Source organism: Python bivittatus, unplaced genomic scaffold, assembly GCF_059951505.1.
Source record: "Python bivittatus isolate LINGU-HERP-01145 unplaced genomic scaffold, Pbiv_v1 ctg000210_np1212, whole genome shotgun sequence".
Taxonomy (NCBI): Eukaryota; Metazoa; Chordata; class Lepidosauria; order Squamata; family Pythonidae; genus Python; species Python bivittatus.
In genome coordinates, this window is record NW_028277053.1 from 8,173,470 (window position 1) to 8,309,187 (window position 135,718).

The 135,718-nt window shown below is 40.5% G+C and overlaps 4 protein-coding genes across 4 annotated transcripts; 2 read left to right on the top strand and 2 right to left on the bottom strand.

Annotated features, from left to right (window-relative positions):
- Window positions 1-1,928: 1,928 nt before the first annotated feature.
- Window positions 1,929-6,517, bottom strand: SPRN (shadow of prion protein). Its single transcript, XM_088139578.1, has 2 exons — window positions 6,262-6,517; window positions 1,929-3,957 (listed from the first exon to the last, which is right to left on the bottom strand). Exons 1-2 carry the CDS (start codon window positions 6,464-6,466, stop codon window positions 3,551-3,553), a joined length of 612 nt encoding a protein of 203 aa, XP_087995704.1. The 5' UTR covers window positions 6,467-6,517; the 3' UTR covers window positions 1,929-3,550.
- Window positions 6,518-17,696: 11,179 nt separating this feature from the next.
- On the top strand, window positions 17,697-50,272 carry CHUK (component of inhibitor of nuclear factor kappa B kinase complex). Its single transcript, XM_088139422.1, has 21 exons — window positions 17,697-18,409; window positions 18,704-18,798; window positions 19,253-19,367; window positions 27,249-27,318; window positions 27,867-27,955; window positions 29,463-29,552; window positions 29,655-29,779; window positions 32,040-32,147; window positions 34,523-34,658; window positions 35,033-35,227; window positions 37,471-37,573; window positions 38,600-38,723; window positions 40,333-40,484; window positions 40,991-41,052; window positions 42,365-42,474; window positions 43,415-43,464; window positions 44,023-44,119; window positions 45,440-45,587; window positions 46,625-46,758; window positions 48,579-48,678; window positions 49,901-50,272. Exons 1-21 carry the CDS (start codon window positions 17,864-17,866, stop codon window positions 49,925-49,927), a joined length of 2,676 nt encoding a protein of 891 aa, XP_087995548.1. The 5' UTR covers window positions 17,697-17,863; the 3' UTR covers window positions 49,928-50,272.
- A 2,795-nt stretch (window positions 50,273-53,067) lies between these two features.
- On the bottom strand, window positions 53,068-82,004 carry LOC112540648 (uncharacterized). The gene is made up of 12 exons (XM_088139503.1): window positions 81,928-82,004; window positions 78,650-78,726; window positions 74,468-74,527; window positions 72,640-72,735; window positions 72,288-72,422; window positions 70,708-70,754; window positions 68,610-68,723; window positions 67,111-67,259; window positions 65,755-65,819; window positions 65,394-65,521; window positions 55,999-56,227; window positions 53,068-55,040 (listed from the first exon to the last, which is right to left on the bottom strand). Exons 1-11 carry the CDS (start codon window positions 82,002-82,004, stop codon window positions 56,192-56,194), a joined length of 984 nt encoding a protein of 327 aa, XP_087995629.1. The 3' UTR covers window positions 53,068-55,040; window positions 55,999-56,191.
- A 6,393-nt stretch (window positions 82,005-88,397) lies between these two features.
- COG3 (component of oligomeric golgi complex 3) lies at window positions 88,398-135,326 on the top strand. Its single transcript, XM_007428316.4, has 23 exons — window positions 88,398-88,583; window positions 89,409-89,555; window positions 90,263-90,324; window positions 96,611-96,776; window positions 99,744-99,818; window positions 101,477-101,569; window positions 104,190-104,315; window positions 106,023-106,103; window positions 108,884-108,927; window positions 112,290-112,416; window positions 113,060-113,151; window positions 116,142-116,281; window positions 118,647-118,807; window positions 121,839-121,944; window positions 123,609-123,733; window positions 124,545-124,634; window positions 125,660-125,780; window positions 129,191-129,279; window positions 129,381-129,515; window positions 130,884-130,959; window positions 131,515-131,642; window positions 132,002-132,100; window positions 133,685-135,326. Exons 1-23 carry the CDS (start codon window positions 88,452-88,454, stop codon window positions 133,712-133,714), a joined length of 2,445 nt encoding a protein of 814 aa, XP_007428378.2. The 5' UTR covers window positions 88,398-88,451; the 3' UTR covers window positions 133,715-135,326.
- The last annotated feature ends 392 nt before the right edge of the window (window positions 135,327-135,718 follow it).

Sequence of the window (135,718 nt, forward strand, 5' to 3'; positions counted from 1 at the left end):
TTTATTTCAAATTATATGGCCACCCATTCATCATGATGACTGTGGTCAGCTAAATGTTAAAAACCAACATAAAACCATAGCGATAAGTACATGATCAGCAGCCAAGGTAAAACCACAAACGCCCATCAACATAGCCATCTTACATTTGTAGGATCCACAGCTGACTTGAAAATTCAGCTCAAGACTGCTGTTCAGTGGTTCCTCATCAAACTGTAGCAAGGTGCAACTTGGATGCAAAGTTCAGTCCTGGGACTGAAGTTTTCAACATGTTAATACATAACTTGAACAAAAAGATAGAAACAAAGCTTATCAAATTTGCAGATGATGCAAACTGGGTGGTGTAGCTAATAGTCGAGAAGCCATAAATAATTTTTTAAAATATTGGGAAAAAAATTTCTAGAGAGAAATGTAAAGATCAAATACACTGAGGTAAAACAAGGGATATCTGGCTTGACAATACTGATTGTGAAAAGATCTTGGCATTATTACTGATCATAAGTAGAATACAGGTCAGCAGGGTAGAAACGCAGTGCATCATGATCTTGGGGACTCCCACTCTTTTCTGCCCTGGTCAGATCCCACCATAACTACTTGGTCCAGTTATGACATTTTAAGAAAGATTCTGAGAGCGGAACAAGGCAATGGAGGGCTTGATGCAAAATTCTGCGAAGTGGGAAAATAAAACCCTGAGAAGCAATTAGGGGAACTGGAAATGTTCAGCTTTATCAAGTACTGTACAGTTCCTAAATGGGTGCCACATAGAAAGTGGGTGTCTTTCCTTATTTATTTATTTATTCCATTTATATAGCTACCCATCTCACATGTGACTCTAGGCAGTTCACAATTAAAAGTTCAACAAAAACAGCAAAATATTAGTAAAACAGACCACATAAAACAGTGTTGTCCAAACTTGGCCACTTTAAGATGAGTGGACTTCAACTCCCAGAATTCCCCAGCCAGCCATGAAGTCCACTCATCTTAAAGTGGCCAAGTTTGGACAACACTGACATAAAACCATGTTAAAAACCATATTTAAAGCCCTAACATATTCAGCAGCTGAGTTACCAAATGCATTCACAACATCCAACATAACCATTGAACCGGATCCCCAGCATCCAGAGTAGTGGCCCCGTGTTACGGGTAGTTAGATTCTGATCCAGCAGTGGAACAAATCATTGAGGTCTTAATTCTATGATACAGATATTTATGCATAAAGCCTGCCAAAAAATCTCTGCGTTTGGTTGCTTGCAGCTGGATTTCAGTTGTATAATTTCCAAGAGCTGTTTTCTTGATATGCTTGATAAATTATAAATTGATTTACACTATTTAATGTAGCTTATTTCATGCTGAGACTTCAGTGCACTATAGGTTACTGAAAGCATAAATTTTTTTGGGGGGGATGGATGGATCAATAATGTAATGGGTCAAATTTGCAGGAAGGTATTTTTGGTGTTGCTAAACAGATCATTCAGAGCAGTTCATTGTAGTGGCTAAAGCAGCAGGCTAGAGACTGGGAGACCATGAGTTCTAGTCCTGCCTTAGGCACAAAGCCAGCTGGGTGACCTTGGGCCAATCCCCGTGTCTCAGCCCTAAGAAGGAGGCAATGGCAAACCACTTCTGAAATCCTACCAAGAAAACTGCAGAAATGACTCCAGGCAGTCACCAGGAGTCAAAAACTGACTCAAAGGTATGTGTGTGCATGCATTTGCACGCACGCACACACAGATCATTCAGTGCAAAAGAAGTATAGATTTACTGTAATGTCCCTTTCTTCACCAACTCATTGTTGGAAGCAAAAGTTATGCATTTTTTCTAAAGAACCTTACAGCCCAAAATATCATACATACACCAGAATATTGTAATGAATTTTATTAAATGAACTGATCACCAGCAGGTAAATGAACATCATAAACCATTCCTAGTTCTGTTTGCACCTAGACATCATAGTGAAATGTATGAAAATATTATTTTTCTTAAATACTCTGGACTTGGGGAGCCTCTACATTTGATAAATAAATAAGATAAATATCCTATTAAGTCTATTTAGACCAGCATTCTGTGTGACACCATATCCCTCCAGATGCACTGGGGAAGTTCATAAGCATGGTGGACCTTCTTGCCTTTTCTGTAACAGCTGGCATTTAAGATACATCTCTCGTATGTAATTCAGAGTTCATAGCCATCAAGATTAATAGTTCTACAAATTTGTCTAATCCATTTTAAAACCACCTTTAAGAGCCATCCTGAGGGCAGCAAATTTCATATTAACAGTGCATTGTGTGGAAAACTGTTTATTGGTCCTGAATCTCCCTATTGAATTTCTGAAAAGTCTGGCATGTTTTCAAAAACATAGTGGTTAGGTTCATGGGACACAGCTGGCCCAATTAGCTCTCTCCCCAAAACGAAATTTTACTGGACTTTGATGGCAGAAATGTCCCAGCTAACAGGAGAATAGCCATTTTCATCATCCTCCCAGCTGTTGCAAAGGCATTTGAGAGGGTTTCCCACATGAAATAAAATCATATTCATAACAATAACAATGGTGGCTTGATCCAGCTCAGACAACCCCTTCTGCCAGGACCACCTTTTATCAGGCAACTTCTGTTTTTAGCAACTGATTTGGTGGTTAAACCCTCACTTTATCCTGCCTATTCACAGAACATGGCTGCCTCTGAGTAATTCAGCTATTTGCTCAATATGCTAACTGCCCCCTTGAGTTAAGAATATAATGCAAGACTATTGTGTATTACAGATTGGGTATATCTCATTTTTGGTCAAAAGAAGAACCACATCTTTCATAGCAGAGTCTCAGTTAAAGGAGAACTGGGGGGAGGGGAGACCAGGGATAAATTATAATTGATTTTTCAACAGAAGTCTTGAACACGATGCAGCTGATACTTAATTTGTCTTAGTTGCTCAAGTTAGCAGACAAGGGGTTGTCCTCTCGTTTTATCCTCACGACTACCCTGCAGTCTACAAGTTGGCCCAAAGAAGAATGAGTAGCCAAAAATTGCCCACCATTGAGTCCAACATCAGTCGGGCTCTCCTATGTCCAACTCATTCTCTACGTTACCACTCGGACTTCTTGGGGTCACCTTGTGTGGATCCAGCATGGAATGACTGAAGTAAGCTCCTTTTTTCACAAGGCACAGGAGAGAGAAATTGTTCCCTAGAGATCCACTGTATAAAAGTAGCAATAAATTGTTGACAGAAGGTCTTTATATTTTAATCATTACAAAAGGGCTGCATAAAGAATTTGGCAGACAAATACGGTCCAAGTAGGGTAGGAAGGTATAACGCATCTCAGAATGTCCATTGGCAGACATCTTTAACCATTTCATTCCCCTTCGGATTGACTTTAGAATGGCAATCTCAATAAATAACTAAAAACTGGAAAAATCTGAAGACCAGCTGGGGGTAGGAGTGGGTCGTAATGCATTTTGGCACCTTTGGGGAGCTCTTCTTAGCACACAGCAGGAACATCCAGCTCCCCAGATCACTTGTGGGGATGCTCAGGGAAAGAGGCACCTCAGAGCAGATACTCTGAACGTCACAGAGCGCACGGCACGAGGGCCACGCACCACAGGCAAGCTGAGACACAAAGAAGGTGCCAGGGCTGGGGGCTGTAAGTGCTCCTGGCAGTGTTGTTGCCGGCCTGCATCTCCGCGTATTCTGGACTGCCTGGCCTGGCCATACTCATACCAGCCGCTGCCGCTGCCGCTCCTCCTGCCGCAGCAGCTGCCGCCACACGCAGGGCTGTCCCGGAGGAGCTGTAATGGGGTGAAGACTTGGACCGCCGGGAGGTGCCCCGAGCACTGCCCCGGGCCGCCCCACGAGCTCCACCCCGCCCCCCTTTGCAGACAACGCCGTCCACGAAAATGGCCACCAGGAAAATGAGAGTCCAACAAACGGCTGGGCTGCACTTCACCATCATTTTCCCCAGGAAGTGGGCCTGATCTGCAAACCAAGTACAAAGAGTGATATTATCAGCACTGGAGGAAAGTACAGCCATGGTTGCCTGGGTTCCTGTGCTTTTAGATTTAACCCTAAAAAGCCCAGACTTTCTCTGGCTTGGTGTAGACCTGGCACAAAACGTGAAGGCTGCCGTTGCCTGGAGACTAGCAGCTCTCCACTTGCTTCAAGAAGTGATCTAGAGCCATCCATTTTCTGATCAGACAAGGCTATGCCATAAGTGCCTAGATCCTTGGTGTGACACCTGTGATGCCATCTCTGTGAACATTTCTTTTATGTCCCCCCCCAATTATATTTTATTGATACAGATAGAGACAGACAGACAGACAGAGAGAGAGAGAGATACCACTAATACTACAAAGCAACAGAGCAGCTTCAAGCATAATTCCCAAGAAAGCTTCTGGGCCCCACTGGAAGGTATTGTTAGAAAACAAAAAAATCTGGGGGAGGCTGTTGCCCAATGCTTTGTACAGAAGGGAGCCCACAGAAAAAGTCAGGTAGAAGCTGGGAGAGAATAGAACATTCTGGGGGTTTAAGGGGGAAAGTTGAGCAGCATCTTCCGTTTCCCTTGTAGGAAATCAGTAAAATGCCTCTGCGTAAATGAACTGCCACCATGGTAACTGTTCTGTTTAGATGCACAATGCATGGTCTTCAAATGCCAACTGGGCTCAACAGCTTGGGTGCTCCTGGGATGGGGAAGGCAAGGCACTGAAGTTGCTAACCAAGTCACAACTTGCATTGTTTGGCACTAACGGGCATTGCAGGAAATGACAGCGACACTTTGATTACAGTGAAGCAGTGAACCTAAGTTCAGGGAAGAGCACCATCTGGTGAACAGGTGTTTCAGTGGGATACACAGGTAGTCCCCAGTTTAAGAATGAGTTCCATTCCCAAGGTCTGTCCTTAAGTCTAATTTGCATGTAAGCCGGAACAGTATTATTGTATAATACTGTATAAGTAATACGTGTAATGAACTCGGACCATTGCATATTTAATTTGAATTTTACTACAACAGGCTCCATTCTTAACCATGGGTCATCCATAAACCAGGCATTCCTAACCCGGGGACTACCTGTATTAAGAATCTCTGTCATGTAACTAAACTGGGAACCCCATAATTGGCCCATTTTCCTGATAGTGGAGAGAAGGCCAGGTTCTTCTTCGCAGACTTTGGTAGGATCAAATCATGGCCAACACATAAAACTCTAGAACTTATTTCATGTCAAATCTTCCGCCAGGGTAGAGCCTTTCCTTGATCACAATACAATCTGGCTAGTGCTTGCAATTCCTACACAGAATGAGCCCTGTGGTTTGTAGGTTTTATTGCTTCCCTTTTTCTTTCTTATAGTAGTATAGAAATTATTCTATGTCTTATGATTATATATATATATACACACACACACACACACACACACACACACACATGTTAGCTTGTTAAAACATTAAGGCTCACAGCTGGCATCTCTCTTTTTCTGTCCCACATGCTGTCCCATAAGTCAGCAACATTTTCTCTTATGAGATTTCCCTTGGGCTGTCTTAACTCTTCCTGATCAAAGGGCTCTATGTAGCATGTTCTGCGTTATCAAGCTGTGTAAATACAAAGAGCATTTCTTTTAAGACCAGCAGCTAGCTATCTTTCCAGAATCCCACTTCTCATTTAGTACCCAAGCATCCCTGTGGAATGTGGTTTACTTTTTTTTTTGAGACATCAGCTGGTTTACCTATCTGCTAAGCTCTAACATGGTTTGATTTTTTTATGCAAACCTAAATGCTGGGGTTTGTTTACGGCTTAGCCTGAAGTGTGAACCCAGCTATATGTAGCATATTGGAAAGCCATGGTTAAACCAATGGATTTAGCAGGCACAAACCCTAGCGTCGAGGCTGGGTTTTTAAAATAATCCTCCCGAAGGCAAATTTCACTGCAGATTTCAACTTCTAATTTATTCGGGTTCTTGCCCCCCTCCCCCCAGGAGCACACCGGCTGCGCGTGTCCTTGAGGGTTTCGCGCTCATCGCTTTCCCTGGAGAACCAACGGCTCAAAATCAATCTCCGACTGGCTCCCCCCGAAAGGGAGCTCTCCTCCCCGAAAGCTGCCGAGGGTGACTGCGGCCGCGACTCTGCAGCCCCCTCCCCGCCGCGCCCGGGGACAGGGGCATTTCCTTCAATCGCCCCGACCCCAGCCCGTCCCCCCGCCTCGCATTAGCGCGGGAGAAGCGCTCCCGCCCGCCCCCGCCATCCTTCCCTCCCTCCCTCCGCTCAGCAAGGTGAGGAGCTGCTCAGGACGGGTACCGCGCTCTCCCCGGACCGCTTCGTGCCTTCCCGGCGCTGCAGTCCCAGCGCCACGCCGCGCCGCGCCGTGCCCGCTCCGGTCTTCGGGCAGCCGCGGGAGAGAAGCGTCGCCCCGCAGCCGAAGCCGCCGTCCGGCAGGTTCCAGCGCTCGGCCCCGGCAGCTCCGCCAAGGCAGGGGAGCCGGGCTGGGCTCGCTCTTCGTCATCGCGCGCCCTCCCCCGCGCGGTCGCCCCCGCCCCGCCGGCACAGATGGCGTCTTCCGCGCCCCCTCCCCGCCGCGTGCCGGCAGGGCCTGCGCCTTCCTCGCCCGCCGACCTCCTCCCGCCTGCGCCGTCTTGCTTCGCCTTGCCTCCTCGCCCGCCCGGTTGGTGGGGGGCAAAGGCGCCCTCCCTGCAGCCGCCCTGCCCTCTACCCTGGTCGGGCCGCGCACCCCGCTGACCATCCCTGGCAGGGACTGGGGGCTCGTCCTGGCCGGACGGATTTTTGGCGCCCCTGGCATCAGCGAGGGTAGGGCTGCCTTCCTGGCATCTGAACGCTCGTGGCAGGGACCTCTCAAGCCAAGAGACTAGGAAACGCCCGAGAAATGAAGGTGGTCCCCCAGGATCCATTGGAAAGGCTGTGCTTGGGAAGGAAATCATGAAAGCTACCAATAAGGGGTGCAAAGGATCCTGAAAGAAATGGGATGGCATAGGAAAAGGGCAGACCCTTTATTATTTCAATTTTTAATTTATTTGTCAGTGGTTTTAAAATAGTTATTTACCTGGGGTATTTCTGGGTTGACAATTCCAGAAGGCTGTGAGCAGCCAACCATAAAAAACAGCATAAAAAGAAGCCCTCCAAAATAAATAAATGAATAAACCCACCCAACAACATCATAAGGGACAAAGGAAAGCAAGTCATGTGTCACCAAGGCACCCCAACTTTCACAGCAAGCCTTCATCCTGGGCTAGATGGGAGGAAGCAGACAGGATCTCCGTGGGGAGGGAGTTCCAGAGGAGGGGACACGGGCTGAAAACGCCCGCTTCCCCGGCCCTGCGGAGTCCATTCTCCAATAGATGGGACCTGGAGGGAGTTGGCCCCCTTCCACCCAATCCAGGGCAGTCCGTGGGGGGTAGGAAAAAGAGGTCAAGATGGTGGCACAATTGTGCAGTTGAAGGCAGAACTTTGTACCATTGTGGCCAAGATCTTGACTTCTTGACCTTCAATCGCCTGCCGACAACCCGGACCTGATTGTATGAAGACGGGAGTAGGCGGTCCTTCAGAGGGAGCCACACAGGACCTTAAAGGCGGTTACCAGCACCTCGAATTACATTCAGCAGCTACCTGCAACTACTGCAGCACTGGGGTCACCCAAGGATCACGGGACAAATACTATGGTTTGTACCAACTGCAGCTTTTGAATGCTCAAGGGCAGCCCCACAAAGAGCACATTATAGTAATCCACACAGCAACTGGAGTAGGGCACCCCAGTCTAGGAATTGCCACAACTGGCACAGCAGATGCAGCTGGGAAAAAATAATTAATTTGATGAGTTTCCATAAATAAATTAAGCATATTCAATGACTTTTTAAGCTTTGGGAGGATGGCAGCAACAAGGGTGGCTCTCCAGGGTAGCGTGAAAATGTTTCTGAGTGTAAGGAGTTCAGCCAGCTGGCTGGGGTGGAAGGAGAGATCTCAGCTACTTCCACCTTTGCTTTTTTGGTGATGGCAAAGTCTAGGCTGTTGCATTTTGCTACAGTAGGGCCTAAAGTGCTGGCTGAGTCAAAAGGTGGATATAAATCCATTAAAGAATCATATCCTTGAATAGGACAGCTGCTGTCACGGAGTATTTATACCAGCTACAGTGTCTGGCTAGAAGAATAATAGCATTGTAAAACGGGCACAGTTTTACTGCTGATGGCAAATCATAAATAATAAGCTGTAGAGCAGTGTTTCTCAGCCTCAGCAACTTTAAAATGGATGGACTTCAACTCCCAGAATTCCCCAGCCAGCATGCTGGCTGGGGAATTCTGGGAGTTGAAGTCCACCCATCTTAAAGTTGCTGAGGTTGAGAAACACTGCTGTAGAAGTTAAACACTGCTGTAGAAGTCATCTTCCTGCGTTACTAGTTAAATAGTTGAACCATGGCCCTGGATAGCCAAGGGTGGTCTAAATGACGTCTCAGCAGGAGAAATTATACAGAATAATGATCTGCTTCGGGGGATCACATTAAAAGTAAACAAGGCAAATCTAAAACTTTAGCAGTGTTAAAACAGAAGGGAACAGCAGCTGTGGTGTATGGTAAGCTGGTCAAGTTCACGCAAAACAAGAGAAACAACGTGGGAGAAGAAGGACCAGTGTCTCAAAAACTTAGGGTTTGGAAGTGTTTTGGTAAAGTTGACAAAAACGTGGCTTTTCCCCTGAGTGTTAGATGTTAGGGGAGACCCATATATATGGGTATCCTTTGTGTATTACATGGTGCTTTGTTATTTATTTTTCTTTGCCCTGGTTTACTTTAATGGGGTAGGGTATTTTTTTTTATAGTTTTTGTATGTATTGTTTGCTACCCAGAATGATGTACTTAAGATGGATGGTGATATAAATGTTCTAAATAAATAAATAAATGCAATTTAATAAATGGGGACGTTTGGGAATGCACAGGATTCTTGTACGATATCTTACACATTGGTAGAGTTCATTACTTGGACATATGATAAGTGCCCGGAGGGAAAGCCAAACATCAACCAAGCTTTGAAAGAAAAGATCCACATTTTTTTTTTTGTTTTCCCTTTTCTCTTCCCACCACCCCTTTCCCCCATGGAGGCCTGTGCCTCACCCTGGGACCTGCTCATTACACTTTTGAGCTGTTGCCTCAATCCCAGTTTATTTATTTATGACAAATTAAATTATGCAAGAGGTCCATCAAAACAAATGATTACATTTAAGGATGGCGGCATTTCTATCTGGATATTTGGCAACAAGATCCAGTTCCTGGAGTGGTAAATAGAATATGGGAACATATGAGTTCATTTCAGCCTCAACCGTGGTTTAATTAGCAGCTGGCTTTTCTTCAAGAATGATGAAGCAAGGCAGCAAAAGCTTGGCCTTGGGGGCGGGGGGGGGATAGATTTTAGCCTCCTGCCCAGTGTTGCCACCACCAAGGGTTTCTCCTCCAGTCCCAGTCTGAGAGGGAAAGAGACACGGGGGGGTTCCACAGCCTGTCCTTCCCTTCTGACAAAGTAAAAGCAGCGGAGTCCTTGGGGCTCTCTGAGCTTGGTTGTTCTCCTGCAGACGTTTCGTTACCCGGCTAGGTAACATCTTCAGTGCTAGAAGGGAGTGGGGTTTGCTCTCTGTTTATATACAGTAACTGGCCCTGTCAATGTTGGTGGGGGAGTTGTTTTTTCCTTGGTAGTTGCCAGATTAGGCTGTTGTTTACTGCTTGTTTGCCTGAGTTGGTAATTCCTTGATTAGGTTATTGTTTACTGCTTGATTGTTTGTCTGGTGTTGATCCTGGTGTTAATCCCTGCTTATCTAGGCATTGATTGCTGATGAGGAGGTGTGCTGGTCTTTTGTTTCCTTTTTATTGTCTCTTTTGAAGTGTGTAGATGTTGTTTATATCTACAGCATATGCCTGTCATGGCTGACTTGTCTGAATACCAAGCTTCCAGGAATTGCCTCACGTTTTTGGATTTAGCTTGGTCTAAGATGCTGACAGTTTCCCAGTTGAAATTATGGTTAAGTGTTGTGAGATTAAGGAGTTTTAATTGTGTCTTCTGACTGCTAGTTGGTGTTCATGGATCCGCTCTGCTATAAAATAAAAACGGGATGAAACAACTTCTATAATGCAATTCCTGGCCTTGTTGCAAGTAGAAATAAAATGTAAAAATCACTTTTCAGCTTTAAACCTTCAAATGCAAGCATGCATTGCTGGAAAAGAAAGGACCCAAAGCTGGCTAATTTATGGGGAAACAATTTGGTTACAAAGACGAAAAGGGAAATTTGAAGCTCCTAATAAATTGACTACACTGGAGAATCCAAAAGGCCACCGGATGGCGCTAGTCCACTAGGATTAAAAAAAGAATCCACTGTGGAGAGTGACTGGCCTAAAGTCACCTAGAACTTTAGTATAGAATAGGATTGAAGATAAATTCACAACTCATGCATAATCTGGGTTATGTATATAAAGGTTAAAAAAAAACCCACTCAGTTACTGATTTTATTCAGAAGAGCAAAAACCAAGACTTACACAGCAGAGACAAATAAACATCAAGGCTCCAATGCACATCCCTTGCCTATTCTTTCAGAAATAACCTGAATCCCAGAATAAAGTCCTCTGCTTCTGTGGCCCTGGATCTCCCCAGGACCTTGGGGCAACTCCTTCCACTTATTAGAGCTGTTTGGGAAGACGGTGCATAGCACAGCTGCTTATTGATTTGGCATGGACATCACCAGATGGTCAATACCGAAACCAGATTGATTATATACTTTGCAGCCAAAGATGGAGAAGCTCTATACAGACAGCAAAAACAAGACCAGGAGCTGACTGTGGCTCAGATCATGAGCTTCTTACTGCAAAATTTAGGCTTAAATTGAAGAATGTAGGGAAAACCACTAGACCACTCAGGTATGACTTAGATCATATTCCTTGTGAGTACACAGTGAAGGTGATGAATAGATTTAGAGGATTAGATTTGGTAGACAGAGTGCCTGAAGAACTATGGACGGAGGTCCGTAACATTGTACAGGAGGCAGCAACTAAAACCATCCCAATGAAAAAGAAATGCAAGAAAGCAAAATGGCTGTCTGATGAGGCTTTACAAATAGCTGTGGAAAGAAGGAATGCGAAAAGCAAGGGTGAAAGGGAAAGATATAAGCAACTGAATGCAGATTTCCAGAGAATAGCCAGGAGAGATAAGAAGGCCTTCTTAAATGAACAATGCAAAGAAATTGAGAAAAACAATAGAATGGGGAAGACTAGAGATCTCTACAAGAAAATTGGAGATATGAAAGGAACGTTTAGTGCAAAGATGGGCATGATAATGGACAAAAAAGGCAGGGACCTAACAGAAGCAGAAGAGATTAAGAAGAGGTGGCAAGAATACACAGAAGAACTATACAAGAAAGATCTTAATGTCCCTGATGTCCACGCTGATGTGATCACTGACCTTGAGCCAGACATCCTAGAGAGTGAAGTCAAGTGGGCCTTAGGAAGCATTGCTAACAACAAAGCTAGTGGAGATGACAGTATTCCAGCTGAGTTATTTAAAATACTAAAAGATGATGGTGTTAAAGTGCTGCACTCAATATGCCAGCAAGTTTGGAAAACGCAACAGTGGCCACGGGATTGGAAAAGGTCAGTTTACGTTCCAATTCCAAAGAAGGGCAACGCCAAAGAATGCTCAAACTATCGCACAATTGCACTCATTTCACATGCTAGCAAGGTTATGCTCAAAATCCTACAAGCTAGGCTTCAGCAATACATGAACCGAGAACTACCGGATGTACAAGCTGGGTTTCGAAGAGGCAGAGGAACTAGAGATCAAATCGCCAACATTCGCTGGATCATGGAGAAAGCACGAGAGTTCCAGAAAAATATCTACTTCTGCTTCATTGACTATGCAAAAGCCTTTGATTGTGTGGATCACAACAAACTGTGGCAAATTCTTAAAGAGATGGGAATACCAGACCACCTTACCTGTCTCCTGAGAAATCTGTATGCGGGCCAAGAAGCAACAGTCAGAACCGGTCATGGAACAGCCGATTGGTTCAAAATAGGGAAAGGTGTACGACAAGGCTGTATACTGTCACCCTGCTTATTTAACCTATATGCAGAGTACATCATGAGAAATGCCAGGCTGGAAGAATCACAAGCCGGAATTAAGATTGCAGGGAGAATCATCAACAACCTCAGATATGCGGACGATACCACCCTAATGGCAGAAAGTGAAGAAGAACTAAAGAGCCTCTTGATGAGGGTGAAAGAGGAGAGTGCAAAAGCTGGCTTGAAACTCAACATTAAAAAAACTAAGATCATGGCATCTGGACCCATCAATTCCTGGCAAATAGAAGGGGTAGAAATGGAAGCAGTAACAGACTTCATTTATTTGGGCTCCAAGATCACCGCAGACGGAGACTGCAGCCATGAAATTAAAAGACGCTTGCTCCTTGGGAGGAAAGCTATGGCAAGCCTAGATAGCATATTAAAAAGCAGAGACGTCACCTTGCCGACAAAGATCCGCATAGTCAAAGCTATGGTTTTTCCAGTAGTAATGTATGGCTGTGAGAGCTGGACCATAAAAAAGGCTGAGCGCCGAAGAATTGATGCCTTTGAACTGTGGTGCTGGAGAAGACTCTTGAGAGTCCCCTGGACTGCTAGGAGGTCAAACCAGTCAATCTTAAAGGAAATCAACCCTGATTGCTCATTGGAAGGATCGATAATGAAGCTCAAGCTCAGATATTTTGGCCACCTAATGCGAAGAGAGATCTCTTTGGAGAAGACCCTGATGCTGGGAAAGATTGAAGGCAAAAGGAGAAGAGGACGGCAGAGGATGAGATGGTTAGATAGCATCACTGAAGCAATGAGCATGAAACTGAGCAAACTCAGGGAGGCAGTGAAGGACAGGAAGGCCTGGCGCAATATGGTTCATGGGGTCACGAAGAGTCGGACACGACTTAACGACTAAACAACAACAACAATATAGCTGCTCATAAAACTTCCACCTGCTTGTGTGCTAAAGCCCCCACCAGAAAGAAAATGCGCACTGGGTGTGCCAGAGCCTCTCTAGCACGAGAGACTGGAGCAGAGCATCCTTCCAACGGGAACTTTAGCACACAGACGTGCAGAATCCCAGCACCAGCGTTGCGTCTCTCTCTGGCGATTACATCAAGATTCAAAAGAAGGGGAATGATGCTTCCCCTGGGTGGGGCCAGGGTGTGTACCCTTGCCAGAAAAAGGCAAATCTTCCCAGCAAGATTTGTATTTTGCTGATCTTGAGCTGTAATGACCTCTAGTGCTCTGCTGGATTGTGGTAAGGTGGGATCTGCCTTTAGATCTGGATAAGGGCAACTGTGACCCTTTTTTTTTTATAATGAAGAGGAGGATTTATGGAACTATTTATTGTGGTGCCTTCAAGTCATTGTTAACTCCTGGCAACTGCCTGGACTAGTGCCTGCGGTTTTCTTGGCAAGGATTTTTCAGAAGTGGCTTGCCATTGCCTCCTTACTAGGACTGCGAGAGAGTGACTGGCCTAGAGCCACCCAGTTGGCTTTGTGCCTAAGTCAGAGCTAGAACTCACGGTCTCCTGGTTTCTAGCCTGGTGCCTGAACCACTACCCCAAACTGGCTCTCTTTATAGAACTACTGAGCAGTTAACCTGACTTCACTACCTGTTGTTGTTGTTGTTTAGTCGTTAAGTCGTGTCCGACTCTTCGTGACCTCATGAACCATATTGCGCCAGGCCTTCCTGTCCTTCACTGCCTCCCTGAGTTTGCTCAGTTTCATGCTCATTGCTTCAGTGATGCTATCTAACCATCTCATCCTCTGCCGTCCTCTTCTCCTTTTGCCTTCAATCTTTCCCAGCATCAGGGTCTTCTCCAAAGAAATCTCTCTTCGCATTAGGTGGCCAAAATATCTGAGCTTGAGCTTCATTATCGATCCTTCCAATGAGCAATCAGGGTTGATTTCCTTTAAGATTGACTGGTTTGACCTCCTAGCAGTCCAGGGGACTCTTAAGAGTCTTCTCCAGCACCACAGTTCAAAGGCATCAATTCTTCGGTGCTCGGCCTTTTTTATGGTCCAGCTCTCACAGCCATACATTACTACTGGAAAAACCATAGCTTTGACTATGCGGATCTTTGTCGGCAAGGTGACATCTCTGCTTTTTAATATGCTATCTAGGCTTGCCATAGCTTTCCTCCCAAGGAGCAAGCGTCTTTTAATTTCATGGCTGCAGTCTCCGTCTGCGGTGATCTTGGAGCCCAAATAAATGAAGTCTGTTACTGCTTCCATTTCTACCCCTTCTATTTGCCAGGAATTGATGGGTCCAGATGCCATGATCTTAGTTTTTTTAATGTTGAGTTTCAAGCCAGCTTTTGCACTCTCCTCTTTCACCCTCATCAAGAGGCTCTTTAGTTCTTCTTCACTTTCTGCCATTAGGGTGGTATCGTCCGCATATCTGAGGTTGTTGATGATTCTCCCTGCAATCTTAATTCCGGCTTGTGATTCTTCCAGCCTGGCATTTCTCATGATGTACTCTGCATATAGGTTAAATAAGCAGGGTGACAGTATACAGCCTTGTCGTACACCTTTCCCTATTTTGAACCAATCGGCTGTTCCATGACCGGTTCTAACTGTTGCTTCTTGGCCCGCATACAGATTTCTCAGGAGACAGGTAAGGTGGTCTGGTACTCCCATCTCTTTAAGAACTTGCCACAGTTTGTTGTGATCCACACAATCAAAGGCTTTTGCATAGTCAATGAAGCAGAAGTAGATATTTTTCTGGAACTCTCGTGCTTTCTCCATGATCCAGCGAATGTTGGCGATTTGATCTCTAGTTCCTCTGCCTCTTCGAAACCCAGCTTGTATATCCGGTAGTTCTCGGTTCATGTATTGCTGAAGCCTAGCTTGTAGGATTTTGAGCATAACCTTGCTAGCATGTGAAATGAGTGCAATTGTGCGATAGTTTGAGCATTCTTTGGCGTTGCCCTTCTTTGGAATTGGAACGTAAACTGACCTTTTCCAATCCCGTGGCCACTGTTGCGTTTTCCAAACTTGCTGGCATATTGAGTGCAGCACTTTAACACCATCATCTTTTAGTATTTTAAATAACACAGCTGGAATCCTGTCATCTCCACTAGCTTTGTTGTTAGCAATGCTTCCTAAGGCCCACTTGACTTCACTCTCTAGGATGTCTGGCTCAAGGTCAGTGATCACACCAGCGTGGACATCAGGGACATTAAGATCTTTCTTGTATAGTTCTTCTGTGTATTCTTGCCACCTCTTCTTAATCTCTTCTGCTTCTGTTAGGTCCCTGCCTTTTTTGTCCTTTATCATGCCCATCTTTGCACTAAACGTTCCTTTCATATCTCCAATTTTCTTGAAGAGATCTCTAGTCTTCCCCATTCTATTGTTTTCCTCAATTTCTTTGCATTGTTCATTTAAGAAGGCCTTCTTATCTCTCCTGGCTATTCTCTGGAAATCTGCATTCAGTTGCTTATATCTTTCCCTTTCACCCTTGCTTTTCGCATTCCTTCTTTCCACAGCTATTTGTAAAGCCTCATCAGACAGCCATTTTGCTTTCTTGCATTTCTTTTTCTTTGGGATGGTTTTAGTTGCTGCCTCCTGTACAATGTTACGGACCTCCGTCCATAGTTCTTCAGGCACTCTGTCTACCAAATCTAATCCTCTAAATCTATTCATCACCTTCACTGTGTACTCACAAGGAATATGATCTAAGTCATACCTGAGTGGTCTAGTGGTTTTCCCTACATTCTTCAATTTAAGCCTAAATTTTGCAGTAAGAAGCTCATGATCTGAGCCACAGTCAGCTCCTGGTCTTGTTTTTGCTGTCTGTATAGAGCTTCTCCATCTTTGACTGCAAACTATGTAATCAATCTGGTTTCGGTATTGACCATCTGGTGATGTCCATGTGTAGAGTCGTCTCTTGTGTTGTTGGAAAAGAGTGTTTGCTATGACTAGCTTGTTCTCTTGACAGAACTCTATTAGCCTTTGCCCTGCTTCATTTTGTACTCCAAGGCCAAATTTGCCTGTTATTCCGATTACTCCTTGACTTCCTACTTTAGCATTCCAATCCCCTATGATGAAAATGACATCTTTTTTTGGTGCTAGTTCTAGAAGGTGTTGTAGGTCTTCATAGAAGCGGTCAACTTCAGCTTCTTCAGCATCAGTGGTTGGGGCGTAGACTTGGATGACTGTGATATTGAATGGTTTGCCTTGGATACGCACTGAGATCATTCTGTCGTTTTTGAGGTTGTACCCCATTACTGCCTTTCCCACTCTCTTATTCACTATGAGTGCAACTCCATTTCTTCTAAGGGTTTCTTGCCCACAGTAGTAGATATAATGGTCACCCGAATTAAATTCACCCATTCCCGTCCATTTCAGTTCGCTGATTCCCAAGATGTCGACGTTCAATCTTGTCATCTCATGTTTGACCACATCCAGCTTGCCTTGGTTCATAGATCTTACATTCCAGGTACCTATACAATATTGTTCTTTACAGCATCGGACCTTCTTTTCGCTTCCAGATACATCCACAGCTGAACGTCCTTTCGGCTTTGGCCCAGCCGCTTCACTCTTTCTGGAGCTACTTGGAATTGCCCTCCGCTCTTCCCCAGTAGCATATTGGACACCTTCCGACCTGAGGGGCTCATCTTCCGGCGTCTTATCTTTTAGCCTTTTGACATTGTCCATGGGGTTTTCTTGGCAAGGATACTGGAGTGGGTTGCCATTTCCTTCTCCAGTGGACCACATTTTGTCAGAACTCTCTGTCATGACCTGTCCGTCTTGGGTGGCCCTGCACGGTATAGCTCATGGCTTCACTGAGTTACGCAAGCCCCTTCGCCACGACAAGGCAGTGATCCATGAAGGGGCTACCTTGGGAAGATTGTAAAAGGGATAAAGAAATAGTTCCATAAACGCTTTGAAAAAAAATTATCAGAAGTCGGAATGGATTTGTCAAGAGCAAATCTTGCCAGACAACTTTTCCATATTTTTGAGTGGGTGCTAATTTAATAGATTAGGGGAATGCTAAGACATGATGTATCTTGACTTTAAAAAAGAATTTGACATAGCATCTTATGACATGCTGGTTGCATGATAATTAAATGGATACATAACTGGCTCAAAAATCAGAGTATTCATCAATAGTTCCTCATCAAACTGGAGAAAAGTATCGAGCAGAGTGCCACAGGAATCAATTCCATACTCTTCAATATTTCCATTAATGACTTTGGTAATTTAGCAAAATGGGCTAAAAGTCACAGAATTAATTTTAACCGAGACAAGGGCAACGTTCTTAGGAAAAAACATCAGATGCAAAGGTATAGGATGGAAACAGTACTTAGGAAAAAGATGTTGATTGCAAAATAAATATGAATCAGCAGAAGTGCTTGTCAAAAAGCAACTTAAAGTTTAAGTTGCATCAAGACAAATATAATTTCCAAATCATGGAAAGGAGTCATTCTGCCTTATTCCGGTTTGGTCAGGCCTCCACCTTGAATGCTGTTCTCTAGTTCGGGTCATCGCGTTTTAAGAAGGAATTAGACTTTAACGGGTTTGGAGGACGGCAGCGAGGGCAGCGGGGAAGTAAAGCTACCGTCTGCCGAGAGATGGGCGGATCTCAGCCGGTCTAGCCCTGGGAAGAGCCCGCTGAGGAGGACGGCGATCGCGCCCCTCCAGCGACGCGCAGAACAAGACTGATCCTCTCGTTTCCGGCGCGCAGGACGAGTTAGGAGAGGCTTAACTTGCAGGCGGGAGCCTGTTAGGGAGAACAGAGAGGCCGGCTGCTGAGCGGCGCCTCCCGGCTTCCTGGCTCCCTGAAGAAGGAGGGGCGCGTTGGGGGGGTTATTAAGCACCCTCGTCTGCGCTCGGCAGCACCCGGGGCATGAAGGGAAGAAGGCCCGGGACCAGCGAGGAGGAGAGCGCCCGGTTAAGGTCCTCTCCACGGAGCGGGGGAGGCGCCCTCCGACTCTGCCGCGGGCCCCCCGGCCCCGCGGGCGCCTCCTGGGACTGCACGGACGCGACCCCCGCCCGGGCGCCCCGCAGCCGCCGCGCCGAGGCTCTTCCCCCTCGCCGCCCGCGCTCGGGCCGGGGCGCCCCGGCTGCGCCAGGAGAGGAGTTTCCCCGGGAGAAGGAACCGGCGGGGCAGCGTCAGCCGGGCGTCCGCCCGCGGAACGCGCAGCCCGAGGCGGGGAAGCGGGACCGGCCACGTCTCTCTCCACCCACCGGGTCCCGGAAGAGGAGGAGCGGCGGCGAAGGCGCCGAGCCCGGGACCACGGCCTGCGCTTGGGCAGGGATGGAGAGGCTGCCGGCGGGCGCCGCCGTGGCGCTCCGCGGCGGCTCGCCCGGAGCCACGACGTGCGGCCCGTGGGAGATGCGGGAGCGGCTGGGCACCGGCGGCTTCGGCAACGTCTCCCTCTACCAGCACCGGGTGGGTCCGGCGCGCGGGCGGCGCGGAGCGGGTGGGCTCCGGGCAGCGGGCGCGGGGCTCTCCGCCGGCGGAAGTCTGGGCGTCCCGCGGGCGCCGGAAGGGCCGCGGGGCCCGAAGGGTCTGGCCGCGGGGCGCCCGGGTCGGGCTGCGCAGCGCAGCGCCCTGGCCGGCGTCCGCGGCTTCCCCGGGCGCACAGCAGAGGCCCGAGCCCCGGCGGCCGCGGGGCGCGCCGCCCCGGGAGGGCCGCCTTAACGCGCTGCTCTCCTGCGCTTCCTCCTTCCTGCTGCTCCGTAGGAGCTGGGCACGAAGATCGCCGTCAAGGCTTGCCGCCTGGAGCTGAGCCTGAAGCACAAGGACCGCTGGTGCCAGGAGCTCCAGATCATGAAGAAGTGAGCCTCGCCCCCCTCGCGGCTGCGTCCGCTCTGCTTCGTTTCTGGGGGGGGGAGGCGCGGGGAGCGAGGGCGGGGGCCGCAGCCGGGCGACCCCGCCGGTACTGATGCGAGCGGAGGAGGAGCGCGGTCCTCTGTTCTTCACCGCCAGTCGCTCGCAGACCTCTGCTGGCGGATCCTTTGGGGGCCATTTGCACCTGATCCCGCCTGTATTAGGGCGCCTCTGGTGCAGTCAGAGGCGGGACAAAATGTGACAGCAAAGCAGGGCGTGCAGCGCACCCCTACCTGTCCGCAACTGAGGACCTCCGGATGGAGGGCCGCGTAGGTAACCACCCCTCTGATGTTTTCCACCTTCCCGGGTAATACCAAAAGACGTCACTCGGCCTTACTGAATATCTAGCAGAGAACTGTTATCAGGAGCATCCAGCGCGTTTCCTTCCTCTCATTTCTCCAGGCTGAATCACCCTAATGTAGTAAAAGCGCAGGACGTGCCGGAAGAGATGAATTTTCTCGTTAACGATGTGCCACTTTTGGCCATGGAGTATTGCTCGAGAGGAGATCTCAGGAAGGTAGGTCCTCTTTCCTCAAGAACACGGCTGGGCTGATGGATCTGCCTTTTGGTCCTTGCCTCCAGCTGTGTTGCTACACAGGCAGTGGAGGAGAACGTGAAGGATACCCTATCCTTTTCCAGAGGCAGAGGGTCGCATTCCATCCTAGGAAGTTTGGATGAAATCCCTGCCAACTTGTACGTGATAGGAGAGACCCCAAGTATTCCAGAGTCTCTAAAATGTAGAAGCAGATGACACTGTATTGTGCTTCTTCTCTTTAATGTCATTCTAGGGCAGTGTTTCTCAATCTTGGCAGCTTTAAGCGGTGTGGACTTCAACTCCCAGAATTCCCCAGCCAGCATGGCTGGGTGGGGAATTCTGGGAGTTGAAGTCCACACCACTTAAAGCTGCCAAGGTTGAGAAACACTGTTCTAGGGCTTAAGGCAATCTCTCCTTGGATATCTATTACCAATAGAGAATATTAATATGCTTATTTCTTCTATTTGTATTAAAGAACCCTCCTAAAATTTTGTCTCCCGCTGAAAAACAAACTGAACAGGAAGCTTTTTGGGCAGATTATATGCCATCAAATCAGTACTGGGTTTTAGCAACCACGTAGATAAAGCTTCTTCAAGGTGATCTGTCCCCAACCTGGCCCTTCAAATCTTCCAATGATGCCCCCCGTCGCTGTTGTAATCAAGTCCATCCCCCTTGCGGCTGGTCATCCTCCTCTTCTCTTTCCTCCCACCTTTCGCAGCGTTATTGATGTCTCAAGATTGCTAGGTTTTCCCATAATGTGTCCAAAATGTGGTAATCCGAGCCTGAGCATTTGTGCCGTGAGCAAAAACTCTGGATTGATTTGTTCTGTGATCCATTTGTTTGTTTTCTTGACTATCCTTGGTATAGTCAGGAACGTTCGCCAACCCCAAAATTTAAAAGTGGCAATCCTGTCCAACGTTCGCTTCCATAAAGTGTCACAGGGAAAATTATTGCTTGTGCTGTTTTGATCTTTGTTGGTATAGGCCAGTGTTGTCCAAACTTGGCCACTTTAAGATGAGTGGACTTCAACTCCCAGAAGCTGGCTGGGGAATTCTGGGAGTTGAAGTCCACTCATCTTAAAGTGGCCAAGTTTGGACAACACTGGTATAGACCCATCATGCTTTTCCAAGGCTTTCGTGGCTGCTTTGCCAAGTGGTAGTAGCTGCTTGCTAGTTCTTTTGCTATTGATAGCTGATCCTAAAAGACAAAGTGATCCATTGCTTCATTATGTTCACTGTCAAAAACAAGAAACTTTAGAATTTCTTTCTGAGCTTCTAAAATGGCAATTTGTTTTGAGTTTCTCTTTTCTGCTTGTAAACCCAAGTCTGTCAGTGAGTCTCAAACTTCTGTGAAAGAACTAAAACAAGCGAAAAGGAAAGTTCATTAAGAAAGAGCCAAGATGACTGTGGATTCCAAGTGTGCTTTTATGAGTAAGCACGTGTTTACTCTCTGCAATTCTAACTGCAGTTAATCTAGAGGACACAGGAATTGTATTGTGGTGCACGTTCGTGGAGGGGTCTTGGGGCCTCTGGTATGAGGCTGGACAAAATTAACAGCTCTAAGCTCTGCAATTTGAGAGCATTAAAACAAACAAAAAAAAGAATAGCTATCTCGGTTGTATCTAAGACAATAAGTAAACAGAGAGGTGGGAGTTGGGGTCATTATAAATCTTTCTTTTTAGCTTCTTTTGTTTATCCTTTGTTGTGAGAAAAGTCCTCACTTAACTGCAGAAGTTTTTCCTGAACAGAAAAGTAATGGTAACCTTCTGCAGAATGAATAAATACTGACATGTCTATGTAATATTAATTTTGTGATTAATAAAATATCATTCATTTAAAACGTTATGAAGTAATAGGTTTTTTCATTATGTTTTATTTCTGTCAACATACATAAAAATATGCTGAAAGACACTAAAAATGTAGTTCTTATCATGGGGGGGGGCTTCCATATATTTTTTTGTAGGTTAAAAGCTGCTTCTTATATTAGGAAAATGTAGAGAATCATGGCTCTAACTTCTCTAGATATATTGAATTTTATTTCTCATCTAGGGGGTTCAGTATCATCTACAAATTTGATAAACGTCTCCAACTCTTCATCCAAATTATTAATATTAATTGTATAATTAATATCAACCTATGGGGTTAATTTCCTGGTCTGGTCTACTTAGTGGGGCTGACAGTATATGACATTTTATTAAACATCTTCTTCCAAAATCTAAAACTTTATCACATTCCCACGAGAGGTGAAATAATGTTTCCTTCAGCCTATAGCCTTGCCAGAAACTCATTCACACTATTTAGAAGATATATGTGAGATTCTTATCAGGGTTTGATGTCGCTGATTTAAAAGTTTAAGACGTATTTCCTGTATAGATGCTGGTAAGAATCCTTCATGCTGTCGCAGAGACTACCAATCTCTCAATCTAAATCCCCAGCTTCTTTTAGCCTTGTGGTGGATTCATCATAATGTATTTCAAAGAAAATTTGAGAAATTTTTTAATATATAGTATACCCTTCGGTTCTGTAAAAAAAAAATTCAAAAAGAAATAGATGTTTATTTGCAATCTTGGGTGTAAGACATTGACTTTTTATAAAACCCTTTTATTCGATAAAGATCCTTCTTTTTCCATGGTTTCAGTTGTATGGCTCTGTCTTTGATAAAATGTGGATATATTATCAATGGAGCTAGACATGGAATGCCTGAAGTAAGTTCTGACTCCATATTCACCAGCATGTTCCAGTATCCTCAGTATCAGTGCCTATAACAAAACCCCATGCTGGAGATAAATATTCCTTTTCAACTTCCACCATCAGATCTACCTTGAATTATAAAGTGTACTTGGCCTACTTCCATTCTTGATCTTAGAAGATAGTTGATCATGAGTTATTCTCACTGCCCTCCATATCACCTGATCCGCGTAGAAGAGATTCTGATGCTATCATTCAAAGATAGCAGGTAGTATACATAAAAACCCTTGTCCTTGAAGCCAGATGTGTAACAAAGGGACGACCCCAATTTCTACTTAGTTCATAGTAGCTGAGAACTGGTGTCCTGAAGTGGTTAGATGTTGGAGTGGGTTCAAGAAGTTCTTGATTCAAATTCCCACACAACTACAAAGTTTAGTGGGTGAGTCATTTCATATTCTCCTCCAAGAAGGAGATAGACTTGCGTTAGCAAAAAGTGTAATTAGCATATTGTTCTGGGAGAAGACAGACTCAGTCCTCTGCTGGCAGCTCCCTTCTCCCGCTCCCCCGTGTCCATCTTGTCTAACTCCTGCGCTAAACTTCCCTCACTTTCTTGCTCTGGCACCAAGTTCCCTGGTGCTTGTCCTCTTTCTAAAAAATATTGACAAGAGATTTTCAGCAGCATAAATGAAAGGTAATTTTGACTCAGTAAGTTCTTGGTAATATGCCTAATATTGATTTGCCAACTGATCAGGGTTTGTTTGTTTTTTTACTATATCACTGATAATGCCTATATAACATTATTTATTGGTCAGTTCTCTTGCCTGAGCAAAATGAAAAAATAGTATATTCCCTAGTATTCTCAGAGAAGGGGAGGTTTTTCAAGACACCGTAGATCAGTGATTCTCAACCTTTTTGAAGCGGAAAATTTTTCAACACCACCCTTTGTGAAAATCCTGTAATTTAGGGTATGGGGAGGGGGGAGTTACTGTATAAAAGGCAAAAATTTTAAGTAATTTTTTTCAGTAGACTTACACACCAAATTTGTTCGATTTAACTTGATACTTTTGCCCTGGAAGGTAATTGCATTCCTTTTATTGAAATTAAAATGACTAATGCAAAAAAAAATGCTTAAATGCTCTTTTATGTAAATACGTTTATTTCAAAATGCTGTAAATACGTTTATTTATTTTTTTGATGCTCGTTTTTTAAATTTTTAAATTTTTAAATTTTTTATTTTATTTATTTTATTTTTTTTGCAAATGCTTTTTTAATGTTTAAAAATTCTTTATTCTTAATTAGATAATTAAAAAAACAGCAAAAAATATGCTAAAAGAGTAATATCAATGAAACATGCTTAATTATGTCAGTGGGATGGTTGTGCTTGATGGTTCAGAGCCATTTTCTGAACGTTCAGTTCAGTATTGTTAGAGAAATGAAGGTGCAAGTCCCCTCTTTCCACGATTTGGAGTCGACTTCTCTTTTTTGTAATTAGATCAGTCACAGCACTGAATCCTCGCTCCACAAGGTAGGAGGAAGGGAAGGCAATTAAAAATTTTTTGATGATAGTCCACAGTCCTGGGTAGAGGCGATTGATGTTACTTTGAAGCCAAAATTCTGTGAGACGATCACCATTCTGGAAGCTGGCTTTCAAAGTTTCATTCGTTGAAAGTTCGGCCAATTGCTCCTGAATCTGAACCTCTGCTGTCTCAATATTCATAAAAGGGTTCATGACCCATTGAGGGACTTCCAGGGACAAAATATCCTCAAAACGCTCAGAAAAGTCCTTGTGCAAAGACTCAAGGTGTTGACAGTAAACTTGTGTTTCATCGAAGGGGATTTCACTGCTCTTATGCAGATCCGACAAGATTGGAAACTGGCTGAACTCGTTGAGACCAAAATTCTGCTTCCACAAAGTGAGTTTTTTTTAGGAAGGCAGAAATAACAGATTTTGTTGTGATCAAATTGAGCTCTTCGCCTTGAAGCTGCAAATTAATTCCATTGAATTTTGCGAATAAATTGGCCATGTAAGCAACATCAATCTTAAATTGTAGCAATCTGTCTCTCAGAGCTACATCTTTCTCTTCGAGGAACTCAAGTACAGAGTCGAAAAGATTCCAGAACCTATTGAGGCAGGCGCCTTTGGAAAGCCAGCGAACCTCGGTGTGTAGAAGCAAGCAATTGAATTCTTCATCGTTGTCCTTACACAGCTGCCCGAATAATCGATCGTTGAGAGCATTACTGCAAATTTTGTTCACAGCAGAGATGACATATTGTAATGACTGATGCAAACGGTCGCTGAGGTTTTTTGCAACTAAATACTGTCTATGAATCACGCAGTGAACAGCTAAAATACCTGGTACCTCTTTCTTCAAAAGGGCGATGAACCCACGATGACAACCCACCATTGCAGGAGCTCCATCGGTGGCAACAGATGTAATGTTCGCAAGAGGAATATTTTTCTCTTTAAAATAATCTTTGACAGTATTAAGAATAGATTCACCTTTAGTATCTGCAATCAAGCTTCTTGCAAAAAACATCTCTTGAATAATTTTTCCTTCCTTCACAAACCGGACATACGCTAACAGTAAAGCCTCATTAGTACTTGGCAAGGTTGATTCATCAACCTGAAGAGAAAATTCGGTGGGTATCAAAAGTTTGCATAAGGAAGCTTCAACATCTTCAGCCATCTCATCAATTCATCGTCGCACTGTATCATTGCTTAATGGACATTTTTTATAACATTGGATGCGGCTGGATGGTGTAAAACCGTTTCTAAAACTTCCTTGACAGCCGGCAGTATCAACTCTTCGCCGATGGTATGAGCTTTCCCCGAATTAGCAATTAATTTTGATATATTATAAGAGGCTATCAAACCATCATCGCATTTTTTTGATGAGGTTGCTAGTAACCCTGAGACAGACAGTGCTTTCAGAAACTTGTCCCTCATGTTCGTGAAAAACGGCAAATCTTTATTTTGTTTGTCAGGATGAATTTTTTGCAGATGCTCCTGCAAACGAGACGGTTTCATTGCCTCATTAGATAACACTTTGTTACAAAGTAAACACATGGATAGTTGCGAGTTCGACGGCGAAGGAACAAATCCGAACTTCAAGTACGTGGAACTGTATTGACGACACTTCTTTTTATTAACCGACATCGTTGGCGGCTGCAAAATATGATGAGGGAAAGATAACTATTTCTCAAAATTAATAATTCACGACCATGATAAAGAACTAATAAGCGCACTTACCTAGCCGACTGGCCAAATAAACAATGAAAGTAAATCGAAACTGAGGGGAAAAAACAGAAATGAAGCGAACGAAAAGCAACTCAAGAAACATGGGTCAAATCAAACATTCATATTGAAAGGACGCTCAATGCACGCACTGTGATTAATCGCGCGGGAAGACAGCTGACACACGTGCTGTGCTGGTTGGGATTGGAGAAGAATCGTAGTGTCGAGTTCTTCAAGGTCAGCCTACCTAGAATACAAATTCGTCTCACCATTCTTAGAAGTGCGTGACGGCAGCCGTCGCGTAAGTTCGTTTTATTGCTGGTACAAATGGTGTAAACCGGAAAATCGATTTAATAAATTTTTTGGGGAGTTTTAAAATTAAGTTCGAATGCCAAAACATGCTCATCACCTCTCTACCGCCCAAAACATGCCCACCGCCCCCCTACCGCCCAAAACAAGTTTACTGCCCCTCAGCATCCTCCCACCGCCCCCTGGGGGGCGGTACCACCCCCGTTGAGAACCAATGCCGTAGATAAATGCCGTAGATCTTGCCAAAGTTGCTAAATAGAGAAAGAAGTTTCTGTGTTATCTAAAGTTATCCTTCCCTTTCATTTTTTATCTCAGCTAGGGGACTGTTAAAATGGCTGACAACCCAGTTCACGTTCACTGCACAGTTTTTTATAGAAGAATGCAGAAATTTAAGGGTTAGTTGCTCTCATATAATATTGTCAGCCCTCAGAGGTAGGTCAGGTCAAGAAAAAGAATCAGCAGAGATTCCTGGAATGCTCCTTTATTATTGTAGGGTATAATAACAGAATCTTGAAAGCCTGTCAAGAGTTCCTCTCTACCACTTCTTATACCAAACAAAATCAAGGCAGGGATATTTTGAATTTATTTCTCACACTGTCCTCTTTACAGAAATGAGTAATCTTTTCTTCTCCCTTAATCCTCCCTTCCGAAGGCCAGATTTTCTAAAGTCTTTCACAAATATAGAATATTCATCAATTGTTAAATAAAGTCATGGACAGCTTTTGCATCACTTTCCAGAGGCAAGATCTGAAAATCCTGCATAGTACCAATTATGGACCAACCTTGTCAGCACTCCTACTTTTTTTTTTAGAACATTCTATTGCATTTTAACTTCTAATATATTTAAGAAGTCCTTGAAAAACTAGATAATATAACTGATTTTACATCTTTAAGGCCAAATAAGCTCAAACACTGCATCCAATATAATCTAATTAATGAAAAAGCTATGTTGGTATTATCGTTCAGTTTTTGACAAAGCTACTGCTGACATTTCAAAAAGGTTTTCTGCAAAGGGTTAATAGCCTTCTTAACCCTAACGGTATTTCAATCATTTCTAAAAGATCTCGTTAAATTAACTGCATTAATGAAAAAGAAAGGAAAACAGAATTTAGGAAAACAAATTGCACAACCTTGGCATTATCTCCTCTTCTGGGTTACCTAGAAACAAAATTCTGGTGACTAATGACATATTTTTGAGTCAGATCTGTTGTCATAGTCTTACATGGAGTTCCCTTCAGGTTACCTTGTCTCTTGGGGTTTAATATTTTGTTGCAGATTGTAATGACATATTTTATGCGTTTCTCGGCCTGTTGGATTGCTGTCAATATTGACTGCTTGCCTTTTGGTTTCCTTCTCCCCCACCCAGCTGTTGGGACCCAGAGGTTGGGCCTTGGAGCCAAACGCCAGTGGCACCAGGAGGCACCCCTCTTTTAAGCTTCAGCTTGTAACAGCTGGTTCATTATTTCACTCCACTGAAAGGCAACACTCATTTTGTTGGCACAAATATCTGTTGTTTTCTCCGATACAGAGCTTGCTAGTGACATGTTTGATCCTTCATATCATGTATATTGGTTATTAAATAGCCAAATAATCTTATTAACCTTTATATTATTACTACTGTTATTATTGTAGCTGCTGAACACACCTGAAAATTGCTGCGGTCTTAAGGAAAGCCAAATACTTTCTCTGCTTAGTGACATCGGTAGGTCAACTGTTCTTTTCCATGATGTTGTGACTTAAAATTTCTTTCCTCCCCAGTCTTTTTATTGTGCCTCAAAGCTCATTGAAAAAACCAACCAGGCTTGAATGCATACTAATAATTATTTGTTTGTTTGTTTGTTTATTTAGACTAGCATGTCTCGACCTTGGCAACTTTCAGATGTGTGGACTTCAACTCCCAGAATTCCCCAGTCAGCTTGCTGGCTGGGGAATTCTGGGAATTGAAGTCCATACATCTGAAAGCTGCCAAGCTTGAGAAACACTGGAGTAGAAAGTTGGGCTGCACTGCCATTTTATTTATTTACTTACCATGGCTTCTCAATGAAAAAAGGTTTTCATTTGCTTTACTGTCAAATGAGAAAACTCTTTTAAAGTTATATAGATAATGGAAAGGAAATGGTTAATTATACTAAAATGGGAAAAAAAGATAATTTCAGTGCTATGTCATTACAATTCAGGAGTTTGTAGAGACAAGGTCTAAGTATCTCTAAACTTTTTTTTTAAGTGTGTGCATTGTTTCATAATTTCTAGGGTCTGGTATCCAGTATTTACATGAAAACAGAATAATTCACAGAGATCTTAAACCAGAAAATATTGTTCTTCAGGATGAAGCTGGGAAGGTAGGTGGAACACTCTGAGTGTTGCAACAGTGGGTTTAGAAGGCTGCTGTCAGTTTTTCTATCAGCTGGTCCAAGAAACGTGCCACAGTAGTGGACCCCTTGAGTTGCAACTCTGCCCTGACCTACTGACCCCCTCCCCATGTGCTGTACAAACCGGTCTTTTCAAGGAGGTACATGAATGGATTTGAGGAAGTGGTTCTGTTGCAGCACCGTTCCTCTTGAGGAATCGGACCCTGCCTTTTGGCTTGGGCCTCCCTCGTCTTCTCCACCAGCAGGTCTTCTCATCTTACTCTTTTGGACCCCAGATTTGGAGCCAAGATTTATACATAGTGAGCAATATACTTTATTTTTCCTTGAGGTTCTTCTTTAGGGTGTCTGTGGATCACGCATACAGTATGGCAGTGTTTCTCAATCTTAGCAACTTTAAGATATGTGGACTTCAACTCGCAGAATTCCCCAGACAGCATGGCTGTCCACATATCTTAAAGTTGAAGTCCACATATCTTAAAGTTGCTAAGGTTGAGAAACACTGCAGTATGGATGATATACGTACCCAGAACCCAGGAGGGGCCACTCTCCTTCTGCCTGCGCTCCTTTCGGTCTATGACGGAAAGAAAGATTTGACTTGGCTGTAATGCTTGGCGTGGGGACTGAGATTTTTATAGGTGCTGAGAAACCAGATATAACCAGGGAGGGAGGGGTGGGGAGAGCTCACAAAAACAAGCATTGATTTATAACAAAAGGAGCAATGCCACTGGGCAAGTAACCTGATTAGAAGAATTCATTTCTTCCAGAAAAGCAAACAAACATTATGTGGAGGGGGTAGGAGAAATGTCATCTGAATTTTAAAGAGGGATCAGTTGAAAAGCAAGTTAAGGAGAGGGGCAATCTCTCTTCCTTCTCACTTACCAACTTTTTGTGGGGGGGGGGTGCCTTCAAGTCAGTATTAACTCCTGGTGACTATACTGTACAGACAAGTCCGTGCAGCTTTTTTGGCAAGATTTTGGAAGTGGTTTGCCCTTGCCTCCTTCTTCCCAGGGCTGAGAGAGAGGGACTGGCCCAAGGTCACCTGGCTGGCTTCATGTTTAAGGCAGGACCAGAACTCACTAGCCTGGTGCCTTTATTGCTACATCAGACAGGCTCTCTCCAGCTTTTATACTGCTTTAAAAATAAAGCATTCTAATGATTAGTGAAATGGAGGGAGGTGGGAGAGAAGTCAGGAAGCCACAGCTCATCACCAAGAAATGTCAAAAAGATAGTAGCCACAAGTGGTTTCTTGCAGTCCTGGTTCTCCAGCATCAGAGCTATGTCTAAAAAGATGTTTCGGCTGTCTGCTCCTTCCTTCCCATCTGGTCTGAGCCAACCAAAGTAGGGGCCTTCCCCGTCTCTCCTGTTGCAGAGGCTCAGCTGGGAAAAAATGGAGGAAAAAATAGTTTTCAGTTTCAAAAACAGTGAAAACATGAAGAAGCTTATGTGAAGAATAACTTAGGTGTGATTTTATTGCCAGATCATTTACAAGATAATAGACCTCGGATATGCCAAGGATCTGGACCAGGGAAGCATCTGCACCTCTTTTGTTGGGACCTTACAGTATTTGGTAAGATTTTAATACACATTGCTGCGTCTTCTGTTCTTAGCTGTGGAGGAAGGCCTCTCTCTATCTCTGACTTTTATTGCAATTTCTGCTGTTTTGTTTAAGGCCCCTGAACTCTTTGATAATAAGCCCTATACAACGACTGTGGACTTTTGGAGCTTTGGGACTGTGATCTTTGAGTGCATTACCGGATTTAGGCCCTTTTTGCATAATCAACAGCCTTTTACCTGGTAAGTTTCTCTGACTAAATGGACAATCAGGACATGGTTTATGTTTTGCATTTGCAAACAAGCTGGTTTTGTTTCTGTACGTCCACAGGCAGCTGCACCCTTTTTAAAAGGCACAGGAACTTTGTGGGGAGGTAGGACAGTCAGCAGGAGGACTCAGCAGGGAAAGAGATTCAGTTTCCCCGTGAAATATTCTTTCTAAGGGAGCTGTAGATCCAGGAAAAGCTATATTAGGGGAATCTCGGGTGCTGGTGTTCAGGAGGTGGTGAGCTCTGCTTACCGAAAGAGGGAGCTCCTTTTAATTCATCACACTGTTCCAATCTAAACGGGGCCACCATGCCAGGGACATACACTTGGAAGGATGAAAATGGCAAGATGGTGACTGCAACTGCACAATGGATGCCCCACCCTTTTTTATGTCCATCACGTGTGCAATTTTTTTTCTTTTTGTGGGGGGGTGCCTTCAAGTCACTCTTGACTCCAGGTGACTGCTTGGATTAGTCCCTGCAATTTTCTTGGCAAGATTTTTGGAAGTGGTTTGCCTTTGCTTCTTCTTCCTAGGGCTGAGAGAGAGGGACTGGCCCAAGGTCACCCAGCTGGCTTTGTGCCTCAGGAGGGACTAGAGCTCAGGGTCTCTGGATTTCTAGCCTGTGCCTTAACCACTACGCCAAACTGGCTCTCCATGTGTGTGATGCACATCAAAAAGAGAATGGGACTTTGATCACATGATCTTGAACGCTGTCTTGGCCCCTGCACCATACATTTACAGTTAAGAACGTAAACTGGAGCAATTTATGTATTTTTATGTTTAACCATTAGACTATTGTTTTTGCACCATACAGATACTATAAATGCTCCAGCTATGCTTTCTTAACTGGAGCACTAACAGGATTTTCCAAGAATTAAAGCAATAATATTTATTGCTTGGAAAATCCAGTGGGTAGTCACGACTTCTGTGTGGAGTATTGTTTTATGCATGTGCCGGTCACATCTTAATGGTGCTAGGATCAGCTCCAGGCAGCTAGATGCACAACTCTTGGTCAAAAATTGGTGGAGCAAATCCCCATTGTAGGTGATTTATGAACATGTATATCCATGAATGGAGATTAATTTGCTGGACATTTGCAAAGTACTGCAGACATTTCAGGGTGTCACTATTCAAGACAATGAGGATAAGACAGGAAATAAAGAAGAAAACCTGTGAGTATGATCAACCATCTAGAAAGCAAATACCAGAGGAAGGGGTGCTGTGTTGCCTAAGGAAGACATCTGGAAATGAAATAAGTGGAACAATACTTTATGATTTGTTTGTTTGCTTAATCCATTTTATATGCCTTCCAAGACTATATTCTTCCAAGGCAGATTACAGAGGAACACAAAATGCTGGTTTGACTGTAGAGAATAAAGCAAGAAGCTGGAAAAGAACAAGTATATTCTAGTGAAAAACCAGTTCTCCAATTGTACTAGCAATCTTGGACGAGAGTATAAAAATTTAGCTTTGAAAGTATACATTGATCAAAGAATCTTAAAAATCAGGATCACATGCTGTGCCAGTTAATGACCTTGCTGCCACCCCAGGAAATAGGATTGCTCTTTCCTCTTTGGTAAAGCCAACAGCCAACTCTTTTCCATCTCTTTGCCCCAATATACTTCTCGGTCTTACTTTTGCCTCATTCTCTTATCGCCATTATCATAAAATTACAGAGTTGGAAGCATCTGACTCCATGGCCCAAGATGATTTTGCATTTTATTTCTGACCTCTGAAATATTACCTCTCTGACTTAATTGTGTATCGTTTGCAAACTTGATAAGACTCCCTCCAGCTCCTCATCCATGTCGTGAATGAAATGAAAAAGAATACTGGGTCTGGGATTGAACCTCATCTAAGTCCACTGGATACCTCATTCCAGATTGTTAAGAAACTTTCATGAGCTATTTTTTATTAGGACTAGATGCACCTGCTAGATATATCATCCAGCCCATATTTATACTGTATACTGCTCTGAAATGCCTCTGTACACTCATATTTTAATGCAGTTGGCAGCAGGGGAAGGCTGAGCATAGCTCTTTGGGGGGAGAATGAATCATACGCATTTTGATAGGTCCCAAGGGGTCTTCAGGAGCTGTAGATCACCCATCCTGCTATGGATGTCGCAGGTTCTGAGATACCGACTGTTTTTCCATATCGTATAGACTGGACATAGCTGATTAATTTATTATTTTCTAGTCCTTAATCTCCATCCTCTTTACTCTTTTCCTGTAGGCATGACAAAATCAAGAGGAAAGACCCAAAATGCATTTTTGCATGGGAAGAGATGACTGGGGAAGTTAGATTCAGCGCTTATTTGCCAAATCCAAACAGCTTGTGCAGGTAACATTCATTCTACTCTTTTCTCCTTAATTGGTAGAATTCTTCACTGCACTAAATCTTCATTCATTCATTCATTCATTCATTCATTCATTCATTCATTCATTCATTTATGGGAACAAAAGAAAACACTCTCCCTCACCAAAGGCCTGGGCAAAGAGCCAGGTCTTCAAGGCCCTTCAAAACACCAGCAGGTTGGGGGCCATTTGGATCTGGGGGAGAACCTCATTCCAGAGAGTAGAGCTACAGAGAAAGTGGCTTCCAGGGTCCTGATAGATGGCATTGTTTAATCAAAGGAACCTGGAGCACACCAATCCTGATGGATCAAATTGGCGAGGCAGATATTATGAGAGACTGGTGGTCCTTCAAGTAACCAGGCCCTATGCCATGTAGTGTGGCATGATGGTAGTACAGGTAGTCCTCACATAACAACCACAATAGGGACCAGAAGATTGGTTGTTAATCGGGGCGGTTGTTAAGCAAGTCACCACATGACCAGACCCAATTTTACGACCATTTTTACAACAGTCATAAAGTGAATTGCCATGGCCTTTAAGTGAATCCAGCTTCCCCAATGGATGTTTTTTGCTGGAAACTGGCAAAAAAGGTCACAGGTCGCAATCACGTGACCGCAGCAACTGGTTGTAAATATGAGCCAGTTGCCAAGTGCCCAAATTGCAATCACATGATTGCCGGGATGGTGTGATGGTTTGCAACAGTCATAAGTGCAAATACAAGTCATAAAGCACTTTTACTGAGGTCGTTGTAACTTTGAACCATTGTTAAACAGTCGTTAAGCAAGGACTACCTATATGTCTTAACATGGTAAACAAAGCAAGCAAGATAGAATATCAACTTTAAAGTAAGAGAAGTGAATTCTAACGGCCAAAAACTTATTTAGTTTTGCTTCTTTCCATTTTGTGGTAAGGTTCTACTAATGGGATAGAACAATTTTTTAACCAGAGGTCTGCATTTTTTCACATGTGGGCGGGACTGAAGTGTAAAAAAGGTGGAGCCAAAACTGCATTCATACAAAACCTGGCCACAATCATTAATGCCCCAGCATGACATATCCCACCAGAATCCCCAATTTTCCCAGACCCTTCTCACCTTCCCTGCTGCCACCACCTGTGTCCCAATGTAGGATGCCCCACTGACCTGCTCACCCCTGATCTTCTTGATGTATCTCTGCCTCCACTCAGCCACTGAAGTCTGTGGCTTTTCTCCACTCCTTTTATTTCTTCTTGGAGCAAAATATATCCTTTTTGTGCTGTGCATGGACCCAAATACCCACATATGTCCAAAACTAACTGTTTTGTGCCCAGAACATTTTGGAGGTCCTTAATCCCAACACATCCGCGACATCTGAGAACACAGAGAATTTTTGGGCATCTGTCAGGGTTCAGTCCAAAGCTTCTATATCAAGGAAGAGGCAGAGATAACCCTGGAAATGTAAAAGCATCTCCAAAGCAAATGTAATAATAAATAAAAATAAAGTAAAAAAACATGCTTCATAAAATTAGTTTATTTTTAAGTATCCTCTAAGGCAGTGTTGTCCAAACTTGGCCACTTTAAGATGAGTGGACTTCAACTCCCAGAATTCCCCATGCTGGCTGGGGAATTCTGGGAGTTGAAGTCCACTCATCTTAAAGTGGCCAAGTTTGGACAACACTGCTCTAAGGAAAAGTGCTTGGGGAGCCTTCATTACCTCACACAGCACATTAAGAAGTCCATGAAACCACCATTCATAATCATGCTGTTCTATAAGATAATAATAAATCTTTCCTTGGATAAGAGAGGAGACACTAGGATCTCATGAGGGATGAACCAAAAAAGATGGTATTTTGATTCCAGCTATTCTTATCCTCATTTTGCAAGCATCAGCCTTTCTTTTTCCTTCTCTTGTGGCCACAGGACAGACTTGGTAGCCATGCTTGCATCTTACAATCACAAAATAAACTATCTAAACCCCAGAAGCTACATGTGTTCAAGGAGAAGAATGCCCGACTGAAGGATCCAGGTGCCTGGAACCAAGTTTAGTGCTTCTATCCCAAAGCAGGTGGGGGAGGGGAACTAACCAACTTGGATGAAAGGTCCTGTTCTTTTATCATCTCCAAGAGAGTTCATGGCTAGATCAATAGATTATGTTTAAATGTATCCTGACTTAGCATAAGAAATAAATGGATCATTGCTGATTTTTGTTACTGTTTCTTAAATGTATATAAATGCCTATCCATTTTTCTGAACATGACATTTATGCTGCTTGCATTCAGTAATATCTTTATAAACTCTGTTTAATAAAATATATTTCACTGATTCTACTTTTAATGCTGGTGGCCATCTATTGGGCTTATGTTTTTATTTTATTTTTGGCTTAGTACAATTGTAGAAATAATGGAGCATTGGCTTCAGTTGATGCTAACTTGGGATCCACAGCAAAGAGGAGGTGGTATAGATCCAGACACGGGCAGTTACAGATGTTTTCAAGTAATGGAACAATTGTTGGGTCTGAAGGTAAGTGGCTAGATGATATACTTTGATCAAAAAGACTAATTAGGAACACAATCATTTTATAAGCTTTCATTTGTTTCTTTGAAATCTCAACAGACTCAATAACATCAGGACAAATTGCTCAAAGGAAGGAAAGGAAGGAAATTAATTAAACCATTTTCCCAGTATACTTTTATTTTTGAAATAACAGTAACATGGTTGGAAATTGGGGCAAGTGGGAGAGAGAAATCCCAGTTGCTACAAAGAAACACTGCTTTTTTTTCAATTTTATTTTGAACATCTTAAACCTATCTCCTAAATTCATAACTCATCTTCAAAAATAACTCTTTCAAAGTATTGAGTACTTTGACGTTTTGTTGTGGCTTTTTTTTTTCCAGATTGTTCACATCTTAAATATGACTTCTGCCAAAATCCTCTCTTATTCATTGCACCCAGAGGAAAGTCTTCATTCCTTGCAATCCCGAATTGAAGCTGACACTGGAATAAGCACAGGAAGCCAAGAGCTTCTCCTTGAGATGGGAAGCTGCTTAGATCCTCGGAAACCAGCCTCTCAGTGTGTCATTGATGGCGTAGTAAGATAGATTTATTTGTTTGTTTGTTTTTCAAATTTAATCACCGCCCATCTCACTCAAAGTTTTTCTTTTAAATTCTAATAAATGAGGTCTCTTATATGCACATCTTTGATTTGATCATTCATAGCAGTCAGGCAGATTATATGAATTTATGCCACATTGGAAACATTTTGCTGTCACCTATTTTATTTTCTGAAAGGCTTTTGATAAATGGCATTGGTAAGCTGCATCCTTTTCTTCATTTAAATTTCACATTGGCAAGACTATAAAAGACTGCAAAGTTTGATGCTTTAGAAGCACCAGCGTAATATGAAGAAGGATTAAGCATTACTGCAATTTAAACCTCTTGTGTGTTACACTATTATACTTGTGAAGTTGACAACTTTAGCCTGGAATGGAGGGGCTGTGTTCTTTCCTTTAAACTTAAGTAATGAATACTAATTTAGACTCGTGAGTTTGGAAATCCCCCAAATAAATAAAAGATAAACATATTAACAGTGGTCATCTCTCTCTGCCACTCTATTATCAGGAATTGGGGTTTAGTTTTGAATTCAAGGGGCAGAGTAATGCCTCCACAGTAGCTTCTGCCTCTAGCTGCAGTGAAGACAGGAGAAAGTACATGGCCCACTCGATTGACAAGCTGGATCCAGGTAGCTTCTCACAACTCTGCAGAGTTAGTCCATACACCAGCAGAGAGTCCAGGTTAGGAAAGTCTGATGACAGGGATACCATTTTGCTCTTCTTTCCCACACTGTCATCCCTTAGTAGCTGTTCCTCAACTACTGCAAAGGAAAAAGGGGAACAGTTCTGCCCATCTGCGCTGGGGCTAAATGCTGATGGGCATCTTTCGTTGGTCATTCCACATCACTGCTTCATCCTGTCCTTATGAGCATATTGTTTTTAAGTAACTAAAAACAGCACCTAGAAAACGTAAGCTATTCTATGTATGTAATATGATGTATCTTCATCATATTATTCAGGCACAGAACTTCGATTGTAAATCTTCACTTAGGATCCCAATTACATGTTCAGGATTCACAATTTGTTATGAAATAATAAGCAGTAAGAGCTTCTATTTGTCTTGCAAGGAAACCAGAAAACCCAGTATTGGAGGAGGAACAGCAGGCAGAAGTCCAGAGAGTTAACATTTGGGGAAAATGACAGGGAAAATTGAGGCTGGCCCCTGCTTCAGACCAGAGCTATGAAGGATAAGAAAAATCTCAGAGATTGTCCCTAAATAGGAGGGAAAGATCACAGAGAAGAAAGAGAAGGTACAGAGAATAGAAAGATCTTTGTCACCTTCTGCTCCCATCTCCAGCTATTTCCCCAAGAACAGTCAACCAGACACATTTGGAGATGGGAGCAGAAGGTGGCAAAGGTCTTTCTATTCTCTGTACCTTCCTTAGTGGATAGGAAAAGGTCTTCATCTTTCCCTTCTCTTTCTTCTCTGCGATCTTCCCCATGTACTTCTTTGTGCCCTTGCAGATAGGAGAGCTTCCCAGAGTTGTTAAGGCAGGAGTGCACGGACTTCAGATTTGTGAGCTCTGCCACAATGATTTCAGAATAAAGTTTTATTGCACAATTGCCCTTACTTACTGAATTTGACCAGAGTTATTTTTGTTTGTTTGGCTAACCCTCATGTCTTTGTAGTTTCTCTTATTTTTCTTTCCTCAAAAAATTGCTAAGGAAGAAAAGATGGAATAACTGTATTGAATGTTTCATTTGTTTGTGTTGGGGGCTGTTGTTTGAACTTGTCATTCAAGCTAAACTGTTCAGAAAGCAGATGCTATATTACTTTTGTGTTCTAGGACAGAACAGACTGGATCTCGCAGAGATCCTCTTCTTGTTAGCTCAGACTTTCTTCATTTTGGCAGAATAAGTTAGTGTTCCCAAGGGAGAAGGCATTTTATGAATGCTAGTGAAAGAACCAGAAATCAGAAATGCTTGCTAATTATTTAAATAAATCTCCTAGGTCAGAGCTACCTTCTTCTAATTCCTTTCTTAAGATTTGTAAAATAGATTATTCAGTTTAAATTATTCCAGAATTTTTCACTCTGCATGTGTGTGTATATATGTGTAACATGTATATGTCTGTGTGTGTGTGTGTGTATTCACAATATATATCTATATATGAGTGTTTATTCATTGATTCATATATGTTATTAGTAGTTATCTCAATTATTGGTACTCTTCCAAGGTTTGCATGGAAATGTTTTGATTCTATAATTTCTCTTCTTTACCAGAAAGGCTGGGATAGCTATATGGTGTATTTATTTGATAAAAGCAAAACTGTATATGAAGGCCCTTTCGCTTCTAGGAGTCTTTCTGACTGTGTAAATTATATTGGTGAGTATGCTGCAGTTTAATAATAGCTATTAGTTATTCTAAGTAGGGCTAAATTTTTGGAGAGGTTCATCTGTAGAAAAAATACTCTGCAATCGCTTTTGAGGCCTTATTAGAACTTTATAGTGAAAAAAACAAATGCCAGCACTGGATCAATCAGAACAGAGGGCAAGCTTCTGCCCCTGCCCTTTCCACTGTCTTCTTATTTTGAATCTAAACAATTACGTGCAGATTGTCAGCATGTTGCAAAAAGTTGTCTCGTTCAGCTTGGTAATATGCAGGGATTGTGCAGCTTCGGTTCATTCAGAAATGCTCTGAAATACATAATTTGGCCAAGGGGCCTAAACTTTGCAACACAAGCGTGTCGCGTGGACCGTCTATGGAGTGAGGAATAAGGGAATACCCAGGTCTAGTTTCAGCTGGAGGTGCCCATCCTACAGTTGGTGTCCTCTTCCTTCTGAGTGAATGCTGTGATTTCCGGGACTGTGGGAACTATACAGAGCCAGCTCAGCCAAATGTAAGAGCAATAACCTGAGCACTTCCTCTCTCCTTCCGAAGAGATTTTTGCCTGGAGGATCCAAGCAAAACTCTTCCCATTCAGTTCTCTTCTCGTTGCTCTATCAGCTGTAGCCCCGGTAACATTTTCTTCGGAGAAGGGAGGTCCAAAGAGAAAGGCCACAATTCTCTGTGCTGTTTACCCAAACTAGTTTCAGGGTAAGAAGAAGTCCATCCAAATAGCGGGTCAAGGAGCTTTTAGAACAATATAAGTTTCTTCCTGCATTATTTTATTTGATGTGAATGGACTTGTGTTAGCTTTCCTAATTTTTATAATTCATCATTTAATTTAAAGGTATGATTTTCTTAATGCTTTAAGAAACATCAGTGTTAGGCATTGCACTTGTTTTGAAAAGAAAAGGATGCATTAAGCAATGATAGCCTGACCAACACAAAGGAAATTGCTTTTTATAACTTCCGGTTCTTAATATATGTAATAAGGATGGCTGTTTTTCCCTTTTTTCTCTCACTCAGTAAAAGACAGCAAAATTCAGCTCCCCATTTTTCAGCTTCGAAAGATCTGGGCTGAAGCTGTGCACTACGTCATTGGCCTGAAGGAAGACTATAGCCGGCTGTTCCAGGGCCAGAGAGCTGCTATGTAAGTCCCAGGTACCCCTAAGAATGGTCAACGGTGGAAAGAACTTGCATATAAGAGGGCTGCAAGATCAGCTCAGCAGCCCTTCTGGTCCTTCCCGTGTTCCCCCTTCCGGTGCTAGCCAGGGGCATCCACTGGGGGGTCCAGAATGTCAAGAGGGCAGGGCTTCGCTTGTGCTTTTGACCTGCCCTCTTGACCCTGCTGATAACAGACGATACAATCGGTTTTGATTTCAGCAGAGCATTTGAGAAGGCACCCATGACGTTTTGATTAACATGCTAGTTGCATGGCATGATGTTTAGGTGGACACATGCAAAGAGTGCTCCTTATTATTTCCTCATCAAACTGGAATGAGACATCAATTGGTGTATAATCCTGACCCCTCTATTCTTCAGTATTTTTATTTAGCCCTTGAATGAAGAGGTGCAGTGTATGGTTCCCAGATGTGCAGAGGACACCAATGGGATGGCTAAAATTTCAGGGCAGTAGATGATCAGGGGACTAGTACCTCTGGGCACACATTTTAGGATGATTCAGGAAACAGAACAGGAACAGATGTAGTGAAGGGGAGTGAAAGATGCTAGAAAAAAGACAGCACAAAGCATCTTATTTTCTCACCTTTCCCCAATGTGACTGCCTGTCAGCAGAGATGTTTAGCAGAACTAAACTGATGCATAAGACTGTAAAAGGTCCATAATATACATCAGTCAACTGGAGACCAGAATAATGGCATGCAGCCATTATGCAACTGTATAAACAGAGACAACCAAAGAGTTGTGAATTTTTCCATTTAGTGTCTCCACTAGGTAGAATGGCAGACCCAGATAAGTCTATCCCCATACATACATTGGAAACATGATTACAGGACTTCTAATATCACCCAGAGCATCAGGGGGACATGCACTCGCTCATCTTCCAATGTGGTATATGTCATCATCTATCAATAGTACACTGGACAAATTAGCAATGTTCTATACAACATTCCATACAATGCTAAGTATAACACTATAAAGAAACCTTTGAATAATCAATTCAATCCTCCAGGACGCTCTCTCAGACCTCAAGGTGGCCAGAGAATTCCCTGGGAAAAGATATAGTACAAAAGCGAACCCATATTATTTCCTTTCTTCCAAGTAAATGGGAGTTAACCCACTTCCCTTTTGCTATCTCCACATAGCAGACTGGAAAAAAACTTTTGTGGTTAGTATGGATATTCCAGTTTAGCCCTGGAGAAATGAAGGATTGAAATTGTAAACATGGTTGAATATTCAAAGAGATGTTTTCTTACAGTTAGGGTGAAGCATTAACCCAGGGAAAAGCTAGGCCTAGATGTAGTTATGACAAAGTTTAACCAAAACTAACCTATAGGCATGTTTATTATTACTACATTGTAAATATTCTTTTATGAATATATACAGTGAAGAAGAAAATGGATCCATTTAGTAAAATGCACAGGGGACATTAAATATATTTCAAATTATGTTTAAACTGTGGTTGTTGTAATGATTGAGCAACAAACAGCCAATAGAACAAATGACCAAGTCTGTAATCAACAGTGTATGTGTAGATATGACAGAAATTAATCTTAACTTCTCTTTGTCTCAATTTCTAGGTTAAGTCTTCTTAGGTACAATACCAATTTAACCAAAATGAAAAACAATATGATATCAGCATCCCAGCAATTGAAAGCAAAACTGAAATTCTTTCAGCAAAGTATCCACCTTGACTTGGAAAGATACAGCGACCAAATGACATATGGAATCTGTAAGTATTTGGGGCAGCAATAGCCCCAAACTACCCAAGTGCTACATATTTTTATTAACTTGTGGGAATGCTACCCGCACAAGGTCACTCCCAGCTTACACACAGCCTCCCATGGATGGTTGTAATGCATATTATCAGGATCAGACAAAATCTTACTAACTGAAACTGTTTTTCAGTCCGTTCATCTTCTTAAGAGTCCAAATGCTATGAGCTCCCTAAAATCCAGAAATCCAAAACCTTGTTTTCTACCTCTTTCTTGTCTGAAATGTACAAAATGTGTTAAAATAGCAAGGATGCTCAAGGGGATGAAGGAAGCCAGGCCAAAAAACAGCATAATTCTGGTGCACATTGAAGATAAGATGTTGAATGTGGAGCGTTTATTGCCCGTTTCCAAAATCCATCAGTATTACTCTTTCTGTTTTGAAGTAATGTTTGTTTCGAAATAAGTGTTGCTCATTTTCAGAGAATATTGCTTCTTTAAATTAACTGCAGTATATTTCTTTAAGCCTCAGAGAAGATGTTAAAAGCTTGGAAAGACATGGAAGAAAAGGCCTTGCAATGTGAAGAGGTATGGAAGTGCCCCATTATCAAAACCAGAATGCAGTGCTGTAAACCTACGGCTTTTATTGTCGTCATCATCATCAAATATTGTATTTTTAATTCTGAGATAGTATCGCATCCATGTATAGAGAAAAGATAGGAAACTAATCAAAATTAAATAATTAAATTAAATTACAATTAAACTAAACAATAGGAAAGTGATCAAAAACTTCCCATTATCAAAAGCAGAATGCACTGCTTTAAACCCACATTATTATTATTATTATTATTATTATTATTATTATTATTATTATTTCTTCTTCTTCTTCTTCTTCTTCTTCTTCTTCTTCTTCTTCTTCTTCTTCTTCTTCTTCTTCCTCCTCCTCCTCCTCCTCCTCCTCCTCCTCCTCCATTTCTTCTCCCTGCTCTTCCTCCTCCTCCTCCTCACAACTTGTGTTTTTAATTCCAAGATAGCACCTCATGTATAGAGAAAGAATGTGAAGCTAATTAAAATTAAGCACTTCCTTCTTTGTTCTACATTTCATTATCACTGATTTGAGACTGTCCTCAAAAACTATACTAAACTCTTGCCATTCAAGATGGAGACGTAACTCTCCCATCATTGTCCCCCTGAGAAAAACTGGTATTTGGAGGCATGTTGCCCATCACTGAGAGGTAACCTTGAGTCCATGATGAAGACCTTCTGTTTTTCCAAGGTCTCTTAAATTGAGAATATTCTAATCTTCCACATTTTTACTGTTTATTATTCAAGATATAGGGCATCTAGACCCACCTGCTGCTTGGTGCGGAAGCCACTAGAGCACTTCTGATCCAGCCTCAATTAAAAGCTCTCTAGTAAAGGAGACCTCATGTGGCAGCCTGTTCCACTGGCTCAGAGTTTGTACAGTCAGGAAGTTCCTTCTCACGTGTAGCCTGAACCTCCTTCCTTGTAACATTAAGCTTGGTTCTCCCTCTGGGGCAACAAGTCTTGACTTTTTTGATAACCCCACTACTGACATCCCTGCACAAGAGTGTACCAGCTTCTCATGATTTCACAGCTAACCAGTTTGATGGACACTTCTTCTCCACATTATGTGCACCCCATCTTTTCTTTCATTCGTCTGCCTCTCGGTATTCAGGTAGTAAGTCATCAGCACATAAGTGGAGAATAATTTAGCATATAACATTTATGATCAGTAATGCATATACAGTGCAAATCCTTTTATTCACTCCGATGGGAAGAGTAATCCAGTTAGGTGATCATTCAACGGGGAAAAAAAATTCCAAGTCCAAAGTTATTTTCAGTCTGTCATATAGAGAATATTATTTCTCCTTTGCAGGTTGCGGATATCGGCTCCCTAGATGAGCAGATCATGGCATTGCACACTGAAATTGTAGAACTGCAGAGAAGCCTCCACGTACGACGTCAAGGCGATATAATGGAAAATCTGTAAGAAAATAAACTTTTCTCATTATGCAACTCACATAACAGTAGTAGGGTTTATTATTATTAATTAACCTCTACTAATCATTTAATAGAGCTATAGCTAATAAACCTTGGATGTGCCCAAAAATGTTATAAATAAATGTACTTACCAACAAGCAGCTAAAGACCTAAAATTTTTATGTCTTGATTTGGCCATTCAGAGTCTTCTCTGATCAGGGACATTCACAAACACTGCCCCGGCAACCCGGTGCCTCTGATTCTTATATCATGTTGCCCGTGTTCTCTGTTTGGCTCATGGAGTGAGTGGCTGAGATCCAGCAGCAGGAAGATTGGGAGGAAGAGGGCTGGGGTAGGGAGAGATGTGAAAATGGCCATCGCGGACATGAATTGAAAGGCTGAAGGTGAGGAGGATCTCCCTCTCCCTTCTTAATCAATGCCTATATTGAAAAAAGGATACCGTATTTATAGTTATAACATGGTTCTGGAATTAAATGTGGAACATTATGCCCATATATTCCTTATTTGGTGAGTTGCAATACTGAAATCCACCATGGTTCTATAAGTGGTCCACCATGTTGGACTGAGTGAAAAGCTGAAAGTTTGGCTGTGTCAGGTGCGCTACACATTTAGAAACAAAACCTCATTCAACCTTAAGAGGATCACTTTCATGGTTTTGCTGCCTCTCTTGCTGTAAAATTGTTCCTGGGCAGAACTATAAATATTTTGCTTGCCACGGCCTTTATTTACTGCCTTTAAGATCTACCAGGTTAAAAATCCCACAGTTTTATTGAATGTAAACACTTTCAGGCTCCCACTCTTACCAAAAGCAAAAGTTAAGAGTTTGTTATGTTTGCATTTCTAAATCTTATGAACTCCTAACCCTTGACTACTAAAGGGGAACTGAGGAGGAAATTGTGTTTACAGCTGCAGCATCTCTCCACAGGGAACAGCGAGCTATAGAACTCTACAAGCAGCTGAAATCAAGGCCTCCAGGTATGGCATTGGAAGAGGTGTTGGTCTTAAGTAGGAAGTTTGCAAAGGCAGGCAGGTGCCTAAATAGCTGTGTTAAGATTTGGTTTAACTCTTAAAAACAAAACTGAACAGCCAAATCATCTGTGCAACTTATTCATTTTGCATCTTTTTCATTGGTTTTCTAAGCTTATTTGGTCATTACTAGCTGTTCCCACTTTGAGGGTGAAAATTTAGAATATACAGGCTGTTCCTACACTGATGCTATTATCCCACGTCTAGTCAGATACTTCACCATTCCTTTAAATGGTGTTTTAGCAGTTTTCGGAGCATTCTGGGTTGGGGAAATATTAAAAGATGCAATACTGAAAGCCTCATTTGATGGCAGCAAAACTTTATAGCTATCCTGCCATGACCAGGATTTCTGATCAGATATATCAGCTACTGAACTGTTAAAAAAAATATTCTTGTTCTTGATGCTAATTTAAAGTTTATGTGGCTTTTTTTAACGTCATCCTTTGAGTTAACATCTGACTGCCAATGCTTTTTTATGTGGAGTAATGTTTGATCTCTCTCTTTCAGATCATTCATACAGTGACAGCACAGAGATGGTGAAGATAATTGTCCAGACAGTCCAGAGTCAGGACTGGGTCCTCAAGGAACTCTTCAGGCATCTTAGGTAAAAATGCATGCACACCTTTGATCCACCACTGCACTTTTTTTTTCATTCCTATTCAGTGCCCAGGTAGCAGAATGATCATGATCCAAGGAATGTCGTTAGGTCAGTGTGGAGTTTCATATGTGGTGCCTGCCCTCTATCAATTTACTTAATCTTTTGCTCTCGTTTTTTAAAAAAATAAATACTAAAAATGTGGAACTAATTATTCCAAATGTATTTCTAGTCAATCCAAGCTTGTTCATAGTTTCAAAACATACTTCCTTAAATTGATCTGATGTTGTGAAAGAAGCAAACATCCTGTGTACCCTTAGGAACGGGCTGTCTCTAAGACCCCAGTGGACAGTCCAGAGGCCAAAATCAGCTCCAGGGAATGGAGGATGTCAAGGCTTGAAGGCAGCCCTAACATGTCCTCTCAGAGAAACTGGTATAAGAAGTGTTATCCTTGCTATATTTTCCCAATTTTGATTGCCAAAATGGATAATTCATTTTTTAAATCATTGTTGGAAATGAAATGAGCAGATTGAATCATTTTTTCCCATTTGGTGGCAATGCCATAAAACTCACTATTCTGGGAAATCATTCAACCCACCATATTCTTATTGCACTTCACTGAACCACATATCCCTCCCCCCTCAAGGTATACTGAAGTAGAGCTATATATGAAAACTGCTGTGAGGGTATTACATGCCTCTTAATGGAAAGGACAGCTGAGCAATTCAATGGAAGAACAGCTAACCAAGCTGTGGGAACGTGCTTCAATGTCCCAAAAAACTTCCTATCTTAAAAACAAGTCTGGCACAGATTCAACTCAAACAGGAACCAAGTTTGGATTTGTTTAAGCACAGAGTCTGTATTTCAAACTTACGAGATACATAAATCAGAAAATATTTTAGTAATATAGACTGAATTTAAAAGTGTTGAATACAGGAAAAAAACAAACAAGCACTAAAACATGTGCCACTACAGTCATGACATTCCAAAACGCTTTTTTTTTTTTACACATACTGAATTTCTCTTCAATAGAATGGCAATAAATGTTACAATTTCTGGGAAGGAAACAGAGCCTGAGAAAGCGTTCTACCGAAAAGGTATCTGAGCACTGAGCAGAACATTTGTGCGAAAACAATGACAAAAGGAGGGGATTGAAGGAAGATAGCTAGAAAAATGGCTGTATCTGTTCCCTGGCTATTATAGAGGCCACAACGTCCCTAAAAATAGCATTGAGTATGTCCTTTATTTGTTCTGGATAACCTAGTACTAGTGTTGAGGGAAAAGATCAATGCCTGTCCTCTAAGTATCTCTTTTCTTTTTGAATCATAGCAAATTGTTGGGCTGTAAACAGAAGATAATTGACTTGCTTCCAAAGATTGAAATGGCTCTGAACAGCATCAAGGAGGCTGACAATTCAGTGATGCAAATGCAAGGGAAAAGGCAGAGAGAAATCTGGCATTTGCTGAAAATTGCTTGCGTAAGGATTTGGATTCCAGTTAGAGAAGCAATATTGCAATGTTTATGAATATTTAATACAGTCTATCAAGGTTACATTATAAATAAGTGTTGTATTTGTGTATCAGTTTGCTGACAATGCTAACTTGTAAATGGAATTTGTTTCAAATACTAGCCTATACTTGTGTCCGATTGCCAAGTGGAGAGACATGTACAGTATGTCTGTTTCCAGGGTGAGAAATTGCCAGAAATATTCAGCCAACTTTCTCCCCAGTCACATGTAGAAGTCAGAGGTTCATTGTACATCATCTAGAAAAGCTGAGTACAGATTTGGACATTGCAGGACATGAGAGGATGAAGCACTCTTAAGACCCTATTTTATACAAAATGGGGAAAAATGTTTAGGCACAAAACGACAGGTTTGAAAGTTTGGGTTCCACTGATTCTGATGACATTCCAGTGTCACCAGCCGCACCCCTGTTGCAGATTCGACCCCTATGCGGAAAAGACATTGCCCCAGGTCACCTCTGCACCGTACGGTAAATATCAATCATGAATGGATGTGCCCTGTCCTAGATTGCCTCTTTTCCCATAACCGTTTAAGGCTGAAGTTGGTAATTATGGGATAGTCACACGTTGGCACCATACTGGCCATGTTCGTAGGACATAGCTGACCCAGCAGTCTTTAATCCCAGTCAGTTCATTCAGCTCTGAATGCCAACAGTGCCCAGCCAAGTGTATTTTATGCATTTTTTCATTCTCATGTGGCCAGGAGGGGGAAATGGAACACAGCTAATCCTGCTGATGGAGGAAGAGTTACTTAACTCCCTGGATGCTACTGTCTACCACCGAGAGTTTAATTAACGCCAAATTATTCCAGAGCTGGGTCGGCTGGCCCAGTTTTCTATTCGCACAACAAACTACTATCGTCATGACCCATTTACCGCATCATGCGATCAGAGCCATCGAGAGTAAAAACAGTAGCCTCGCAGGATGCAGATACTGTGCTAAAAGTGTGCATTTCTATTCTAACCCTTCTGCTTTTCTTTTTCCTTGTAGACTCAAAGTTCTGCTCGATCTGCCAGTTCCAGTGTAGACGGTACTGTTCCATCTTCCGTGCCTGCTTGGTTCTCCCAAACCGCGTCAGCAAATGTGCTTCAGCCCCTTCCTTTTGTGGAAGCTTCTAGAAATGCGTAAGATAAGGGGAATGTGGCTCTTTCTTCCTATTTGAAATCATTCCTCACAGTTGGTAATTTACGCTCCTGTCAGGAAATGCAATACTTCATTAAACAAACAGACAAACAAAAGAGCTATAACAGCATAATGAGGATGGTAACTAAAACATACAAATATAATATCTTTCATTTTTTACAATATTAAAAAACCATATGCTCTGAATGAACAGTTAGTAGAATAAATAATACCTATATGATATGAAATTAAAATGTAAAGGAAAAAAGAAAAGAATGCTTGAAAATAGGCAAAACAACTCCATGATTTTAGGCAAAACAGCTTGTTTGTACTGAAGAAATATGTCTCCACATTAGGAAAGGTTAAGTTAAGCTTGACACCTGGTGATTTCCGGATATCTTTATGTCGTTTCCTTGGCAACAATATGGAGATGTCTCTTCTCCCAAAATTGCGATTGCCTTCTCCTGGGATATGTTCTCAACCTCTCAATCCACCTCTTAAACCAGGGGTTTCTGGGGGACCTTCCCTCAAAGCACAAACCAGCTTGTTCATCCAAGTTATTAATTGCTGCCGCCTTGCTGTAGAGATGTCCATACGTTAGGGTGGCTGTAAAAGAATGTCAAATCTTCTTTCAATTAGATTACACTTAAAATCGTGCAGAATATTATGAATCCAAGAACATAATTGGTTCCAAAAAGGTTCCAAAGTTTGATTTTATCCCCTCAGTTCTATATAAATGTTGGAAACCACTGTGTATTCTGTTTTTTAATGGTGTTAATTTGCTAATCTAAGAATAAGTATTAAAGTCTGGCTTTTTTTCACCTCACATTCCTTCTTCAGCAATGAACAAGTGAATCTGCTAATTAATTTGCAACACCTCTTGCAGGCTTAGAATTGCTACTTTCATACTTCTCCCTGCCCCCCCCCGCCCCCCCCATCCCCAGGTCTCTGTAAGGGTACCTTTTGCAGACAGTGAGTCTTCTGTAATATAAACTTTTCTATTATCATCTTAATAACATTTTCCTCTGCTAAGAAGAGAACATTTTACATTGCCATGAATTCAATTTTCACAAAAACAAAAAAGAAATCTAGTGGCACCTTAAAAACCTACTATTGTCTAAGCTTTAGCAGGTGAGCAAACCTTTTTGGTAAAAGACAAAATCAAATAATGTTGCATGATGTTCTGTGCAGTAGGGAGCCAGGGAGATGACCTTGGAGAAGGAATCCAGAGTCTGTTAGGGGAACATCCGGTGCAGAAGATACATGTGCTAAGTCCAGAGCGGGGGGAGACTATTGCAGAGAGACTCGGACAAGCACTCCCCTCAACTCCCAGAGCCCAGAGTCACTTTATGTGAGATGGGTGGCTATATAAATACAATAAACAAACAAACTCAAGGAAGTATAAGAGGGAGGGAAGGAAAGACATGGGGAGACTTGCACGATTGACGTTAGCCCTTCGAGGTAGGCCAGATTGGGCAACTGACTCCATAGGATGACTAGAACGATACTTTATTGAGATGGGCTTTAATAACAGAGTCTGCCCTTGCTTGTCTTCCCCTTATTTGTTGTGCAATTCTGTGGCAACTTAAAACATTTAAGGGCAAGCAGACCTGTTTGTAACATCCATCTCGATGAAAGCATCTGATCGTATAATTCATATCACAAACCATCTTTTCATCCATCCTCCAAAAAGAAACAGACCTGAAATGGTGATGACCAAGGAGTGGAAAACTCCTGATTTTAATACTCATATTTAAATAGTTTTCTTTATTATTAGGAGTAGCTGGAATAGAAGCAGCCAACTTTGTTTTTTTCTTGACAGATTGCCTTTTGCACACTTGCTAGAAGAAAATCTAAGCTATCTTGACAGTTTTAGCGCTGTTATACAAGAGGCAAGACACGACCAGAGTAGCAGCATGATGGTGAGTTGACACCGATACTTGTAATAAACAATTCATTTATTAAGAAGAAAAGACAGTTTGGAAAATGGGTAATTCTCTAATTCAGCAAGAGAAACTCATCTACTTCAGAAGGAAAGGAAAATGTCCAAATACTTAGCATAAGTGTTTCTTTTGGGGGGGAAACGTTTAAATTGGGGTGAATTTTCAGCAGGTTTTTTTTTCTGTTTCATCCTGTTAACTAAGGGTAGGGTGAGGAGAAAGATAATTCATGTTTTCTTCCACATACGCTGCTTGGTACACCACCACTGACCTCGTGTGAACTGTAACCCACAGGATTCTCCGCTAGTTTGCTCAAGACAGGTGCTCTGAAGGAAGTTTGGAAGGTCAAAAAGAAACACACCACCTCCCTGGGATGCAGTGAACGGGATGATCAGTCCCATCCTGCGAGTAAAGGGAGTGATGAAAAGGAATCTTCCAGTTCCTGGTCCTTTTAGTAATAAGGCCAGCGGCTCTCAATCTCTGCCGCTTGTTCTGTTTTTGGGATTTGGCTATTTTTTCCTACAATTCCCACACACTTCATTCAAAATTTCAGCATCAGAATTCAAAATCTCAAGCCAGCAAGCGGGTGGGGGTGGGGGGGACTTAAATGTCCTCCATGCATTTCCTGTGAATCTGTTATAAATTGCCATTCCCCTTGTCAATTAATCCAGATTACCATTGACCTTGCCAGTTGAAGGCCACTGTGGAGTGACTCTGCTAATTCTTGTACACATGGTTGATTTAATTATCCAAATAGTCTTGTTCAGGGGCTATGAGGGTTTTTCTCCTGTTGCCATAATTGACTACTGTGCTAGCCAAAAGGAATCCCAAATTTTTCCACCAAATTGCAATAGTCCTGCTACCGAAGAAAACACATGGGTTTTCCAACCAGCAAAAACAGTAATATTTAGTACAATCTCTCAAAAGCATTTACTTGAGAGAAAACATTTGGAGCTTGCAATTTGGAGTTTGCAAAAATATTTGGAGCTTGCAGACTAACTTGTGGGAAAGCCACAATTTCTCTTTGTTTGGGGTGCAGGTATTTTAGATGAGTTCTGTGCAAGGGAACTGCCATGCAGTTACCAGAGTAAAGAAAAAAACAGAGATAGCTCCTCAATTGTTACTTTGGCTTTTTGCCCACTTCGTATTTATTACTTCATAACAGTACTGAGAGCGCTTCAGGTTATTGCCCTTTCTTTTACAGAGTCTTGACTGGAGTTGGCTGAATTAGAGCATCCAGGTGTGGCACATCCATATTTGCAAAAATGGGCCTTTGACCTAAAGTACCATGTTCCCTTTATTTAAAGAAGGACCCAGACCGAAGTTCTTGCATTTTTATCCAGTTCTGCAGTTTGGGAAAAGTGCCTCTGCTTCTCACTCTAAAGCACCACAGAATGCCTTCAGTCAGAGGATACAGAGCGCACGCTGTATGGCCCAAAAGGTCCTGTTGTAGTACAGCATCAGAGGGTTGGAAGAGACCTTGGAGATCTTCTGGTCCGACCCCCAAAAATTTATGGAAATCTGCTAAGGCAGAAATAATGAAAGATGTAAAATAAATTATCCGTTATATAGTTTATTATGTGCTTTGTGAATTGTTCTCTTTTCTCTGCTCCACACAGAAATTATTCATAGTTTACTTCTAATTAACAACATTAGGGATATTTTTGTAATATATTAAACGTTGGTTTATTTTTTGTTTTTACTTTGAAAATGTCTGATATCGGACCTCAACTTAAAATATCAGAAATAAAATAATCTCAGTGTACAAGAGATCTGCTTGAGGTTTTTATGTTTTGGTTCGAATGTTAGAATTAGAAGGAGGAGTTTCAAACCATCTGCGATTAAAGAGTAATAGCTTAATAAACTAAAGAGCTTTCTTAATATTGAGAGTAATTTTGCAAAACTCTGCCCTGTTGACTTTATGGGTAGTAAGAATGTTGAGCACTCATCTCACCAAATATGATCCTGAGGTCTTAAGATTCATGTTAGGGGAATTAATGGTCACCATTACACACAATATATGATGGCATATTTCTGTTTTTATTTTTAGTTTAGATTTAACTCTGTTTTATGCTTGGTTGATGTAGACAACCAGGAACTATTTTCTGACTCCATGGTATACAAATACAATCAAGCAAGCAATGAAAATTTGAACTCTGATTGATAAGTCTAACCGAACAGTGAAGAAAATCATTTCCCTGATCTAGGTGGCAATTAGTCAATGATTTTTCTTCAGAAGAAATCAAAGTGGCTAACAGAGAAATCAGTAGGCACCACAATTTTAAAACCAGAAACAGGAATGTCCACAGGGGGGTGTCAAAAGTCAAGATGGTGGCTGCGACCAAGTGATCAAAGCCCCACCCCCTTTTTACATGTGTTGCATGCAGTGCACGTAAAAAGGGCGGAGCTTTGTGCAGTCCTGGCTGCCATTTTGACTTTTTTGACATCGGTAACCAGAAAACAGCACAGTTGGAAATAACAGAAATGGTAAAATACAAAGAAACAGCCAAACTGCATGAAAACAAGCAGGAAAAAAAATTAAAATCCCATTGTGATATGATGATGAACACAAACCAATAGTTTGCATATTCTTCTCTCTCTCTTTCTTTCCTCTTTCTGTATAGTAAATGAAAATGCCCCAGTTCTTCAATATCTGCTACAGTTAAACTGGAGGTAGCTGAAGCAGTATTCAGATCTCAAGTTATTAAACATTCTGAAAGAGAAAATCTGCATCTTAAAATAATAGCCAGTACAGATCAAGCTACAACAAAGTCATATGCCAACTGCCCCTGACAGTAGTTTGGTGGCTCCATTTATAGGCAGCTCCATATAAACACTTGAAGATGATTTTGGGTAGAAATTATTTGAAGATAAATGACCGTGGTCAGGTCTTCTCCAGAAAAGTTACAGAGCTATTCTAATCAAATCAGGTCAGGAAGGACCAGGTATATTTCCAGTAAGTGTGCCAGTGGCTGCCAACCTTGCTTTGCAAGACCATGGCATGATAGCTATAGCCAGAAATCACCAACACCCTGAAACTGGCTCCCCAATGATTCTGAGCCCCAAGTACACAACAGCTACAGAGGAACATCAACAGAGGAACCCAAGCCCCAATCAACTAAGACTACCCTGTCAGATCTGGGTCCCCGCTCCACGTAGTCACTATCCGCACAGGAGTCCATTGACCTAGTCCAGTCCTGGGGCAGAGTAGAAACGGTCTCATCAAACCACTCACTTTTCAAGAGGCAAACCCAAACTCCTTGAAAAGGGATTAAATAATTAGGTTGGTCACAGAGCAAATGAAATGAGAAAGGTCTCTACCATACCTGCCAAGTGCCTGGACAGGAAATGGTTAGTGCTTGCATTCACAGATTCTGAAGAGGTGGGAGGTGGAGGAAGACACAGAATATGGGGCTACAACTGAGAAAAGCCTTTTGATGGGTCATCCATTTCCATAACAGCAGCTTTGCTGAGCTCCTGACTCAGCCCCTGCCCCCCCACACACAATAACTTGACAGATCAGCTTCTGCAGGGGTTCTCCAGCTGACTTCAAAGCAGTTCCTCATAATCCTCTGAATGCATTGCCATGACAACAGAGCTTGCCCCTAGACCTTTGATTCCAGGATGACATGGAATAGTTCTCTACCATCATTTTGCTCCTGCCAAGACTGAAATGCACTTCACCAGACATGCCAGCTGGTCTAACTTGTAGTAGCTGATAACTGCTTTGGGGATATAGGTGTTTAATCTGTGCTACTCCTGGTGGCCTTGGTGTGGCTTAAAGACATGGAATAAAATTATTCTTCCACACTTTTTTTGCAGTTGTGCATATTTATCAGAGATTGTTCCTTACCTATCAACGCCATTTGGGGTCATTTGGGACACAACATACACACTTCACATGGAATGGGAGCATAGATTTGGTGCTCCATCCAGAAAACTATCTTTCAGTCGATGCTACCATCCTCCACAAGTGTCCATGGTTTCCCCTTGCTAGAAGCACTAGACAATAGAGGGATGCCCAGGCAAGTGAGTGGCTGCTGGAAGTAGCCCCGAGATGTTAGCCTTGCGAGATAGTCCAGCCAAGAAGCACACCCAGAAGTACTAGCTCTGACATTATTATGAGGTTACATTAACAGAATCTTGCAAGTCTGAAAGTACACTTCTCCCCTGTTGCCTTTACAGCTCAAGAAACTAGGGAGGGTTCCTTCTAAGACATTTGCCACAACCCCATTCCTTCTGTATGCCTTTGAACTGTGGTGCTGGAGAAGACTCTTGAGAGTCCCCTGGAGTGCTAGGAGGTCAAACCAATCAATCTTAAAGGAAATCAACCCTGATTTCTCATTGGAAGGATTGATAACGAAGCTCAAACTCAGATACTTTGGTCACCTAATGCGAAGAGAGGACTCTTTGGAAAAGACCCTGATGCTGGGAAAGATTGAAGGCAAAAGGAGAAGAGGACGGCAGAGGATGAGATGGTTAGATAGCACCACTGAAGCAATGAGCATGAAACTGAGCAAACTCAGGGAGGCAGTGAAGGACAGGAAGGCCTGGCGCGATATGGTTCATGGGGTCATGAAGAGCGGGACATGATTAACGATTGAACAACAACAACAACATTCCTTCTGTGGGCTAAGCTGCCACTATCCGACTGTTGCCCTGGCTATGGCTCTTCCCTCTGTCTCCCAAGTCATTCCCACTTACCATTACACCAGGGGAGAGCAAGAAGGACCTTGATTTCCCAGTTCTGCAAGTTCTGTGACATTCACTATGGCAGCCCCCAGTCACAATAGTGGGCCATGCTGAAGGCTCAACCTGAGGAATATCCCCAACCTTGTCCCTGTACAGGCATCCTTCTAAATTTCCCTTGACTTGCTGTTAATCCATCTGGGGCAGTTGTTAGAACAATAATGGTCCCACAAGATAAGCCTGGAGTCCATTTGCAGGACCCTTTCAGGTGGCTGCTGGGCTCCTCTGCCACCTAGAAGTATCCTTGGAGCATCTTGCAGGGCTGCTTAAAAGGCTACACCTGGAATTTTATTGGCAGACTGGTAGGATTCGCAGCCTGATGGGGTGAGATAGTGGCGTGGGAAGGTGACTGCCCTCCGTTCTGCTGGGTAGCATCCTTTTGGAGCACTTGGCCTGGAGGATGGGGAGGGGTTGGGGGTCATCTCCCTTTTTCCTGGGGCTGCCAGTCCTGACTGTGTATCCTGGATGCCAGGGGCGTGCTCTGAATTACTGGTGTGTTTCTGTACCTCCCCTTTCTATGACTATTGGGTTGCCTTATGACCCGATTTGGGATAGATTTCTTTTTTCTTTTTCTCTTCTTCAAGGTTTTGCCTTCCTTGCAAGGTGCATGCATTTTCCCATGAGCTACTTTTGAGATGCTGTCCCAACAGCCTGAATGTTGGGGGCAGAGGGAAAGAGTGGCGCTAGCAGGGATCATGGATACAAGCAGAGTAGGAAGAGGAGCTGGCTATTTAAAGGGAGAATAACAGGTAGTTGTAAGTCTGGGTGGAGTTTTTTTTGTTTTTCTCCATTTTTCTCTCTCCCCATACACCAACTAGCAATGGGGATGAGATTGGTGAGGTCATGATGCTTCAACAGTGCTGGTGCAAGGGTTATGGGATATCAGGGATTTTCCATCTCCAGCTATGTGTTCCACTAACATTCCAGAGTGCAGGACATGGAATAAGGGATTTAGGTTCCAGGAAAAGAGGTTCTCCTTGAATGTTAGAACATTCATCAGTGGAACCACTTTGGAAATTCATTAGTGGAACCAGAAAGGTGGTAGGCTCTCCTTCAGTGGATGACAAACCAAGGTTAGACATCCACCTGACACAGATGCTTTAGTCTGGATCCCTACATTAAACCAGGCCTAAATGGTGACCTAAATGGCCTCGCCCTAGCAGCTGAAGAGACTTTTGACAGTCAGGATTCTTATAGAACCCTCTTAGTTCAAATGTGATATATAGTGTTACATAGACATGAAAAGATAAACTATAGACAGATTGAAGGTGTTTAATGGTTTCTATATGAAGCTACCCTAGTAGTTTCCTTACTACTAAAATATTAGAAAGATTTGCTTCCCACTGCCTAACAGATTAATTTCTCTTTTTGCATTGTTTGTAGCTTGTCTTTTTGCATCGTCGGTGCATTATGGCATACAGCTGAGATAGAAGACGCAGGTCTCCAGATTCTTCAGGTGCACTGGAGCACAGTTTCTTCAATAGCTCCTTTATGCTGGTCAAGAGGTTGCTTATCTTGTCAAGCATGGAGTGACTTACTAGCTGGTCTGAGGTTCCATATTGCTGAAGAACCCAAAGCATGTCTGGATCTTTCAACTGCAAAAATCCATGAGAAAAAAGACAGTATTGACTACAGCCAAAATAACAGAGCTGAAGGATTGGGGCATGAATTGTATCATTATAACATTATTAAACCAATAATGTTAATCTCAGTGGTTCCTTTGCTCATCGTTCATATGTTTGGTTACATATAACAAACAAGCTACGCCTTACGTGCAAAAGAATAAATACATACTCCTTCTTTCCACCATCAGCATTACCTGCTAGCTAACTTGCTTATCTTTTGCAACTAGGTTTTTCACACTGACCAACCCTGCATTTTCAAAAGAACTTTCAAAAGTCAGTGAAAGAGGTAAAAATCCATTGCTGGGACATTTCCAAGGGCCACGTTAATTTTTAATAGTGAAATACAAAAAACTGCAACATACATAAGCAAACCCAAATAGTGGTTGTAAAGTGAAGAAAGAAAAGCTAAATATAATTATAGTGATTAAAATAAGTATGGCCAAAAAAAGAGAAGAAAACAAACTGACAGAAAAAGAGTCACATAATACGTACACATAACAAGATAGAATTGATTCAATTCTTCAACTGATCCCAGAATGTATCTTTTTGAAGAGCTTACTCTACAAACAATATCCCATAAATGAATCGAGGCCTTTTTCAATACCACTTTATGAAAGGCAGCCTCCTTCTGATATAAAGAAACATTCAAAAGTATTTCTTTCTATTTCCAATATGAAGGAAAGATCATTTTTCTCATGATTTTGCTCAGCTTTCTTCATAGGAGTGGTGACTGCCTCATCATATTATGAGACGGGTATCCCTACCCTCTTACTATGCAGACCAATATCTACCAACCTTTCCCACTTTCTAGATCTCCACTTCTAAGTAATATTTGATTTTAGCACATGATAAAGAAATTTTGCTCCTCAATCTTCCAACACAAGTCGTATACATGTGCCTGTGTACAAAAAAGGCCACCAGCACTTACTTTTAGCCGTGCACCAATGTTCAGTTGCAGACAATCATGGCACTTCGTAAATGTGAGGAAAATCTGATCTTGGGCTTTAATTTTAACCTGGATATAAGCATTTAGTTGAATACAGATGGGCTGGAAAGGAGGGGCATGAACATGGCTCCTGTTGTCCCACCAGTTCCAGTATTTCTCCCGGTTTCCATGCTTATCAAAGAAAGAGCCAGTGCAAAGGTCCAGGTTCAACCTATGGGAAAGAACAAAATTAAAACAAACTGAAGGTGTTTTTTGGATTTCTAGTAGGAGGATGTATGCATCAGCAAAACTTCTCAAGTCAGAATAACTTCAAACCTATTGTCCTTATATTCTTGAACATTTTCAGCCCTTTGTTGGTTTAATTGTTGGGTGGGCAAACCCTTAGGCTTCTTTTATGATGATACTCAAAGCTACAAAGTATCTACTCAAGGTACCTTATTCCTCTAGGGTATGCCTATTTCACTAGGTCCAAAAAGCTTATGTGTTATAATGTCAGTAGTCAAGAGACTTTCATTTGAATATTCACAAGGTCATCATTATCTTTCAGTGTAACCTATCTCAAAGAGTTGTTGTCAGAATGAGAACAAGAGAAGGATTTACATAACTAATTGTCTGTGCTGAGACACTTGTCCTTCAAATCTCATTACAGATAAATACTATTTTAAAAGTCACAATTATGTGAATCCATCTTCTCAGTTTCATTGTGCACATGATATATGTACCACCACCAAGGATCAAATGCTGATTCAGGCTTTTATTTAGTCAGTATGTCATCATTTATTGAGAGCCAGTCGAGTGTAGTGGTTAAGGCATCAGGCTAGAAAGTGGGAGAAGGTGAGTTCTAGTTCTGCCTAGGCACAAAGCCAGCTGGGGGACCTTGGGTCAGTCACTCTCTCTCTGCCCTAGGAAGGAGGCAATGGCAACCACTTCTGAAAAACCTTGCCAAGAAAACTGCAGGGACTTGTCCAGGCAGTCGCCAGGAGTCCACACACACACACACACACACACACACACATACACACAACATAATTTATTACTTACGTCTTCTATTAAAAGCTTTGAAAATATTTGAAAAGGTTGCAAGAAATGCTGTATTGATTTGCTAAAAAATTAGATCTGTGTGCTTTACATTTCAGAAACGTCCACAGAAGATTAAAAAAATCAATACTTTGGCCCCTCCCTGCATGATCAAAGCCTTGCTCCTTTTTAACATGCATTATATGCAAATGTAGGCAAATATAGCGATAATTACACATATTCTTTATGATTAGCATTACTAACAAGTAATCTGAATTCTGATTAAGATTTATAGTTCTGTAAACAGGTTTTTGCTTCCCTTTGGGCATTGGTCTACACCTGGCTCTTCCAGAATGTCTTTGGATATCGCTGGAGTGTGATCAGTGCCGAGTATGCAGACATCGTTATTGCATTGTGGTTCTTCTTTTTGTGTTGTTATTGCGTTGTACTGTTGTACACTGCTTAGAGCCCTTTGGAAAAGCAATTTATAAGTTAACGAATACCCAAGTCTGCTGCTTGTTTCATTTATTTCAGAAACAAAATCATCCAACATGCAATGTGCTAATGTGAAAAAGTAATCCTCCCACCCACCCCTTGCCCTTTGATTCAGTAGCTGGTTGTACCACCTTTAGTTCAGTGACTGCAGCCGTGGAGATCCATCTCGCCCATCATTGTTTAGCAACTCTGGCCTATTTCTCAATGGCAAACTGCTTCAGCTTAAGAACATCTGAGGGTATCCTAGCACAAGCTTCTCATTTCAGGTCACAAACCTGAGTGTGGGTCTGAGTTTTAATTTGCCATTCCAAAACACTGAATGGATTGTTTTTCATCCATTCTCTTGCAGACTTATGTTTAGGATAATTGTTTCAGGCGATGGACAGATGGTCTAATATTCTCCGTAGAACTCACTGATGGCAAGTCACTCATGTCCTAAGTCAGGAAAGCCTCCCCAAGCCATAACACTACATTTGATGCTTATCGTAGGATCTAGTGTTTGGTTGTTGCCGGACATAATAACCCTCACATTACCCAGAAAATTCCACTGTGACTCATCTGTCCACAGAGTATTCCTCCAGAAACCTAGAGTATCACCAGGTGCTTTTTAACTTGAGACGAACATCAACGTTCTTCTTAGTGAAGCATGGCTTTCACATTGCTACTATTCCATGAATCCCACTTTTCTCCAGTGCTTTTCTGATGGTGGATTCAACCAAGAGAAGCCTGCAGATTCCTAGATTGGCTCTAGGGTTCTTGGTGACTTCCGGAACAATTTTGATACAACGGCTATTCTTGGGAAGATTAATATTGTCCTAAATGTTCTCTATTTCAAGACTGTGTTCCCGAATATGAATTGGTGGACTCCAGAGCTTTAGAAATGTTTTTGTTACCTTCTCCAGACAGATAGGCACCAATTACTTTTTAATGAAGGTCTTCCAAAATTTCTCTTGAACGGTCATGACATACCCCTAGAGTCTGTATGATGAGAAGTTCACTGTGATGAGGGCAGCCAAAATTTGTGAGATGTACATAGGACAGGGCTGGCTCACATCAACCCTGATTGTTTAAGAAGTGTTCAGACAACTGGCCTTTGTTATCCCTATAATTTTACAGTGTGTGTGTGTGCATGTGTGTTACTTTTTCATGCTCGCATGTTGCACATTGGAAACTTTGTTTAGAAAATAAATGACACAAGCACCAAATGTTTGTGGAAGTAGTAGTATCTTCATTTTGATCGTTGACTAGTCATAAAATAACACTCGGTGATAACATTACAGATGTCCCATTGTGATAATAGTCTAGTCCATATATTATGAGAAATTATTAAGATTCAAGGGGTGTTGGGGGGGGTTGTTTGTTTTTTGTTTTGTTTTTGTGCCTTTGAGTCAGTGTTGACTTCTGGTGACTGGCTGGACAAGTCCCTGCAGTTTTCTTGGCAAGATTTCGGAAGTGGTTTGCCCTTGCCTGCTTCCTAGGGCTGAGAGAGAGGGACTGGCCCAGGGCCACCCAGCTGGCTTCATGCCAAGGTAGAACTCACAGTCTCCCAGTTCCTAGCCTGGTGCCTTAACCACTACACCAGACTGGCTCTGTCTGGATTTAAGTTACTAGTTACATACTATAACATCATGATATCAATACACTTGATTGTAAGATTAAGATGACAAAGACAAGAATGAGTGGAGCACAGCATAAATTTAGATAATGTGAATGTTAATATATAAAACAACGGAATAATATCTAAAAATAATTAAAAATAGGTAGCATGAAACAGAAAATCACTATCTCACTAAAATCTGTAAGTAAAACTATATTTAATATTCATATTATAAGAACCATAATACTATCGTGTAAAATAAAATGATACATAGAAAGATTGGCAATAATACTGAAAGGCTAGGATAATAAAAATAATCACTAGATTACAAATTTATGAACATAGTCTTCATCAGTCTGATGGCTCTATGTGTGTCGTTATTTATTTGTTTGTTTGTTTGTTGAATTTCTAAGCCACCTAATTCCAGAACGATTCTGGGAAGCTTCATAAAATTAAAAAATATCATTATATAGAAAAGACAATACTTGTTTGAGGGAACCACATAACTTTCTACCATATCACCCCCAATTTAAAAGACCTCCTCCAAATAGCCAAACCTAGGGCTGAGGAAAAAGCCATGTTTTTCTGGATCACCTGAAGGCAGGTAGTGAGGGAGCTATATGAATCTTGAGCCATGCAGCCATGCGTAATAAAATAAACACCTAGGCTATGTCATTAGTGTTATTCACCATCTGTAGGTAGAGCTTACACATAAAGTGACAACATAGAGGGAAGTAAGATTGTCTTGATCATCTAGGAAACAGTGTAAATAAAACTTATCAGAGCACTCTAGAAATTTGGGTGAGAGACAGGTAATCAGCAGAAGATGAATGTCCCTGCAAAACTGGCGCTAAAGATGCTTAGTGGATCATGGGCCATAGCTTCTCCGGCACTCATGCCACAGGATCAGTGCTGGGCTTCGAAAGGACTTTTTCTGTATTTTCCCCTCCAAAACTGCTGTGGGAACACATTGAAGCAAGTTGGATTTAGAGCTCTTCTAAATTTGGGGAATGACATTTGATACAAATAAGAATCTGGTTTAAAATCTAAAAATTGATTGTTTATGAATATACCCCTTTTAGATTCTAAAATCTAAATTAGAAACAGCAGATTCCAATTGACCTGCTGAGTCTAAACTCCTTTGTTTTAAAGATGATTTAGCTTGACCTCAGTTCAGTGGCAAGAGAGCATCACAGGAAAAATGTTTGTGGCCTTTCTTGTCTCCGACACCTTTCGTATCAGTAGAATCCACAGGAAGTTCCAATAACATTTCGTGGCAAAGATATGCAAACATTCAGAAACTCCCAAAAGTGATGAATGCATAAACATTTGGAAAAAATGTATTTAGTACTAGGCCGTAATTTTTGGACTTCTTATAATATATAAAAATTACTCAGTAAACATTTTCCATTATACTATTACAACTACCCTGTAAAATGTAGATTTTTGTAGCCATTGTGCCAACTATCTTTTACTTACCTAAGCTTTTGATTTTGTTGATAGTATGCTGCATAGCCCTGATTTGTGAACAATGCCTGAAGTTCATGGGTTTTGCTGTCATTAAGGACGATGTACGTGAACTGAATCTCTCTTATGTAAGTAATGAGGATAGCAACACGACCTGATGGGTAATTGATTAAGAGCTAAGGAAAGATATTTTTTATATAGAACGCTAGATATATTAAGTTATCTTAGTAACATAGTCTTCCTTTATTGACAAACTATGCCTGATTATACTAAAACTTCCAATGTAATGGAAGAGCTCAGCCACAAATACAGAAATGGACAGTTATTAGAGAAAGACCCGGGAAAGGAGGTCAATCCAGTCATTCTGCCTCTCTATCCAACAAGCCAGGGGTGCATCTCAAAACCTAGAGGTCATCGTAGAGCTAAACCAGGGAGAGATTCCCTTCCCCGGCCACCAAGGCTTAGCAGGCGTCCCTGTGCTTTTATATCATTCAGATTCCATATGGCTCTTATCTTTCACAGAGAAAGGAATCCTGAGCTAGTATATCTCCAAGCCATTAATTCTTGTTCCTCTAAATGGTATTTACTAGCGGATATTAAACTTGGCCCGTTCCATCTGGAAAAAGAAGGAAGAATATCTTTCCATTCTGAAAATATCTTTGCACAGGCTTGAAAGGATGGCAAAACTGAGGAAGAAAGCAGAAGAAAACAGGGAAGACAAAACTCCTTCTGAAACATGGCACAAGCGTTGGATCCCGTGACCTCGCCAGCATCAACATGCTGTACAGCCTCTGCAATGAAAGGGGGCTTTCAAGATGGCCTTGAGCCAGAATGTTGGAGGGGTCTCTCTTTAGGGGACATTGTAGCACACTGATTGGTGTCTTCAGCTTCCAACTTGTTTTGCCTTAGATATGATAGTTTTTAATTTGTAAACTGCCCAGAGTACCTTGTGAATTGGGCATCCATGCAAGTTGAATAAATACATAACAGAAGAAAGTTAAACGTCAACAAATAGATATTTAGGGTGAAAATAAGGGAGCTGTTCAACAAATAAAGATATGGAGAGAGAGGTCCTCTGGAATGAATCATAGTTACCTAATAACTAGTAAGAATAAATTATATGACAACCAGACATTAATAATAAACACAAAGATTCTTTCTTATTTGCTTCTTTTTTTTTAATCTGTTCAATCTTGTCTGATTCTCGGAGACTGCCTGGACAAGTCCCTGCAGTTTTCTTGGCAAGGTTTTTCAGAAGTGGTTTGCCATTGCCTTCTTCCTAGGGCTGAGACACGGGGACTGGCCCAAGGTCACCCAGCTGGCTTTGTGACTAAGGCAGGACTAGAACTCATGGTCTCCCAGTTTCTAGCCTGGTGCCTTAACCACTGCACTAAACTGGCTTTTACCTTATTTGCTTAAGTTTTTTTCTAATCTTATTTCCTTCCAAATAAAAAGATAACTATACAATTTCCTTGTCTGTACCATTTAAACATAGGTTCTCCTAAGTTCTAATCATGCCAAGTTTCTGGCAGAAAAATATTTATTTGGTTAGTTAGGGGAAGTGATCAAGATTTCAGACAAGAGGAAGTAGGAAAGAATTGACCTGATGCGTGAAAGAAAGAAGCGTGAGGTTAACTGCTTTCCTAAAGGAGGTAGAGCTACAGGTCTTCCAAACAAACAAACAAAGGCTGTCTTTTGGTTGAGTCTGAATTCCAAACCTGGCACAGGGTGATTTGTGTCTCTGAACTAATTTGTGTTCATAGCCTATGTAACTTTTAAAATTTTTATTTTCTTAGATTTATATCCCATCTTTCATTTAGAAATTGAAGGCAACATATATAATGCTCCCCACTTTCTCCTACAACAACAACCCCTTAAGATGTGTTTGGTTGAGAGAGATTGACCCAAGGTCACCTAGTGAGCTTCCATGGCTAAGGGTGGAGTTGAACCCTCCAGTGCCAGTCCAATACTTTAACCACTACACCACACTGAGACCAACTTGCTGAGTTTCTAATTTAAAATCCTCTACACAGCTCCACTTTGGATATATAGTTGAAAAACTCAGTGTGTTCACTAGAAAAGACAAAGCATTGCCCAGCATAAAAAAAAAATTAAAAATAACTTATCATATACTGTATTTTGGTGGTTGGGGAAGTCAGGAGAAGGGAGAGGCTTGGATTCAGGAATCAACTGAATGAACTCAAGTAAGGGTGATTCTTGCAACCGCAGTGTTTTGGAGGGATGAAAAAATGGCGGGGGGGGGACGGGAGATTTAGTGTCTTCAGTTCTGATGACACTCTCTTTAAAAAAGAAACTAGAGATCTATATTCTTTTCAAAACGACATTCCCATTCTCATTCATGCTAAAGTCTCATTCGATTTGCTTGTTTATAAGTGTTTCTATTCCTTTTCCATCCCAAAGCTTTTTCTTATTTATTTTTTGATAACACCATTGCAAAGGGAAGCTTACTCAATCATCTCCATTGTCTGTCTGCTCTTCCTGCAGATTTTCTTCCAATAGTCAATAAAAAAATATTTCTATTACTTAAGCTATTTTTCTGTGTCCTGCATTCTAGGTGGCAGAGAAAAGGCAATAGTCTGTGTGTCATTTTATTCACATCCCCTTCTCAGTCTTCCTTCTCAAATCTAAACCCATCAGCCCCTTCAATCTCTCTTCACAAGATGTGGTTTCTAGTTCTTCACTGCCTTATCTCTGCACCTATCCCAGGTTATCTGCATAGGTTCTTAATGTGTGATGACCAGAACAGGACACAATACGCCAAGGGGAATCTGACAAATGCAGAATTAAAGCAAAATTTTTAAGTCTCATAACTGAGAACCTATATTTTTGTAGATGCAGACTAAAATTGCATTTGCTTTCATTTTGTAGCTATAGCATGATGTTAATTCATATTTAATCTGACATATATTTTACTGTGATCATTGACCAATAATGAAAAAACAAATAAAAATAACATAACATACAAACAATACTATACAACAAAGACTACTATTGATATATACATGGGAATAGGTAACCGTCAAGATCAGAAGAGCAAGACATTCTGTAGGAGCTCATTCTCACAAGATCAGCATAAACCAATTGAAAACCAGGCTAGTTCTTTACCAAATCAAAAGACAGTTGGAAACAAGTAGAAGCAGGCTTCTAGCTAGTTATGCTGCATGGATGGGAGAAAGAGATGCAAGAATTTAAACTCTGACTTCTCTACAAATAGGCCGTGCATTTAAAACAAGCAGTTCCTGGAACTCTTTAATCATGACTTCATTAGCTATTCTACAATAAATCTACTTATCAGAAGCTCTTGCCTCTTGAATGACTGTTGCACCTGTTTTGAGTCCAGTTTGTTGATGGAAGCTTGATACCTTTTATTGTAGTTAAGCCTGATACTAGGAGAGCCAGTTTGGGGTAGTGGTTAAGGCATCAGGCTAGAAGATGGGAGCCCATGAGTTCTTAGTCCCGCCTTTGGCACAAAGCCACCTGGGTGACTTGGGGCCAGTCCCTCTCTCTCAGCTGTAGGAAGGAGGCAATGGCAAACCACTTCCAAAGACCTTGTCAAGAAAACTACAGGGACTTGTCCAGGCAGTCACCGGGAGTCAGAAACTGACTTGAAGGCACACACACACACACACACAAAAAGCCTGATATTAAGAGTGATTGTGTCCTGTAGGCTACAGATTTGGCTATGATAAGTGTCACTCTAGTGTCCTTATCTGACTGAAGATGATGCACATAAAACTCATCTGTCACCCCGAGTGAGAAAAAGTGTTAAAAGAGTCTCTATAGAAGTCATAACATATTAAAACAGGAGCCAAGGACTCAACAATATCCACTCCAAGCTTCTAAAGGGATGACCCATAAAAATAAAGTAATGTAAACAGTGTAAACATTAAGTCTCTCAGGATGTTGTGCATTTCAAATATTAAATTATGTATTTCTGTAGTTATCTAGAACATTTTCAATAATAGCCCTTCTGGATCTTTTAGGGTAGTATGTTTATTTAGTCCAGAAGTCTCCCATTTAAAAAAGAAAAAGAAAAAAGCAGCTCTCTTTTAAGGGTAAAGAGGTCCAAGGGTTGCAAAATCTATTAGATTTGAGCAGGAGAGGGAAGTGCTTTCATTAGGGCAAGGAGAGGACTACCATACCTGGATGCAAAAATTTGGATGATCACTAGATGGTAGTAGAATTATTTTTCTACTGGTCTTCTGAGTTTTTGCAGCCCAAATCTGGAAATGGCAGACTAAGGTGCAGCACTTCTCTTTCTTTTTGCTCATCTGATTGCCATGGAAGGGACAAATAACTTACACCAGATGTCTGCAATGATCTTTTGCAGAAGCCTCTTAGAAGTGGAGGTCCACCTGAACTTTGGCCAAAGGATATTATCAGCTCACATCTAGATTAGCAAAATGAATTTGAGAAAGCTCAGGTGCCATAAAGGACTAGGAAGAGCCAGATTCAAGTCCATCCTCAGCCATGGAGGCTCCCTTGGTGACTCAGTCTCAGCACAACCTCTGTCACAGGGTTATTGTTGTGGATAAAATTGGAGGAGGAAGTTCTATCTATGCTACCTTGAGCTCCTGGGAGAAAATGCTTGACAGAAATCAGTCAAATGCATTAATAAACTGCAGGTAGCTGTGTGTCAGAGAAAGCATATGGCACTTTATTTTTCTGTTGAGCCAAAGAAAAGGTACTGAGTATATTCACTTTTTAAATGAGTTCTCAGTCTTGTGCATGAGCATTAGGGCACTAGAAAGGGTCACCGTATATTAGGAGATCTACTTACCTTTAATTGTTCTGCTTTGAACTCCAAATCAATCTCCAGGAGCTCTTTGGGATCTGGATACTGTTTCTTTAGGACAGTCATTTCTGGTTTGGGTGGATAGTCTGATAATCTGAAATGAATTTTGGTGCCTGAAATATTGTGAAGAGAAGATTAAATAGTTTAGAACTTCAGTATAATAAGGACTTCACAGGATTTGTCTCTTTTACCAAAGTGAAAAAGGAAGGAAATATGTGTTCCCACTTTTGCACTTGTACTTCTGGAGATGTGGAGGCCAGGAAGGGTGGTATGATTTGGAGAAAGGAACAAATGACCAAAGAAAGGGATGGGATGGGTTCTGAATCAGCACAAGACTTATACTCACATGCACCAAATTTAATATATTGCTCAAATATCTCCTTGTATTTCTCAAAGCCTCGTTCTTGTAGTCTATGAGAAAAATATTTGAAAATAAATGATGTTTCATCAGGAAAAGCAGCTGAAGAATACATGCATGAGAAGGGCAACTAAGCACAGAAATCAATCAACTACGTTAATAAGCTGCAGGTAACCCTGTGTCACAGAAAGCATGTGGCACTTTATTTTTCTATTCAGCCAAAGAACCAGAAATAGACAATTTTCCTCGGGCCTCACTGTGACCCTTCCCCATCTGACTTTATCTGAAGGGTCTTTTTCAATGGGAATCTAGTAGACTGCAAATTTAGGGCTACCAGGACTGGGGTGCTATTAATCTGGATGTCTACTGATCTTCCATAAATCTGCAGCCCTGATCTGATAACAGTAATAAAATAAAGCACATGCTTTATTTAAATAAATAAATTTATTATAAATAAATATATACTCTAATCAAGAAACTATCAAGGAGTGTAAATAAACTCCTTGGTAGTTTCTTGATTAGAGTATTGTTTTCTGTTTGATTGTTTGTCTAGGATGCTGACAGTTTCCCAGTTGAAATTATGGCTGAGTCTGTCCATGTGTTGTGACATTAAGGAGTTTTCATCATGACTTCTAGTTGGTGTTCCTAGACTAAGCTAAATCCAAAAACCCTAAGGAATTCCTGGAAGCCTGGCATTCAGACACATCAGCCATCAATAGACACATAGAGTTAAACCACATTTACACACCATTCAAAAAAGACAAGAAGAAAGCTAAGAAGGAAACAAAAAGACCAAAACACATCCTCTCCAGCAGTCTATACCCAGATAAGCAGGGATTTACACCAGACAAACAATCAAGCAGACAAACAATCAAACAAAAACAATACCCTAATCAAGAAACTACCAAGGAGAAAACTACACTCCCAGTAACGCTGGCAGGGCAAGCTACTGTATATAAACACAGAGCAAACCCGACACTCACTAGCATTGATGATGTTACCTAGTTGGGTAAGGAAATGTCTGCAATCAAACAATCAAGCTCAGAGAGCACCAAGGACTCCACAAATAAATCATTCCCAAGTGTACTCTGACATAGACAATTGCTTCTTACATAGACAATTCTTATATTGTCAAACTTAAATATGGTCTTGCCCAGAGCTTTATTTGGAATTGTGTCTACCTGGCAAAGGTACACTATAGTAGGAAAAAATACTTTGTGGGGGATGGTGGAATTGAGTACACTGTTAGATGTGGACTGCAAAACCCTAGATGACCACTAGATGGTAGCAAAGAGCTAAAGTTTCAGGTAGGCGACTGAGACATTCAACCTGAACATTGCTTACTCTTCTATCAGCATTTTTTTAGTCTTGCTGTCCATCACTGATTGTGAAATTCGGGGATGAGGATTGATGTCAATTTCACCTTCTGGGCTCTCAATAAGCTCCTGTATTACACACTGGAAAACTTCTTTATATGTCCTGCAACACAGAAACTACAAAGGACCCCAGTGTTCAGATAAGGGATAGCCACCACTGACACTACTTAGGACTGGCGTTTGCTGTTCAATATTTAATAATCTCTAGGAAAGAATATGCTTGTTTCATGTCCCAATATTGCTCATGAGCATCTCCTGATTTTTTTTTTCCTAAACTGGAAAACATTCGATTTCCCAAATGGCTAATTGAAGGACTTTCTTGGCATGGTCAACATGACCAAATCTGTCTTTCCACTGCAGCTGAGAAAGAGGCAGTGTCCTAATTAGCTGCTTTCCTCCTAGATTTTCTACACTGCTCATGGTATTATCCTGGACCACAGCCTCTCTGTTCCTGGATTTGTCTAGACGTCTTGATCTTACTCTTTATGGTCTCTTCAGGTATTCCTGATCAAGAGTTGAAATGAAGCCATTAATATTTACTTGCTTACTTACTTAGGAGATTTACCTATCACCTTCATCCAATGGACTCTAGGCAATATACAGATACCATTTATAATAAAAACAATAATATAAGGCAAAAATAAGGATCAGCAATTTTGACTCGGCTTTGCTCACACTTTCTAGAGCTACTCAACAGATATGTCTGCTGCTACCTCCTTTATTGTTCAGCTTCGTTACAGAAATATTAGGAGATAACTATCAGCAAGTGCCTTATCAGCAAATTTCAAATTTAAGGAATCAATATAGAGGGTAAAGACTATTTACTAATTTTATTTGTGGGTGATATGGTTCTTACCCTGTCTAACATGGCTCAGGCTTCTTAGTATATAAAAGAGGAACTTCAAGCTTTTGTGAAGGCATCAGATTTTATGGTTAATTTTAAACATCAATTATTTTGCATTGACATTCCTCTTAAATTGCAAAACATTATATCTAATATTATAGACATCTCTATTTCCCTGAGTCCTTATGACATACGGCAGTATAAAAACATAGTTAATAAATATTTCAAATTTAAATGCCTTACATGCTTAGGAATATGTATACCCAGGATTTTTTAAAACTTGCTCAATATTAGTTATGGCAATAGGAGACATGTTACACAGAGGTACACAAATATGAATTTCCATTCAAGGAATGAAAACTCCGCGCAATCCTTCTGTTAGGTATCTCTACGTCTACTGCCCCTAGCGGTCAATATATGTATAGGCAACATGGTCTCTTCCAGCAATAATGATTGATGGGGAAGGTTCATGCCGTTAACAACTGCTAATTTTACAGTTTTATATAGTACACAGTTTTATCTACAGTTTTATCAGGAAAAACCCAGTTCTTTGTGCAATTAGATTATCAGGAAATCATGATCACTAGTCTGATTGGCAGATAAATATTTAGAAAGATACATACATGATCCATTTTTTCTGGTTTCTCCTCCAGTTCTTCTGGCATTGGTAAAGGCTTCAGAGGGGTGGTACAAAACTCACAGCGCCTGATGAGGCACAGATCAGTGGTGGAATGATCCTCAAAGAAACAAGCCATTAATTCTTTTCCTCAGATTCAATTAGCAGTGTGAAAAGTTTTGTATGTAAACCTGGTTATACACAATTCATCCAGTATAACAAACTGCTTTTACATTCATGAAAATGATTGTTTTCATTTAGCAAGAACCTCACATTTGCAACGGGGTAGAAAAACAGTGGACGTTGTGAATAAGTAAGTAGGATTTCTTTTTAGTTATGATGATGTAGAAGAGTACAGAGATGACCTTGGAGAAAACATGCAGCAACCATTAGTAAAACATGAAATTAGCCCTGGAAAACAAGATACTGTGAGAAAGAAGCTGAAGATTGCCCCACCTTGACTCTCTTTGTGTAAGTGGAAGAGAAGGTGATACACTGTTAGGCATTCAAGACTGAGGTCAGCCCTTCAAGATAGGCCAAGTCAGGAAATGGATATCACAAGAAATACTAGAATTCTACTTGATCAATATAGGCTATAACAAAAGATCTTATAGTAACTATTGATACCCCAAAGGCATGTGGAGAAAGGAGCTAGTGAATCAATGCTTCAGAGCACAGCTTATTGGAACTAAAGAAGAAACCTACGTGAGGCCTGAGACTTGCCTTACAAAGCACAGTGGGGTTCAGGCTTTATGTGGGCATGTTCCTCTCCTCTCTTTGGACACAGCCTTCCCAAAAAGGTCCATGGTGGGTAGCAACTTGTGACCAGAGAGGAGAGGGCATGCTGGTACCTCCATATGATAGCCAATAGGGGTGTAGACTTTACCTAGATTGAATTAAAGCATGGCAGAAACACTGCACAGCTAGGCTCAGACTGGCACAGATCACAAAACACCACTTTTGAAATGGAGCAGGAAAGCCTGATTGCAGACTCCTTCCATGGCAGATGGGGCAAGCCAAGAGGGGTGTCATCTGTTCAAGCCTTCTCAATGAGTCTACTAAGCATTCCTTGCCCACAGTCAGCTGGTCTTTGCAGAAGAGTCCTAAAAATTAAGATCAGTGGCATCAACAGACATACAGTACTGTATGTGGAATGCTCTCTTCTCTTCCTAAAGAACTGATTCCCCACCTTCTCCTCTGACTCCTGTGACACTGTGCATAGCATTTAGTGAGACTCCTTTAAAATGGTTTTTGCATCTACTGTACTCAGACTACAGCTCCACATACCTAAGGTCATCCTCCACTGTTATAGAGGTATGGCAAAGAGAAAGAGGCTGGGTGAAAGCACGAAAAGGCTCTCAAAGAATGTAAAGATATGGGGAGGAGAGGAACGTTTCTTACATACAGTCTATTATTTAAGTATTTGTGTCCTCTGCCTTTCTCCAGAGCAGTCATACAGCAAGAAAACATTTCCATTCTAAAACATTTTGGATCAATGGTAGCTTTCGAGTTTATGATTTTAAAAATCCATGGCATGCAGTTGCTTCCTGACACATGCATATGTGTTAGAGATCAGTCTCACTCTTCCATTCACAACCTGAAGAGTTTGACCAGAGGAGACCCAGGGGCAGACTCTGTGTCAGCTGATCCAGGGCCTGTATTAGGCAAGGTCTCAAGCCCAGCTACACATGGCAAATTGCAAAGGGAAGGGCAAAGGAAGTGAAGATGTCTCCTTGAAAGAGAGGTGACTCAGCCACCTAACTGAATTTGTAGCAACGGCTGTCTAAAAGAGATGGCTTCTGTGGCTGGCTCTTTGCGGCAAACTATGTTCTAATTTCCTGGGGCTCAGTCTGTATGCTGTTGTTGGATTATCTGGAATCTTGAATTGGAAATGGAATGTTGTTGGATTTTCCTAACCTCAGATTTCTCTCTCTGGATAATTTTGCAGAAGTAAGCCGTCATATCTGTTTTCTATGCAGAAAGCTTTGAGTTTGCATGATATGTTGTGTCATTTCTGGCTGCAATAAATGCAGAATGCTTTGAGTTTGCATCAAAAGCTGGATAATCCTGCTCCAGGGAAAGAAATAAGACATCTGAACTCTCACCTTATCTTGGAGAAGAGTCTTTACTTCCTCCTCATCAGAAAAGTTCTCTTTGAAGTTGACAAACCAATGTATGAAAAAGATTTCATTAGGAAAAATAGGAAAGAAAACAAAGTTAGTCTCAATAGAAGAAAACTCCACACTCACTCACACTGATGATGTTACCTAGTTACCTGCAAACAAACAACCAAGCTCGGAGAGCACCAAGTACTCCAAAGTTAGTCCTTCTTCACAAAAAAACATACCAAGTGGAATGATATGCAAGAAGTATCTAGGAAACATTCTGGATAAATAAGAATTACACTTATTTACATAACCATTTTTTAAATAGAAGACCAAGCTCCCTAACTGAAAGAAGATCCACAAAAATAATGAGAAATAATGGCTAATTTAGATAAAGGTAGTCTCCAGTTTAAGAAAAAGTTCTGTTCCCAAGCTCGTCATTAAGTCGAATTTGTATGTAAGCCGGAACAGTATTATTGCATAATTGTCAGGCCCAGCTCAAGAACAACGGTGAAACAATCCAGTTGAGCAAAGTTCCTTTACTTGCTTACGCCTTGTAGACAGAATCTTGCCAGACTAAATCTATATTACTGCAACTAATGGATGTATCCTGGGAGATTCTGGGAGTGGCTATCCTGAACCTCTTTCATTTCCCACACTCCCCCTGCAGACTGTGTTGTCTTTTGTCTTTTTTCCCTTCCTGGAATGCACCCCCTCCTCCCTGATAGCCTTGATCTCTCACATCACCCTCCTCTTCATAGGTACATTCCATCACAGTAATACTGGGTAAGTAGTATTGTGTAATTAACTCGAACCATTGTGTATTTAACTCGAATTTTGCTACAGCAGGCTCCGTTCTTAACTATGGGTCATCCATAAACCAGGCATTCTTAACCTGGGGACTACCTGTACTCGAGAACTTAGATCTGGAAAAAATATAATTTAAAAAATTCAAAAAAATTATACTTAACATACATAACTAAATATGTAACCAAGTAGGTTTATATCTGTCTCTTCTTTGGCTCTGTTTTGATGATATAATCCATAGACACAAGTGTGTTTTCACCTCTATCATATACACATTCATAGTCTAGGACAGTGTTTCTCAATCTCAGCAACTTTAAGATGTGTGGACTTCAACTCCCAGAATTCTGGGATGGCTGGCTGGGGAATTCTGGGAGTTGAAGTCCACACTTCTTAAAGTTGCCAAGGTTGAGAAACACTGCTAGCAATTACAGCAGTTACTGGCTGTACTCTATAATATGCTGTAATTTATAAAGCAAAGCATGGACTCGCTGGTGCTATAGAAAACAGACACTGGAAAACCTGTAATATGAAGAGAAATCCTCATTCTCTCATGCAGGCCACTAAAGCATCTACTTGCTGCTGTCTACCTCAAAATGCCAATACCGAGTTCACAGATTTTTATGTAATAGGTTATTCTTAATTTAGAGGTACCAGGAAGAAAATCTGAAAAATTTTCTATGGGCAAATGCCTGTGGAACAGAATGGCTTTACTGTTTTATTTCTGTATCAAATAGCTCAGGGTGTCAGAGGACCTTTAATAAAACATGGCATACCTTGACTCTCTAGCTCAGTCGCATATATTTCTTCTTCTTCTTCTTCTTCTTCTTCTTCTTCTTCTTCTTCTTCTTCTTCTTCTTCTTCTTCTTCTTCTTCTTCTTCTTCTTCAACTTCTTCACTAGAGAGTATTTCTGTTGAATCACAACAACAAAAACGCTATAGTCCCAAACACATATTAAGTCTCAAATGAAAGCCTTCTATAGAAATTACAGAGGTCTAGGTATGTGAAAGAGAACAGGAGAAGCAATACCATGGAAGGATTCTGGGTGAAAAGTGTACATGCAAGATACCCTAAGGACATGGGTTACTAAGTACTGTACATGGATTGGTTCTTCCTTTAACAAACACCTTGGTAATCCTTTCCCCTGAATGCTGTCGTGCCTTCTGTTCTTCTCTCATGGTCTTTACAGATGGACAGGCTGCCTCTTCCATCCAAAGGTAGAACTGTCAAACAAAGAAGTTTATAGCCTTCAAAATGCAGCAGTGAATTGCTCAGGAAGTGCTACCTAGGAGATTTCGTGTTTTGGCCATTTGAACTGGCTCCCTTAAGTGTTTGACAGGTGATAGGTGGCCAAACCAAATCTTTTCCAATTTAGCCTTTATATTCGGAGTCCAGACAGATGGCAGCAGCATTTTCAGACAATGGCCTCCAGCATCTCTTCTGTCTGAATGCTCCTAAAGACTTTTTTATTTCCTTCCTTCCTTCCTTCCTTCCTTCCTTCCTTCCTTCCTTCCTTCCTTCCTTCCTTCCTTCCTTCCTTCCTTCCTTCCTTCCTGTTGAAGTTAAAGTTTTGGAAGAAAGTCATAGCCTTCTTTTGATTTTATGAACTTTTATCAATTTTTACTGACTAGTGCTTAGACTACGGGGCTATTTTAAGTGATTTACATTTTTCTTTAAGCCACAGCCTCAAAGTTGGAGAGAGATGAGTAACAAAAACATAAATAACAACAAAGTTATGAGAAAAAGGTAACATATGAACAATTCCAACCTGCAGATGTTCCCCAGAGACTCCACCCAATTTCAAAAAGTGGATTTCAGTCTACCTACTTGATAAGTGAGTCACTCTTTTATCATTCCTGCCTGTAACTATGAGGATTGGGAAAGTGAAGACTGGTTTTCCTAGAGGATGGGTTAGAAACAGAGAAAGGAGGGGCTGTGGGATCCAATACACATGCTTAGACATAAGGCAATTTGGCATGGTAGCCTAAGTTGGAACTTGTAGCTGATTCTTAAGCCAACTTCAGACATCCTGGTCCAGATTGCAGTGGCTTGGCCAAGGGGTGAGGCTGGTACTTGGTCCAGTCTATGGCCACTGCATGAACCCACTGATTGTCCCTCTGCTCCTTGCCCTTTCTGTCCACTGGCTGGCTCCAGTGTGGACCAGTCACCCAGGGCTTGCCTTTTAGGAACTTTTCTCACTAGTCCCTCTGAGAACACCCATTTGGGTGTTACAGCTCTGTCAGAAACCAGGAGGCGGCTGGGAATTCCTTGAAAAATTATGAGAAACATCTTCTTCCAGGAGTAGATCCATCCTGGTATTGCTGGCACATCCAAACCTTTTCCCAATTTGGAAGACTTCTATTTATTTTAGTAATGTGACTTAGTGGTTGTCAGATTTTGGTCTTCTGAATATTCCTGGTTGAAATGTGATGGTAACATGAAGATGATTCCTTCTACCCTACTTTCCATTTTTCTTCTTTTCTACCTGATATGTTCTAAGAACTCCAAATAGAAGAACTACATCTCCCATTATCCTTAACTGTGGATGATGGGCAGTGTAGTGTAATAAAGCACCTAGTTAGGAAGGCTTGCTTAAGAAACACACTTAATTGTACTAAATATGGTATGAGTTTATCTAAATATAGACTCTGACTTTATGATATGCCACATTGCACAATCTGGCATTATGATGGCAAAATTAGACACACTAGCAAGAACCACAATTTTTATTCTATTTACAGCTGATTGCAGAATGATGCCTCAAGCAACAATAGACAATCCTAGCGTAGAAGCAACCAGTATCTTAGAATTTCCTCTTTATGTTATGATGCACATATTAAGATATACTATAATGTCTATTAATGATTCCTAAACATTAATAAGTCCTAATAGGATTGGAATTGATACCAACTTCAGGAATATTAAGGAAATACTGCCATTTTTGCAACTTACTACCTTCTATTTTCTCAGTTTTTTCTTTTCCATCTGTACTTCTCTGGTCCTTTTTCTCTGTTTCTAAATGAAAAATATTATGATAAAAATCAAACCCAATGATTTATCAAGTGAATTGCATTTAATTTTGTACCGTACCATACCTGAGGATAACTGCTATAGAATCAATCATTGAACAATACAACCAGACACATCAAGCAATTTGTAATTAGAATTCCTTTTCCCCCCCCCAAGTTTTGTTATGTTAAAGTATAAAGTCAGAAGAGGCCATGGGAGTCATTGAGTTCAATTCCTTGCTCAGTGCAAGAATGCAGATGAAAGAATCTGACGCAGACCACTGTCTAGCCTACACCTGAACACATATGTTGAAGAGAACTCACCACCTCTGTGAGCAATCAATTTCACTGTTGAATTGCTCTTATTCTTAGGAACTTTTTTCTATTGTTCATTTGGAATCTACCTTCTTGTAATTGAAATTCATTATTCCACATCTTGCACTGGAATGAAACACATTAGCTCTTGGTCTTCTGTGTGACATCCTTTTGGATATCTGAAAAGTGCTATACTGTATCCTCCTCAGTCTTCTCTTCTCAAGGTTAATCAGACCCACCTCCTTCTATCTCTTTTCATAGGATTTAATTTCTAGTTCCCTGATTCTTTTCATTACCCTTAATAGCAACAATGAGGTTCCCAAGTCCAGCAATCTGCTGATTATTTTACCAAACTATTCATTATCACTGAGAAATTCTGAAGCATGAGGAAGTATCAAATGAATAGAGGAGGGCCCTATTTAGAAAGGAAAAAAAGAGGATTTGAAACACCACACATCATCAATCCCTAAGAAGATTTCAGAGTAGATGGGAGAAGAAGACTGACCTGTAAGATCCTTAAAAATAATGCAGTGATGACCAGAAATCTGTATGGAGATATAGATATATACACATACACATACACCCAGAGTCGTTGAGAAATGAGCAGCATACAAGCTTAATAAATGATGATGATCATGATGATCATGATGATCATGATGATGGTGATGATGGTGATGATGGTGATGAAACTTGTAAGACTAGTTTGCTTCAATTTTTGATTGATTACTATTTTAATAGACTGTGAAAATTCTGGAAATACAATATATTTTGCAGCAAAGCATTTGATAAAGTACTCTATCATATTCTGACTTAGCAATTGATTAAGTAGAGGGTAGATTGCATGGGTATTAGGGGATTCACAACTGATCTGAAAATGATACTAAAAATGCTCCTCAGAAGTTGCTCAAATGGAGTGCCACAGGATTTAGTTCTGGGACCAGTGTTCCTCTACATTTTTATTAATGGTTTGAATAAAAAGGTGGAGGGAATGCTACTGTATGACATTTGTTGATGCTACAACATTGGGTAGTATAACTAATACCTTAGAAGATAAAAACAAAATTCAAGATGATCAAGGTTAATCAAGCAGACTGACAGAATAGAATTTAATGGAGTTTTTTTTTTAACTTAGGAAAAAGAAATATAATGTTGGGAGATATTGAAAATAGATATGTGAAAAGGATTTGGAAATTGTAGATGATCACAAACAAGTGCAATTTTGCAAATCACAGGAAATGATGGTTCTACTAATTTCTGTACTGGTTGAACTTCCAGGCCAGATAATGTGTTAGCATTCTCTGGCTCTCTTGTCAATATTTATATTCTGATAACCATTTAATTGCTGCTTTATTTGCTACTAGAGCTAAAAACAAGTAATTATTTTCTATTTCAATTATGAGAGATAGTTCATTGTTTGCTAACACCAGCTACTGAAAGTGATGTTCTTATGGAGATGAAGAAGGGTTAAAAAAAACTATTAAAGATCTGAAAGTGCCAATTACAAGCAGTTGAGAACAGAACACTGTAGCTGGAAAATCATGGGAAGTCTGTAGATATGTTTATACAGTAGGTGATTTACTGAAAGCTGATTAGATCTTTCACCTTTAGGATAAAATTATACCTTGGGAATGATTTGCGTATGTATGAAATTTCAGAAAAACCAGAGAAAAGCCAGCCTTTGGAAGACCTAATACATGAAGAATTGACTTTGCCAGAAGAATATCAGCTATACGATGAAATGGATTTATCACATTCCATCTTTTCCTTTTTGGAGAGCTGACGAACCCTGGTCCAGGTATTAAGAGGTTCTTCAAATATGTCATAAGAAATGGCATTGGACAAAAGTCATGATCCACTCAAGTAACTTTGTAGGAAGATAACAAGTGTCATGTTATGTTCTTCCCAGATTACATTACAGAAGTCCAACAGCATATTAATACAACTGAGAAATATTGCTCAAGAGAAGAATCTTCAGTATGAAATCAGGTTTCCATTATTTCTTCTTCTCTATATTTTTGTCTTTGGACACAAAAAAGTTATCAGCTACAGCTGTGTTTTGACTTTTCCACCCACCCAGTGCTTCCCTTTTTTAACATTTAACATTCATTTAAAGGTTCCATGTTTCCATATAATTGTTTCTTGACTTCTCTTTCCGCCCCTATTGGTTAGTTAATTAGTTAATTTTCTAAAAGAAAGAAATTGAAGAAGAAATATGAGGTGGAGAAGGTTGTTTTTAACATGTGAGACTGAGCAATCAACTTTTAGCACTACTGTATCTACAGATCCTCCAGAATAAATACACACTGTAATTGTTTTCAGTATTTGCATACTAAATCAGTGGACTATATAATAGTTAGAGTTCATATGTTTAGATTGTAAACAAATGAACTCTACTATCTGCTACTATCAAAATGCTATTCTTGGTGTTTGCAAGTTCACATGTCAGAATTTAATTAAGTAGGTATTTGGTGCCTCTTGATACTTCCTAACATCAAATATACTTTCTTTTCTTTTCTTTTCTCTGGAAACAGAAAAAAACTTTTCTTTAGATTATTTCCTGGTACTTTATTCTTTAATATCTCAATTTAAAGCATGTGAGATGCTGCAACTATTTCATTCCACGCTCCTATAACATTTATGGCCTCAGCTAACATTTAAACAGAGAGAGCCAGTCTAGTGTACTGGTTAAAGGCACTAGGCTAGAGACCAGGAGACAGAGAGTTCTAGTCCTGCCTCGGGCACAAAGCCAGCTGAGTGACCTTGGGCCGGTCACTCTCTCTCAACCCTAGGAAGGAGGCAATGGCAAACCACTTCTGAAATCTTGCCAAGAAAACTGCAGGGACTTGTCCAGCCAGTCACCAGGAGTCAACACGGATTGGAAGGCACAAAAAAAGTTACATCTTTTACCAAAGCTACATACAGTCTTTGATATGGAAGCAGCAAAACCAAAAGCTGTATTATTTAACCTGTTTCTCATTAAAAGACACAACAATTAAAGCTAACTCTCTAGAGGAGAAAATAGAAGAATTGCCAATTCTTTATGCACCTCATCCATCTTCTGAGCAATACAGATCTTTAGTCTCTGCTAAATACAACTTTACAAGTTTTATGCTTCCAAAACTGAATTATCATTACACTGCACCAGGGAACTGTACCGATAGAGAATTCTAATACTGTAACTAACTTGTCTTTAGGCTTAAACAAATAAAACAGCATCATCTCTTTGGGCAAGCATATCTATTTATCAACAGGGCTTTATGTTTTTTTTTAGTTGTATAGTTCCAATTTTTCATCAACAAGTGAGTCAGATTCTTTTCTGCAGAATGTGAAACTACCAGAGTTACCCAGAATCTGGTGATTCACTTCAAACAAAATTGTGACGATTGTTAAATTTGTGAAACTGGGAAGTCAATGTTCCAACCGTAACAGTTCTTCTTGCTTTACCTAAGGTAAATAAAGGTTATTTATTTTAGTGCTAAGAAGCTTTTAATACAATTCTTTGGAAGCTTTCTTAGGCACGCTGTTTCCAATTATGGGCACTGCACTTTAAAAGGTACGCGGAGAAGTTAGAGCAGGCGGTTGGCGGCCAGCTTTGGAAACAATTTAGTGGATTTCTGCACCGGGCAGGGTTGAATCAGGGTGAAGTGGAGGGTGTCAAAAAAGTCAAGCTGGTGATCAAAGCCCACCAATTTGTTACATGCAGGTCGGCAGAGGAGGATGGCCTAAAGGAACCCCACCAACTAATTCTATTTTCTTCCTCCTAACATTCTCTTTGAAAACCCAAACTCTCAGTACAACTTCCTCAAGAACTTACGTAGCTCGCTTGAATCCGCAGCACTGTCTGAATAACTCCATTCCGTTTGAGTCTCCAAATCAGCAACTTCCCGTTTTCTGCAGGGGGGGGAATTCAGGAAGAAATTTCCTATACAGAAGCGCAGCACAATGCTCTGCCGTTACCAAGGGGACTATTTATTTACTTAATGGTTGTAATAGTTTATAATCATACTTAATCATGATACATAATTGTACATACAGTAATTATTAAATAACAAATTACACAATACATTTTTTAAAAAGACATGAGAAGCAATAGCAGAACAAACTAAAATTATCACAACCTTGCCTATAAAACAACTGGTATTAGTTAACTTGCCTTATACCAGGAGGGACCAATCTGAAATATCAGGGGCGTCTGCAGGAATATTGTCAACTAAGCCAAGGCGGTGGATGCGGCAGGGCAGCCGAAGTTCTACTTCTTTTTCATAAGCAGATACAAAAGGGCAGAGCTTAAATCACACTGCCGTGGCTGCCATCTTGACTTTGTTGACCGTATTCTGCAGACATGCCAGTGAAATATATAACCCCAAAATATTATCATGTGTATCATGTAAAACAGGAGAAAAAATTATGCATATTAGCGCTTATTGTCCAGTGCATTTCAGAACTGTTCCTTCGTCTGCAAATATATTCAAAACACTTAGACAAATGTATTAAATCCATTTTACAAAAACAAATTGTTTAAAAGAATATAACTGTACTTTCTTAGAAATAAGGCCATTCAAAACACTTGAAAATACTCTGTGTGTGTGTGTATGTGTGTGTGTACTGTATGTGTGTGTATACACACACATACATTCATTCATTCTATATATTATAAATCTGCCAAGTCCGAAGGTAACCTACATGTGTCCGTGTAGTTATACTGGCAAGAGTGCAGAAGTAGATGGTGATGATGATGATGATGATGATGATGATGGTTGGTCGCACACCAGCCAGACTGTATTTGGCATTTTTATCTATCTATCGAGTCCTTCCCAAGGGCCTGGGTTAGGCAGATGTTTTTTGATGGTGCTAGAGGTATTATCACAGGATATAAGCTGTTCCAAGTAAAGCTGCCTTTTGCAATTGACTGATGGTCAATGCTGATGGTCTTCAAGTGGTGCTCCAGATGTTTTGGGATTGCACCCAAGGTGCCTATAACTATTGGTTCTGTCTTTGCTTTCTTTTGACACAGTTGTTCTATTTCTATTTGCAGGTCTTTGCATTTTGCAATATTATTATTATTATTATTATTATTATTATTATTATTATTATTATTATTATTCATTATTCCTTATATAAATCTTCCAAATATCAAGCATTGAAAGAAAAAAAGAGAATTAGGAAAGAGAACATTGAATTCAATTCTGCCTCTCTCTTGACTTTAAGGGGGGAAAAATCAAATGAATATTCTTGCTCACCTGCCTTTATCACTCAAATTCCTACAGTGGTGCAAGAAATGCCATTATGCATGGGGAAAATCAGAACTGCTTATTTATGAAAGCGACATTTAGCTTCACACTCCTACTAAATGAACCCAGTTCCTGCTAAATCAATGTCATTGTTTCTGAGCAACATTGTTAATGACAAGAACTACTGTATGCTCGTTTGCTCACTAATAGTCCTACTTCTTACATATATTACCATTTACTTAATACAGGTATCTGCAAAGGACTCTTTCATATGTTCTGAGTGCTTTACTTCAGTGACATATCAATTAAAACTGTTGTGGGTGCAAAAGATGGAGCGCAGCTCTGAGGAGGAAGACACACTTTATTGAAACAATGATCATCTGTTTTCTTCAACACTATGCTCATGAGCCCAGAAAAAAAGAGGAGGCTAAAGTTGGGATGACATAGAGCATCTTGGTGGGCTAAAGGAGAGGACAGGCAGCAGTCTCAACACATGGGGATGTTGTCTTTCGGTGCAACATTCCCAGCAGCCATTTTGTGCGGCACCTAAAATGTGTTCTCAGAATGCCAAACATGTCCACTGTCCCATAAGTTTTCCTACTTATGAGCTAAAATATCCATCAGTGCCTTTTCTGATATCTGGGGACCCGGATCAATTTTCTCTATTGTTGTTCTATGATTATTCAACTTCTTTCCCCTGTAAAAAGAGGTGGGTTTCATTATAGCTTTCCTTTTAATGTTTTTCAGATAGAATTGTTACATAAACAAACAAACAAGAGTCCCATGATAATCAGCAAGGCTGCTTTTATTAGAAACAACTGAGGTATGATGTGCAGAAGAAGAAACACACTACACCACTAGGACAGGCTTCATACCTTGGGCTAAATGTAACTTTTGGTTTGGGTTTAAGAGCTTATGTCAATCCAACCACTGCGTTTATGAACCATGATTTATGGCTTAATGTGTTGTGTGACCCAGCCACTTATGGATTATTCCATAAACAATGGTTAAACCAGCCATGGTTTAGTATGATGTGAGCACTCAGACAGTACATAACTGAACATGGGAGTTGCCGTCCATTAGGTTGAGGTACTGTGGGAGGAGAAATGCCAGAGGAGCAGCTGGACTAGGACTCAGTCCTATCACTGAATCTAACACATCCCTAAAAATAGGGGGTAACACTGTTTCTGTGTCTTCAGAATCTTGTGATAGACGACTAGAAACAGGCCCCATTATTGGCTCTTTTGGAAGGTCTAATTTAGGGCAACTAAATCTGGACTAAATAGAAATGGAGCCACTACATGGCCCCAAACATTAGATATTGCTATGTTTCTTTGCTGCCATCTACTCAGTGTCTGAATTTTTGCAGATTTGGTTGCCCTACTTAATGAACTGTTTAGGCATAGTGCAATTCCTGCTATTGATCAGTGTTGGGAAGAATGTGACTGAAATAGGCAGAAACTATCCTTACTTTGATGGCTGAGCTTCAGGAATTGAAATCGACAGAGGTCTTCTCTGGAAATCTAAATGGAGGGAGAAAAGAGATTGCTTTTCAAATCATAAAAGTAAAGGTGTGAAAGTTGCTTTTACTAGATACAAGATTATCCATTTCTGACTTGCAACTAAATTCTCAAATGCCTTAAAGTTCTCACATTGGATTTTCTGATTCCATTGGTTGAAAGGGTTTTTAAATGAGGATTCATGTCAACTTACTTAATGCATTCCAGAATATGTCACATCATGGATTATGTCTTCTATCATGTCCCTACAAGATATTTTATATGTCCCCTTATCAAGGGGACAAGGATAGGAATCTTCCAAGCTGCAGGCCTAATCCAGCCCCCAAGGTGACTCATCCAACCTGTGAGAGATCTCCTCCATCAGTGAAGAGGAGAGCTGGGCTGACTGGTGCTTCTGCTGGAATATATGCAATGGCATTAGGACTGGGTGGTCCAACATCTTTCCCCAAAGGGAAATGCTAGGGAGGCCAAGTGTTTGCAGATATTCCAGAAGGAGCACTCCCATGGGAGCTCTGGCCTGGGCTGTCCCTTGCCTTCTTCCTTCAAAAAAATGAGTGACATCACCTGCAAGCCAAAGTCTTCTTGCTGCTGGGGATCTAGGAGTGGAGGGGAGAGGTTTGGGTGGGAAGAGAAGGGCTTTGTTACCCCATGTTTTTTTCCTTCAGGCCAAACTTGCAAGAGCCACTAAGCATAGCTCTCTTTGTCCCTTACCTTTCTCCTTCAGAACAGGTGCCAAGTGGTTTAAAGCCAGCTCGTCCTTCAAGTGCAATTTGCTAAATGCTTCACTGCCTCATACTTTTCATGGGGGGGTGGGCTCCTCAAGTTTTAGCTTCCAAGGAAAAACAGTTCTACCCTGCAATCGTATGCTCCCATGCTGAGCTCTGGCCCCAAGCCTAAAGATGTCCTGCAGCCAACAGGAAGGGGCAAAGTCCAGGATCCAGGCCAAAACCCATTCCAACATAAAGTACAGTAAATTAGGGATGCAAAAAACCTGGATGACAGAGGATGGAAGCAAAATGATACAGAAACCTCTAACTTTAGTGTTTAGTAGCTGTCTGAATGTGCACATCCTAGATCTGGTAGCATGAACTAAACACTTGTATCATATAGGCCTGTTTGTCAGAAAATTAGCTGCAGCTCTCCCATGAAGGATAAATTCAGTAATAGTATATGGAGAAGAGGTTAAGGTCTAATTTACACATACTATAACAGGAAAAGAACTGTGAGTGAAGGCATGTAACATTATAGCAGCCGAGCATATATCAGGAAGCCTGATAATGAAGAACGTCATCCATGATATCTTACATGTGCTTCAATAAACACTGTTGGATATTCAGCCATGACATTTCAGACTGATCTGCATGACCAGCTTACCCTAGTGTGCGTATGGGCCACTAAACAATTCTCGAGGAAAAGAACACATGATGTCATGTGCTACTGTAATGGTATGTGGGAATGACCTTGGGAGACAGGGGGAAGAGCCACAGCCAGGGCAATGGTCGGATAAGAGCCAGATGTGGCAAATGTCTCAGAAGGGACTCTACCTAGCTTCTTGGGCTGTAAAGGTGACGGGGGAGAAATGCACTTTCAGACTTGCAAGACTGATGTCAGCCTCGTGAGGTAGTCCAGACAAGGAGCACATCTAGACGAACTAGCTCTACTTAAATGTAAAGTTACATTAATAGAATCTTGCAAGTCTGTGCGCCTAGTTTGCTATATTATGGTGTTTTGTAACTTAATAGATATAGTCTTTCACATACTAACTTTTTATGCTCCCCTACACCCATTTAATGCTTATACCTCTTCCTTTAGATTATCAATATATATATATATAAGCTTTTTATCATTCTTTTTAGATTTTCATGTTCACTCTTGATATATATATTTAGGTCCCTTATATTTCTTTTTAATGACTGTTGCCAACCCCCTACTGTTGGTATATAACCATAATAAAAATTTGATTTGATTTAGATTTGTTTGGATCAACATGCTAATATCAAACTGCTGCATCCTGAGACTGAATTTAACATGTGAAGGGTTAAAATAAAAAAACTCAGGTACAGATGAAAGCAATGGGACTTTTGCACAGGTGTAAAACTAATACGTGTGATAAACAGAGATTACGACGATGAATGTGAATTCACAAGAACGAGGCTCTTTAAAAATGGAATGCTTTTGGTTCTGCATCCTAGATCAATGTTTGTCAACCTCAGCAACTTTAAGATGAGTGGACTTCAACTCCCAGAATTCCCCAGCCAGAATACTGGCTGTGGGGAACCGTTAACCTACCATTGTGAAAAACATATTACATTGTTGGGGACATCAAAAAGGAATGGAAACTAAAACTACTAAGATTCAAATGCCTTTAAACAAATAGAGTCCTCACTAGGAATATTGCTTGCAATTCTGAAGAGACGGAAAATCTGAAAAAGAACTGCAGAAAGGGCCTTCAAAATGATCAAAGGGTTACAGCAATTCTCCTGTGAGAAAAGGTTATAAGATTTGGGGCGGGGGAGCTTAAGAAAAAGGGTTAAATCAGGAGGGGAATGACAGAGTTGTATTTGTAATCTATCAAAAATCTCAAAATCTGTATAACTAAAGGGACAAACCAAAAATATCTCTCAAACCACATTCAACTTGCTTAAAAATTACAGCCCAAGTACCCATTTTTATCCTTCTCTCCCCTGAGCACCCTAAGAATTGTCACTGTCAAACTCAGAACTAAGTTCTGAGTTTTTCCACTGATACCTTCCAAAGTGTTTTAAAGTTTACTGAGTACTGAGATTTATTTCGTTCTTCAATTTTGTTTCTTTAGGAATGCCCAAATACCTACAGTACAGACACACATGTTCCAACAGTTTTGCTGAATGCAGGGAACAAGAACATCCCTTGGTAAGAGAATTTTTGGGAGAGAAAGATGGATTTCAGTCCCTACTGAGGAAAACACTATATCCCATTATCACTTCCCTGATCTAGACCAATCCATCTCCAGATGCTTTTGAACTTTAAAAGAATATTTAGTTAGTAATCTCTGTCATAGATTGACCATTTTATGGAAGAAACACAAGGAATGTACTTCCAAGGATATATTGAAAAAATAAGCTACGGCTACCTTTTCCTGAAGTTTCATCACTGTTTTCTGAGCAACCTTCATGAGGAACTCCTGATTCTTCTTCATATGACACAGTCTGCTCCCTGCTTCCCTCTGTATTGGTCCTGCTCGCATTCAGCAAGCGATTGCTCCCTTTAATGTATGTTTCTATTGACCAATGGGCAAGATCCGATTTAGCAACAGTGTTCTTCTCTTGAAGTTTTTTCACATTTTCAATGGTGAGAAGCGAGCTGGAAGGCTTGTCACTGGCTGGCTGGGATGCTGAATCTGGTTTTTTTTTTGATGGCAATTGCTTTTTGCCACCAATTCTTGAGGGGTTCAGTCCATTAGACATATTGCCAGGGCATGAAACAGACTGTATTCTGAAAGAAGAAAACATTACTGTAATACTGTTTCTTCAATGGAGGTAAATGCGCATTTCTAAGACAGCATATTTGAATCAATATTATATTTGTTTAGTGCTGTATTTGAGCTGAGACTTGGCCCTGAGCATCAAAGATTCCAGAAGTTTCCAAATACATCAGCCTGATCTCTAGCAACTTTTATATTTTCTTTCCTTCTGGAAGTCTGGGTGAAAATTCTTCTCATTGCAGGACTCAGAGCTGAAGCAGCGTGTCATATAATCCCATCAAAATCAGCTTTTTCGTGGATTGTAGTAATAAAATAATTCTGTTGTGGGGTACTTGGTCTGCTGTGTTTTGCTGGGAAACACAACCAAAGTATGAGTTACAAGCTAAGCTGGTAACCTATTCCTTATTACTAATCATTCCCAGTGCAATAACAGATTTGAAGGGAGAAAGAAAGAGCTAGGGTTTCAGCCACAGCGTAAATATTGGACTGCAAAACAACAGAATAGGTAGGAAACCATACCACAAAGAATTCGCAGGATGGGATTACCCTAACCCATTACCACAATTCTCTGAGATCACTTAAGGAGAGAGAGCAGTTGTTTTAGGGACAGAATAGAGATACCCACTCAATTTAATAAGGCAACCTCTGATTTTTAGTACTGAGTGGGCATCTCTCTTAACTCAGTCCAGTAAATCACTGGGATGGGCGGCTTAGTGGTTTAGCAGGAGCTCTGTTCAGACACAACAAAAATATTTAAAAGGTAATGTGCAAACAGCCAAGATGGCCCCTACCCCTCCCAAATCAAACTGACGTATTATATAATATTCAGAGGTACCCACATCTGCAGTAACGATGTTGGCAATGAGGAAGCTTCCCTGGCTGGAAAGTTGCCTTATGCACCCTCAGAATGAAGCATTTAGGCTTGGCAGAAGATTCCCCAAACTGGCCAACCATTTTCATGTAGAGGACTGTGGTTAGAGAAGACGGAGGGATAGTGGCCATCATCTTCTGCCTCATGAAAAATTCCAAGTAATGGGATAGAAGCAGACGAAATGGAAAACCTGAGCCTTGCAAATCACAACTAGCTTTTTTCTGTCTCATCATCCTTAAAGCAGAGTCATCTTCCTTTCAAGTAAACACAAGGGAGAAATAAATATATGGTGCTCAGGACCAGAATTAGCAGCCACCCTAATGTGGAGCTTTTTCAGCAATGTCGCACAGCTTTTAAAGGTAGGAAATCATAAAAGGATCAACTTTGTTGGAGTAGATCACAGTTCTATCAACTTTTCTCTAGCTAGGAAGACAGATGAGACAAAGATTGGCATTTGAACCATCATTCAAATTCAGATTCAAATCATTGATTGATTGGATTGGATTCATTTGATTGGATGATTCGGCTATTGGTGGTCCGTGGTCTTTACCTGCCACTCTGCTTCCTTTCCCCTGCTGGCACTAAGTAGGGTGGCAGAGAGCTGCCATCACTGCATATTTTGCAGAAGTCCCTGTTTCAAAGGATGGTTCACCGCTCAGTTCAGCATCTTTCTTAAAATGTCCTACTGGATGCTTTGTGACAGTCCACGAGAAAAGTTATGAACATAATAGCTTTTTTTCACTGTGCCTTCCTAGCAACTGGTATCCAGGTCTATATTCAGGATTCCATATAGCCATTGTGACTAATAGCTACAGATCAACTTATCCTCCATGATTTGATCTTATCTTTTCACTTGGTCACTTCTTATAGCATCAGATTCCATAAATGAATTCTATGTTGTGATTAAATATAAGTATCAACCATCCATTGTGCATCATGAAGCCGCTGTTAATGAGATTTATGGTATGATTCTGAATTCTATTCTAATAAGATAAAGGGAGAACTTTATTTGGAATATATTTGGTTTTTTTGCTTCCGGAAAGTTCTTGTTTGGGAGGACAACCCAGAATTAGGAATGAAAAATAATGAATTATTGGATACCTGTGGAAGTGAGTTTAAGAATTTTGCTCTTCTGGAACGAGGTTCAACTCAAGCCTCTTTCCCAGAAAAAATCAAGAATGGAACAGGAGGAGATGCACTTTTTAAATGTTATTAGGTGGCTGAGAGTTTTTTCTGCTTTTTTCCTGATTATAAAAACATTTAAAAGCAGATGCAACCATTCTAGCCTAGGAAAAGATATTACAAGGCATGTCTGACCGGTGCTATGCATAAACTAATATGTACCCCAAAGAATAGAGCTTTTTTCTTGTTTGCTATTTTTTAATATTTTTCAAATATAAAATATTTTATTATATATAAATATGTTACATTTATTACTGGCATTAATATTAGATATTAATGACAATCTCCTCTGTAACAGAATGCTAAGAATGCTTAGCTGGGGTCTTCATCTAAGTAAACAGTATTGGCCTTGAAACTCATTATTTCCTCTTTTTAAAAAAATAATAAATAAATAAATAAATAATGCTATTTGCCTTGAGACCCGTTTTCCTTTTTAAAATAAACAAACAAATAAATAAATAAATGCTATTAGCCTTGCTTTGAGACTATTTCCTGATTTTTAAAAAAATAAATGCTATTAGACTTGACACTCATTGTTTCCTGTTTTTTTACATAGATAAATAAACAAATAAATGCTATTAGCCTTGAGACTCATTGTTTCCTTTTTTAAATAAACAAATAAATACTATTAGCCTTGAGACTCATTCTCCCCTCTACTTTTCTTTAAATCAATCAATCAATTAATAATCAAATGCTATTAGCCTTGGGACTTATTGTTTACTCTTTTTAAAAAATAAATGAATGAATGAATGCTGTTAGCCTTGAGACAAATTGTTTCCCCTGTTTTTTTAAATAAATAAACATATAAACACTATTAGCTTTGAGACTCATGGTTTCCTCTTTTTTAAACAAACAAATAAGCGCTATTAGCCTTCGTAAGTACACGAACTTGAGACTCGTGGTTTGCTCTTTTTAAAAAAAATTAAAAATGAATAAATAAATGCTATTAGCCTTGAGCCTCCTTGTTCCCCTTGATTTTGGGGCACCCCTCCTCCAAATGCCAACTGAAGGAAGCCACAGAATTGGGGTGCTCTGGGGACCCCACAAGCATTATGGGGGTGCGAGAAACAACACCCTAAACTCAGCGGGACCCTTCGCGTCTCCTTGGCCTGATTCGCAAGCTCGTGCAGCGTGGGCTGGACGGAAGGTAAATAAAGATACAGCGGACTTGCAATCCTGTTCCCTGGTCCAGTCTACACGTTCGCGAGTCTATGTCCCGCTCGCCATCTACTTCCCGGTCCCCCACCAAAGTGACGTCACTGCCGGCGGCCGTCCGTCCGTTTCCGCTTCCGAAGCCAGCTCGGGTTGTCCTTCCGCCTCGTCGGCACAGCTGAGTCCCGACACAGAGAATGGCGGCGGTGGCGGAGCGCCTGGGCTCGTGGGAGCGTCCCGTGCGGCCCCTGGCGCCTCTCAGTGAGCGGCAGCAGGACTCAGTGCTGGAACTGCGCGCGGCCTCGCCAGGGCTGCCCGTTCCGTCGGAGGTAGGCCGGCGCCGACCGCGGGAGCCCCCTGAAACCGTCCTGGCTGGGCTCTCACGTTATCCTCCACGGGGCTCCTTGAGGGAAATGAGGAGGTTGAATGAATTCTCGAGGAGCCCAGTCCCCCCCCCCCCCGGAGCAAAGAAGCTTGGCACCAAAAAGCGGATAATATCTAACCAAGCCAGAGCACTACAACTGAGAGAGTGATCTCTCATATCTCCTCATAACATGCTTCCCCCACTTAGAGAATACTGAGGAGGATCTGATGATCTTAATTAATTAATAATAGTCCTGAAGATTTTCTTTGCGAAAAATATTTATAGCCTACCCACAGTTTTAAGAGAGATGCTCCCTCCTGTTAGGGTAATAGGCCTTAAATGTCAAACCTAGACTTTGAAATGTCTGATTGATCTGATTTCCTGGATCCAAAATATGATTATTAGCAGTTTCTGCTTCTGAACTTTTATTATTTTATTATGTTCATGGGGCTCCAAGAGAGTACCGAGAGAAGCTTTTCAGCTCTTTCATGTGTTGATTTTCATCTTGTTTTGCAACTTTGCCATTTTTTTATCATTTTAAATGAAAAAGTTGAAAGTAATCTATATTCCATGCTTTCATATATCCAGGAGCTATATCTGTTTTGGATGCTTGAGTTTTTAAGTGAAACGTTTCATATGTTACTAATAAACAATTATGACATCAATCTTGTTCTGAGGCAACATTACTTTTTGCCGTTCCTGTATATCTGAGGAAACACTGTGGCTGGTTTCTTGAGATTTGAAACTCAATTTAATAGATTAATAATTCTAATTTCATTTCCTTAAACAGCTACCCATAGAAGATTTAAGCAGTCTCGTCCAACCATCCTTAACAGTGACACTGACAGCCACATTGCCGGAATCCACGGAGAACATTCTCTTGAAAGGATTCTCTTCTTTTGGCATGGAAAGTGAAAGAATTGAAACAGCGCAGCAGGTAAAAAAGAAAAGAAAAAGAAACAGCAAACTCTCTCGGATTCCAGGATAATACAAAAAAACTACTGACTGGGCAACATAGAGATTCAGTTTCAAAAGGAAAACGTGACTTGGAGCGCACATGAAGGATCTGTGTCTTTCCTTGGCTGCCCAGAGCCAGGAAAAGATGCATTTGACTTAAGGAGGTGCAGATAGCTGCAACAAGCATGTTACGTTTTCCCTGTGCATCACTGCATAGCTCTGATTATTAATGTGGGCCATTAGCTTTCACTCCTAATGGAGCATTCCTGAAACAGATTAAATTGAGACTGAAATAATCAGTTCCTGGATGGCTGGTATGTTTGCCTTTCCCTTCTTCAATTGGGTCATTTTGGGGATTCAGATCATCTTAGATTTGATGCATCTCAAGCCTCCTTGATTTGCAACCAGAGCTCTAGAGCAGGCCTTCAAGTTGCATAAGGCTGAAATTTAAGTAGTAAATTTCAATCTTGTTAGCTTGGGTGTAAATGGGAGGAAAAATATATGCTGGGATTTGGGAGGGAAGAAGTTGTCTGCTTCTTCTGAGTTAAGGATGATTTTTGATAAGGACACTAATGTATAGTATTTTACCTTTAAGCTTTTAGAAATATTCAATGAAATTAAGTTATTTTTCTCTATATGGCATCATTGTTTTAACAGATCATGAGCTTTGTCCTGTTGTTGTTCTAGTTCTTTTCATGGTTTGATCAACTTCGTGCACAGATGGATCAAGATGAAGAGACCAAGTACCGGTATGTATGTGTGTCTGCATGTGTGTATTTACCTTCCCTTAATTGTAATTTGAATAGCAATGTATAGTTGAATAGCAATGAATAGCTATAAATACATTGAATAGCAATGTATTTATGTCATCACTAATGACATAAAACAGCCGAGAGAAGTTTGAATTCCTGTATTTTGTACACTTTTAGCTTTGTTTTCTTCCCCCCTTTGTTTCACTTACTCAGCAAGATACTTATCCTTTGATTCATTTTATATATTCCATTATTTTTGCGATGCAGAAGTTAGCTGCAAGAACTTACTTGTACATGAATAGTTTAACTACTATCTCTATTTTAATATCTTAATCTGAATTCAGATTTACAGTATTTTAAGGAGAAAAAAAATCTGAGGCAGCTCTCTGTTAATTCAGTAGCTTTCGAAAGTGTATTGGGGTGAACCATTTAAGTAAAACATCTGATCAACTTCATCTTCCTTTTTTAAAAAAACAGTTTTTATTAAAAGATTTTACATATATAATAAATACATTCAAAGAAAATAGTATAGTAAATGTGGGAAAAAAGGAAAGGAAAGGAAGAGACAAAAAGGAGATAGAAAAAAGAAAAAGAAAATAAAAGATCAGAAAACACACACACACATATATATATATATATATATATATATATATATGTGTGTGTTTTCTGATCTTTTATTTTATATATATATATATATATATATATATATATATATATATATATATATATATATATATGTTTTCTGATCTTTTATTTTATATATATATATATATATATTATATATATATATATAATAATATAATAATATATATATATAAAAAAAGTGGCTTCCAATCTTCCTCTCAACAGCTATATATACAATTCTAATCAAACCTCTCTTTCTAACATTACATCATAATTCCCTTATTTCTGTAACCTATTCTTTCTATCCGTCAAAACCATAAGTCACAAAATCATTTTCTTATTTACACAAAAAATCCATAAGGGGTTTCCAGTTGTGAATGTCCATAATGGCATTTCTCTAATCAAAGAAGTTATGGATGTTGCTGAGAAACAAAAGACTTAGAGTTAGACATAGACTTCTAACAAAAGAGTTAGAAGGGCACAACCTGAGGTTTGGATGGCATGGATATTTATGGTACGTTAAAGTTAATGTGGATTTTAAAAACCATTTTATGAGATGTGCCATATTGAGAATATGGAATAGATATAAACCCAGGATGTGCCCGAAAACACCTCTATAGATCTCAGCACAAGAAGCATTTTACAGAAGAGAAACAACAGATAGACAAATGGTTAATGTACTAGGAATTATTGGAAAATCACCAAGGGAAAAATAAAATTAAAGCAAGAGAGCAGAAGGATGTAGTTGTCAATGGTTTTCCCATTTACAGTTATCAGAAAGATTTAAAATGGATAAATGGATATTTATGGTATGGAGCAAAGTATAGAATTTGAAGTGCAAATGTATACTGATGATGAACATGTAATTGCTAAAATGTATAAACTCTTGTTGAAATTTGAAATGGAAGAAGAACAGGTTGGAGAATGTATGATAAACTAGGCTAAGAATTTCAGTTATAATATACAGATGGATCAATGGGAAAATATGTGATCAAAAGAGTTAAAATTTACATTTTGTTATGATCTTAAAGAGAATTTTTATTAACTGATGTACAGTGGAGCAAAAAAGTATTTAGTCAGCCACCAATTGTGCAAGTTCTCCCACTTAAAAAGATGAGAGAGGCCTGTAATTTTCATCATAGGTATACCTCAACTATGAGAGACAAAATGAGAAAAAAAATCCAGAAAATCACATTGTCTGATTTTTAAAGAATTTATTTGCAAATCATGGTGGAAAATAAGTATTTGGTCACCTACAAACAAGCAAGATGTCTGGCTCACAGACCTGTAACTACTTCTTTAAGAGGCTCCTCTGTCCTCCACTCATTACCTGTAGTAATGGCACCTGTTTGACCTTGCTATCAGTATAAAAGACACCTGTCCACAACCTCAAACAGTCACACTCCAAACTCCACTATGGCCAAGACCAAAGAGCTGTCGAAGGACACCAGAAACAAAATTGTAGACCTGCACCAGGCTGGGAAGACTGAATCTGCAATAGGCAAGCAGCTTGGTGTGAAGAAATCAACTGTGGAAGCAATAATTAGAAAACGGAAGACATACAAGACCACTGATAATCTCCCTCGATCTGGGGCTCCACGCAAGATCCCACCCCGTGGGGTCAAAATGATCACAAGAACGGTGAGCAAAAATCCCAGAACCACACATGGGGACCTAGTGAATGACCTGCAGAGAGCTGGGACCAAAGTAACAAAGGCTACCATCAGTAACACACTATGCCGCCAGGGACTCAAATCCTGCAGTGCCAGACGTGTCCCCCTACTTAAGCCAGTACAAGTCCGGGCCCGTCTGACGTTTGCTAGAGAGCATTTGGATGATCCAGAAGAGGATTGGGAGAATGTCATATGGTCAGATGAAACCAAAGTAGAACGTTTTGGTCTAAACTCGTCGTGTTTGGAGGAGAGAGAATGCTGAGTTGCATCCAAAGAACACCATACCTACTGTGAAGCATGGGGGTGGAAACATGCTTTGGGGCTGTTTTTCTGCAAAGGGACCAGGACGACTGATCCGTGTAAAGGAAAGAATGAATGGGGCCATGTATCGTGAGATTTTGAGTGAACACCTCCTTCCATCAGCAAGGGCATTGAAGATGAAACGTGGCTGGGTCTTTCAGCATGACAATGATCCCAAACACACTGCCCGGGCAACGAAGGAGGGCTTCGTAAGAAGCATTTCAAGGTCCTGGAGTGGCCTAGCCAGTCTCCAGATCTCAACCCCATGGAAAACCTTTGGAGGGAGTTGAAAGTCCGTGTTGCCCAGCGACAGCCCCAAAACATCACTCCTCTAGAGGAGATCTGCATGGAGGAATGGGCCAAAATACCAGCAACAGTGTGTGAAAACCTTGTGAAGACTTACAGAAAACGTTTGACCTCTGTCATTGCCAACAAAGGATATATAACAAAGTATTGAGATGAACTTTTGATATTGACCAAATACTTATTTTCCACCATGATTTGCGAATAAATTCTTTACAAATCAGACAATGTGATTTTCTGGATTTTTTCCCCCATTTTGTCTCTCATAGTTGAGGTATACCTATGATGAAAATTACAGGCCTCTCTCATCTTTTTAAGTGGGAGAACTTGCACAATTGGTGGCTGACTAAATACTTTTTTGCCCCACTGTATCATTGGTACATGATGCCAGAGAAATTATCTAGAATGTATAAAGCATTCCAAATGTATGTTGGAAATGTGAACAACACGAAGGGACATTTTATCATGCTTAGTGGACACATGTAAAAAAGCTAAATAATTTTGGGTTCACATACACACATTGACACAGAGGATTTTAAAGACCAATAGTCAATTGAAGCCAGAATTTTTCCTTTTAGGACTGATTGATATACACTTAGAAAAGAGTCATGGAAGATTATTTCAACATATGATTACTGCGGTGAGATGATTATATGCACAAAGATGGAAAGATTCAGCATTACCCACCATGAAGGAATGGTTGGTGAAATTGACAGAACTTGCTGAGATAGCCAAACTGACTTCTTTGATTAATCAACTTCATCTTCCAATTTTAAAATATTCTTTTAAAATGAATAGAAATCTGAAAAATAGGGGATTGCATTTAAGAATACTGGCTAATTTTTTCTGTTTACACAAACCCTAAAATTAGTTCTATTTTACTTATGCATCTTCCTTACATGCTAATGGTAAGGGCACCATCTAATAGGAAAATAAATATGATTTATCTTGACAAAATAGAAATAAAGGATATTCCCTTGCTAATTTTATGATGTTTCCTACACAAAGGAATTGCTTGGGATGAGTAAGTTCACGGATGAAGAATCTTTGGACACAAATGAGAAATTTAACAGGGAACAAGAATTGAAACTGAATTTTCCAGCAGAAGTTTTATTAGAAAAGTAACCTGTTCCCTCAGTTTTTATGAGATAGCCAGGCATCTTTTTTGCTTAGTAGTCAGGCTAGTGGTAGAAGTTTTAGCTGAAAGAAAATAACAGTTTTCCTGTTGTCAAATATATTGTAATAGGAATATCTTGAATCAAGATATTATACAAAATTTTAAAAAGAGACAAAGAAAAAATTGAAACATAAATTATTTTTGTTGTTGAATATTCAGAGATATCTAATATTCTCAATAAAGTGGGTATCCCTTTTATCTCAGTGGAAGTCATCCATCTCTGTGCTCCAGACAGTTCTGTTTCAAATTCAGACGAGTTTAGATTCAGAGGAATCCAAATAACTCATTCAGTTGATTGTTCCAAAACCTTTTCCACTGCTGATTGTCTATGACATGACTGGCCAATCATAGTCTCTCTGCCTGTTGATCCAGAATGATTGGGTCAGCTCAGCTTCATAAAAATGTGTGTGTGAGAGAGAGAGATTTGTTTCAATAGAGGTGAATATGTGTAGCTCAGGGTTCATCTGTGGAGTTGAACAGCATCCTGTAACAGCCCTGTAACAGCATCTACATACTATTCAAAAGAGACAAAAGACCAGAAGATCGCCTCACCAGCAATCATCATCAGCAATCATCACCCAGATAAGCAAAGGTTACCACCAGGCATACAATCACGCAGCAAACACATGCCAATCAAAGAACTACCAGAGGAGCAAAACAAAACAAAACCCCCACCACTGGTAAGGCAGGCCACAGCACATAAATAGAGAGCAAACCCCATCCCATTTTAGCACTGAAGATGTTACCTAGCTGGGTAATGAAACGTTTGCAAGAAAAGAGCCAAGCTCAGAGAAACCCAAGGACTCCACAGAGATTTGTTTGTTTGTTTGGTGGACATCACCCTTTTAGCCCCCTTTTCCACCCTGCATTTCCCTTGGGCAGGGCAGGGGAAGCAAAAAGAAGAAAGACGGCATTGTTCTCTGTTTGGGGGATAGCAAATACTTTGCTACTCAGAATTGGGAAGGGACAGTTTAATGATCTGTTTATTTATCTAGATTTAGAAGGCTGCCTGACTCCCAAATGACTCTGGATGGCTTACATAGTTAAAAAGAAGAGAAAAGGATAAAAAAGAGAAAAGGATATGTACACCCAGACAAAATCATCCAATACATTAAAAAAAAAAAACTCGCAGGGGCCTGACAAACAACCTAACCACAGGTCTGAGAGCAAAGCCACGTTTTTAAAGACTTGTAGAACCCTTGCAGGGTGGGAGCCATGCGAGTCTCTGGGGAGATGCTGTTCCAGAGGATCTGGGGTCCCACTAGATTGCATTGTTTAATTAAGGGGACCCAGGCAGCTCCCACTCTGCCCAGTCTCACTGAGTGGGCAGAAATTACTGGAGACAGGCAGTCTTCCCCCAGTTAACTTCCTAGTAAGTAAAAACACAGCTGAGTGGATGGGAGTTTGGGCAAAAACTGTCTTTGGCTTAGCTGTGTTTGTTAATTAATTGAGTTAGAATGCAGGCATGACATTCTTACACACACACACAGCCCAAACCTGGCCACTTAAGCATGTCATGTAAACAGGGCTTAAAAAAGGGATGTCTGTGTTTGAGTGGTAATTGTTACCTTAAGAGTCTATGGTAGGTTTCTTCAGGAGTATTTTAAATTGTTTCTTTTAAGGTGCCCCAGCTAGCTTCTTAGTCAAAGAGACATTTAGATACTTCCCATGCAAAACCCAAAGGATCAAAAACACTTTTTCCTATAAAAAAATACCTTTCATTACAGTTTGATGTGTTTGGGATATAAATTCTTCCTTTCAAACTGGGAAATACATATTGTGGGGGGAGAAATAGAATAGAAAAGAAGAATGAAATAATAGATGACAATTGTGTCAGTTATGTAGCTGCATGGAAATGCCAGAACAGGTGTATACCTTTTAAGGATGAAACAGTTTTATTGATAGTATATCTTAGCCTTCCCTTTTGTGGATCTGTAAAGACTGCAAAGTATTGTGAGTGGAATTATCTGTGCTTTTTACATTTGAAACTATTGAATTTTCAATGAACTTTCTTTTCTACTGTCTCCCTCTCCACCTGTCCTGGTGCCTCAAACATACTATGGACCGTGGTATACATAGAATTACCATATATTATTATACAACAGAGCTACATGGATTATCATCCAAAATTTCTATATTGTTCTATTGATTCTTCCGTTGCCACAAACAGTTAAATGTACTCTTGTGTGTATGCTTGTTTCTCCAGGCTGGCCAGGGCTGATTATTCTGGATTTGAAGAGCAATGTGATGCTATACTGAATGATGTGAATTGTGCTCTTCAGCACCTTAAATCATTACAGCACCAATACCTCTTTGTCTCAACCAAAACAGGAACCCTACATGAAGCCTGTGAACAGCTGTTAAAAGAGCAGGTAACTTCAGAGTTGAATGGGAATAGATAACCTTTGACTTCCCAAGTCCCAGGGCCACAAAGGGCAGAGCTGATGTTTCAGAGTCCAGCATCAAACTTCTTAGACCTTGTATAATTTGATTAGATTTTTTTTTCTCTGATGTGTTGTTACCACAGATATTTTTAACAAACTGTTACACAGATAGTGGTCTGCAACCACAAGGCAAATGACTTACAACTATGGACAATAAATTAGAAGAACTGTTGTTGTTGTTGTTGTTATATTTACTGTTGTTATATTTTTATCCATATATAACTAAGGTGGCAAACATACCAAATATTCCTGCCTCCTGTTTTCCCCACAATAACAAGCCTGTGGGGTGGGGTGGGGTGAAAAAGAGTGCCTGGCCCAAAGTCACCCAGCTTTCATACATAAGGGAAGCCTGTAACTCACTGTCTCCTGGTTTCTAGGCCAGCACCTGAACCATGACACCAAACTGGCTCCCACTGTAGTATAGCTTGCTACCTATGTCTTATTTATGAATTAATAAATAATTGATTAACTGAGTTTGTTACAATAGTATTATTCTCCTCTGTGTAACACTGCCATACCAATTCTATATCCAAGTGAAACATTAGGAAATATGCTAAAATGATAATATACAGTACTGTGCAAAGGTTTTAGGCAGGTGTGAAAAAATGCTGTAAAGTAAGAATGCTTTCAAAAATATATATTATAATTGTTTATGTTTATCAATTTACAAAATGCAAAGCAATCAAATAGAAGAAAAACCCAAATCAAATCAATATTTGGTGTGACCACCCTTTGCCTTCAAAACAGCATCAATTCTTCTAGGTACACTCGCACAGAGTTTTTGAAGGAACTCAGCAGGTAGGTTGTTCCAAACATCTTGGAGAACGAACCACAGATCTCCTGTGGCTGCCGGCTGCCTCAAATCCTTCTGTCTCTTCATGGAATCCCAGACAGACTTGATGATGTTGAGATCAGGGCTCTGTGGGGGCCAAACCATCACTTCCAGGACTCCTTGTTCTTCTTCATGCTGAAGATAGTTCTTAATGACATTGGCTGTATGTTTGGGGTCAGTGTCCTGCTGTAGAATAAATTTGGGGCCAATTACACGCCTCCCTGATGGTATGGCATGATGGATAAGTATCTGCCTGTATTTCTCAGCATTGAGGACACCATTGATGCTGACCAAATCTCCAACTCCATTTGCAGAAATGCAGCCCCAAACTTGCAAGGAACCTCCACCATGCTTCACTGTTGCCTGCAGACACTCATTATTGTACCGCTCTCCAGCCCTTTGGCAAACAAACTGCCTCTTGCTACAGCCAAATATTTCAAATTTTGACTCATCAGTCCAGAGCACCTGCTGCCATTTTTTTGCACCCCAGTTCTTATGTTTTTGTGCATAGTTGAGTTGCTTAGCCTTGTTTCCATGTTGGAGGTATAGCTTTTTGGCTGCAATTCTTCCATGAAGACCACTTCTGGCCAGACTTCTCCGGACACTAGATGGGTGTACCTGGGTCCCACTGGTTTCCACCAGCTCCATGCTGATGGCACTGCTGGACATCTTCCAGTGTCAAAGGGAAGTAAGCATGATGTGTCTTCCATCTGCTGCATTGTTTCCTTGGCCGACCACTGCATCTGCAGTCCTCCACGTTGCCCATTTCTTTGCACTTCAAAAGAGCTGGAACAGCACATCTTGAAACGCCAGTCTGCTTTGAAATTTTTGCCTGATGCAGTATAACTACCTTGTGTCTTGTTGCTGTGCTCAGTCTTGCCATGGTGTATGACCTGTGACATGAAACTGTCTTCCACAATCTCACGTTAGTAGCAGAGTTTGGCTGTTCCTCACCCAGTTTTAAGCCTCCTACACAGCTGTTTCTGTTTCAGTTAATGACTGTGTTTCAACCTACATATGAAATTGATGATCATTAGCACCTGCTTGGTATAATTGGTTAATCATACACCTGACTCTAATCCTACAAGATACCTGACTTTGTGCAAGTGTACAAAGTGTGCAAGTGTAAGAATTTTTTTTAATAGTGTTTTATTGAGATTTTAAGATTACAAAGTTAAAAGTTAGAAATGAAAAACAAAATTGAAAATACAAATTATAAAGAAAAGGAAAAGAAAAAGTGAGATAAAGAAAAAGAAAAAAGACATGAAAAATAGATAGCTTCCAATCTATCTCTGGTCTTAATAAGAGTGTCATAATGCATTAAGTAGGAATAATTCTTTGTCAAAACATATCCCATTACATTTATAATCTAATCTTCAAATCCCCATGTAAGCTTTGCCCCACCTGCATTTTGCAAATAGTCCATCAATGGTTTCCATTCTTTAAGGTAATAATTATTTGAATTTTCTTTTAATAAACAAGTCAGTTTATCATTTTCTGCCATTTCCATCAGTTTTAACAACCATTCTTGTATTGTTGGTAGTGTCTGGGTTTTCCAAAATTGTGCATACAAAAGTCTTGCTGTGGTAATCATGTATTGAGTAATTCTAATAAGATGCTTTCCTATTTGAAAGTCCATTATCCCCAGCAGGAATAATTCTGGTTTAAATGGAATCTGTATTTGTAGTATGCTCTTCATCACGGTTTGTATTTGAGTCCAAAATTTCTTTGCAATTTTACATGTCCACGCAAGTGTAAGAATTGATGCTGGTTTGAACCAAAGGGTAGCCACACCAAATATTGATTTGATTTAGATTTTTCTTCTGTTTGCTCACTTTGCATTTTGTGAATTGATAAACATAAACAATTACAATATATATTTTTGAAAGCATTCTTACTTTACAGCATTTTTTAACACCTGCCTAAAACTTTTGCACAGTACTGTAAATTTAACAACCTATAAATCTGCTGTGATTTTTAAGAGGCAACTAAGGACCCCATGTTGTATGTGTTAGCATGCTTTTAATTACCTGCTAATAATTATTTCATTTCTTATTAAATAGTCAGAACTTGTGGACCTGGCAGAAAATATCCATCAGAAACTGTCCTATTTCATTGAACTGGAAAATATTAATACAGTAGGTATTTACCCTCCCACCATCTCCAAAGCCCAAGTCTCTGCATTTTAAATTCTTTCTAAAAGTGTATAATGAATCCGGTGTTTTTATTTAATAATTATTGTTTTAAGATTGAAATCTAGTAAACTCAGAAATATACACAGAACTCATTAAAACTTTGTTCCAAGTAAACATTCATAAGATTGTGCTGTTATGAAGGTTTTAATTTCATCTTTAAAGACAACAAAGGAGGAGACCTCTGAGATGTATTAAAATGGTATGTTAAGTACAACACAATAGAGCATACAAGGAAGAGTATATGCAGGTAGTCCTTATTTAATGACCACTCGTTCAGCAGCTATTCGAAGTTATGACAGTGCTGAACAAGGGGGAATTAGACAAGTCCTCATAGTTGCAGCTATCATAGTGTCCCTGTGGTTACATGATCGCAATTGGCTTGGCGAATGGCTCACAATTACAATGTTGCAACATGCTGCAGTCCCATGATCACCATTTGTGACCTTCACTGCCAGCTTCCAACAAGCAAAGTCAATGGGAAAGCCGGCAAGAGGTCACAAATGGCGATCACGTGACCACGGGATGCTGCAACAGTGCAGGATTCTAATGATGGCAACTGGGACTGACACAACTGCCGTCATAAGTCGCGGTCACGTGATGTTGTGCTTTAGAACAGCGTCATTTAGCAACAGAGTTGCCAGTCCCAATGTCCATTGTTAAGCAAGGACTACCTGTAAAACATAGGCAGAGGCATAAATGAAACTTATGTCTCTAAACTTCTTATGAACATAAATCATTTTAAATATTATTTTCCTTTTTTAAAATGTTATTGCTTTAATATAAAGAAGTATCAGATACAAAACCCCAAACCATTCACAAAAATGCAAAGGACAAATCATATTATAAAACATAGTAACAGGTCAGCTTTTAAAGATACTTTTTTATAGTGCTAGAGCTTTTTTTTTTTTTAAGGTCTGAATCTGATTATTTTCTTGGAAGTTTATATTTGGTCTGTGCAGATCCTTTTCTATTGGTTCCCTTGCTTTCCATGAGCTGGTTATAACATGTTCTTTGGCCTATTCTTGTGGCTGGAACATTGGGGATGTTGCTGGTTTTAGGAATCATTCCAGTTCTGAAACCCACCCCAGGTCCAGAAGCCTGGTGCGCTATTTTGTTCTGTGTGGCTTCAGATGTTTTATTTCCCAGAGTTTTGTTGTGTCCTGGTCTGGATCATACAATTTATATTTTCTGCATTGATTATCTTTATTAAATCTCCATCTCTCTGCAAAGCTACTTGGCTGCTAGTATTCTGTGCAAGAGTATGACATTGGCTTTTTGGAACACAAAATATAATAGACTGTGCCCTGGAGATGTCTTCACTTGTCCTTCCCCTGTTCTAGTCAGAACATCTTAGTTTGATTCTTGTGGAAGTCTATTATGTTAATCAAAGGTGAAAAGGTATGATCAAAAAGATAATCATTCCAAAGAGAATTTTGAAAGTACAAAAAATTGGTACAAAATAATGAGATAATGTTGTTAAAACTCTTACTATTTTTAAAGAACTGGAAAGCATGTTGTGTAATAATAGTACTAAACAGAGATTTCGTTTGTTGTGCATTTTTATTGACTTCTATATTTTGTTTGTTTCCCCCCCCCACAAGAAATTGAATTCACCTACGCTGTCTGTTAACAGTGATAGTTTCATCCCAATGTTGACCAAACTTGATGACTGCATAGCATATGTTTCGTCCCATGTGAGTATTATTCATTTCTCCCCCACCCACTTCACACTCCTTTAAGGTACATAACTATGTACGTATTTCATTTATTTCTGTCTGGGGGACAGAGCAATATAATGAATGTGTGCCTTCCACGCCAAAGATTATGCTCTTCTACTGTTTCTCGCTACATAGGGCTAAAGCAAACATGGCAATCCTTTCTTCTCAGCGTCTTGATGCGCTGCTTGACACCCTTTGCTGAGCCTGGTTTATTTCCCACTTGTGTTCTAAAGAGAATCTAAATCTTTTGTAACCAGTATTATGCACAATACATACATAACTCCTTATCAAAGAAATCACATTCCTGTATTCAAAAATAGTAAACTCATAGTTCATTTTTTTAGATTATTTTTTTTAACGTGCCTTTATTATTTTTAGAAATAACTCAAGGCGGCAAACATGCCTAATACTCCTTCCTCCTCCTATTTTCCCCACAACAACAACCCTGTGAGGTGAGTTGGGCTGAGAGAAAGTGACTGGCCCAAAGTCACTAAGCCGGCTCTCATGCCCAAGGCGAGATTAGATTTCCTGCTTTCTAGCCTGGGGCCTTCACCACTAGGCCAAACTGGCTTTTTGCTTTTCAAAGTATATTTCAGCTGATCTTGTGGTTCACGTGTAGGAGTGGCTACAAAATACTAGGCGGGATGACTCAGATTTTATTCCCTAGAGATCCTGCAGGGCCTGTAAAGTGTTGTAAGCTACCATTAGATTCTGTGTACACATGTTAAAGCCATTCTCTATTCTCAGATATTTTTTTTTTAAGGAGGCACCAGCAGCCACGGTCCATGCCTGCTTCAAAGCGATTTCGGCTTTGAAACACTCTAGGCAGCATTCATTCAAGCTTTGCATCCAGATCATAGGAAGTAATAGTTCCATGTATTCTCTGCTGGTTGGACCTGCCTGCAGCTTCTCAAGCCAAAAACATTTTTTCTTAGGATCACAGAGCAGCTGAGGAGGGGAGATATGCAGACCAGGAAAAGACACGGCTGCTTTAAGGACATTCAGATGGGTGCTGTGTACGTGCCCCTGCATGCTCTGAAGCAGCCCTAATATCTAGTAAAAGTTGGATCGGTGACAGGAAGTGAATGACCTTGGTTTACACGACCAGATTGAGTTAAATTATCTGTATTTTCTGCCAGCTAGAATTCTGTGACATTTCTACTTATATAGCAGTAGAAACTAAGAAATGTGTGGTTGATTTTCATTTGAGGCTTGGGAACCAAAACCTATCCTTTGTATGCGAGGTAATTGGAATTAATCAAAAATACATCTGCTAAATTGAGGGCATTCAAATTGTACAGTTAGCCTTCATCTGATGGCAGTTTTTTTTATTGTGTGTCACTTGATTAACTGATTTGCACAGCCTTCTGGCAGCCTTGATAGGTTCTCTTAAGCCCAATATCTTTCATTCATCACTGCATTCCTCAGTTGATATACAGATAGTCCTCGGTTGATGACAGTAATTGGGGCCAGAATTTCCATCACTAAGCAATGCTGTCATAAAGTACAGCATCATGTGACTGCATCACTTAGCGATGGTAATCCCAGCACTCCCCATTGCCATTATTAAGCAAGGAACGCAGGTCATTAATGCGAATCCCAGGTGGCTTGCAAGGTCGCAAATGTCAGTCTTTGGGATGCTGCAACCGTCATAAGTGTGAGCTGGTTGCCAAGTGCTCAGATCATGATCACATGACTGCAGGGGTACTTGGACAGCCAGAACTTGAAGGACGGATTGTAAGTACCACTCATTCAATGCCGTCTTTGAATGGTTGCTGAACAAGTGGCCATTAAATGACGACTCCCGTAATCATCCTTTATATCATTCCCCATTTCACTTCTTTTGAGACAGAAAAACTCTTGCTTTAATTTACTGAGATAAATTATTGATGTCTCTTAATATTCTTAAGATACTTACTTCTAATTTGGTGCAGAGGGAACTTTGATTATCTTTTCTAGAACGTTTGTCAGAATCTGCATCACCCAACTGTTGTTGTTTTCCATTGTATTGCATTTGTTGGGAGTTGGATTGATTTGTTTCTGCCACTTGTAACTAAGGGGGGGGTGGCTGTTAATGGTTGTAAGGGGAGTGGGGAAGCAGCTTAACCATATATGGGCAATTTAGATTGGCTTGATTGCTGGCCAGGCAGCTGGGGCCCAAAGAACCAGGAAGAAGCTCGGGGAGGAAGGAGAGAGGTCAACAATAGGTAAAGAGGAGTCAAGACGCCAGGCAATAAGGGGAGGGGGGATAAATAGAGGGAGGTTTACCCAAGGCGTTAGTTTTAGCAATGTTCTGTTTACAAGCTACATGTACCTCTTAATAAAGAAGTATTTATCTGACCCAAGCCTGGTTGCGTGAGAATGCTTCAGAACTGGGAGTTGGACATTGTGAACTTGACACCTCATTTTTTACTCCTGGCTCCAACCTATGTTGGGTTTGATGATGATGACACTACCCGTTCAATCATGTTGGACATCGTGGACTTGACAATGTTTCTACTCATTCAGTATGAATCATGGAATCCATTATTCCCCTATTAGTTGTTTAACCCTTTTATCTGTCATTCTTGTTTAACACACTTTTCTTCTTTTTCAGCCAAATTTTAGGGACTATGTTGTGTATTTGGCAAAGTGTAACCAGTGTGTTTCAAAAGCGGTGCATCTCATGAAAACATATACTGTGAATACACTACAGAACCTCACAAATCAGTTAATTAAAAGGGTATGTTACTAATTCGTTCATACTAAATAGTGTTAAATGTGTGTTGAATGAAAATCATCTGCAAAATGTCCTCAATAATGTCTTATTTGCGATGCAAGGATGGGCAACCTTTTTTGGCCACGGGATGCATTTTCTGTTGGATGACTTATAAGTATCAGTCTTTGGTGTCCTCTGTTCACCCAGACTCCCTTCACGTATTGGTAGGGTTCACATTCAGTGGCAAAGAGATGGAAAAATGGATTCAGAAAATCCAAAAAAAGGACAAATGCTTTCTTGCAGAACTTCGTATCCCCAGGGCAATCTTGCTCCTGCAGCCAGTTTTGCCCTCAGCTGTTCACTGCACCCTGGTTCTTGCAGCGCTAGGGGTTTGTGCTTCCTAGGACAGGTGTTCATTCTGACAGCTCTTCTTCATCAGATATCCTGTACTGGGAGAAGCGTTTGCATCTGGTTTCTACTCAGCATGGGCTTGGGATTCTCCAGTCTCCTTCAGGGCCTGCTCCTGGTCCTGAATAGGCATCACCAGCTCTCCTCATTAGAGACTTTTCAGTGACAGTGGCACTGTGATGTCACAAATGGACAGCAGCAGTCATACTGTGATGTCACTGGAGGGCAGAGGGCTGAAGTGTTTACATTGTTTTTCATTTCAAGTTTGGGCTTGAAAGGAGGAAATGGGTGCCTTAACCCCTCACATATTTGGAAGAAGCTTTGGGTCCTCAGATGGGCTGCTGGGGAACTGCACGTGGCCTCTGGGCTGCAGGGGAGGTGACAGATTTACTGATAGTCTTGCTTAACACGGACACATTGCTGATGTATGGGATATTGCAACACATGAACAGCAATATATATATTAACCATTGTTCTTTGACAGTCTCATCCAAAGGCAGTAGTGTTGTAAAGTACCCATGGGAAAAATGTTAGGTTTTAGGAGCATAAGCTGGAGCTAGAGAAGGCAGCCAAGAAAGTAGAAGGAAGCCACTTCTAGCAGCAGCAGCAGATTTAGAAAATGGGGAAAGGTGAAACAAGGGTTGAGTGGCACGTCCTTTAAAAGGAGCCTGGAGCAAAAGCAATTGGGCTTAGAGCAGCTCCTGGGAATCAGAGTGGGCAGACCTAAGATCACTCACAGAGCTGAGATCTTAGGGGAGGGGAGGGGGGTCATGAACTGCCTGGGATCTTCAAGGAGTTTACATAGGAGTAATGGTTGCTCCTTCCTGATCCCAAAAAGTTGATGGCCAAGACATATTGAGTTACTTAAAAAGGTCTGCTCTAAACTATTTGAAATTGCCCTACAGAGTTATTCAAGGAGGATTCAAGATGAGAAAAATATATAAGCTTTGAGATTCTCTGTGTCCTCCTTGCAGTAGCTATATGGGTTCATGTAAATGCTTTTTAATGTTTTCTTATGTTTCCTTTGTTAAAAGTAGACACTTTTACTATGAGTCAAAGTAAGGGGATGGCAGGGGGGATCAGATTTAGTATGGGGAGTGCATACTGTATAACTTACTGGAATTCTTCTTTATAAAGTGTATTTCTGTCCTTCAGCATTTATCCGTTGGGAGCAAATGGAAAGCTCCCTCAGACACATTCCCTTTCAACTGTCTCCCCTATTTTTCCCTCCCTTCTAGTCATTAAGCATTGTAGTGTTTATGTAAAAGTTTTTCCTGTTATGTAATAATACAACATGTAGGTAACTTTTTCTTTTTCTTTTAGGATCCTTTTGTTGCTCCAAATTCAGACAATGCCTTTACTTTATTTTATGTAAAGTTCAGAGCTGCTGCACCCAAAGTCAGGGTAAGTGGAATGGGTGTGTGTATGTGATTATCAGAAGGAATATAACATTATTGTGAAGGGTTATTTACTTTGTAGGGATCTTACACAGTATACCTAATTAACCACACATGAACAGTTATAATGTCTCTTTAAAAGGAACCAATCACTGGATGGATTCCTGCCCATCAGAAGACGGACATTTTTATTTTAAGAGAAAGTAGAAAGGCTATATAATGTTAAAGAATATTGACCCCACGATTGAAACCTGTAGCCTGTCACTCTACACCTTTCCTTGATGAGGAATCTTTGATGACCATACTGAGTACATTTTCAAGCCCAAGCCTAATGGTCATGTCAACCAGGCCATACTTACCTAGCTTGTTAAAAACAGTCAAAATAACAGAGGTAATACCAGGAGGCAATCCAGAAATTTACAACTACAGGTGGCAAAAAGTCTGACTGTGGGCTGAGAAATATAGATCAAGAGGTTTGGGCCCAAAAAGATTCAAAAGTCTTTCTGGCCGTCATTCTGGACGGCCAGAATGGAATTGCAGAATAGCAGCTCTCCTTGTTTGCAGCAAACTGAAGATGTTTGTGCTTCTATCTTCAGAGCCTCATCTAGCCCCAGCTATGAACCATCAGAAACTACTTGGCTAGAAGTCATACATTTGAGTAAGTCCTTACTCCAGAATACTCCTTGTGACTCACCAGGAGACATCTGCAGGCAAACACTTCTTGCCAGTTCTGATTTTTTATCCTTGCCTATGTTCTTCTAAGGCAAAGGTGGTATTGTCTACTCTTCCAAAAAAGGTCATCCAAGTAGGACCCTAGAATGAAACTTTGTGCCACTGCATTTTATATCTCTCTCTAGTTTGATGAGCAATCATTTATGAAGCACTCTTTGAGGATGGTTTTTGAGCCACTTACATAGAAGTAGATGTTATTTCTATCTTTTTCACGCACCTGTAACTAGGTATAGTACAAACAATAAAATATAACATAAAAAAATAGTACAACTCACTCTAGATATATCATATTCTAAAGTATAGAGACTTGGCAATCCAAATGTCCAATAGCATGTAAAATAATAATCAGAAGTTATATCTGAGTAACAGTACATTTCTACATAAAATTAATACCTTGAACTTCAATGCTAATTCCTTGGCCTGTACAAATCAGGTCCAGTCTGATTAAAATAATTGATCTGAAAAGTCAGATAGATTTGAATGCCTTTTCTAAAATGATGCTGGCTTTTCATATTTATGCATATCAGTTTTTCTGCTTAGTTGTTTCTTCTTAATTATATCTACTTAATTGTTATGCTGTACAGACTACATTTAACAAGCTTGCTAAACAGAATGTTATGGGATATTTTGTCAAATAAAATCCTGAAATCAAGTTATATTATGTCTGCAGCATTACTGCAATCTGTTAATTAAGTTACCCAGTCAAAGAATGAGATAAAGTTAATATGGCAAGTCTTCCTCTTTACAAATTATATTGACTTCTAGTATTTATTTTTAAAGTGGATATAGCTCATGGGTGTCTTGTGAGGGGCAGTCAAAATTTGCAAGATGACAGGCGCAGCGTCATAATCAGAGCCCAACACTTTTGGTCTAACTCTACTTTCACAATTTCTCTTTCATGTACAATGCTGACATTTGCCCAGCTAGAGAAGGAGAAGCCTTTTACTTATAGGGAACAGAAGTCCTTTTCTTACATTTCAGGTTTAAATTTTATGCATATTCATGAAGCATTGTTATTTTAAGGATGATCATAATATGGCCATGATATTACAGGTGACAAGGATTATTAGACAATAGATGTGCTGAGTACACATAGATGTGTAGTACAAAGGGGTGCTGAGTACAATAGATGTGTAGTACATCCCAAATGAAAATGCTGATTTAGAACTAATTACAGTATGTTCTCTTAGGGTAATTAAAGTACCCCTTTTTGACCTGAGTGGGGTTCTGGTCTTCCATCCGGTAGGGCTATATGTACCATGGTTAGAGGAATCACATCCAGTGCATGTTACTGTCTTTGTCATAGGAAAGTAAACATAACTGATAGGAATTATTCTAAACTTGGGAAATCATTCTAGGAAAGGATATGGGTGTAATCTTTATAGTCAAGCAAAACTTATTTGTTTTGGTTATATATGCCTGCATGCCCACTAGAATACACTAAAGGTTGACAAATGCACATAGCACTCACATCAGCATTCTAGAGCTGGGTCTCTGGCCCAGACCAGAGGTTAAGGGCAAGTGCTAAAACGCTTCAGTTGTTTCCTGCATAGCAAATGCTTTGGTGTTTATTAGAATATTCCAGTATAACTCTAGTAAAAAACTAGCTCTGCCAGTTGGGCCAGCAGATGGTTCACTTTGCAAGATCATAGCTGAAATCCAGTAAATTCTCTCTTTGAATCTTGAATCAAGCTATTGTTGTATTTGCATTGCTTCCCTACCTTTTAGTTTCTGGAATTAGCTACCCTATCTGATCATACAGAGATTTGGATTTTATTGTCTTTGTCCCCTGGGTCATGACATACTTAATTTAACCCTACAGGAATATCTGTGCCTTCATCTTTTAAAACACTGGGAGATTTGAATTAACAGGAGAGAAAAGGCATTTACTGTAGGACAGAAAGGTGGGATTTCTCATATGGGAAGTTCAGGGCTATGTGTTCAGAAAAGAGTGCAGAGGGAAATCAGGGTAATTGAAGGGGATCAAAAGAAAACAGTTGAAACAAGAAAACTTGCAGGAATCATTTAACTTTGTTTCCCTCCTTGTTCCCTTAGACGCTTTTTGAACAAATCGAGCAACGATCTGAAAAGATGCCAGAGTACGTAGAAACTTAAGTTATTTATAAGCATTTTCTGTTAAAATTAATGCAAAATACTGTTCTGTGGATTGGAGCCCAATAAGATGGCATGTGATTATCATTCTTTCCTTGAGCGCTGCAGGCCTAGTTGGGGAGACTCACCTCTGGCACCAGTGAGGCTGTCTCTATTTCTTTTTGCACAGAGAGGGCCTCCTTTGGGCCCATCAGTTCAAATCTCTACTTTGTTTACAAGCAATTGAAATAAGATTAGGATAAGTAAACATATGGTGAATTTTTAAATCAGTGGCAAGCATCCAAGAGGCCACCCTGAGAGGTAGTTTGGGAACGAGCCTGTCTTCTGTGCCCTTGGAACCCCTCATGGAGAGCTTAATACCTTAACTAAGCACCCCCAGCTCTTCCAGTCACTCTTCGTTGGACTTAGGTCTCTGGTCTCCCAGTCATTTGTGTCGCCCTTCTCAGAATCTGTTCTGGTTTCTGTGGATCCTTTTTTGAACTGTACATGGTACTAGAGCTACTTTTACGTCCAGGATAATTTCAGCCCATCATGATTCCATCCTTCTATCCTCAAACCCATAGAAAGAGAGTGACACACCTAGGATACAGTCAGAGTTGCTAAATTCTGTCTAGGCAGCACTGTATCACTTTCAAAGAAAGCCTTATCTTTTCTTTTTTTAAAAATACTTTTTATTAATAAGTTTTACAATGCTAAAAGCTAATACAAACTGATACCAGAATAGAAATGAAGAAATACAAAGTGCAAAAAAGAAAAGAAGAAAAGAAAAAGGAGAGAAAAGAAGAGAAATAGAAAAAAAGTAACCCTAACCCTAACTCCCATCCGTTCACAAAACTGAAAATCGTTGTCATTTCTATCCAAATGTTGGCAAAAAGTCCATTAAATGCTTCCGGAATTTTATAAAAATATTCCATATTTTAGCCCTGATCAAACAAGCAAACTTTATATTCCTTTCTTTTGCTTCTAACAATCTTAATCTTTAGTTCGTCAAGTTGGCTGTTGTAGGATTGAATCTCCATGCAGACTTTCTCCCATCTCAAAGATTTTTTTCAAGGTTTTAGAAACCCTCTTCATAAATCCAAAAATGTCCTTCCCCAGATCCTTTTTCATCTCTTGATTTGTCATTTATGTTTCTGCTCTGACTGTCATCTCTGTTTTATAATCCAATATTTCTCCATGAGCTAGGATTTGTATCCCTCTTCATCTTGTCTATCCATAAATTCTTCTATATTTTTGTCACATTTTTTACTTCTTCTTTATAATATTGTTCAAAAAATACATTTACTGGTGCAGAGATTGTTGCTGTCAGAATGGTTATAAGTTTCTCTCCCAGTTCTTCAAAAATCCTTTGGAATGTCTCAAGTGTACCTTTATTTCAAAATTCAAAACCCTTCATTTTGCAGATTTCACTTTTTTTTCCTGCCTGGAACTTTAGCCCCCTCTAGTGGCCTATTTCTATATCCATGAAGTCTCAGGTTTCATTGTTTTATTTTCAACTTTCAGTCAATAATTTCTTTCCTGATAGACTAAACAATTTGTATTGTCACAGAAATATTGTTTTGTTTATTCCAGTTTTTCAAAAATCTTAGCAAAAGTCCTTATATTCGAAATTCATCTGGTCCCTTAATCTGTTTAAAACTTTCTTAAATTAAATTCTTATTCGGCTTTTTGCCATTTGTTTTATATTCTTTAAATTCTTTAAACTGCTAGCTAACTTTTCTTCTATTTTGGGATGAAGTTTTACTCACCAGGTAGTTTTTCAAACTTGTTGTTTGGAAGACCTCTTTCACCTGCAAAATAATGTAATTCCAAAAGTGATTAGAAAATGAGGTGGTCAAATCCAGTGTCCTTAAAGGCTCCGCCGTAGTTGAAAGCTTGATGGCTTCCCTCATCTCCCGGTGTTCAGACCCATGTGAGACTGCTGCCCTGCAGTCTCCTCGTGAGGAGTAGCCAACCAGAGCACAAGTGGGTGATTTCCCATCCTCTCCTTAGCCGGAGGATTCTGTTGGACTGAGCTTGCCTCCAGTCTGCCATTCATCATGAAGGCAGTGTCTCTGCTGTTTCAAAGATGTCTAGTTTGTCATTTCCCTCATCCAGAAGTCCATAGAAAGCCGTTTCTGTGGGCAAGGTAAAGTCTGTCTTCACCAATAATTTTTGTTGATAGAGTGCATATCCCTACTGAATCTGGGGTTTGTTCCAATCCATTCCGTCAAAGCAGTGATCTTTTCTGCATCTTTCTAAAAAAAGACCTTGTTAAGAGTACATTTTCAGGCATCCACTTGGCCACTGATCTTCACCAGACATTACAAAATCAATTTTTTCCTCCTCAGAGGGCACCTCTTCCACCAGCTCCTAGGCAGTGGCTCACCCACAGATGTACCACTTTTCTACATCCTCATAAGCCTTCTGTGCTTGAAGTTAAAATTGCCATCCTGTTCTTAGCGTGAGTTTCTATCCTACTCAAGTAAAGGGACCACTGAGCCCATCTTGGGTAAATCATGTGAGAAAAGGGCTACTCTAACTGTTTCGGACAGGAAACTCTCCTAGGCCCCTTTCTTTCCAGGACCAGACAGCCAAATAATGAGAGAATTGCTGTCCCAGTTCAGTTCAAATCACTAGGGAGCTCTGCCTCCTCTAGAAGAAAATATAGACTGCCTCACTGGTCCCTAGAAGAGAATAGGAATTAAGGTAAGTGCAGAATTTCTGTGTCTCGTTTGTTTCTTCTTGTTCACTTGTATAACGGGTTTCCCCCAGTTTTAGCGGGAAGGCGAAGAGAAAGGAGACTTAAGGGGAGAAGTAGGTACTGCTCTGTACCTTGACCTAGATGAAAAGAAACTCGCAAGTATGTATACCTTTTCTCTTTCCTGAGTGGCAAGCTACAAAATCTTCCACCCTGCTCTTAAAGGTACAAAGAATTCTCAGGAATGGAGTCAGGCAATCTTTTGCTAGTTTTTGGAGCTGAAAGTTAGTGTAGTTGTCTGTGCTGAGGATTATTTTTAAATGACTGGGCAAGCCAAGGTCTTGTAAGTGTGTGAGGCCATAGATTGCTGAGTATTTCCAGGGGTTTTTTTCCTTTCTTTTTTTAACAATAGGGATCATTAGAAGGCATTTAACATTATTCCTAACCTTGAAAATGGCACATTAACTGCACTGTTGTTTCTTAGTAGTTGGCCACAAAATTTCAGTCATGTGGATGACTGCAGTCACAAAAAATCATTCACTTTTTACTGCCCATTCTGCTGCAGAGAAGAAAACAGAAGATGGGCATATAAACAGTGACGGGTTTACTGCCTCTAAAATGTAGTGTCTCTCTGAAATGGATTATTTCTCTCTTTTTTTCTTTGTCTAGGTACCGGCAACTGTTAAGCGAAATCCATCACTGTTACCTTAATCAGAGAGAGCATTTACTGGGGCCTAGTATTACTAGTACTGTAACAGAATTAACTAATAGAAACAACAGAGATCATTGTGCTCTGGTAAAATAATCTTTTTTGATTTTTGTTTTTATTTTCCTGTTTGTCTTTTCATTTTTTAAAAATGTCTCCTTTTGAATTTAATAGAAAAATATTTTGCTTGCATAGTGTACGTTTTTTAGCTTTCAGTGAAATTTATTTTTCTCTCTCAGTTTTATCATGTAACAAGTCTGATTTTTCTTAACAATCCCAAAACAGATAGAAATTGCCCGAGGAGCTTTGATTTTATTTGCCAATTTGCTTATAGACAGACATCTTTTTAAATTCATTGTGGTTTGAAAGGTTCCCAGAGATAGAGATATAATTAATTAATTAATATTGGCTAAAACTGAGTAACATATCTTTCTAAACATGTTTCCTAACTTGAGTTGCAATAGTTTGTTTTAGTAGCATTGGATCACAAACCAGTAAACTAATCCATAAAGTTAAGGATTGGAAAATAGGAACAGAGAAACTAGGGCCCAGCCAGCAATGTGACTTTATTGCTTATATGGTTTGGCAACACTGGGATCTACAGTAAAGCATTCCTAACTGCCAAGTCATAATCACTGGTAGATTTCAGCATTAAGGGATTGGGTTCAGGGATCATGACAATGTGTACAAAGTACTGTAAACTAACTGTGCATCTGTTTTTTACTGATTTGAGGTGCGAAGTGGCTGCGCCTTTATGGTTCATGTGTGCCAGGATGAGCATCAGCTGTATGATGAATTCTTCACAAAACCAACACCCAAACTGGAGTAGGTGACACATATTATCATTTATTGTACTAAATCCTACTGGCACTGTTTATCTGTCAAAGCTGAAAGAGAGAAGTCGTCCATTTATTCATCCACTTTTAGCTTCCTTCTATACATTGTTTAGATTAGAAACTACAAAAAGGTGCCTTTTAAATTAACAGATTGTACCTTTGCCTCTTTGCTGTGCCTCGGTGGCAGAGATTAGGGTGTGGAAAACTAACTTGTAGAAAAAATAAAATAGAATTTGGGACTGAGATATGTAATATGCTTTTTGTAAAATTCTGCAATATTCATGACCCATTGTTTTTTAGCAAGACAGGTAGTCCTCGACCTACAACCATTTGTTTAGTGACCGTTCAAAATTATGAAAGCGCTGAATAAATGATGGTTACGACCGGTCCTCAGAGTTCCGGCCGTCCCAACACTCCTGCAATCACGTGATTACAACCTGGGCTCTTGGCAACCAGTTCACACTTACAACTGGTTACTGCACCCTGTGATCATGGGACTGCCATTTGCAACCTTCCCTGCTGACTTCCCCAGAAAGTCAGTGGGGAAGCTGGCAAGGAAGGTCACAAGTTTCTGGGGTAAGTCCTTCCCCAGCCCCTCTATGCTCGTGCCACACCGGCCACTCGCACACCCCTGTGCACCTTCCCTGACCCTCACTGCGCCATCCTCGCGCACCCTCCCTGACTCATGCCTCTCTCACACCCCTTCATACCCTCGCACACCCAACCTGCACCATGCCTCATGCACCTTTGCACATCCTCCCCAAGCTGCGCTGTGCCTCTCTCACATCCCCTCACCCCTTTGCGTAACTGACCCATGCCACATGCATCCTCGCACATATGACCTGTGCCATGCCTCTCACACACCCCCTCACCCCCTCACTCACCCTTGCACACCCCCTTGCACCCTCCCTGGCCCACCCCATGCCTCTCACACACACGCTCACACCTTGCGCATTCTCACACACCCTCCCCAACCCTCATGCTTCTCACACACCTCCTTGCACACCTGACCCACCCTGCGCTTCTCACACCCCTTGCACCCTCGTACACCCTCCCAGACGTGTGACACGCCTCCCACCCCCGTGTACACCTTCCCCACCTGCACCGTGCCTCTTGTGAACCCCCTCACACCCTCCCTGACCCTTGCACACACCCCTGTGCAGCCCTTGGCTCCCTCCTCCACCCAGCAGCAGCCACCTATCTGCCTGCCAGCCAGCGTGGGACTGACTTGGCTTGTGGGAAGCTGGTAGGAAGTTGCCTCGCCTAAAGACCGTGGGATTCGGTTAACAACAGCAACCGGGACTGCAGGGATTGCTGCTGCTAAGTCACGCTTTATAACTGTATCACTTAGTGATGAAAATTCCGGTCCCAGTTGCTGTCTTAAGTCAAGGACTGCCTGTAGTGTCCAGCTGCATTCTTTTTAAGTGCAGTGTTTAGGTACCACCTTTTGTGTTTAGTATTTGACCCATTTGCTTTTATCTCCTGAACTACAACAGATTCATAGTCTGCCTACTCTTCTGCATCTTTGTCCAGAAGTAACTGTCTGTCCTGGCCTCAGGGTAGATAGTCTGCAGATAAGATTGAAGCAGCAAATGACTCACTATAGATTATTTGGATCAGGGTTAGGAAATCTTTTAATTTGAAGGATATGGTTTGGGGAGGGGAGGCAGTTGCCAGAGCCTTGAGATCCACAACAGCAAGACATAAAATGGTAATTTAGATAATAGCCTATAAGAAACATTAGCAAAAGTACTTAGACTAGCTAAATCATTTTCCATCCAAATGAAATTATCTTTAATTAATCATGGCTCAATAAATTAATCTTAAATTAGCTTATTTTCCCACATTAACATAGTCCTCAGAAATTTACATCAATTCCAAATTCATTAGCAGCTGAAATCCTGCCCCAAATTAATATTTATTCAATTGTTCAGAGTCCATTTCTTGCCCTCTCTGCTTTCTCCAAAGGAAAAAGTATTTACCGTAGTTTTCTACAGTAAGGAGTGGAGAAAGCTCAGTTGTTTGGCTGTGAGCCAGAGTTGCATCCTGACCCTCCTCCTGCAGTCTGTATGAACTCTTGAGCCCCAGCATGCCGTGGACATCTCCGTTAATGCCCCCAGGGGCCCCAGGCCCTAACTGATTTTGAACTACTTTCTTTTGATTTAATAATAACAACAATAATAAATGAAAAGCTAGCATGCTGCAAAGCAAGGTGCCAGTCTCAAGCAGAATCTTCATCTTGGCCCTCCCCTGTCCCTAAGAGGCTGCAGGCCAATGCCTTATTTGTGCTCTCCGTCCAGGAAAGCCAGAGGAGACCTGAAGTGAGAGGGAGCATCTTGGGAAGCTAGAGGAATCCTAGGAAGCCTCAAGCCTGCTTCCAGCTAGTGGATGTTCTGGGATTGGCCTGAAGGAAGAACTGAAGGTAGCAGGGAAAAAGTGAAGGTGAAAGTGACATTTCTTACTCCTGGGCCTGTACAGGGCTCTGCATCTGTTCAGGTGAAGTGGGAAGTGGTGCCTTGCTATGTTGCCTTGTGCCTTGGGAGCGATGAGATAAGGAGATGCTTCCTCCGCACGAGAGCAACAGAGACGCGCTTGTTGGTTCTCTAGACAGTGCAAACCAGGCCGGTTAGTGCAAAGCAGGTGAGATAGAGGGCCTGCCAGAGCGGGAGTGCGCTCAAGATTTCCCATTCATGACTGAGTGGCTGATGCTCCTGAGTCAAATTGGATGGAAACATCAGAGGGGCCTTTGTGATGGTGGTTCCCATACTTTGGAGCTCCCTGCCAGGGGAAGCCAGAACAGATCCATTTTGGTTATTTTTCAGTTTCGTTTAGCTGTGTGAGCGCTGCTTGTTTCCTTATGTTTGTATTTTGCTTTTATCCCCAATCAAGAGGTGCGTTAAGTTTTATTTCTTGGGGGAAATGACTGGCTATTTATTAACACTTCTGATCTTATGATGCACTCATTCTTCTCTTTTTTAGTGAACTACTGGAAAAGTTATGCTTGTCATTATATGATGTCTTCAGGCCACTAATCATCCATGTAATTCATTTGGAAACATTGTCTGAACTCTGTGGGATCCTTAAAAATGAAATGCTTGAAGATCATGTGCAAAACAATGGTAAGTGTAACAAATAAGAGTTGAAAATCAAACCATCAAAATAAGAACATACCTTTTAAACATCACGGGATAATGTGTATTCAGAATATAAATTTGAGGAAAGCAAAGAAATGTTTGCTGAGGTGAAGTGTAGAATGAGTGTGGAGATAAACAGTTGACAGGGCGGCATTTCTCCCACATGAATTTATTTTTTATCAAATGCTATCATATGTGAGACTTCAGGCATACCTAATGTAAAACATGCCCTGTGCTTCAAGCAAAATTCCTTTCCAAATTCACTCAAATAATACATCTTCATTTCTATATTCTCTCTCCAAATAGAATTTAATGGAATAGTTTTGTTAAGCTTTTGCAGCAAAAACAAAAAGTGTCTAGTGGCATCTTAAAACTAAAGAATTTATTATCATATAATCTTTATGGGTCAGGGTACACTTTATCAGATATATGAAACATAGCCCTGGGAGAGGAACATTTTATGTACTTGTTTGTTTGTTTCAAATGGAGAAGAGAGAAGGGAAAAGAGAAGGAATGATGAGGCACAAGAGAGAAGTCAAAGAAAAAAGAATTACTTTAGTACAAAAACGAGTCTTGTTTTCAGACAGTGTCAGAGTTTTGCACCAAAACCAACATATGCCTATTAACACATGACTTTATGGTCCTGAAAAGGAATATAATTATGTTGTTAAGAGGGAGAGAAAAGAGGAAATGGCTAGAAGAAAGGTGTGAGAAGTGATCAAACATAAAACAGTAGTTGTGTGAAATAAAAATATTTTTGCACTGAATAACTAGTTAACATAGTGTGATAATTAACTTCAGTTCTCGTTTGACTTATGAGAATTGGTGTTGAATCTTCTAATGAATTTTAACTTGGCTGTTTCATGTTCTTAGTAATTTCTTTTGTCAAGTACAGCCATCTTGAGCCAGGGATCAAATATCCAGAAGACTTAAAATGTTCCTCCACTGTTTTTTGAATATTGCTATTTCTGATATTTGGGTGCACCTATTTTATATAGATATTGGCCTGCTTGTCCAGTATAAAGTTTAGTAGGGCATTGCTGATATTCTTTATATCTCATTGGAAGGATGACATAATGTATTGTTCCCTTGCTTTTAGGCATGATGTTATTAAGTCTATAATAATGTTTCCAGAAAAATTAGGTGAACAGAATTGGCATGTGGTTTTGCCATAAGGGTTGGTTCCTGTGCCTGCATCACTTTGACCTGTTGTTATTTCGTAACTGCTGCTTTAGATTCAGTGGTTGTCTGTAGGCAAAGAAGGGCTGATGCGTTTGATGATGCATTTAAGAGGTTTGAGTTGGAAAGTGTGGAGGCACAGAGACCTCGCCGCACCAAGTTCATCTGCCCCCAACCAGTCCCTTTTTGTCTTTCTCCTTATTTGCAACCAATCCAGATAAAGATGCTAGCTGTCAGCCACCCCCATGGTCAGGTACTTACTCCTGTGCTTCTGGAATTCAGAAATAGATTTCTCACCCAAAAGACTCAGGCATAAAGGTATGGATGATGAGGGTCAAGGCTCATTTCTGCTCATGAAAAGCAGTGGTAAAGGAGGAAGAAGTAAGGAGGAAAAGGCTGACAGACTCAGCACATGCTTATTAAATACACTGTCCGACCCAGAGCACAGAAAGGCAACAGCGTTCTCTGTCCCAGGCCAATGAGCTGTCAGTGTGGGGTCTGTTCTTGGTGAGTTTAGTCCAACTGCTGGAACGAAGTGTTGCTTTGCATTTGATTCCTGTAGAAAAAGCAGCTTGTTTTCCCCCTCTCCTAGGAAAGTTACTCAGGTAAGGAAGGAGAAATAGCTTGTGGAATTAAAGGGTGAAGACAAATGGACGGTTGCCCGAAGTAATAATTCTGCATTTACTGCAAAGTGGAATGGAAAGAGAAAAACACTAAGCACTTAGGGAAAGTTTTTTAAATTGGTTCATTGTTTTAAAGAGAGAGATAGCACTGTAAGTATGAACAATAAACTTGCAAACCATTTGGGAAATAGTGTGCAATTTCTAAAGGTGAAGTACAAACTGTCTGTATCTCTAATTGTGCCTGAGCAAGTACCTGACATTAGTAATTCACATTAATAAGTATGTAAATTTATACAAATGAATTTGTTCCAGTTTTATTCTTGGAAATCTGGCCATCCTATGCAGAGGCCGTACTTTGTTCCCCCTTTAGAAAATGAAATATGGCAAGTAAAGAATGATCACAGTAAGAGATCATTCCTAAATTCAGTTAGATGGTTTAAGAAACTGTATGATAATGCTGTTTTCATCTGAATAGAATTACCGTAGTGTATTTTTTATGATAACTGGCAGAAAGTTGAAGAGAGTGAAGATTTTACATGTTTTCATAGTGAAACAGCTTGGTGCTTTTGCTGCTGGAGTTAAGCAGATGTTGGAAGATGTCCAAGAGCGTCTGGTCTATAGGACCCACATCTACATTCAGACAGATATTCTGGGCTACAGGCCCGCCCCAGGGGATCTTGCCTATCCTGCTAAGTTGGAAATGATGGAGGTAAGAGTTTGTACAGAAAAACCAAGTGTAATCTTGACAAAAGAATGCTGTTGACAATTATGAGCGTGGTGAACAGTGCTCACTAGCCGATCTGTTCATACTTTCAAAATAATGTCATAAGAAGAAGTCAAACATTGCTGTGCTATCACTGAGTTTGGGCATTGAGCTACGTTGAGAAGCTTGTGAGAAAATATGGAGATGGCACAAAATTGTGCCCATTTTGCCCCATCCCATGGCTGTCTATTTGAACAACTAAATCTATATAAACATACTGTCCCTTTAAGCTACCAGTGGGATACTGTTGTTTTCTATTTATATTTTTCTGGATACTCACACACACCCACACAAATATAGAATAAAATGTATCCTTTTTCATTCAGTATAGCAGCAAATAGCAGCAAAGAGTCACTTATGTGAGATGGGCAGCTATATCAATATGATAAATAAATATTAAAAATAATTCATTGCTTTGTATGTGTAGTGTGCGTATAAATATAGAATACTATATCTTACTAGATGTTTAAAATATTTTACCTATTATTTTATCCCATTTGTTCCTTTTAGTTCACCTTGCCAGTATCACAAGTATTTGGTTTAATATTTAAATTTATGAATAAATACAATACAATGGATAAATGTAAATTTTAAGAAAAATATATTGGACAGTGGTGAAAAACATTCATATGAAAGTGCAGTATCCTATCCTGACTGCTCTCCTACTCTTGTTTTGAATTGCTTGGATGCATTTGGCTGGCCATTCCTGTATTGGAGTAGGTTTTATTTACTGGTTGGTTGGTTGGTTGGTTTTATATACTACCCTAATCCCTAAGGACTCCTGGTGGTTAACAGCAAAATATCCATACTGATTCAAGAAGGGAAAAAAACATCCATGATAAAAGTACAGACAATACTGCACCTTTTTTCTTACTCAAGGCCCACCTACTTTTTTAAGGCCCCGCCCATCTTTTGAGTGCCCAACATGCAGGTCTGAATGCTCAGCTCCTGCCCCCAAACGGGAATGGGAATCTTCAGGGTCTAGAAGCAAAGTCTTACGTACAGAAATGGAAAAATCTGGGCCAGTTTGGCTTGAGAGGAGGAGATTGATATGATAGCATCCCTTCAGTGCTATAAAGATGTCACAGAGAAGATCAAGGCTTGTTCCAGAGAGAATAATGGATGTAAGTTACAGGAAGCCTGTTAGGGAAAAAAAACTTCCTAACAGTAAAGCAGTTTGAGAATGGATTATGTTAACCAGAAAAGTGGTGGGCTCCTTTTCACAGGATGTAGAATCCTGTACATTCCTTATAAGTAATATGCTTAGGAGGAAGTTGTGCTGCGTCCTCACTGTTTTTTCAGAATGCCCAGGACACGTTATTAAGAATGCTTTAGCACCTTACTGTGTTTTACTGTTGACTTTTCCTACACAATTTTGAGATTGGATTTTTTGCTTATATTCTGATTGTGATGTCTCACCCATTTCATAGGATAATATTTCCCAGAAGCTTTGTGGGATTATAAGCCCTCTTGCTTCAGATCATTTCCCTTCACTGGTCAACACCTTTCCAGGTCCCTAGTGTTTGTCCCAATAGTCCTCACATAGTTGTTGACATTCTATACCATTACATCGGTCTTGGCCCTTGTTCAACCTCACTATCTTTATGAACTTCCAGCTTTTTCCAGCCTTAGTCTGGCTTTTCTTAAGCCTGTTTCAACCATTCAGTCATTTTTTTTTAAATCATTCTTCCATTTGCATAATAAAATAGCTACTGTGTATCTAAGTTTCTTGCTGTAGGGTTATGCAGGTTGCCCCAAATTCATGACAGTAGCCCCATTAAAGTTACTCCATCATTTACACCTGCAGTGCACAAGTCCTGATTTGAACTTTGTACTTTTGGGTTTCCATCTCCACCCTTTCAGGATGGCTATATAAATAAAATACATACATGCAGTTTAAAGCTCTCCTGATCCAGTTCAATATGCTTCAGCCAAGTATTTTCTTGCCATTCTTTGTGAGATGCAGCCTATGTTGCTCTAGTAGTCCAGCTTCGAGGTAACAGGGATCATGGTCCCATACACCAAATTTGTTCCACTGACAAAATTTATATAGCCCCAGCCATTTGCCGGTAATATTGTTTCTTTTCCAGTCTTTTTCTGTGGACAAGAAAGCCAGGAGAAAACTCCCAGGACCCTTTTAGTTCCCCTCCTACAGCTTTGACCTCTGAGGTGATGCAATCAGAGATGATTCTTTGTGGTATCATTTATCCTGCCACGCATAAGCAAAAAAAGATCCCTGTCAATGAGTTGGATAACTCTTAATAGCTCTTTCATCGTATTTCTCATTTGTGCTATCAGGAGGGAGCCTGCTTCATGAGCCAATAATGCCAGATGGCACATATTCATTGTACTTGGGAAGAGAGCCAGTGTAGTGGTTCAGGTGCTGGGCTAGAAACCAGGAGATGGTGAGTTTGAGGCCTCCGATATTTGCTATACTATATCACTCTCACCCCATGTTTGTAGGGCTTGTTCTAATGATAATCTAGCGTGGCCTAGCTCACGAATGTAAATTTCACACCTTTCCTGTCTTCAGAGCCCAACTAGTTATCTGTTCTCTGACAGATCCCAACTCAAGGCTCTCACTTCAGCATTCCAAGTACCCGTTGATTTCTTCCCTTCCAGCCATATGCGTTAACATCCCCTACAGGTTATTAACTGTGTTGGACAGATGTACACCATACTGAAGCAGCATATGCAAGACTGATACCTAACTAAAATGATTTTCTGTAAATAAGATTCAGTATAATTGAAGTTGGTGGCATGCCACACCAGACTTTATTTTTGCAGAAAGATTTTTAACTCCAGAAAATCATTCTGTATTGAGTTTGATCGTTACTGGGATTTCTATTGATGGTAGAGATAGAGATGGGTTAAGATAATTCTGTTGAAAGTAAGTAGGAATAATTACAACAAATAATAAAATAAGCTGTGCAAACATATTAATGGGCTTCTTCACAAAATGGGCTTTTCCTGGCAGCAAATTGCACAAAGCTTAAAAGAGGAAGAGAAGAAGTTGCCTGTTGATGCTTCATTTTCAGCTGCAAAGCAAGAAGATCCAGACAGCTGCAGTGAGGTAAAACTTGGTATGTATGTGCACTTGTACAAAGTACTAATAATAATTATATCTGGTTTCTGCTTCTCAATATCTAGAAAGAGCTCAGGCTCTTAAATAGGCTTAAATATAAACCATTTAATTGGTGTTACTGTGTTGATCATTCTTAAGTCTCTCTTTGAAAGATTGTACCAGTTGTTACTTTGAGCTGTTGATTTCTGGACATTGTTTGATATAACAGATTTAAAGGATAAAGACTGATTCTTCCCATGCCTTTAAAGAGCCTGGGGCTGCAGTCTAAAAGACAATCTCAATTGTTTCCAGGCTGGACTGGACTTTAGCTCCTGAAGATGCCTCCCCATGGTTAAAAGAAAGGGACCTCTGGCAAGAACACTACCCTGAGAAGGATCTTCTCCTAGCTGGTTTGCAGCAAGCAGGGTTCTAGTGTTGCTTCTGTATGACAGAGGCAGGTATCCCTTTGGTGGAAAAAGATGCATTTAACATTTAGGAATGCGCAAATGTTGGCCATTTTCATTCCCATGTAATTTGTTTATTTACTTACTTTTTTCCTTTGCTTTCATCCTTAGTTAATTTGTATTTCTAACTCTGAAAGCCACACTTTCCTGTCTGATGCTTTTTCCCAGTACATATTCACCATGCACATATTTTGGATTCCCTGCAAATTTCATGAGACAAAAGTAACATTGTTTCAGTAATAAATGCATTGCAACTTTTGCACTTGGTAACCTGCCTGAGAAGCACAGGACACACAGGGACACTGGTCCATTCTAAGTCATGAAGTTTAATTTATCAATAGCAAACTTTTTTTTTAAGTAATATTGTTGACGGGCAGCAGCACATGTTTCACTAACCCTAAGCCTCATCTCATTCTTTTTCTTCTCCTGAGCTATCTCTAGTGGGACCAGAAATGGAATCTGTCCCTCTTGATTTATCATTTATCCTTTTTCCTCCATATCTTGGAGGAATAAAAAAAGAATTGCAGCATATTGGAACAGTTGAAATAGCGTTCAGCAAAATTCTCAGTTTTGCCTTGAGCTTAGAACTCAACTCCAGAATGCTGGGTGTTTTATTCCATGCTCAGAACGCTCGAAATTGATATTCAGAGCTTGGAAAATGTGTGCAGAATGTATTATCCATTCCTGGAAAGCGTCAGCCTTCCACTCATGTGAGATCATGGGTTGACAAATCAAGTAAGAACAGCACTTAAAGAGACAGCATTTTAGCGTCCCTGCTTGAGCAAGCACAGAATGTCGCTTTTGAGCTTGGACTGTTGCAAGACTGTGCTGCAGCACTGAAAATTGTCTTGAGATAAGAATAAAACTAGAGAGCAGTGTAGTTCAGAAGCTTCCTTTTGCACTTAGCACGGCTGCCCGCTTCAAAATCAGGAGGAGTTTTGTGCATCATTACATGTTGATTTATTCTGTAGGGCCAAGGAGATGATCTCTTACAATCTAAACTGAAGGGGATTGCATATTTTTACACAGGGAACGTGTGACTCTTACTCAAAGCTGTTGGAGAACCTTAAGTTTTGTGAGTTTCTACTCTCTTTGTGATTGTTTTGAATGCTTTGTATAGGCCTAGTAGGCATTTGGTTACCTTAACAGTAATACTGTACAATAACTGGATATTTTTAAATATGAGACCACAGTTACTTTGCCCCCTTCTGTATTACAGATACATTGGAACCTTGTACTCCTAGACTCCATACCACTGTGTCCCCTGCTGATCTCCATGGGATGTGGTATCCTACTGTGAGAAGGACGCTTGTGTGCCTCTCCAAGCTTTATAGATGTATTGATGTAAGCATTTTTTCTGTCAATGTTGAGACTTCATTTTAAATTTCACGAACTTCAGAATATACACATGTCAGACAAAAATTGGCACTGAAATACTGTCTTCAGTGCATACAAAAACGAAAAGCCAAGTTTAGTTTCACATCTCCTTGCATAGGATTTTCAATGGTTAACCTTCTCTAATGCTAGAAATAGGCATAAAATCACCTCCTGGATTATATCTGATAAATTGTTAATGGTAGCAGTTTTAGAGAAATATTTAAAGCTAAAGTTTATCATTTGATATGTATATTTGCAGTTTTAAATGTGGTGACTTTTAGTGGCATAATGGTCCTATGCAACTGCAGGATTACAAATCACCTCACTTCTGAAATATGAATTCCCTCCCAGACTGTATGTTTGGCAACCCTTGGCTTTACCTTACATTTTCAGACATGACAAAATAAAAACAAAACTGAAAAAAAATGTGCTAAAAAAAAAAAAAATTCTGAACTAAGTCTTCCAGGAAGCCTCAGTTCTGGATCAGTGTAAATTAGGAAAATTAAGTAACAATGGATACATTTTAATTTTGCCCAATTTGTTAATAATTAGAATGGCATGGGCAAATGTAAAATATTAACATTATATGCAGAAAAACATAAATCTTCATTAAACTTGCCCTATTGTTTTGGATTTACTTCCTGGTAAGTTCAGGTAAATAAACCTGAGTCAATCATACTTAACTAGGCAGACTGAGGGTGCCAACTGTAATCTATGCAATATGAAATTGATATGTTCAAGCCATTATGAAAGCATGTATTATTTTTTTCCTCTCCAGGGAACGGTGTTCCAAGGATTATCCCAGGAGGCATTATCTGCCTGCATACAGTCATTGTTGGCAGCTGCAGATTCTATTGCTAAAAGCAAGGTCAGATATAAGCACTTGTTAGCGGTAGGAGGACTGTGCAAAGGGAGGTAGATTCACTGGCAACTTGATTCAAGTCATGGGGGCAACAGGGTTGGCTTTGCTGAAGTGGAGGCCACCCAGTTTGCCTCCAAGCAGTTTGTGTGGCCTCAGAACTGCTTCTGGCTGGTTCTGCAGGAGAAGGTTCCTCTCAGCCTTCTTCCCCAGCACTGGCCAGAAGGTTTCCAGGTGGGGTGGTTTCAGGACTGCTGGCAGCACACACCAGAGCTCCCCAGCCTGGAAGCATTTCAGCCATTGCTGGAGCTGAAGGCTTCTTTCAGTCTTTACTCAAGGCATGAACACTGCAGAAGAAAGCCAAGGAGGTCTTCCAGCCAAGTGAGCCCAAACAACCTCTCCCCTCCCCTCCCCTCCCCTCCCCTCTTAGAAGCATGGGCACTGTGTTGACACCTGAAGCAGTTTCAAGACCAGTCTTCAAAGAAAGGCCTGTCTTTCAAAGCAGACTCCCTTTCATGCAGCTGTACTAAATAGGGAGGGGCTTATGAGCCTAATGGCTGTTGCATTCCAGTGGAATACTAAAGATAACAACTTGCTTCTAACAATCATAAAGACGTAGGGAGAGTTTCTGGGGAGGGGGTACATGTTTCTATGACTAGGTGTGGCAAAACAAAGGATGGAGACATTGTGAAATAGGATGGAAAGAGACTGAAGAAGAAAAAGTGTATTTGAAAGATGGCCGCTTCCATTTCTGTTTTGCATACAAAAACTAATCCAGTTCAGTGAGAAAAGAACCCAACCCAGCATACTAGAGTAAGGAGTAAACATTATCTACTCCTGCGGCTTCTTATAAAAAGTGTTATGATTAAAAGAAATATTTCTTTGTAAGTAAGTCTGTAAAAAGTGGGAAATGTTTTAATGGGAAATGGAAAATCTGGGCAGATTAAAGCACAAAAGCAAGTTATTTTTTATCAGCTGACAAATCAGTGGTCTGTGTCTGTCTATCTGCCTTGACATATGTTGTTGTAATTTAGACTCAAATCGATGGACAGCTTTTTCTAATAAAGCATCTTTTGATTCTTCGTGAACAAATTGCTCCCTTCCACACTGAATTCACAATTAAGGAGATTTCACTGGATCTTAAGAAAACTAGAGGTATTGTATTGAATAGACAGTTGTAGTGGGCTGTTAATTGTAATTTGAAGGTATCTCATATACAGCAAGGATGAGAAACCTTTCAGCTGAAATTCCTCCTCCTGCTGTTTCTGGAAATCACAGGGAACATAGTGATATTCTGACATCACAGAGTGGTGTCAAACATTCTTGGAAACTTTTCAAAGGATGGGGCTCTAAGGGGTGAAATGATGCCTTACATTTTACAGAGGTTTAATGCATCCATTTTGACCGTAAAACTCACCCAAAGTGAGAAAAGTAGCCTGTTTTTGGTGAGGGGTGTTAAGGATACTTAAGCCTTTGCAAGGGTCAGGTAGTCATTTTGCCCTTTAAAATTACACACACACCCTACCCTTCTCCCTCCAATTAATGCTAGATTTCTGTGTTTTGGTAGACGTACCACACAAATAATTCAGTCATCAGAACTATAACAAGTGGTGGACCTATTCTCTGAGAGTATTTTTTTTAATTATTTAATTAAGTATGCAATTAAGCACAGCATGCATAGTTCCAAGAAGATGATCTGCAGCACAGAGTTCAACTAGTGCAAAGACAGTGTTGTGTTAACTTATATATGTGTGTGTTTTAGTAATAATGTGAATGTCATTTGGGGTAAATGTGATCATTATTTATATTCCTTCATACTATTTCAAGTGAATTTATGCAATATTAAACCAATTTTTTTCTGTGATGAAACATATTACTTGTATTGTGCTCTACAGGTAGTCCTTGGGCTACAACAGCGATTGGGACTGAGACTGCCATCGCTAAGCGATGCAGTCATAATTCCTAGCAGTCCTGGTTGCTGTCGTAACCTCAGGACCATGCGGGTTAAGTGGGAAGAGGTGGGAGTCCCAGGCAAGAAGTGCGGGGAGGGTGTGCAGGGGGTGGGGCTATGTGCAGGCTGATGAGGGCTGCAGGCAGGTGTTGGGAGTGTGGACAGGCCAGCAGAGGCTGCAGGCAGGCACCAGGGAGCATGGGCAGGCTGGCAAGGGGTGCCATGGGTGGGTAGGTGCTATGGAGCGTGGGCTGGCGGGAGGTGCTATGGAGTACAAGATCCCTTGAGGACCAGTCATAAGTACCACTTGTTCAGTGCTGTCATAACTTTGAATGGTCACTGAACAAGTGGTTGTAACTCAAGGACTACCTGTACTAAAACAAGAAAAGGAGACAGAAATCTCAAAGGAGCACGGCTGTTGACTAATAGACAGAGTAAAAAGACAGAAAAGAAGAGGTGATAACTTGTATGGAGAAGAGAGAAATAAAAACCCTGGTGGCTCTTATGACAATAATTCTGCTATTAAGCACTCCAGTGTTTATTATTTTCTTCAGTTCCTCTTTTTTATTACTGTGTTTATAGCTTCCTCTGTCTTCAGCCTTATTTTTTGCCAACTGGTGTAGTCAAACTGACAAAATTAAAATATCAGGTTTTCTTCAAGTCCTGCACCTTACAATCCTACTTGTGATAGAAATCAAAATAAATTCAGTTAATAAATGTAAAGCTTATCTGCATAAAGTATAATTCTATGAGTGGAACCCCAGTACCCAGCTGTGGGTTATGAAGGCAGGTTCTCTGTTCCTGGAGTAAGTTTTGTGTCAGAGTTTAGCAGAGACGTTTGTGGTGGACTCCAAGAATTCCCCACAGAGTACCTGAGTACCCAAGTACCTTCAGCCCATTTCTAAGGGTTGGCACATTTGTTGTACTCTATAGGATTATCCTAGGGGGAGGAAAAACTACAATTGGAGTTTTTTCATTGTTTGGTGTTCAACGCTTCATTATAATCACCTGACTCTGTAGAGAGTGCTCACTGACATGTATTGTGTAATTTTCCAGCTGTTTGAGAATCTAGATTTTAATTTCAAATCTATTACAGGTAGACCATTTGTTCAGCAACTGTTCGAATGACAGCACTGAACGAATGGTACTTAGGCCTGGTTCCTGAAGTTATGGCTGTTGCAGTGCCCCCATAGTCACTTAATAAAAAATCAGGCACTTGGCAGCCCAACCAAATTTACGACTGCAGGAGGCACTTCAGTTTCCCCCACCCGCCTATCTCCCCCACATCTCTGCCCTTTTCGCCATCCTGCACTCTGCCTCCCCTGCCACCCCCAGCTGACCTCTGCCGTTTTCTTCCTCCTGTTGCTGACGAGGCGTGCCTGGCCTGGCCCTTCGCAAGGCAGCTGCTGGCTGCAGGAGGCTTCCTTCCTGACGCTGTGCATGGCCTTCTCAGGAAGAAAGCCTCATGTGGCCAGCAGCTGGCTCGTGAAGGGCCAGGCTGGGCACGTCTCATCAGCACCAGGAGGAAGAAGACGGCGAAGGGCAGCAGGGACGGCAGAGCACAGGACAGTGGGGGCGCAGGTAGATTGCAGGGCAGCAGGGCAGCTGCAGCTGGGGCTTTGCACTGTGGCAACTAGGGCTTCATGCCACAGTGCTGGGGCAAGTGCAGCTGGGGTTTTGCGTCATGGTGCTGGGGCAGTTCCAGCTGGGGCTTGGTCCTGGGGCGGCTGGGGCTTCGTGGGGTAGCTGGGGCTTCACGCCATGGCACTGGGGTAGCTGGCTGCAGCTGGGGGCTTGAGACGGCACTCCTCAGCGATGGTAGCAGTGGCAGCGGTTCAGGCTGAAGTAGAGGCCAGGGTGCAGCACTGGTGGGCTAAGACTGCTGAAGGCCCTGGGCCTCTATTTCAGCCCCAGCACCACCACCAAGGAGTGGCACTGTGCAGGGCACCCAGAGATGGTGGGGGTAGATAGGTGGGTGGGGGGAGTTGAAGAGAGGCAGTCCCTTACTTTGGAAGAACTGAGACTCAGGGCTGGGAGGGATGAAGCCAGGAATGGCTTGGATCAGAGTGGGTCCTCAACTAATGACCAGGTGGGATTCATTTAACAACAGCAACAGGAACTGCAGAACTGCCATCGCTAAGCGGAGAGGTCATGTGATGTCTCACTTAACAACCGCATTGCTTAGTGACAGACTAACTGGTTCCAGTTGTGGTCGTTAAACAAGGACCACCTGTAAGAGTATGAGAAGTCTTACGTTCAAGAAGGCTCAGAGAGTGTTTTTGTGATCATCATTTTCTTATTTGTAGTGAAATGTTATAAAAGTATGAGCTTGTAGCAAATGTAATTTCTCGTTGGGTATAGATAGGTAGCTGGGTAGATAATGAGTTGTACACTGTATGTTTTGAGCACAAAATGCATTTCAGTAAAAACTTATTAATAGGCTGGATATTACTAAGAACACAGCAAAACTGCATTCTGCAATGCATGGAAAGCCTACCTACCATAATATCTATCTGATCTTCAAAATTCACATGAGAATTCTTAGAAGTTCCATTAAATTTAAATGCATAAAATAAATATTCAAACATTCCTTAAAATAATTCTCTTTTCACAGATGCTGCATTTAAAATCCTGAATCCTATGACTGTTCCACAGTTCTTTAGACTAAGTAGCAACAATGCAATTATACAGTTCTTATTGGAGGTAAAGAATATTTGTTAAAATGTTAACATGCATAAGAAAATAATCTTTGAAGTGTGGCAAATTCAGAAGAGAAAAAGAGACAAATTGCCTTTCTCTTCCAGGGTACTCCAGAAATAAGAGAACATTATATTGACTCTAAGAAGGATGTGGATCGGCATTTGAAACTTGCTTGTGAGCAGTTCATTCAGCAGCAAACTAGGCAGCTTATAGAACCTCTGGAGGAATTCTTGTCCAAGGTATTAAAATACTAGACATCTACTACTAGTATCTTCAGTTGCCAATTTGACATATTTGGACTTGAAATTTTATTTTGTTTTGTATTTTGCTTTCTAAGAAAGAGAGCAACACAAACACTGCAAGGCAATCTTGTGAACCAAAACCATTAGAAATCCCACTGAGAGGCCATGTTACACAAGTCAGCCCGTATGTTCTTAGTAAAAACTGTGAAATATTTGACTATGTAAAATCTTACATCATGTACAGAAACATTAACCTTGAAATTACACAGTCACTTAATGGAAACTGGGCAATTGCAATTAGACCTGTGCTGGGTCTGATAATAAACAATGTATATAATCATCTACTATATGAAAGAAGTGTTGTTTCAATATCATAAAATGCCAAAGTGATAAACACATAGAAGAATATCAGCCTAAGTGAAGTCCATGTCACATGCAGTCAGAAATTTTTTGATAAGTAGATCTTATTCCAGCATTTTTAATCATGACTAGTTTTTGATAAAAGTGGAGTAATTCTGGTAATACCTACATTATGGAGAAAATTAAATGAATTGGCCAAATCCTTTTAAAATGTGAGAAATGAAGCAAGGACACAGTAAAATGGAATGTTTTGCAAAGTATTTTAATTGTCCATATAAAATGAAATGTTTGAGCTCCTCAAAGGAACTTAAAACAGTCACCAGCTCTTCCTTGTCTACCTCCCTTTTCCTTAAGTGATTTTTTTTTTTTTTTGGTCTTTGGCCATGAAGAAGAGAGAATCAAGTGTTTGGTCTTAGTTTAGCCTTGTAATTTAATGTTTTGCCAACAAATGGAAGCTATAAAATCTCAGTTGTTGACTTTTATAGGAAAAATAACAATATAGAATCCTCTGGATTTCAGGCAGTGCTTTCTTCTATGGTGTCCTGAGATGATGGAAAATAAGTCCCTGCTATTGTGCCTAAAGTTGCACTTGTTAATGACTGCAGATGTAATGGCATTAACTGCAGACTTTAATCCGGCTTTAATATCCAGATTTCTGAAATAAGTATCACTGAGTATTAGTTTAATATCTAGCAAGTCATAACTCAGGGTGCCCGTGTCACCTCTGCCAGGAAGTAGCTTTGACACAGAACTGTTGTCCTCTTGGTTTCAACCTCCTGCTTTGCAATATGTGGATACTGTTATTGGCCTCCATTGCAGATAAGTGATAGGAATGGAAGAGGGGACATAAAATAGCTTCAGTATAAATGGGCAGACTCACTGCTGGATTCCAGTTACAGTATGCCAGTACATACAAAGCATTTTGAACAAACTGAAATGCTATCTGTGAAGTATTATATACATATTTAACACATATTCTCTCTTCTTCTCATCTCATTACTTTAGGTTTCGGCTTTGACAGCAGTAGCTTCTCAGAAGGGTCCTAAATACAATCTCTCGCAGCAGCCTTGGGCACAACCAGGTAGTTTTTTCCAACAGTGAAAAATGTTTGACGAGGGTTTTTTGAATATATCATTCTTGACAAACAGCTAAATATGGGTTGAACAACCATACAGAGGTGTGCTTTTGACATCTCTATGCCAGTCTGAGGGGTTGTAGAATCTTACAGGATTTATTTTTAAGAAATTAAATCTCTTAAAAAATCAAATGCATCAAAAGTAGGATGAGAGAGACCCTAGTCTGCTCCATCTGTTGAAAAAGCCAGTGCCCAGATCTGATTCTGTTCCGCACTGATCAAGCTGTATCTAAAGCATTGGGTCCATTCTGGGCTCCTTTGTGAATTTTAAGTCTGTTTGGTTCTACTCAGCAACCACCTCACAAGGTCCTGGGAGGGATGGTGGAAGATAAGTGTAATAAACACATTCTTAGATTTTTTTTTTCCTGCACTTTACTGATTATTTTACAGTGATTTGCCTAAGTAACTATATAGTAAGTGAAAAGAAAAGCATAGACACAAAGAGAGACATTGCCTTGCACTCTGTTTCATAAGAAATTCTCCATTATGTTTTATTTCCAGCAAAGATCAGTGACGTGGTATCATCAACATACAAGAGAATAAAAACAAAACTGCCATCAACCTTACAGAGTATGTCACTATATTTGTCCAATAAGGATACCGAATTCATCTTGTTCAAGCCCGTTAGGGTAAGTCTTTGGTAACATCAAATGTTATTTGCACATGCACATTCGCCTTTAGAGCTAGTTTACCTGAAATTCCTGTTTTGCATTGTCATGTTCAGCATCATTATTTTACCACAATTGTCCCTGCCATATTTCTCCTGGTTCCTTCTTCTCTCCCTAGCCTACACTGTAGGCCTTAAATAATTGGTCTGAACTGCCCCTTGGATTCCTGGGGCTCCATGTGCCTATGAAAAAATTGATTGGTGTGACGTAAGTGTTGTAAGACTGAGTGGAAGTCCATGCAGCCCTCGGAGCAGAGTGTTCGTGTTCATGCTGCTTTAGGATAACGAAGTCACAAGTATTTTTTTCTCTTTTCCTCTAAGAACAATATCCAGCAAGTGTTTCAAAAGCTGCATGCTGTATTAAAAGAAGAATTTAGTAATGAAGATCTCCAGATCATAGCTTGTCCATCAATGGAACAGGTATCTAATATAGCTTCTTCTTTTTTTTAAGCACATGGTAAAACTATTTGCCCTTTATTTAGGGAGTGAAATCTTAAGTACAAAAGTGGAGAGCATTTATTGATTTCACAAGACAGTAAGAGATGAAGCTGGATTTAAACAGGTATTTTAAATTGTCCAGCACAAGCAAGTATCTTGCTGAGACAAACCAGGTTCCTATTGAATTTCTCAGGGAACGGGTTGCAAGAGAGGTGGCACTCCGCAGCCCATCTTTGGTATTTAGATGTGCACTGGGGAGCTCCGTACCTTTTCCCAGTTTGGAGATTTAGTTCTTTCAGGTTTTGTGCCTGACAATCTTGTGTCTCATATCCTCTTTGAAGGAAATCTCTCTCTACCTTTCTGAGAACTTGACTGTCTCTCACAGATAGCAGGGAAAAGTTCATTCTCCCTTGTTTTTGTCCCTCCTATCCTTCAGAGAGGTTGTGCTCAAATTAGGTTTATGTGGAGTATTAACATTTTATAGTGAATTGTATTCTTTTCACTGTCCAGTTCTTTTTTAAATATATACCTACCTTCCTGGAGTAGAAAGTCCTCAGCAGTCCTCACTGTATGGCTTAGAAGTTTTGCAACATGCAATCACCAGAAATTCTTTTAGGACTGTTTCCCCACCAGTGGCTTATATTCTCTTTGTAGTAGCATCATTCATCTGTCACTGAAGTGAGATCAAGCCTTTTGTCACAAAAGCGATTGGATGATTCTGGAAAGGAGTGTAAGTCACTAGTAGAGAAATTAGCTAGAAGACCTCATTTTTTCCATTTGATAAGGCTAAAAAGTCAGTTATTCCCTCTTTATAAGAAATAGTTTTTGCTTCTCCTATATTTGGAACAGAACCTCTATCACTTACTGTGATTTTTGTTTCCCGGTTTGGTGCAAAAAGCTTTCCAAGGATCTTATGTGAGCTGAGCCTAACATGTTTGGGGGCTTTTTCTCTGGCTGACCTGTTCCTACTCCTGAACAGAGGGAACTGGGAGAGCTAACATGCTTTTAGTCATGGTTCCCTGCCTTCCTCAGGAACCTCTGCCCTCCCTTCTCAAGACCACGGTCTTCTTCATGCTTTGATTTGCTGCAGACATCGCATGGGTCCATCTGTTGTCTCCACCCTTCCTTCTCCCCTGGCCAGCTCTCCCTCAGACTTGGCCATTCCATTCTTCTCAGCCTTTGCTACCCCTGCTGCCTCCTTGTTCTCTCAGTGTGTGTGTTTGTGTGTGCTGAAGAAGGAGGAGTGTAAGAGTTGTGCAAGGAGAGGATAAAACAAAGCTACTTGTCTGGAGAGAAATAACAGAGAGGAAGGGAATTGTTAGATTTGTGGGGAAGGGAAAGGCAAGCAGGGCAGCATTGCAGGGGGGATCAAAAAAAACAAGATGAAGGACAGGATAAAAGTTTATGGGGAGAGTACAGAAAGGATGGACAGGGAGAACAAATGCTGGAACAGATCCAGGTATTCATTTCTAATTTCTGAAGAGACTGCAAATGGACATCCTCCTGGCAATTTATAAATCTTCAAGAAAGTCATTGGTGTCTCTAAAAAAATACATTGTCTTTCAGGTAAATCTCCTTTTGTCAATAACAAAGTAATAATCTGGTAGCCGAACTGCACAGTGCTGCTTCATACTGACCAGCCACCAGCTTAGTATGCCTTTTGAATTGCTTTTACCTTTGTTCATCCAACATCACATCAGTTGAAGAAGGTGAACAGTATTGTTGTTACAAATTCAGAAGCCTACCTAAAGATTCAGAAAAAGCATCTCTTCTGGCGGCACCTACCATGATGAAAATAACCCTAACCATTGAACTGCTCCACTCTATTTTGTATCCAGATAATATCTGCTTTTTCAGATTTCTGAAAAGAATGTGGAATATCCAGATTTGGAGAATAGATGCCTTTTATTCGTAATCTGTACATCAGGACCACTTTGAAGTGTATGTACAAGCCTTCCCACAAAAGTTTAGTAATATTCCCCGATATTTAGCACTATTACACTGTTCATCTATGTAAACAAATCATCAGGCTTTGTAGTGTGTAAGTGGTGGTGTGAATTTGTGGAAGATACCAGATAATCAGATTATCACATAGCATTTAATGTAATCTGTTTCAAGACATCAGTGGTTTTTGAAAACCTTTCTGTTGATGGTTTCTCTAAATGGTTTCTAAAAACATTCTCCTGTTTTTATACGTTGCAAATAAATTGCATTGCCTTAAAATTATGTCTACAAGGTATACAGAAAATGCAGTGGTAATAAATCCCCCGTTTAATAGGTTATGACTGAATTAACTGACTAACCACTGACTAGGTGGAAATTTTGATATGGAAAGATTGGGGGAATGGGGAGTGTAGTTGAAGTGTAAAACTACAAGATTGGTGCAAAAATAGAAGCAACCTTTCTTTATTTTTTCCATAATTAAGTCTTTACCTGAATTACTGCAGTGTGTTTTCAACTGTGAAGTTATGAAAAGACATGACTTTTCTACACATTGTGCAAGTGATAAGTTGTGCATTTCTCCATGGCATGCAGAAGTCTTGATATTTGCATTTTAAGTCAACTATATATTGTATTATAAACAAGATAAAACTTTTATATTGTTCAGGAACCCAGATATCTTTTTAAATGGGGTGTATATATATCTTTGTGTTTAAAGTAATATTGATATCTAGAAAATAGTTCAAATATTAAGACATAGTTTTGCAGAATCCAGCCTTATTTTGTCTATATATTGCTCTGTCTAATGTTAACACTCATACCGTTTTAAAAATCTTATGTTTCAAATGTTGAGGGAGATAAAATTAATTTTTAAAAACTTTAAAATAACTGAAATCAATGTTGTTTGTAAGCATTAGAAATTACATCAGATTTTACTATAATCTAACTATTGGTATCCTAGTTAAGTGAAACAGACATATGTAAAGTAATAGGCTGTGAATTTTGAATAGAGATTTTCAATAAAATAGAATGTGAATAAGTGTATTGTATCTTAATGAAATGTTTCATGGAAGTTGGAACTGGGTAATTTAAATTCCTTAGTTTCTAAAACAGAGTATCTTCTATTACAAACGTAGACATTATTTTATTACACAGTGACTTTCCAAATGGCAGAATTGTATAAACTGTACAAGTATTTAGCTAAATAAACAATGTATATAATTTGTCTAATCCTTCACTATGATCTTGTTCTCATTAAAATAAATGCTTTCTTATTTTGGGAGGGTTTTATTTTGTCCAGTATTCTTCAGGGAAACCTACCTCATTAAGGCCTTTTAGATCTTAATTGCAGATGCAGAAATATTCTTCACAGCATAGCTGTGTCAGAACTCCTTTTTAGGTTCTTTTCTTTTGAAAAGCATATATTATAGGCTTAACTAGTGTAAAGAAAAAATCAAGGTCTGTATTGAAAACAAATTACATGGTTATTTTATGCACATGAAACTAAAGTAATTAAAAACAAGCCACAGAAGATGTACAAGAGGTTGCCAGAACATCTAAGAAATGCTGCCTTTTAAATATATTTAGGTGGTAAATATCTTATATTTGGACCCTTCAAGAAGGGGATAAATTCAAACAAATCTGCAGACAGGATCTGTC

Coding starts and splice junctions, on each gene's coding strand:
- SPRN (XM_088139578.1), bottom strand. CDS start 6,466: ATGACGAAGAGCGAGCCCAGCCCGGCTCCCCTGCCTTGGCGGAGCTGC. Junction 3,958..6,261: donor AGCGGTCCGGGGAGAGCGCG/GTACCCGTCCTG, acceptor CTTGGTTTGCAG/ATCAGGCCCACTTCCTGGGG.
- CHUK (XM_088139422.1), top strand. CDS start 17,864: ATGAAGGGAAGAAGGCCCGGGACCAGCGAGGAGGAGAGCGCCCGGTTA. Junction 29,553..29,654: donor TTGGGACCTTACAGTATTTG/GTAAGATTTTAA, acceptor GTTTTGTTTAAG/GCCCCTGAACTCTTTGATAA. Junction 38,724..40,332: donor CAGGGCCAGAGAGCTGCTAT/GTAAGTCCCAGG, acceptor CTCAATTTCTAG/GTTAAGTCTTCTTAGGTACA.
- LOC112540648 (XM_088139503.1), bottom strand. CDS start 82,004: ATGCCATTGCATATATTCCAGCAGAAGCACCAGTCAGCCCAGCTCTCC. Junction 78,727..81,927: donor ATGGAGGAGATCTCTCACAG/GTTGGATGAGTC, acceptor CCCCCCCTGCAG/AAAACGGGAAGTTGCTGATT. Junction 65,820..67,110: donor AAAAAAATGCTGATAGAAGA/GTAAGCAATGTT, acceptor TTTTTCTCATAG/ACTACAAGAACGAGGCTTTG.
- COG3 (XM_007428316.4), top strand. CDS start 88,452: ATGGCGGCGGTGGCGGAGCGCCTGGGCTCGTGGGAGCGTCCCGTGCGG. Junction 96,777..99,743: donor AACAGCTGTTAAAAGAGCAG/GTAACTTCAGAG, acceptor CTTATTAAATAG/TCAGAACTTGTGGACCTGGC. Junction 113,152..116,141: donor AAACCAACACCCAAACTGGA/GTAGGTGACACA, acceptor TCTCTTTTTTAG/TGAACTACTGGAAAAGTTAT.